Source organism: Brassica napus, chromosome C5 (assembly GCF_020379485.1).
Source record: "Brassica napus cultivar Da-Ae chromosome C5, Da-Ae, whole genome shotgun sequence".
In the NCBI taxonomy this organism is placed as follows: domain Eukaryota; kingdom Viridiplantae; phylum Streptophyta; class Magnoliopsida; order Brassicales; family Brassicaceae; genus Brassica; species Brassica napus.
The window spans coordinates 55,233,743-55,354,848 of record NC_063448.1 but is presented as its reverse complement, the minus strand read 5'-3'; the positions used below and the strand labels follow the sequence as shown (position 1 = coordinate 55,354,848).

General features: G+C 31.5%; 16 protein-coding genes and 1 pseudogene across 19 annotated transcripts; 8 read left to right on the top strand and 9 right to left on the bottom strand.

Annotated features, from left to right (window-relative positions):
• Positions 1 to 23,968: 23,968 nt before the first annotated feature.
• On the bottom strand, positions 23,969 to 28,361 carry LOC106418584 (casein kinase 1-like protein HD16). The gene is made up of 17 exons (XM_048759192.1): positions 28,075 to 28,361; positions 27,422 to 27,842; positions 27,135 to 27,260; positions 26,982 to 27,055; positions 26,834 to 26,903; positions 26,696 to 26,751; positions 26,543 to 26,614; positions 26,327 to 26,421; positions 26,138 to 26,204; positions 25,921 to 26,050; positions 25,620 to 25,838; positions 25,415 to 25,545; positions 25,146 to 25,320; positions 24,982 to 25,072; positions 24,741 to 24,898; positions 24,461 to 24,649; positions 23,969 to 24,340 (listed from the first exon to the last, which is right to left on the bottom strand). The coding sequence occupies exons 2-17, from the start codon at positions 27,809 to 27,811 to the stop codon at positions 24,281 to 24,283; spliced, it is 2,103 nt and encodes a 700-aa protein (XP_048615149.1). The 5' UTR covers positions 27,812 to 27,842; positions 28,075 to 28,361; the 3' UTR covers positions 23,969 to 24,280.
• A 797-nt stretch (positions 28,362 to 29,158) lies between these two features.
• LOC106416649 (YTH domain-containing protein ECT1-like) lies at positions 29,159 to 31,763 on the top strand. The gene is made up of 7 exons (XM_048759194.1): positions 29,159 to 29,431; positions 29,760 to 29,830; positions 30,065 to 30,289; positions 30,399 to 30,905; positions 30,973 to 31,185; positions 31,258 to 31,395; positions 31,480 to 31,763. Exons 1-7 carry the CDS (start codon positions 29,392 to 29,394, stop codon positions 31,513 to 31,515), a joined length of 1,230 nt encoding a protein of 409 aa, XP_048615151.1. The 5' UTR covers positions 29,159 to 29,391; the 3' UTR covers positions 31,516 to 31,763.
• A 328-nt stretch (positions 31,764 to 32,091) lies between these two features.
• Positions 32,092 to 35,521, top strand: LOC106435390 (T-complex protein 1 subunit theta). Its single transcript, XM_048759193.1, has 13 exons — positions 32,092 to 32,342; positions 32,833 to 33,095; positions 33,165 to 33,311; positions 33,386 to 33,547; positions 33,615 to 33,692; positions 33,771 to 33,904; positions 33,979 to 34,051; positions 34,124 to 34,201; positions 34,290 to 34,412; positions 34,495 to 34,589; positions 34,670 to 34,879; positions 34,968 to 35,025; positions 35,252 to 35,521. Exons 1-13 carry the CDS (start codon positions 32,207 to 32,209, stop codon positions 35,327 to 35,329), a joined length of 1,635 nt encoding a protein of 544 aa, XP_048615150.1. The 5' UTR covers positions 32,092 to 32,206; the 3' UTR covers positions 35,330 to 35,521.
• Positions 35,522 to 35,531: 10 nt separating this feature from the next.
• Positions 35,532 to 38,341, bottom strand: BNAA05G37300D (protein SINE2). The gene is made up of 3 exons (XM_013876263.3): positions 37,934 to 38,341; positions 36,258 to 37,376; positions 35,532 to 36,179 (listed from the first exon to the last, which is right to left on the bottom strand). Exons 2-3 carry the CDS (start codon positions 37,362 to 37,364, stop codon positions 35,682 to 35,684), a joined length of 1,605 nt encoding a protein of 534 aa, XP_013731717.2. The 5' UTR covers positions 37,365 to 37,376; positions 37,934 to 38,341; the 3' UTR covers positions 35,532 to 35,681.
• A 2,716-nt stretch (positions 38,342 to 41,057) lies between these two features.
• Positions 41,058 to 43,183, top strand: LOC125587890 (strigolactone esterase D14-like). The gene has a single exon (XM_048759190.1). It carries the CDS (start codon positions 42,057 to 42,059, stop codon positions 42,990 to 42,992), a length of 936 nt encoding a protein of 311 aa, XP_048615147.1. The 5' UTR covers positions 41,058 to 42,056; the 3' UTR covers positions 42,993 to 43,183.
• Positions 43,184 to 43,306: 123 nt separating this feature from the next.
• Positions 43,307 to 44,731, top strand: LOC125587891 (NADPH-dependent aldehyde reductase 2, chloroplastic-like). The gene is made up of 2 exons (XM_048759191.1): positions 43,307 to 44,040; positions 44,197 to 44,731. The coding sequence occupies exons 1-2, from the start codon at positions 43,625 to 43,627 to the stop codon at positions 44,606 to 44,608; spliced, it is 828 nt and encodes a 275-aa protein (XP_048615148.1). The 5' UTR covers positions 43,307 to 43,624; the 3' UTR covers positions 44,609 to 44,731.
• Positions 44,732 to 44,869: 138 nt separating this feature from the next.
• Positions 44,870 to 45,650, bottom strand: LOC125587365 (probable disease resistance protein RPP1). Its single transcript, XM_048757631.1, has 2 exons — positions 45,121 to 45,650; positions 44,870 to 44,960 (listed from the first exon to the last, which is right to left on the bottom strand). Exons 1-2 carry the CDS (start codon positions 45,648 to 45,650, stop codon positions 44,870 to 44,872), a joined length of 621 nt encoding a protein of 206 aa, XP_048613588.1.
• Positions 45,651 to 45,991: 341 nt separating this feature from the next.
• Positions 45,992 to 48,690, bottom strand: LOC106435362 (glucan endo-1,3-beta-glucosidase 8). The gene is made up of 2 exons (XM_013876235.3): positions 48,094 to 48,690; positions 45,992 to 47,167 (listed from the first exon to the last, which is right to left on the bottom strand). Exons 1-2 carry the CDS (start codon positions 48,450 to 48,452, stop codon positions 46,048 to 46,050), a joined length of 1,479 nt encoding a protein of 492 aa, XP_013731689.3. The 5' UTR covers positions 48,453 to 48,690; the 3' UTR covers positions 45,992 to 46,047.
• Positions 48,691 to 50,046: 1,356 nt separating this feature from the next.
• Positions 50,047 to 52,106, top strand: LOC106435351. Its single transcript, XM_013876226.3, has 9 exons — positions 50,047 to 50,172; positions 50,257 to 50,318; positions 50,483 to 50,567; positions 50,695 to 50,781; positions 50,855 to 50,908; positions 51,004 to 51,191; positions 51,369 to 51,451; positions 51,538 to 51,638; positions 51,733 to 52,106. Exons 1-9 carry the CDS (start codon positions 50,125 to 50,127, stop codon positions 51,937 to 51,939), a joined length of 915 nt encoding a protein of 304 aa, XP_013731680.2. The 5' UTR covers positions 50,047 to 50,124; the 3' UTR covers positions 51,940 to 52,106.
• Positions 52,098 to 54,204, bottom strand: LOC106435334 (myb-related protein 2). Of its 3 annotated transcripts, none has more exons than XM_013876210.3 (7): positions 54,053 to 54,204; positions 53,742 to 53,960; positions 53,581 to 53,657; positions 53,433 to 53,490; positions 53,251 to 53,335; positions 53,098 to 53,167; positions 52,098 to 52,880 (listed from the first exon to the last, which is right to left on the bottom strand). In XM_013876210.3, the coding sequence occupies exons 2-7, from the start codon at positions 53,953 to 53,955 to the stop codon at positions 52,233 to 52,235; spliced, it is 1,152 nt and encodes a 383-aa protein (XP_013731664.2). In that variant the 5' UTR covers positions 53,956 to 53,960; positions 54,053 to 54,204; the 3' UTR covers positions 52,098 to 52,232. The 3 variants fall into 3 exon arrangements, with proteins under 3 accessions (XP_013731664.2, XP_022562377.2, XP_022562381.2); XM_022706656.2 differs by having other exon boundaries at positions 52,098 to 52,874; XM_022706660.2 differs by having other exon boundaries at positions 52,098 to 52,862.
• Positions 54,205 to 58,708: 4,504 nt separating this feature from the next.
• LOC125587364 lies at positions 58,709 to 59,359 on the top strand. Its single transcript, XM_048757630.1, has one exon. The coding sequence runs from the start codon at positions 58,709 to 58,711 to the stop codon at positions 59,357 to 59,359; it is 651 nt and encodes a 216-aa protein (XP_048613587.1).
• Positions 59,360 to 71,229: 11,870 nt separating this feature from the next.
• Positions 71,230 to 73,729, top strand: LOC106443236 (pyruvate kinase, cytosolic isozyme). Its single transcript, XM_022706663.2, has 3 exons — positions 71,230 to 72,117; positions 72,213 to 72,674; positions 72,827 to 73,729. The coding sequence occupies exons 1-3, from the start codon at positions 71,878 to 71,880 to the stop codon at positions 73,595 to 73,597; spliced, it is 1,473 nt and encodes a 490-aa protein (XP_022562384.2). The 5' UTR covers positions 71,230 to 71,877; the 3' UTR covers positions 73,598 to 73,729.
• A 1,177-nt stretch (positions 73,730 to 74,906) lies between these two features.
• Positions 74,907 to 76,875, bottom strand: LOC106443235 (NAC domain-containing protein 46). The gene is made up of 3 exons (XM_013884808.3): positions 76,316 to 76,875; positions 75,940 to 76,220; positions 74,907 to 75,664 (listed from the first exon to the last, which is right to left on the bottom strand). The coding sequence occupies exons 1-3, from the start codon at positions 76,512 to 76,514 to the stop codon at positions 75,110 to 75,112; spliced, it is 1,035 nt and encodes a 344-aa protein (XP_013740262.2). The 5' UTR covers positions 76,515 to 76,875; the 3' UTR covers positions 74,907 to 75,109.
• Positions 76,876 to 79,168: 2,293 nt separating this feature from the next.
• Positions 79,169 to 81,588, bottom strand: LOC125587851 (annotated as a pseudogene).
• Positions 81,589 to 85,774: 4,186 nt separating this feature from the next.
• Positions 85,775 to 90,042, bottom strand: LOC106435316 (apyrase 1). The gene is made up of 9 exons (XM_013876192.3): positions 89,470 to 90,042; positions 88,205 to 88,333; positions 88,063 to 88,119; positions 87,889 to 87,981; positions 87,426 to 87,631; positions 87,222 to 87,313; positions 86,782 to 86,999; positions 86,511 to 86,700; positions 85,775 to 86,111 (listed from the first exon to the last, which is right to left on the bottom strand). Exons 1-9 carry the CDS (start codon positions 89,776 to 89,778, stop codon positions 85,999 to 86,001), a joined length of 1,407 nt encoding a protein of 468 aa, XP_013731646.2. The 5' UTR covers positions 89,779 to 90,042; the 3' UTR covers positions 85,775 to 85,998.
• Positions 90,043 to 91,686: 1,644 nt separating this feature from the next.
• Positions 91,687 to 95,769, bottom strand: LOC125574939 (aquaporin SIP1-1-like). 2 transcript variants are annotated; one of them, XM_048756914.1, is made up of 4 exons: positions 95,405 to 95,769; positions 93,207 to 93,576; positions 92,176 to 92,448; positions 91,687 to 92,106 (listed from the first exon to the last, which is right to left on the bottom strand). In XM_048756914.1, exons 2-4 carry the CDS (start codon positions 93,492 to 93,494, stop codon positions 91,948 to 91,950), a joined length of 720 nt encoding a protein of 239 aa, XP_048612871.1. In that variant the 5' UTR covers positions 93,495 to 93,576; positions 95,405 to 95,769; the 3' UTR covers positions 91,687 to 91,947. The 2 variants fall into 2 exon arrangements, with proteins under 2 accessions (XP_048612871.1, XP_048612870.1); XM_048756913.1 differs by lacking the exon at positions 95,405 to 95,769 and having other exon boundaries at positions 93,207 to 93,909.
• LOC106387470 (MADS-box transcription factor 23-like) lies at positions 94,511 to 95,092 on the top strand. The gene has a single exon (XM_013827331.3). The coding sequence runs from the start codon at positions 94,511 to 94,513 to the stop codon at positions 95,090 to 95,092; it is 582 nt and encodes a 193-aa protein (XP_013682785.2).
• Positions 95,770 to 121,106: the final 25,337 nt, after the last annotated feature.

Genomic DNA, 121,106 nt, shown 5'->3' with positions numbered 1-121,106 from the left:
TTTTAAAAACAACACTAAAAGATCATAGACTTCAATATATAGAGCATTTTTTACCGACAACCATTCAATAGTTTCGTAGTTACCACATAGATTTGAGAAAAATTTAAAAAATAAAGGTTATGTTTTAATGCATAGTTGCATCTTCACTAAAACATATGATGAAGGTCAAAGAGGTTTGGAAAACCTTTGTTGTCTCCGTTTTTCTAGAGAATAACGATTTATAGTGGTTAGTCCACCAATTTTGGAAGTAATATGAAGGTTATAAAATAATTGATAAAAAATTAAAACGATGCCCATGTACCATGAAAGAGAGTTTAATATACATTAACATAAAATGTTATAATGTGTTTAGAAGTTCTAAAACAACACTAAAAATCATATAGGCTCAGTATATAGAGCATATACCGAAAAATTCAATATTTTTCGTAGGGTTAACACATAGATTTTGAGAAAAAAATTAAAAAATATGAAATACGTCTTTAATGCATAGTTGCATCCTTCACTAACATATGATGAAGGTCAAAGAGGTTTAGAACTTTTGTTGTCTCCGTTTCTCTTGAAAATAGCGATTTTATAGTGGTTAGTCCACCAATTAGGGAGTATTATGAAGTTTAGTTTACTAAAATTGACAAAAAAATTAAAACGATGCCCATGTACCATGAAATAGAGTTTAATATACATTAATACAAATTTATAATGTGTTTATAAAATTTAAAACAACACTAAAGATCAGGTTTCAGTATATAGAGCATTTACCGAAAACTTCAATATTTCGTAGGGGTTAACGCATAGATTTTGAGAAAAAATCAAAAATATGAAAATACTTCTTTAATGCATAGTTGCATCCTTCACTAACATATGATGAAGGTCAAAGAGGTTTAGAACTTTTTGTCTCCGTTTCTCTAGAAAATAGCGATTTTATAGTGGTTAGTTCACCAATTTTGGGAGTATTATGAAGTTCTACTAAATTAATTGCCAAAAAATTAAAATGATGCACATGTATCATGAAATAGAGTTTATATACATTAATACAAATTTATAATGTGTTTATAAATTTTAAAACTACACTAAAGATCATAGGTTTCAGTATATAGAGCATTTATCGAAAAAATCAATATTTTCATAGGGGTTAAACACATAGATTTTGAGAAAAATTAAAAAATATGAAAATACTTCTTTAATGTATAGTTGCATCCTTTACTAACATATGATGAAGGTCAAAGAGGTTTAGAACTTTGTTGTCTCCGTTCCGTTCTCTAGAAAATAGCGATTTTATAGTGGTTAGTCACCAATTTGAGGAGGTAGTATTATGAAGTTTTATTAAATTAATTGAAACAAAAAATAAAACGATGCCCATGTATCATGAAAGAGAGTTAATATAGATTAATACAAATGTAGAATGTGGTGATAAATTTTAAAACAACACTAAAGATCATAGGACTTCAATATATAGAGCATTTACCGAAAAATTCAAATTTTCGTAGGGTTACACATAGATTATGAGAAAATTTAAAAATATAAAAGTTATGTTTTAATGCATAGTTGCATCTTCACTAACATATGATGAAGGTCAAAGAGGTTTGGAACCTTTGTTGTCTCCGTTTTTCTAGAGAATGACGATTTTATAGTGGTTAGTCCACCAATTTTGGAAGTATTATGAAGTTTTACTAAATTAATTGACAAAAAATTTAAAACGATGCCCATGTACCATGAAAGAGGGTTTAATATACATTAATATAAATTTATAATGTGTTTAGAAGTTCTAAAACAACACTAAAGATCATAGGCTTCAGTATATAGAGCATTACCGAAAAATTCAATATTTTCGTAGGGGTTAACACATAGATTTTGAGAAAAATTTAAAAATATGAAAATACTTCTTTAATGCATAGTTGCATCCTTCACTAACATATGATAAAGGTCAAAGAGGTTTAGAACTTTTGTTGTCTCCGTTTCTCTAGAAAATAGCGATTTTATAGTGGTTAGTCCCCAATTTAGGAGTAGTATTATGAAGTTTACTAAATTAATTGACAAAAAATTAAAACGATGCCCATGTACCATGAAAGAGAGTTTATATACATTAATACAAATTTATAATGTGTTTATAATTTTAAAACAACACTAAAGATCATAGGTTTCAGTATATAGAGCATTTACCGAAAAATTCAATATTTTCGTAGGGTTAACACATAGATTTTGAGAAAATTAAAAAAATGAAAATACTTCTTTAATGCATAGTTGCATCCTTCACTAACATATGATAAAGGTCAAAGAGGTTTAGAACTTTTGTTGTCTCCGTTTCTCTAGAAAATAGCGATTTTATAGTGGTTAGTCCACCAATTTTGGGGAGTATTATGAAGTTTACTAAATTAATTGACAAAAATTAAAAAGATGCCATGTATCATGAAAGAGAGTTAATATACATTAATACAAATTTATAATGTGTTTATAATTTTAAAAACAACACTAAAGATCATAGGCTTCAGTATATAGAGCATTTACCGAAAAATTCAATATTTTCGTAGGGGTTAACACATAGATTTTGAGAAAAATTCAAAAATATGAAAATATTCTTTAATGCATAGTTGCATCCTTCACTAACATATGATGAAGGTCAAAGAGGTTAGAACTTTTGTTGTCTCCGTTTCTCTAGAAAATAGCGATTTTATAGTGGTTAGTCACCAATTTAGGAGTATTATGAAGTTTTACTAAATTAATTGAAAAAAATTAAAACGATGCCCATGTATCATGAAATAGAGTTTAATATACATTAATACAAATTTAAATGTGTTGATAATTTTAAAACAACACTTAAGATCATAGACTTCAGTATATAGAGCATTTACCGAAAAATTTAATATTTTCGTAGGTTAACACATAGATTATGAGAAAAATTTAAAAATATAAAAAATTATGTTTAATGCATAGTTGCATCTTTCACTAACATATGATGAAGGTCAAAGAGGTTTGGAACCTTTGTTGTCTCAGTTTTTCGAGAGAATGACGATTTTATAGTGGTTAGTCCACCAATTTTGGAAGTAATATGAAGTTTTACTAAATTAATTGACAAAAATTTAAACGATGCCCATGTACCATGAAAGGAGTTTAATATACATTAATATAAATGTATAATGTTTTTAGAATTAAAAAACAACACTAAAGATCATAGGCTTCAGTATATAGAGCATTTATACCGAAAAAATTCATATTCGTAGGGGTTAGTTAACACATAGATTTTGAGAAAATTTTAAAAAATATGAAAAAATTACTTTAATGCATATTTGCATCCTTCACTAACATATGATAAAGGTCAAAGAGGTTTAGAACTTTTGTTGTCTCCGTTTCTCTTGAAAATAGCGATTTTATAGTGGTTAGTCCACCAATTTAAGGAGTATTATGAAGTTTTACTAAATTAATTGACAAAAAATTAAAATGATGCACATTTATCATGAAATAGAGTTTAATATACATTAATACAAATTTATAATGTGTTTATAAATTTTTAAAACAACACTAAAGATCATAGGTTTCAGTATATAGAGCATTTACCGAAAACTTCAATATTTTCATAGGGGTTAACGCATAGATTTTGAGAAAAATTCAAAAATATGAAAATACTTCTTTAATGCATAGTTGCATCCTTCACTAACATATGATAAAGGTCAAAGAGGTTTAGAACTTTTTTTGTCTCCGTTTCTCTAGAAAATAGCGATTTTATAGTGGTTAGTTCACCAATTTTGGGAGTATTATGAAGTTCTACTAAATTAATTGCCAAAAAATTAAAACGATGCACATGTATCATGAAATAGAGTTTAAAATTCATTAATACAAATTTATAATGTGTTTATAAATTTTAAAACTACACTAAAGATCATAGGTTTCAGTATATAGAGCATTTACCGAAAAATCAATATTTTCGTAGGGGTTAACACATAGATTTGAGAAAAAATTCAAAAATATGAAAATACTTCTTTAATGTATAGTTGCATCCTTTACTAACATATGATGAAGGTCAAAGAGGTTTAGAACTTTTGTTCTCTCCGTTTGTCTAGAAAATAGCGATTTTATAGTGGTTAGTCCACCAATTTGAGGAGTATTATGAACTTTTATTAAATTAGTTGAAACAAAATTAAAACGATGTCCATGTATCATGAAAAAGAGTTTATTATAGATTAATACAAATGTAGAATGTGTTGATAAATTTTAAAACAACACTAAAGATCATAGACTTCAATATATAGAGCATTTACCGAAAAATTTAATATTTTTGTAGGTTACCACATAGATTATGAGAAAATTTAAAAATATAAAAGTTATGTTTTAATGCATAGTTGCATTTTTCACTAACATATGATGAAGGTCAAAGAGGTTTGGAACCTTTGTTGTCTCCGTTTTTCTAGAGAATGATGATTTTATAGTGGTTAGTCCACCAATTTTGGAAGTAATATGAAGTTTTACTAAATTAATTGATAAAAAATTTTAAACGATGTCCATGTACCATGAAAGAGAGTTTAATATACATTAATATAAATGTATAATGTGTTTAGAAGTTCTAAAACAACACTAAAGATCATAGACTTCAGTTTATAGAGCGTATACTGAAAAATTCAATATTTTCGTAGGGGTTAGTTAACACATAGATTTTGAGAAAATTTTAAAAATATGAAATACTTCTTTAATGCATATTTGCATCCTTCACTAACATATGATAAAGGTCAAAGAGGTTTAAAACTTTTCTTGTCTCCGTTACTCTTGAAAATAGCGATTTTATAGTGGTTAGTCCACCAATTTAGAGGAAGTATTATGAAGTTTACTAAATTAATTGACAAAAAATTAAAATGATGCACATTTATCATGAAATAGAGTTTAATATACATTAATACAAATTTATAATGTGTTTATAAATTTTAAAACAACACTAAAGATCATAGGTTTCAGTATATAGAGCATTTACCGAAAACTTCAATATTTTCATAGGGGTTAACGCATAGATTTTGAGAAAAATTCAAAAATATGAAAATACTTCTTTAATGCATAGTTGCATCCTTCACTAACATATGATAAAGGTCAAAGAGGTTTAGAACTTTTTTGTCTCCGTTTCTCTAGAAAATAGCGATTTTATAGTGGTTAGTTCACCAATTTTGGGAGTATTATGAAGTTCTACTAAATTAATTGCCAAAAAATTAAAACGATGCACATGTATCATGAAATAGAGTTTAATATACATTAATACAAATTTATAATGTGTTTATAAATTTTAAAACTACACTAAAGATCATAGGTTTCAGTATATAGAGCATTTATCAAAAAATTCAATATTTTCATAGGGGTTAAACACATAGATTTTGAGGAAAATTCAAAAATATGAAAATACTTCTTTAATGCATAGTTGCATCCTTTACTAAAATATGATGAAGGTCAAAGAGGTTTAGAACTTTTGTTGTCTCCGTTTCTCTAGAAAATAGCGATTTTACAGTGGATAGTCCATCAATTTGGGGAGTATTATGAAGTTTTACTAAATTAATTGACAAAAAATTTAAAACGATGTCCACGTACCATGAAAGAGAGGTTAATATACATTAATATAAATGTATAATGTGTTTAGAAGTTCTAAAACAACACTAAAGATCATAGGCTTCAGTATATAGAGTGTATACCGTAAAATTCAATATTTTCGTTGGTTACCACATAGATTATGAGAAAAATTTAAAAATAAAAGTTATGTTTTAAGAGAGTTTTATGAATTTTGGAAGTATTATGAAGTTTTACTAAATTAATTGACAAAAAATTTAAAACGATCCCCATGTACCATGAAAGAGAGTTTATATACATTAATTAAATGTATAATGTTTCTAATGGTTTAGAAGTTCTAAAACAACACTAAAGATCATAGGCTTCAGTATAGAGAGCATTTACCGAAAAATTCAATATTTTCGTAAGGGGTTAACACATAGATTTTGAGAAAAATTTAAAAATATGAAAATACTTCTTTAACGCATAGTTGCATCCTTCACTAACATATTATAAAGGTCAAAGAGGTTTAGAACTTTTGTTGTTTCCGTTTCTCTAGAAAATAGTGATTTTATAGTGGTTAGTCCACCAATTTAGGGAGTATTATGAAGTTTTACTAAATTAATTGACAAAAAATTTAAAACGACGCCCATGTACCATGAAAGAGAGTTTAATGTACATTAATATAAATGTATAATGTGTATAGAAGTTCTAAAACATCACTAAAGATCATAGGCTTCAGTATATAGAGCATTTACCGAAAAAATCAATATTTTTGTAGGGGTTAACACATAGTTTTGAGAAAAATTCAAAAATATGAAAATACATCTTTAATGCATAGTTGCATCCTTTACTAAAATATGATGAAGGACAAAGAGGTTTAGAACTTTTGCTGTCTCCGTTTCTCTTGAAAATAGCGATTTTATAGTGGTTAGTCCACCAATTTAGGGAGTATTATGAAGTTTTACTAAATTAATAGATAAAAAATTTAAAACGATGCCCATGTACCATGAAGAGAGTTTAATATACATTAATATAAATCTATAATGTGTTTAGAAGTTCTAAAACAACACTAAAGATCATAGGCTTCAGTATATAGAGCATATACCGAAAAAATCAATATTTTCGTTGGGGTTAACACATAGATTTTGAGAAAATTTTAAAAATATGAAAATACTTCTTTAATGCATAGTTGCATCATTCACTAACATATGATAAAGGTCAAAGAGGTTTATAACTTTTGTTGTCTCCGTTTCTCTAGAAAATAGCGATTTTATAGTGGTTAGTTCACCAATTTATGGAGTATTATGAAGTTTTACTAAATTAATTGACAAAAATTAAAACGATGCACATGTATCATGAAATAGAGTTTAATATACATTAATACAAATTTATAATGTGTTTATAAATTTTAAAACAACACTAAAGATCATAGCTTTCAGTATATAGAGCATTTATCGAAAAATTCAATATTTTCATAGGGGTTATAACACATAGATTTTGAGAAAAATTCAAAAATATGAAAATACTTCTTTAATGCATAGTTGCATCATTTACTAACATATGATGAAGGTCAAAGAGGTTTAGAACTTTTGTTGTCTCTGTTTCTCTAGAAAATATCGATTTTATAGTGGTTAGTCCACCAATTTGGGGAGTATTATGAAGTTTTATTAAATTAATTGAAACAAAATTAAAACGATGCCCATGTATCATGAAAGAGAGTTTAATATAGATTAATACAAATGTAGAATGTGTTGATAAATTTTAAAACAACACTAAAGATCATAGACTTCAATATATAGAGCATTTACCGAAAAATTCAATATTTTCGTAGAGGTTAACACATAGATTTTGAGAAAAATTCAAAAATATGAAAATACATCTTTAATGCATAGTTGCATCCTTTACTAAAATATGATGAAGGTCAAAGAGGTTTAGAACTTTTTCTGTCTCAGTTTCTCTAGAAAATAGCGATTTTATAGTGGTTAGTCCACCAATTTAGGGAGTATTATGAAGTTTTACAAAATTAATTGACAAAAAATTTAAAACGATGCCCATGTACCATGAAAAGAGTTTAATATACATTAATATAAATGTATAATGTGTTTAGATGTTCTAAAACAACATTAAAGATCATAGGCTTCAGTATATAGAGCATATACCGAAAAATTCAATATTTTCGTAAACACATAGATTTTGAAAAAAAATTAAAAGTATGAAAATACTTCTTTAATGCATAGTTGCATCCTTCACTAACATATGATAAAGGTCAAAGAGGTTTAGAACTTTTGTTGTTTCCGTTTCTCTAGAAAATAGCGATTTTATAGTGGTTAGTCCACCAATTAAGGAGTATTATGAGTTTTTACTAAATTAATTGACAAAAAATTTAAAACGATGCCCATGTACCATGAAGAGAGTTTAATATACATTAATATAAATGTATAATGTGTTTAGAAGTTCTAAAACAACACTAAAGATCATAGGCTTCAGTATATAGAGCGTATACCAAAAAATTCAATATTTTCCTAGGGGTTAACACATAGATTTTGAAAAAAATTCAAAAATATGAAAATACTTCTTTAATGCATAGTTGCATCCTTAACTAACATATGATAATGGTCAAAGATGTTTATAACTTTTTTGTTTCCGTTTCTCTAGAAAATAGCGATATTATAGTGGTTAGTCCACCAATTTAGGGAGTATTATGAAGTTTTACTAAATTAGTTGGCCAAAAATTTAAAACGATGCCCATGTACCATGAAAGAGAGTTTAATCTACATTAATATAAATGTATAATGTGTGTAGAAGTTCAAAAACAACACTAACGATCATAGGCTTCAGTATATAGAGCATATACCGAAAAATTCAATATTTTCCTACGGGTTAACACATAGATTTTGAGAAAAAAATTATAAATATGAAAATACTTCTTTAACACATAGTTGCATCCTTCACTAACATATGATAAAGGTCAGAGAGGTTTAGAACTTTTGTTTTCTCCGTTTCTCTAGAAAATAGCGATTTTATAGTGGTTAGTCCACCAATTTAGGGAGTATTATGAAGTTTTACTAAATTAATTGACAAAAAATTAAAATGATGCACATGTATCATGAAATAGAGTTTAATATACATTACTACAAATTTATAATGTGTTTATAAATTTTAAAACAACCCTAAAGATCATAGGTTTCAGTATATAGAGCATTTACCGAAAAATTCAATATTTTCGTAGGGGTTAACACATAGATTTTGAGAAAAATTCAAAAATATGAAAATACATCTTTAATGCATAGTTGCATCCTTTAATAAAATATGATGAAGGTCAAAGAGGTTTAGAACTTTGTTGTCTCCGTTTCTCTAGAAAATAGCGATTTTATAGTGGTTAGTCCACCAATTTAGGGAGTATTATGAAGTTTTGGTAAATTAATTGACAAAAAATTTAAAACGATGCCCATGTACCATGAAGAGAGTTTAATATACATTAATATAAATTTATAATGTGTTTAGAAGTTCTAAAACAACACTAAAGATCATAGGCTTCAGTATATAGAGCATTTACCGAAAAATTCAATATTTTCGTAGGGGTGTTAACACATAGATTTTGAAAAATATTTAAAATATGAAAATACATCTTTAATGCATAGTTGCATCCTTCACTAACATATGATAATGGTCAAAGAGGTTTAGAACTTTTTTTTTTTTCGTTTCTCTAGAAAATAGCGATTTTATAGTGGTTAGTCCACCAATTTAGGGAGTATTATGAAGTTTTACTAAATTAATTGACAAAAAAATAAAACGATGCCCATGTACCATAAAGAGAGTTTAATATACATTAACATAAATGTATAATGTGTGTAGAAGTTCAAAAACAGCACTAACAGTCATAGGTTTCAGTATATAGAGCATATACCGAAAAATTCAATAATCTCCTACGGTAACACATAGATTTTGAGAAAAATTAAAAATATGAAAATAATTCTATAACGTATAGTTGCATCCTTTACTAAAATATAATAAAGGTCAAAGAGGTTTAGAACTTTTGTTTTCTCCGTTTCTCTAGAAAATAGCGATTTTATTGTGGTTACTCCACCAATTTATGGAGTATTATGAAGTTTTACTAAATTAATTGACAAAAATTAAAACGATGCACATGTTTCATGAAATAGAGTTTAATATACATTACTACAAATTTATAATGTGTTTATAAATTTTAAAACAACACTAAAGATCATAGGTTTCAGTATATAGAGCATTCACCGAAAAATTCAATATTTTCTTAGAGGGTTAAACACATAGATTTTGAGAAAAAATAAAAATTAAGAAAATACTTCTTTAATGCATAGTTGCATCCTTTACTAACATATGATAAAGGTCAAAGAGGTTTTGTCTCCGTTTCTCCAGAAAATAGCGATTTTATAGTGGTTAGTCCACCAATTTGGGGAGTATTATGAAGTTTTAATAAATTAATTGACAAAAAAAATTAAAAAGATGTCCATGTATCATGAAAGAGAGTTTAATATACATTAATATAAATGCATAATGTGTTTAGAAGTTCTAAAACAACACTAAAGATCATAGGCTTCAGTATATAGAGCATATACCGAAAGATTCAATATTTTTGTAGGGAACACACATAGATTTTGAAAAAAATTTAAAAATATGAAAATACTTCTTTAATGCATAGTTGCATCCTTCACTAACATATGATAAAGGTCAAAGAGGTTTAGAACTTTCGTTGTTTCCATTTCTCTAGAAAATAGCGATTTTATAGTGGTTAGTCCACCAATTTAGGGAGTATTATGAAATTTTACTAAATTAATTGACAAAAAATTTAAAACGGTGTCCATGTACCATGAAAGAGAATTTAATATACATTAATATAAATGTATAATGTGTTTAAAAGTTCTAAAACAACACTAAAGATCATAGGCTTCAGTATATAGAGCATATACCGAAAGATTCAATATTTTCGTAGGGGTTAACACATAGATTTTGAGAAAAATTTAGAAATATGAAAATACTTCTTTAACGCATAGTTGCATCCTTCACTAACATATGATAAAGGTCAAAGAGGTTTAGAACTTTTATTTTCTCCGTTTCTCTAGAAAATAGCGATTTTATTGTGGTTAGTCCACCAAATTAGGGAGTATTATTAGGTTTTACTTATTTAATTGACAAAAAATTAAAACGATGCACATGTATAATGAAATAGAGTTTAATAGACATTACTACAAATTTATAATGTGTTTATTAATTTTAAAACAACCCTAAAGATCATAGGTTTCATTATATAGAGTATTTACCGAAAAATTCAATATTTTCGTAGGGACACATAGATTTTGAGAAAAATTCAAAAATATGAAAATACTTCTTTAATGCATAGTTGCATCCTTTACTAAAATATGATGAAGGTCAAAGAGGTTTAGAACTTTTGTTGTCTCCGTTTATCTAGAAAATAGCGATGGTTAGTCCACCAATTTAGGGAGAATTATGAAGTTTTAATAAATTAATTGAAACAAAATTAAAATGATGCCCATGTATCATGAAAGAGAGTTTAATATAGATTGATACAAATGTAGAATGTGTTTATAAATTTTAAAACAACACTAAAGATCATAGGTTTCAGTATATAGAGCATTTACCGAAAAATTCAATATTTTCGTTGGGGTTAACACATAGATTTTGAAAAAAAATTAAAAATATGAAAATACATCTTTAATGCATAGTTGCATCCTTCACTAACATATGATAATGGTCAAAGAGGTTTAGAACTTTTGTTGTTTCCGTTTCTCTATAAAATAACGATTTTATAGTGGTTAGTCTACCAATTTAGGGAGTATTATGAAGTTTTACTAAATTAATTGGAAACAAATTTAAAACGACGCCCATGTACCATGAAAGAGAGTTTAATATACATTAATATAAATGTATAATGTGTTTAGAAGTTCTAAAACAACACTAAAGATCATAGGCTTCAGTATATAGAGCATATACCAAAAAATTCAATATTTTCGTAGGGGTTAACACATAGATTTTGCGAAAAATTTAAAAATATGAAAATACTTCTTTAACGCATAGTTGCATCCTTCACTAACATATGATAAATGTCAAAGAGGTTTAGAACTTTTGTTTTCTCCGTTTCTCTAGAAAATAGCGATTTTATAGTGGTTAGTACAACAATTTAGGGATTATTATGAAGTTTTACTAAATTAATTGACAAAAAATTAAAACGATGCACATGTATCATGGAATAGAGTTTAATATACTTTACTACATATTTATAATGTGTTTATAAATTTTAAAACAACACTAAAGATCATAGGCTTCAGTATATAGAGCATATACCGGAAAATTCAATATTTTCGTAGGGGTTAACACATAGATTTTGAAAAAAATTTAAAAATATGAAAATACTTCTTTAAAGCATAGTTTCATCCTTCACTAACATATGATAATGGTCAAAGAGGTTTAGAACTTTTGTTGTTTCCATTTCTCTAGAAAATAGCGATTTTATAGTGGTTAGTCCACCAATTTGGGGAGTACTATGAAGTTTTAATAAATTAATTTAAAAAAAATTAAAACGATGTCCATGTATCATAAAAAGAGTTTAATATAGATTAATACAAATGTATAATGTGTTCAGAAGTTCTAAAACAACACTAAAGATCATAGGTTTCAATATATAGAGCATTTACCGAAAAATTCAATATTTTCGTAGGGGTTTTAACACATAGATTTTGAGAAAAATTCAAAAATATGAAAATACTTCTTTAATGCATAGTTTCATCCTTCACTAACATATGATAAAGATCAAAGAGGTTTAGAACTTTTGTTGTTTCCGTTTCTCTAGAAAATAGCGATTTTATAGTGGTTAGTCCACCAATTTAGGGAGTATTATGAAGTTTAAGAAAATTAATTGACAAAAAAATTAAAACGATCTCCATGTACCATGAAAGAGAGTTTAATATACATTAATATAAATGTATAATGTGTTTAGAAGTTCTAAAACAACACTAAAGATCATAGGCTTCAGTATATAGAGCGTATACCGAAAAATTCAATATTTTCCTAGAGGTTAACACGTAGATTTTGAGAAAAATTTAAAAATATGAAAATACTTCTTTAACGCATAGTTGCATCCTTCACTAACATATGATAAAGGTCAAAGAGGTTTAGAACTTTTGTTGTTTCCGTTTCTCTAGAAAATAGCGATTTTATAGTGGTTAGTCCACCAATTTAGGGAGTATTATGAAGTTTTACTAAATTAATTGACAAAAAATTAAGACGATGCACATGTATCATGAAATAGAGTTTAATATACATTAATACAAATTTAGAATGTGTTTATAAATTTTAAAACAACACAAAAGGTCATAGGTTTCAGTATATAGAGCATTTACCGAAAATTCAATATTTTCATAGGAGTTAAAACATAGATTTTGAGAAAAATTCAAAAATATGAAAATACTTCTTTAATGCATAGTTGCATTCTTTACTAAAATATGATGAAGGTCAAAGAGGTTTAGATCTATTGTTGTCTCCGTTTCTCTAGAATATAGCGATTTTATAGTGGTTAGTCCACCAATTTGGGGAGTATTATGAAGTTTTAATAAAATAATTGAAACAAAATTACAACGATGCCCATGTATCATGAAAGAGAGTTTAATATAGATTAATACAAATTTATAATGTGTTTAGAAGTTCTAAAACAACACTAAAGATCATAGGCTTCAATATATAGAGCATTACCGAAAATTTCAATATTTTCGTAGGGGTTTTAACACATAGATTTTGAGAAAAATTCAAAAATATGAAAATACTTCTTTAATGCATAGTTGCATCCTTCACTAACATATGATAAAGGTCAAAGAGGTTTAGAACTTTTGTTGTTTCCGTTTCTCTAGAAAATAGCGATTTTATAGTGGTTAGTCTACCAATTTAGGGAGTATTATGAAGTTTTACAAAATTAATTGACAAAAAATTTAAAACGATGCCCATGTACCATGAAAGAGAGTTTAATATACATTAATATAAATGTATAATGTGTTTAGAAGTTCTAAAACAACACTAAAGATCATAGGCTTCAGTATATAGAGCGTATACCGAAAAATTCAATATTTTCGTAGGGGTTAACACATAGATTTTGAGAAAAATTTAAAAATATGAAAATACTTCTTTAACGCATAGTTGCATCCTTCACTAACATATGATAAAGGTCAAAGAGGTTTAGAACATTTTATTTTTCTCCGTTTCTCTAGAAAATAGCGATTTTATAGTGGTTAGTCCACCAATTTAGGGAGTATTATGAAGTTTTACCAAATTAATTGACAAAAAATTAAGACGATGCACATGTATCATGAAATAGAGTTTAATATACATTAATACAAATTTAGAATGTGTTCATAGATTTTAAAACAACACTAAAGATCATAGGTTTCAGTATATAGAGCATTTACCGAATATTCAATATTTTCATAGGGGTTAACACATAGATGTTAACACATAGATTTAGATAAAAATTCAAAAATATGAAAATACTTCTTTAATGCATAGTTGCATCCTTTACTAACATATGATGAAGGTCAAAGAGGTTTAGAACTTTTGTTGTCTCCGCTTCTCTAGAATATAGCGATTTTCTAGTGGTTAGTCCACCAATTTGGGGAGTATTATGAAGTTTAAATAAATTAATTGAAACAAAATTAAAACGAGGCCCATGTATCATGAAAGAGAGTTTAATATAGATTAATACAAATGTATAATGTGTTTAGAAGTTTTAAAACAACACTAAAGATCATAGGCTTCAATATATAGAGCATTTACTGAAAAATTTAATATTTTCTTAGGGGTTTTAACACATAGATTTTGAGAAAAATTCAAAAATATGAAAATACTTCTTTAATGCATAGTTGCATCCTTCACTAACATATGATAAAGGTCAAAGAGGTTTAGAACTTTTGTTGTTTCCGTTTCTTTAGAAAATAGCTATTTTATAGTGGTTAGTCCACCAATTTAGGGAGTATTATGAAGTTTTACAAAATTAATTGACAAAAAAATTAAAACGATGTCCATGTACCATGAAAGAGAGTTTAATATACATTAATATAAATGTATAATGTGTTTAGAAGTTCTAAAACAACACTAATGATCATAGGCTTCAGTATATAGAGCGTATACCGAAAAATTCAATATTTTCCTAGGGGTTAACACATAAATTTTGAGAAAAATTTAAAAATATGAAAATACTTCTTTAACGCATAGTTGCATCCTTCACTAATATATGATAAAGGTCAAAGAGGTTTAGAACTTTTGTTTTCTCCGTTCTCTAGAAAATAGTGATTTTATAGTGGTTAGTCCACCAATTTAGGGAGTATTATGAAGTTTTACTAAATTAATTTACAAAATATTAAAACGATGCACATGTATCATGAAATAGAGTTTAATATACATTAATACAAATTTACAATGTGTTTATAAATTTTAAAACAACACTAAAGATCATAGGTTTCAGTATATAGAGCATTTACCGAAAATTCAATATTTTCATAGGGGGTTAACACATAGATTTTGAGAAAAATTCAAAAATATGAAAATAATTCTTTAATGCATAGTTGCATCATTTACTAACATATGATAAAGGTCAAAGAGGTTTAGAACTTTTGTTGTCTCTGTTTCTATAGAAAATAGCGATTTTATAGTGGTTAAGTCCACCAATTTGGGGAGTATTATGAAGTTTTAATAAATTAATTGAAACAAAATTAAAACGATGCACATGTATCATGAAAAAGAGTTTAATATAGATTAATACAAATGTATAATGTGTTTATAAATTTTTAAATTAACATTAAAGATCATAGGCTTCAATATATAGAGCATTTAGTGAAAAAATCAATATTTTTGTAGGGGTTTTAACACATAGATTTTGAGAAAATTTTAAAATTTGAACATTATCTTTTAATACATAGTTGCATCCTTCACTAACATATGATGAAGGTCAAAGAGGTTTGGAAATTTTTTTTGTCTCCGTTTCTCTAGAAAATAACGATTTTATAGTGGTTAGTCCACCAATTTAGGGATTATTATAACGTTTTACTAAATTAAATGACAAAAATTTAAAACGATGCTCATGTACCATGAAAGAGAGTTTAATATACATTAATACAGATGTAGAATGTGTTTAGATATTTTAAACCAATATAAAAAGATCATAGGTTCAGAATATACAACATTTGCAAAAAAAATCAATATTTTCCTAGGGGTTAACACATAGATTTTGAGAAAATTTCAAAAATATGAAAATTTTAATGCATAGTTGCATCTTTCACTAACATATGATGAAGGTCAAAGATGTTTGAAATTTTTGTTGTCTCCGTTTCTCTTGAAAATAACAATTTTATGGTGGTTTTTAATCCACCAATTTAGGGAATACTATGAAGTTTTACTAAATTAATTGACAATAAATTAAAACGATGCCCATGTACCATGAAAAAGAGTTTAATATACATTAATAAAAATGTAGAATGTGTTTAGAAATTTTAAAACAACACTAAAGATCATAGGCCTAAGTATATAGAAAATTTTCAAAAAACTCAATAATTTCGTAGGGGTTATAACACATTGATTTAGAGAAAATTTCAAAAATATAAAAATATTGTTTTAATGCATAGTTGCATCCTTCACTATCATATGATGAATGTCAAAGAGGTTTGAAACTTTTATTGTCTCTGTTTCTCTAGAAAATAACGATTTTACAGTTGTTAGTACACCAATTTAGGGAGTATTATGAAGTTTTACTAAATTAATTGACAAAAATTAAAATGATGCTCATGTACCTTGAAAGAGAGTTTAATATACATTAATACAAATGTAGAATCCGCTCAGAAATTTTAAAGCAACACTAAAGATCATAGGCTTCAGTATATAAATCATTTAATGAAAAATTCAATATTTTCGTAGGGGTTAACACATATATTTTGAGAAAAATTCAAAAATATGAAAATACTGTTTTACTACATAGTTGCATTTTTCACTAAATTGGAACTTTGAAACTTTGGAACTTTTGTTGTCCCTGTTTCTTTAGAAAATAGCGATTTTATAGTGGTTAGTCCACCAATTTAGGGAGTATTATGAAGTTTTACTAAATTAATTAACAAAAAAATTAAAAAGATGCTCATGTATCATGAATGAGAGTTTAATATACATTAATACAAATTTAGAATGTGTTTAGAAATTTTTAAACAACACTAAAGATCATAGGCTTCAGTATATAGAGCATTTACCAAAAAATTCAATATTTTCGTAGGGGTTAGCACATAGATTTTGAGAAAAAAAATAAAATATGAAAATTTTGTTTTAGTGCTTAGTTGCATCATTCACTAACATATGATAAAGGTCAAAGAGGTTTGTAACCTTTGTTGTCTCCGTTTTTCCAGAAAATAACGATTTTATAGTGGTTAGTCCACCAATTTTGAAAGTATTGTGAAGTTTTACTAAATTAATTGACAAAAAATAAAAACGATGCCCATGTACCATGAAACAGAGTTTAATATACATTAATATAAATGTAGAATATGTTTAGAAATTTTAAAACAACACTAAAAATCATAGGCTTCATTATATAAAGCATTTACCGAAAAATTCAATATTTTTGTATGAGTTAACACATAGATTTTGAAAAAAATTCAAAAATATGAAAATTCTGTTTTAATGCATAGTTACATCATTCACTAACATATGATGAAGGTCAAAGAGGTTTGTAAATTTTGTTGTCTCTGTTTATCTAGAAAATAGCGATTTTATAGTGGTTAGGTAACCAATTTAGGGAGTATTATGAAGTTTTACTAAATTAATTGACAAAAAATTAAAAAGATGCTCATGTATCATGAAAGAGAGTTTAATATACATTAATACTAATTTAGAATGTGTTTAGAAATTTTTAAACAACACTAAAGATCATAGGCTTCAGTATATAGAGCATTTACCAAAAAATTCAATATTTTCGTAGGGGTTACACATAAAATATAGAGCAGTTACACATAGATTTTGAGAAAAAAAAATAAAATATGAAATTTTTTTTAGTGCATAGTTGCATCATTCACTAACATATGATGAAGGTCAAGGAGGTTTGTAACCTTTGTTGTCTCCGTTTTTCTAGAAAATAACGATTTTATAGTGGTTAGTCCACCAATTTTGAAAGTATTGTGAAGTTTTACTAAATTAATTGACAAAAAATTAAAACGATGCCCATGTACCATGAAAGAGAGTTTAATATACATTAATATAAATGTAGAATGTTTTATAAATTTTAAAACAACACTAAAGATCATAGGCTTCATTATATAGAGCATTTACCGAAAAATTCAATATTTTCGTAGGGGTTAACACATAGATTTTGAAAAAAAATCAAAAATCTGAAAATTCTATCTTAATGCATAGTTACATCTTTCACTAACATATGATGAAGGTCAAAGAGGTTTGAAAATTTTGTTGTCTCTGTTTATCTAGAAAATAGAGATTTTATAGTGGTTAGATAACCAATTTAGGGAGTATTATGAAGTTTTACTAAATTAATTGACATAAAAAAGATGATGTCCATGTATCATGGAAGAGAGTTTAATATACATTAATACAAATGTAGAATATGCTTAGAAATTTTAAAACAACACTAAAGATCATAGGCTTCAGTATATAGAGCATTTACCGAAAAATTCAATATTATCGTAGGAATTAACACATAGATTTTGAGAAAATTTTAAAAATATGAAAATTATGTTTTAATGCATAGCTGCATTCTTCACTAACATATGATGAAGGTGAAAGAGGTTTGGAACCTTTGTTGTCTCCGTTTTTCTAGAGAATAGCGATTTTATAGTGGTTAGTCCATTAATTTTGGAAGTATTATGAAGTTTTACTAAATTAATTAACAAAAAAGTTAAAATGATGTCCATGTACCATGAAAGAGAGTTTAATATATATTAATATAAATGTAGAATGTGTTTAGAAATTTTAAAACAACACTAAAGATCATAGGCTTCAGTATATATAGCATTTACCAAAAAAATCAATATTTTGACACAGAAAATCTGCAATTATTAATAAAATCATATGAGTATAAAGTAGGAAATTTCAATTAAATATTCATATTAAAATATACTAAATATTTGGTGGTAATTAAATATTTCTGACTGGATTTTGGAAAAAAAGTTTAAAAGGTTTTAGGAAATATAATATCAGAGATTAAGTAAATCTAAATTGGAACTTTGGAACTTTTGTTGTATCTGTTTCTTTAGAAAATAGCAATTTTATAGTGGTTAGTCCACCAATTTAGGGAGTATTATGAAGTTTTACTAAATTAATTGACAAAAAATTAAAAGGATGTTCATGTATCATGAAAGAGAGTTTAATACATTAATACAAATGTAGAATGTGTTTAGAAATTTTTAAACAACACTAAAGATCATAGGCTTCAGTATATAGAGCATTTACCAAAAAATTCAATATTTTCGTAGATTTTGAGAAAAAAAATAAAGTATGAAAATTTTGTTTTAGTGCATAGTTGCATCATTCACTAACATATGATAAAGGTCAAAGAGGTTTGTAACCTTTGTTGTCTCCATTTTTCTAGAAAATAGTGATTTTATAGTGGTTAGGTAACCAATTTAGGGAGTATTATGAATTTTACTAAATTAATTGACAAAAAATTTAAAAGATGCTCATGTATCATGAAAAAGAGTTTAATATACATTAATACAAATTTAGAATGTGTTTAGAAATTTTTAAACAACACTAAAGATCATAGGCTTCAGTAGAGCATTTACCGAAAAATTCAATATTATCGTAGGAATTAACACATAGATTTTAAGAAAAATTTAAAAATATGAAAATTATGTTTTAATGCATAGCTGCATTCTTCACTAACATATGATGAAGGTGAAAGAGGTTTGGAACCTTTGTTGTCTCCGTTCTAGAGAATAGCGATTTTATAGTGGTTAGTCCACCAATTTTGGAAGTATTATGAAGTTTTACTAAATTAATTGACAAAAAAAGTTAAAATGATGTCTATGTACCATGAAAGAGAGTTTTATATACATTAATATAAATGTAGAATGTATTTATAAATTTTAAAACAACACTAAAGATCATAGGCTTCAGTATATATAGCATTTACCGAAAAAATCAATATTTTGTCACAGCAAATCTGCAATTATTAATAAAATCATATGAGTATAAAGTAGGAAATTTCAATTAAATATTCATATTAAAATATACTAAATATTTGGTGGTAATTAAATATTTCTGACTGGATTTTGGAAAAAAGTTTAAAAGGTTTTAGGAAATATAATATCAGAGTTTAAGTAAATCTAATTGGTTATTTTAGAATCTTTAGTTAGTAAAATATGGAAGTTCGTATTATTTCAAAAAAATTGCAGATAATTGTAGCTATAGTTAGGCTATATTTAAATGTGAGTAGCTAGTAATAGTACAGGTTAAGAGAAATATATAAAGTATAGTTTTAAAAAATATTCTACTTAGAATCAAGTTGGATCCAACTTTGTGAGTATGTTTTAATAGATTGTACATATTAAGATATAGATGATGTAAATAAAATAAATCAAAACCATTTTGAACAAATAAATAGTAAATAATTTTTTTTGAAAGATCAGTGAACACACATTCTCCTTCTATATCACATTAAAAAAATATCACATTATTATTTCTGAATATTTTTATGTAATTAAAAAAATGAACAACAGAATATATATAATCTGTCATTCAAGATTTATACATGGTTTAAGCAAGAAAAAAAATTTACACAAGCAATCTTCATGCTTAATTTGAAAAGAGTAAATATTATAATTATGTAAATTTAAGTTTTGCCTTCGCGCAGGGTGTTATCACCTAGTTAGTAGTAATCTTAAAGATAATTTCTTATTAGAATTGAAATTTGTGCCTTGGTCATGTTGAGTTATGAACTTGACTAGCCCAAGTAAGTTATGGTTATGTATGGAGCTAGCAAGCTTCAGAAATTCTTATTTGCTTAGATATATGGAGAGAACGAAGAATTATGAAATTGTATAAGGTCTCTCCTCTATTAATTTGCGTACTTTACCAAATATATTTATGCGTAAATATAGTAAAAAAAGTTTGTACTACTGTTAAAAAGTACGTAGTAAAAAATATAAAAATATAGTAAAAAAGAAGAAAAAAATTTGTGTTTCCATTAATATATATATATACGGCATGTAATGCAAAGCTTCATTAAACGTCAGGTAAGTCCGAACCCTTCTGACCCCAAGTTGAAGCTAACTACCTTACATTTATTGATCTCTACAAGGGGACCGAGCTCCGTAGTACATAACTCCATTTATGCATACTGAATCAGTAACTGGGGTATAAGGAAGCCGACCTTCGATGGGTTTCCAAGATTCTTCGTCGGCATTGTTAATATCGGCCAGCTTAACCGTGAGAACCTGAGGTGGCGATGGCATTTGTGTACATTGTCCACGTACAACATTAAACAATGAGAGGCTTATAACAACTTGAATACGTGCCCAACCTCGTTGTGTCCAAAAAAAACAATCTGCGGCATGCGGTTCACCTTCCGATATTGGTAAAGCCTTACATTTTTTGGTGCCAAGATTACATTAGTATCTCCTTCGAGGTATCTTCTGTAGAGAAGGTCCTTCCTTTTTTTCGACGTATGCGAATGTCCCCTACAGTATCTCTCAAACGAGTAATAACATGTTCTTCTCGCCAGATTTCTGGACTTTCATCCCTAACATGTATATGAAATTTTCCACTGTCATCCAAGTCATTTTGCGAGCCATTCGCTAAGCAAACTTCCCCATTATAGTTTTACAATCTATCACTTTTCGAAACTTCAATTCCAGGAAAGTCAATTCTCTAAACATTATTTATGAAGTGAGTTTTTTTTTTCAAAATTGCTTATGTGTCTTCATATTTATTTTCAAGAAAAAATATTGACTGAGATTTATAAATATGTGACGTGGCTTCTATCTTATTATGTCATGTACAATTTTGATAATTTATTCTCGCAAGTTTCCTAAATAAAAAATAAGATTAATTTAGGTGAAATTTTAGCAAATTTAGGTAAAAATTTTAGCAAATTTATCTAAATATTTATATTTTTAAATCTGTAACTTTATATTAAATTTACTTCAATTCATTTTATATAATATTTGAAATAAAGTAATGACTATTTTTATATCACTACTAAAATAAATTTCCTTTATAAAACTTCATATTTTTGTTAAAATTTAAAATATTTTAATAGCTAATAACTCATGTATCACCATTTAATTAAATGAGTCGGTTAAGTAGCTAGGTTAATTAACAAATTGGTTTTTGCGAGTTAATGCATTTTAACTAAAACAAACAAAATTTTGATATTTATTAGAATTTATATATATGTATATGTAAATACAATTGTAATTCTTAAAAATGTAAATTTAACTTTATAAAAATTACAAATAGTTAAACCAAATTAAAATAGATCTCCAGTTCTTGCAGACAAAGATGCATGCAACCAAATATAACAGAGACACCCATAGCATAATATTTTGCAAGTATATCAGGAAGTTTTAAAATATTATTTATCTTCATTATTTTCCTTTTGTTCTCTAGTTATGAAATCTGTAATGATTCAAGACCAGAGCACACAAAGTGAACTTTTGTAGAAAATATCCAGACAAGAATAATAGTTGACTCAGTTCAAAAAAAAGAATAATAGTTGAGTAGAAAATATTAAGACAAGAATGATAGTTGAGTTTTGTTACGAACGCTGTGATCAGTAAGTAGGTGACTTTAACGTAGACGATTCACAATAAGTGTTGAATACTGTATTTAAATACTGAATGCTTTAAATACAGCATTCAACACTTATTGTGAATCGTCTACGTTAAAGTATTGAATACTGTATTTAAATACTGAATGCTTTAACCTGTGTTTTCTTACACGTCTAGTCATATAGTCGATCACTTCAAATATATAGATAAAAAAAATTTCAACTTTTTAAAAAGTTTTTTTACCTTGATACCTTGCACGCAATTGTAAGAGGAGACGTTCATTTCAGACGTAAAATAACTTACTATAATTGTTGGCCAATGGAAAAAGACCAAGTATGATCATTCACGAAAGATTTTGTATATAATTATAATAAAATATCTTTAAAATTTTCCAAGTTAGAGAGATTATTAAATTTGTAAAGAGTTGGAGAGAATTTTGTATATATATTGTAAAATTTAGAAAATAGATTACTATAATGACTTTAAGAATATAAAGGATATATGTAGTATTCTCAAAACTTTGTTCTATGAATCTATATTATTAAAATAAAATAAAATTCTTTGACCTAAATTTTATTTTGTAAATTTTTAAATTAAATTAATAAACATTTCTATTTTATAGTTAAATCTACATTAAATCACTAATGTTCTTTTCTTTATACTACTATTTATGTTTCCAAACAATATATTATTTTCTTTATACTACTATCCATATTTTCAAACAACACTATAATTAATGTTGTGTCCAAACAATATAAAATATTAGAATTCATCTTTTTAATAATTTCTAACAATTTTCTTTCAAATTATTTAGATAAATTAAATAATTAAAAAAATTCAAATAATTTATAAAACAACGAAAATAAACAGAACTTATTTTTACAGGTTTATATACTTCAAAAACATTTGAATCAATAATAAATCAACTAAATTAACAGATTATTTTATTTATATTTAATACATAATATATATATATATACGTTATACATTTTACAATAAATATAATAACAAAACTAATTATGAAAAATGTTCAACATAAATGTTATCTAAAGAAAAATGTTTAACACTAATTGTTAACAAAAAAACTAAACCGATTGTAATATAAATTAATTAACAAGATAAATTACACAAATAAATTATAATAAAATTAATTAAGGGAGAAATATGATCAAGACATATTTAGAGTTCTTAATTATTTTATTTTTATCATTTTCTCTATCAAAGTTATGTAGAAACATCATAATTTTACAAAATTGTAAAACAATGAACTTTAAAATTTGGATTATAAAAAATTATGAAAATATAATAATTTAAATCAAATTGAATTACATATCGATCATCCATTGATTCAATCGGTTAATTTCGGTTTTAGTATTTTTTTTAAATATGGATACTTTTAAAAACCTAAATCGAATTATCGGATTAACCCGTACGACCGCGGTCGAATTTAAAAGCATGAATTTAAATGCAAAAATATTTTAAAAATTAAGAATTTTGAACCAACATATTCAGAACCCATAGTTGTTTTCCTCTGAATAAGAATATATCCAATTCGAGATGACACTTACATGTTCTTCTGTTTAGTAGGATTTGACAATATTAGAAGATGAAACAGCTGTTTTGGCTGTGATGGATGGTAAATAAAAATCAATAACTTGAGACCAAAAGATTAAAGCCTTTTCTCCGATTTATATGTTCATTATAACAATAAGGTATTAAACAATATGCTCTTCAATTCTATTAATAATAATGCATCTCTTCTGTATTATTTTTCATGTTACTTTTATCTTGTACTTGCTACATACATACAAGAGACAAGTTTCATTTCAATACACATAAGGTTGGCTCCTGGTTGAGGTTTTACCTTTGGATTGTACTGAAACTAAAGCTTCACGTAGTAATAAGGCTTCATAGAGAAAATCATCCCTGAAACCTATAGCAAGGGTGAGAGTATACTCGGCGTTTACTCAGCAAACGGTCCGACCATAGCATATTGATGCAATGTACAGATTTTTCGCCCATTTTTCCTGAAGCCAGAAGTCAAAGATTCAAGTCAGTAGATAGAGCATACCAATAGGGGAAGAAACCAATGTTAGTTTTTTTTATGTGTTTGTTTATTGTAAAGAGTTATATGGCTAAGAACAAACCTTGATATGGGTGCTTGGGAAAGCAGAAGTGCGAAGAGTCTCTTGGGTTTCATCAGTTAATTTTCGTTTGGGTATACTCAATATGAGAGCAGCTTGATCTGCTGTTGCAGCCATTGATGTTATCCTGAATCCACTCTCCCATCTTCTATGGATTCCTTCACTTGGGTACAAAAAATCGAGCTCCACCACCTTAACATAATACATAACATAAACACCATTATACATTATCCTGCTTCAGGAAAAAAAAATTGAAGTGCCTCAGGGGTTGAGAGATTGTAACCTGTTCGGAATAGCCTGAGTTTCTGGACATTACTATACCCCAACGACTCCCAGCAGTGGTCATGGAGGTTACATGAAATCCTTCTTTCCACTTTTTGTTTATCCATTTGAATGGGAATGAGTCGCTGACTTTGTAAGATTGCTGGGTATAAGGAGTTCCTATCACATTACATAAAGTTAGAATTAAGTAAAACGGCTTCATGCCCCCTAAGAATCACTAAGTAAGACATCAGGAGAGTTACCTTTCGACATAACGACCAACGAGCTTCCGTTGTTAGCACCAGCTATGGAACTGATATAGTAGTTCTTTTCCCATTGTTCCATGATCCAGTCCTGCAAAGAATCAAGACACAAACAGTTAGGTGGTGGATTCAGAGCATAGGTCTTAAAGATTAATGCTATTTACCTTGTGCAAGAAGACTGTGGACAATTCATAGACTTGAGAGCTGAACCCAGTCCCAGCATCCATGATAAGAGCCCAGAGATTAGCTGCTGATGCTACACAGCTGATGTAAAGGCCATCCTCGTTACCTTTCTCCACATGCTGAGGCAGCCTTGTCTCCGCAACATTGTAATGATATCTACCAAAGAAGGAACTCAATTAACGAAGCTTTCAAAAAACCTTTATACTCCAGAAATGAGTGATGAGCAATCACTCAAATGTGTAGTAGTTACCTCTGTTTCATAGGACGACGTGCATTATAGACTGAGATCCACTGAGTAGCAGGACTGCCGATTCTGATTTTCTTCCTCGGCTGTTCATCCTCTTCCAAATTGATAAGCAATCTTCCTCGTTTTTGGCCAACCTATTCATCCAAAAGCAAAATATCACCACTTGATAAAAGACTTACAATAGTGGAAATAAGCATAGACAACCCACCTTCAGAGCCCCATCAATTCTAATCGGTCTAGATATAGCACATGGCTCGATGAGAGTATCAAAAATCGAGATAAGCTTGGCGTAGTTAGGCTCCTCGTCAAACTTCATGTTGGTAACTGCCTCGAGGAAAAGCTTGAACGGGGGAGGACAGAAACAGCACATCAGTTCAGGAGAGGTTGACATCTTTTTCTTGCAAACAAGAAAGCTCTTGTTGTCACCCTGCGTACAAAGACCATACATCATTGAGTAGAACTGAAACATAAAAAGTCTTTGACTGTGAATACAGTGATAGAAAACTCACCTGATACCCTTGCCATGGCAACCTCCCCCGCATCAGAAATATTAATGTATAGGCCAATGATTCCAGATCATCTCTCCGGCTTCCAGTACGACCAAGATGTGCATGACAACTTGCATACCGTATCGTTCCCCTGCATTTGAAGCAAAATATAGATGTAAGCAATATGTATTTGTGTGTACAAAAAAAGTAGGAGGTAAGATGCAGCAACCAACAATACCTGAATACATCCGGTCTTTGATCATATTCAACATGCTGGCCAGAGTGCGAATCTTTCCATCTTGATGCTGAAATAAATGATTATATATGTTAATAACGATTTCAAATATATCACAAAACTTTGCAGAGACAAAATAAGTTGAGAAACACAACATATCAAGATGTTCGTAAACATATTGCAGAAACTCACCTAGGCCAAGATCGATAAGGTACAGTTTCTTCTCGTCTGCTGTTCCAGGCTGACCAAGTAAAAAGTTTTCTGGTTTCACATCTCCATGCACAAACCTTGTTTGATGTAGGGATTGAACATGGCACGACAGTCAGCTCAACGGAAGTAAATGTATTTTTGCTCGAAATAAATCGAATTAGTTGCTAAGAAATTGGAACAAGAACAAATAGCACTAACCCCTTCATATGCAGTTTCTCAAGAATAGATATGGCCTCCACTGCAATGCACGCTACCATGTTTGGAGACATCCTATACACATGACAATATAAATTTAGAATATCGGCATGAGCTTGTATGATAATGAAAATAAATCATGATCAAAGTGCTTACGACTGAGCTAAAGAATTCCAAACATCCCAAAGGCTAGGACCAAGCATGTCCATGACCTGAAAATAATATAAATAGTTCTTAATGAAAGATACCTTATTAATCTAAACGTGTAACGAGGCTCTCGTACTAAAAGCTTACCAGGATGTAAAAATCTCCTTGACGACCCTTATGATGTACAGCAGGAATTCCATAACAGCTATTGAGCGTACTTTACAGCAGATAAAAAAAGGAGAAAGAAGAGATCAGTAGTTGACAAATAAGGAGAAGAGAAAATTTAGAGTCTTACTTGTACACTTGCCACTCGTAAGGTGGGCCAAAATTGCATCCTTTACTATTCCGGTGTTCAAGCTTCAGAGCTACCTGAACAGGAAAAGAAAAAAAAAAACGTTTTTAAAATATCACACTTTTGGTCTAAACCCCATGATTTTTTCTACTATACCTCAATTGCATCAGCTCCAATCCTATCACTGCCACCACTCACCCTCCTGCCAACATAAACTTGACCAAAGCCACCCTTACCGAGTTTCCTCTCCGTCTTATAAACAGGAGAGTTTCCAACTTGTACCTATACCAAAAAAAATAAAGTCAGTAAATTAATTAGCTTAGCTCCCAAACCACACACCAACAAAAGATCCAAAGAGTTCCAAGATGATGAATGAAGGTGAACAAAAATAAATACGATAAACTCAAAAAACATATGATGTCATAAGGTTAACCAGAAGCTACCCTTTCAGGGACAGGGCCCATACTGGAATCATCTTCCATGCCTGCTATTTTCTCTGGACTGCCGCCTTCAGCAGCAAGATCCTTATCTCGATTCAAGGCCGGTTCAGTGGCCCCTAAAACACCAGCAGCTGGAAGAACCTCACAAGGGTCAGGCTCAAAGTCAGTCAACCTGATACCCCTCCCCCTACCGGCAGCAGTTGTTGGTCTAGGAGGCACCGCGCCTTTAGCTAAAGCAGCATTCCCTCTTCCTCTACCACCACCACCTCTTCGCCGTGTTGTAGTAGTAGTCTGAGGAGGAGGAGGAAGTAGGATGTTTTCAACTAGATGAGGGTTAGGCTGATGATCTTCAATGCGTCTCGATCTCCTAGCTCCACTTCTTAACTCTCGCATTTATGTAAAATATACAAAATATCTTTTTTTTCTGTCATATAAAAAAAAGAAGAGTTGTGTAAATAAACAGTTTATCAGATGTTACCATCTACAAACAAAAAGATGGACCAACACCAAATCGAATTGATTCTCGTGTATCCACAGACATATACACAAAAACTTAACATAGATTCGAGGAGAAGCTAGCTGTAAATAATGATTCATCAGTATCATAAAAATAAGCTCCATAGGAATCGAATCAAAGATGCCAAAGGTCTACTTACCAGAGGATCGATTCTAAATTTAATCAAAGACGATCGGACGATGAAGAGAGTGGAAGATGATCGATCCAGAACAAACAAAAGAAAGAACTTTCAGATCTCTCCTCTCCTCATCGAGTTCCAGAAAGAAAGAAAAAAATGAGAAACCGATTAGCTTCCTTGTCAAATCCTGGAGTGGCGATTTTGAATGTGAGAAAGAAAACTTCTGAGATGTTGTGAAGTGAGACAGGTAGAGAGAGAGTGGTGGTTGCCTTGCCGCTAGATTTAGTTAGGGGCTGTTAATAATGAAGAAGAAGACGATTGGTGAATTTTTGGTTTTAAAATACGGTAACTACATGAGGAGCCTTAACCGGGTTCCTGAACCGGGTCGAGCCCATTTTTTACTTCCTTAACCAAAAAACAATACAACTTCTTTAAAGCATCCGTATCGAGGGTTTACGGGGGAAGTTCACACAGAAATAAAAAAAAAATAAATAAATAAATAACTCAGTCTCATGAACTTTTCTCTCCTAAAGCTTTCTGGGCTGAACCCCTCTCTTTTAAAATTCAATACTGTAGCGCAGACCCCACGTATTGTTGCAGTCTGCAATTGGTATAATTTTTTTCTTTTTTTTAATCAAAAAGAAAAAAAAAATTTAATAATAAAAAATTAAAAAGATGAAATCCAAAAAGGTTCACTGATGCTCTTGCCCTTAGCAATTAGCATACAAGTGATATACAATACATCTTTCTAACAAAATCACACCACAATCTCAATATTGCTTACAGTTGTAAACTGTGTGTACGTATATGTTACAATCATCATCATCAAGATCAATGCATGCTTAAACAAAAAATGATATCCATGATAATTACTCTTAAGCAAAAAAACATGAGGGACATACATAAGTTTGTATGTAGTGTTTTAAGTAAAAAAAATCATAATTCATATGTACTAATAAGTTTAGTGGCAAATTAGCAAATCCTTTTATTGCTTTGCTCTTTAGTTTGTTTTTTTTTTTAATTTATTACAAAAGGACCTCTTAACAAAAAAAAGGCAAATCAACGTCGGTTTCAAAATCTAGTGCGAGGAAAAAATTGCCCATTAAGGAGGGAAAGAGCCTTATCTTGTTTGGTTTGATTTGGTTTGCATTTTGTCGCCTTATGTTTAAGGAGAAAGACGAAGAATCCAAACAAAAGAAGTGAACTTTCTAAACCCACAAGGCTCTCTCTGGGTTTTGTCGAGGTTGCGTTTTGCTTCATTTCCCGATAGCTCTCAGACGTTTTCTCTAGGGCTTTACTGCTTTAAAGCTTTTGCCTTTTTGTGTTGATACTATCGATATGGATGGAGCCTCTTCTTCTGATAGCTTCCCTCTTCTGGGTATGTTCATTTTTCACTCAAAGACAACTTTTTTTTTTTTTTGGTATTGGAAGTCATCATAGAACTTGTTTTACCTATTGATTTTGTGTCATTGGATTGTTTGTTTGGAACTATTGATTTGATGATGGGGATTGTATTGTCATCAGCACCTTTCATAGGTTGTCTTTTTGGATTGATTGGTGTCCACTGATGATAAAAGAAAATATATGTTTTTTTTTTGCTCCTTTTATGATGAATTTCATCAGTATTTGTCTTTGTTAGGAATTGGATTTTGATGTTTTGTTATTTGAAATACTGACTTGGCTCTTGTATCTAATGATCGGTGCAGAAACATCAGATTGGTTCCAGGAGTTGTCTTTAGGTTCAGATGCAAGTGAAACCCCTAGGAACCATTATAAGGTACTTGCTCGCTTGCTACTGTTTTGGGGATTGAAAGTCTTAGATCTCAAACTATGTGTTGGGGATTAGGATCTTATATACTAAACTGTTATGCAGAGGTTGGGATGCTGATTTAATGCAATAAAAAAATGTATACTAAACTGTTATGCGGAGGTTGGGATACTGATTTAATGCAATAAAAAAATATATACATTTTTTTTGTTGTTCACTGACCTGACTGTGTTCTGTGTGAAGGGTTCTCTTCAGCAACACTATGGACATGTACCTTGTGGTGCATATACTGCTCCATCTTCTCATGGAAGCGAAAGAAAGCCTAATCTTAATGTTGGAAACGTGATAAATGGTGGAGACCCGTTTGGTTCATACCCGTGGGGTTACTATCCTTCTGGTGGCTACCAGGATCAGAGTTTTGGTTATGGCCACAACAACAATTCAAATACCTTTTCACATCTCATGACGGTATGTTGTTTCTGTTTCATCACACCTTACAAATCTCTCAATCTCTATTTCTATGGATGTAGAATGTATGTTTTGTTCTCTTCTAAGCAATGCTCTTTCTTACTTGCAGGATCCACACAATTCAAGTTTTGACCAGTTTGGATATAATGACCATTTGTATTCAAACCAAGGACTGTATGGACTTTACGGTAACGTAATCGACTCTGGTCATGCTTATGGAACGTTTGGTTATGACTCTTGGAAGCTCGGGAGAGATTGGTATCCTGTTGATGGCTATAGAAAGTCCAGAAGCTTCAACTACGGACGTGGCTACAGCGAAGAGAAAGCAGATAGGCTTAACGAGCTTTGTAGAGGACCAAGAAGCAGTGAAGGTCTCAGCTCTACAACGAAGCAAGACGCTCCAATGGCAGTAGATCTCCATCGCTACAACGGAGAGAGTTTCCCTGAGACATTCACCAAAGCGAAGTTCTTTGTGATTAAGTCATACAGCGAAGACGATGTTCACAACAGTATAAAGCATGGCGTGTGGTCCAGCACACCAACTGGCAACAAGAAGTTGAACGCTGCGTATTACGAAGCCCAAGAGAGTTGTTGTCCTGTTTATCTCCTCTTCTCGGTTAGTAACATGCTAATGTGTTTCTCGTGGATTCTCTGTTTGATTGTTTTTTTTTTAATCTTTGCAGGTGAATGCAAGTGGGCAGTTCGTTGGTGTTGCGGAGATGACAGGTCCTGTTGATTTCAACAAGACGGTGGAGTATTGGCAACAAGATAAATGGATTGGTTGCTTCCCTGTGAAGTGGCGTATCATCAAAGACGTACCGAACAGTTTCTTGAGGCACGTAACGATTGCTAATAACGAGAACAAGCCCGTTACTAACAGCAGAGACACTCAAGAGGTTTTGTTGAACTTCCCTTAAACCCTTGTTAGACCATTTTTAAAAACTGTAACGGTCATGGTTTGGTTGCAGGTGAGTGTGGAAGATGGAACCAAAATCATAAAGATATTCAAGGAGTATATGAGCAAGACATGTATACTTGATGACTTCAAGTTTTATGAGACCAGACAAAAGATGATCAGAGATAAGAAGATCAAGCAAAAGAAACAGGTTACACACTTCTTTTAAACCTTTGCTTCATCTTAAAACCTTTCAACATGTGGTTGTGGATTCTGATTTGTTTTCTTTATACAGGTCCTTGATGTAGCTTCTGTAGAAACGATCCACTGAAATAGATGAGAGAAAAGATGATGACTTTTTAATTAAAGAAACTTAGGTTGGATTGTGTTTGTTATCTTCAGGCTTTGGATTCCTAAGAACCTTAATATATTAGCTTCTATGCTTTTCAAAACTTATTACATTGTGTTTTGTTCCTTTTGTATAAAGGACGCACCATCTGATAAACCAACTCAACTCATGACTTGCTCTTCTCTAGAGTTCATATCAGAGCATTGATAAGATTCTTTGTGTTTATTTAATCTGTTTTTAGTTAGAGAAACCAAAGTTCTAACCAGTAACAAAGAATGATTTACTAATATTTTTACAATCTTCAATGTGAATTATACTAGATTCCTACATGAACTTTCTAAACGACGGCGTTTCTGAGTCTAACCGGCTAACCGCTACGAAGAATCTTTGTCCCCAATTAAATTTCTATTTCAGTCCCTAGACCTTTGTGTAAATCTAGTTTCATCCCTCAAAATTAAAGATTGTTACAACGACACCCAATTGGCTAAAACGTGGCAGAACCGCCGTAGAAGCTGCGAAACGACGACGTTTAAGAGTACAAAAAAGGCATTTCAAAATAGGTTACTCTCGCACACAAGAGCCAAAGCCTTCTCTCCTCCCTTAAACAGCAGCAAACTATAACAACAGTGACGGCAAGAGCTACTAGGCGTACAGATCGTCACCGTAGATTACGATGCAGCCTCATGGAATCCAGTCGATGCTCAAGGATGGTTACAGACATCTCTCTGGTCTAGACGAGGCCGTCATAAAAAACATCGAAGCTTGCAAAGAGCTCTCTACCATCACCCGCACTTCTCTCGGCCCCAATGGTAACCTTTCTTGGATCTAATACTCTCGATTGAAATGATTCCGTTACAGCGTTTTTGTTTAACTGTTCTAAGTAGGATCGCTAGTGTAAAAACAACACTTGTTTTCAGTTCTGTCGGAATATGAATGTCTTCTGTCTCATTTCTGTCGCAATCTGATGTCTTCTCTGTTTCATTTTCGTAATGTTTCTGGATCTTTAGTGTCAAACAGCACTTGTTTCAGTTCTGTCGGAGTCTGATGTCTTCTCTGTTTCATTTTCGTAATGTTTCGGGATCTTTAGTGTAAAACAACACTTGTTTCAGTTATGTCGGAATCTGATGTCTTCTGTTTCAGTTCTGTCGGAATCTGATGTCTTCTCTGTTTCATTTTCGTAATGTTTCGGGATCTTTAGTGTAAAAACAACACTTGTTTCAGTTCTGTCGGAATCTGATGTCTTCTGTTTCAGTTCTATCGGAATCTGATGTTTTTTTTTTTTTTTCTTTGATGTTTCAGGAATGAACAAGATGGTTATTAACCATTTAGACAAGCTCTTTGTCACTAACGACGCTGGTACCATTGTGAACGAGCTGGAGATTCAGCATCCTGCCGCGAAGATCCTTGTCTTAGCAGCCAAGGCTCAGCAAGAAGAGATCGGAGACGGAGCCAATCTGACAATCTCCTTCGCTGGTGAGCTTTTGCAAAATGCTGGAGAGCTTATCAGGGCGGGACTGCATCCAAGTGATATCATTACTGGATATAACAAAGCAATCACTAAGGTTGGTGAAATTTAAATTTTGTTGTGTAAGTGATGGTGGTGACTAATGCTATTGGTTTACTATATTCAGACTGTTGAGATTTTGGAGCAACTGGTTGAGAGTGGTTCTGAGACAATGGATGTGCGTAACAAAGATGAAGTGGTGTTTAGGATGAGAGCTGCTGTTGCTAGCAAGCAGTTTGGTCAAGAAGAGATTATATGCTCTCTCGTTGCTGATGTGAGTGTTATTGAACTTTTGATTATGCTCACAGTTCCTCAGGGAGATTTACTTGTTTTTTTTTTTTTTAACAGGCTTGCATTCAAGTCTGCCCAAAAAATCCAACAAACTTCAATGTAGATAACGTCCGTGTTGCCAAGCTATTGGGAGGAGGGTTGCACAACTCTTGCATAGTCCGTGGAATGGTCTTGAAAAGTGACGCTGTGGGGAGCATCAAACGAATGGAGAAGGCAAAGGTGAGATCACTTTCTTTTGTGCTTATGATTGAATGTCCCTGAACACTTATATATATACTTTCTTCAGGTTGCGGTGTTTGCTGGGGGAGTTGATACTACTGCAACAGAGACAAAAGGAACTGTGTTGATCCATAGTGCTGAGCAGGTTAGTTTTTTTAAGGATGACTAATATATTTTCTGAAGGATGGTTGTATTTTAACACATTTGTTTCTTGGTTTTTTAGCTAGAGAACTATGCAAAGACAGAGGAAGCTAAAGTTGAGGAGCTGATTAAAGCTGTAGCTGAATCAGGAGCCAAAGTGATTGTTAGTGGTGGATCAGTTGGAGAAATGGCATTGCATTTTTGTGAGCGTTACAAGTATGCGTTGACTCTAATATCTTCTTAATCATTTTAGCTGATTATAATATACTAATAAGAACTTTTTTTGGCAGGATAATGGTTTTGAAAATCAGCTCAAAGTTTGAACTGAGGCGTTTCTGCCGCACAGCTGGGGCTGTTGCTCATGTAAGTGTTTCTCATTCACATTCTATATGATTTATGGTAATTTTAATTAATACGTTGATGATTATCGAACAGTTGAAACTAAGCCGACCAAGTCCTGATGATTTGGGATACGTTGATTCCATAGCAGTGGAGGAGATTGGTGGTGTGACAGTAAGTAGTACTCCTTTTTGAAATCAGTTTCTTTTTGATTAATTTATATTTGCCTTTCATTGACCAGAGTATGCAATGATGTCTTTAGGTCACTATTGCAAGAAATGAGCAAGGTGGTAACTCAATCTCCACAGTGGTTTTGCGTGGAAGCACAGATAGTATTTTGGACGACCTTGAAAGAGCTGTTGACGATGGAGTCAATACATACAAGGTAAATCTTTATTTGTTCCATGTCTATTTTTCCATTGTTCTAAAATATTTTTTTTGTAACTTTGTATTCTTCTTCTTCTCAGGCCATGTGCAGGGACAGCCGTATCGTTCCCGGGGCTGCAGCTACCGAAATAGAACTGGCTCAGAGGTTGAAGGAATACGCCAATGCAGAAACAGGGTTAACTTTCTTTTTACTTAAGCCTCTGATTATATTATTATCATTGTAAAAAAACTTTGGTTTTTATTGTGACTGTTTAGGTTGCACAGTCATGCTATCCTCAAATACGCAGAGAGCTTCCAGTTTGTACCCCAAACCCTTGCTGACAACGCTGGCCTCGATGCGATGGAAATCATTGCTTCTCTGTACACTGGACACGGGTCTGGAAACACAAAGCTAGGCATTGACTTGGAGGAAGGTGCTTGTAAAGATGTCTCAGAGACTAAAGTGTGGGATCTTTTTGCAACCAAGTAAGTTTCATCATCCTGTAGAAAGTATATTTTTTCATTACTGTTTCATTTTCTCTGTGACTAAGGCACAAGGTGTCTCTCGGTTCAGGTTATTTGCTCTTAAGTATGCTTCTGATGCTGCATGCACGGTGCTTCGCGTAGACCAGGTATGCACAAACCGACCTCATTTGATATTCTAGTGAACAAACCAACTAGTCTCTCATGTTAGTTATGTCATTGGATGTTTGACATGATGCAATATGGCTTACATATAAACGTAGCCTCTGTACCGTTAGATTGAAAATTTATTTTCGATTGCATCACTCCTGACTGAGTAGTCTAAAGCCTATATATATTAATATACTCTTGTCTGGTGTATGTAAAAATGTGCAGATTATAATGGCGAAACAAGCAGGTGGACCAAGGAGAGACTTAGCAGCAGCCGCAGGTGCAGGCGCAGAGGAAGACTAAGCTCTATAACAAAATAAAAAACTCTCTTAGTGAAACTGTTTCTTCTGTAACATTTTTTCGTTTTTAATTCTGGAAAAAATTTGGGTATTGTCTTAGTTTGAGATTTGTGATCTTGTGTACTGTACACTCACCACCAACTCAATGTTTTGTCATTTGGTTCTTTTTATATTAGTCAGTGACTCAATTGTATCAGATTTTAGAAGAAATGTGACAAACTTTTGATTAGAAAAAAACAAACGAGTATTTGAACAAGATCGATCCTCCACACAGTTAACAAAAGAACACAAGAGAACGTACAAATTGAACCTAAGCTCTAAGTTCTAAGCTGCTTTTTATGTTCATCCCTTAGACTTCAGGTAGGAACAAGGTGAGGAGGCATCGTCATATCATCATTCAGATGCACCCACATAGCAAACCCTGCAACTACAACAGAGAAGAAACTCAATCCCCATCTCAACACACGCTTGCCCCTTCCCTTTCTCGAGACTGTTTCAGTCTCTCCTGTCATAACTTTGGCCTCAGAATCCAAATCTGACTTCGGTTTCTCACAGATATATTCAGTTGGAGTATTAGTAGTACTACCAGATGTATCATATATTGATGATGACGAATAGCTTTCAGTGTACCGTTGTCTGTTCTCCACTAGCTCAGTGAATGGATCTTGTGCGAAACCGTGCCTGTGATGCTGTGAACAGACGTCTCCTGATGATTGTCTCTTCTTTGGCTTTCCTCTTGAGCTTCTTGAGCGGTTGGTCCAAGAGCACACAGACTCATTAAACTCAGAGCTTCTGTTCCTCTGATGGAACATAACTGACTCCATGTCATAATCTTCAACGCCACGAAACTGAATCTAAAAACCAAAGCAGCAGATTAATAAAACTTCTTTAAGAATGAACACACAAGAGAGATAGCATTAGACATTTCTTACTTGGCTTCCATCTCTTGGACTCTGGAGCACAGAACCGGTCTCTCGGTTATAGTCAGCATAATACACCAAAGGAGAGCCTGAGACACCAGTTCTTCCACTGGCTATACCGTTAAACAAAACATCTTCCTCTTCTTGTTCATTAACATAACTCCCACTATGTGCTCTCAAGCCTGGTGTAGACTTGATTGATTCTGCATTGAACATTGGTTCTGCTGACTCTCCTATCAATCTCTCTGCTGTACTCATGGTCTCATAAGCCGCCACTCTAACAAAATACATCTCATCTTTCAGATGTTTCTCCATCTCTTTGAATATAAGCTCTAGCTCAGAGCAAATACTCTTTGGATTCAGATACTTCATCAGAAAGTTAAGCATCTGCACAGCCAAAAGCCGTTTCTGAGAATCCCCCTCAACAACACCTAACTCCAGAATCCTCAGACCAGACTTCACCAAGAGCCTAGCATACGCCTCGACAATAAAAGGATTGTGCTTAGCAAGCGCTATGACAAGCGCCATATGAGACTTGGCCTCACTAGAAGTGGCTTCAAGAGCAACAGCCAAGCTTTGGCAAACACTGTTAACTACTTCACTAGACGCAAACCGCCAGCTATCACAATCCACAAGCGACTTCAAGCAGAGAGCAGACCCCAAAGCGAGATGCTGCTGATGCTGCGTATCCAAAAGAGACTCAGAGAGAGGCTTGCAAAGAGAATGAATCACGTTCCTCTTCTTATCTTCCGGTGTTGCAGGATCAATCCCATATCTAGCTATAGCAGCCACCGCCTTTGAGCAAGCCTGTTGAACACCTAAGGACCCCTCGCAGGAGCTTAACGTTCTTATGATAACCGGCATGATGGTGTCCACGTGTGGAGCGAGTTTAACTCCGTGAGCACGAGCAAGGTCTTCAAAGAGAGAAACAGTGTAGCCACCGGACTCAGAACCAATCTCTTTGGTTTCAGAGACTTTAGCAACAAAAACATGTATCACTTTTGGGTTCAAGTCTTTCACAATGGTTCTCAAGTTGCTCATTGCAGTCTTGTTAGTGTCTGGATCTTTGTCGAGGTTAGCCAACTCTTGTCTAAACGCTGAACCGAGGTTTCTCCCCATTTCTTATTCCTCCTGAAAACAAAAGCCACAACGAAGTTAACAACAAGCCATCTTATGTGACAAGAACTGTATACACAACTTAGAGATATACAATCATTTCAATATAAACTAACATTACCAAAATAATCATATTCAATTATTCTAAACCATATATCCTTATAAAGTAAACAAAATCTCCATTTGAGGATTATACCAAAAACTAATACTCAATTCCCAAAAAAAAAAAAGTTATCGACTTTCTTTTGTAAACCGAGCGGAAAGTATCATTCAATTGATAAATTTTGAATTCCCGCTAATTTTCGAGTAAACCCATTACTTAAATGTCGTAAAGGTTCAATCTTTATACTATAATAAACATCTTGATCTTCGAACATGAAAATCATCGAAAGGAAATGGTATCGATTCGTAGCGATTAATTCACGAAAAGGATCTTCTGGGTTCGAATCAGAAACGTGTATAAACGAATAGAAGAAGAGAATCAGTAACGCTAATCGACAAGAAATGGTATGAACAGAGTTTCGTATTGCTGCAAAAGTAAAAGTTGAGGAGTAACGAAGAACGAAGCGTACCAGTGACTGATTGAAACCGAGGAACTTGAGAGTCTTTAGATTCCACAAGAGAGAAGGCTCTTTCTTCTCTTCTTAGTTCTTTACGATGCGACGCGAAGAAAAAGGATTCAACTTTTTTTTGAACGTTGAGAGTTTGGTGAGATGGGCGGGTTTATGGTAACTCTCCGTAATTTTTGGGTCTTAACCAAATTTACCCCTTTATTTTTCTGTTTTTTACTTAAATGGTGCCAATATTTTCAAATTATCATTCTAATCCTATGCGATTGGTTTAAATTTCATTAACGTCAAATCGTCAATTACTTAAAAATGGTATGTTATTTTGATTTATTTAAATGAATAGGTGGTTATTAGTAGGTTAATTGAATGATTTTAATTGATACTGGAAGTTTATCAAACAGTTGAAACTAATTAATTTAAAAAGTGTGTTACTTTGGAGATTTTAACCCAAATGTAAAGATTATGGGGATTGATAAAGTTAACCGTTTGTTTTAGGTGGTTTTTGTGTAGTCCTGTAAGGTTGTGGGTTCTTAGAGTTATTTTCTAAAAAGTATGTTTTCACAATGATCTTTTTTAGAAAATATTTATTCTAATAAAATCACGTTTTAATTGGATTTCCTACTTTATGGGGGTATTGTCCAGATGAATTTTCAATACTTCTATGGAAATGTTGGTCAATTTGCATTAATTTCATAAATTATTACAATCAAATGATTTATATTTCCTTAGTTCATTCCCTAATTTTTGGTCCAAATACATTGTCTGGTTTAATTAGGCAATAAGATTTTGACTAAGATAAATAATTTCCCAAGCAAAAAATTGGTAAAAAATTAAAACTTGTTGGCAAAAAAGAAATGGGAAAGTAAAATAAATGAAAAAACTTTAAACTTGTAACTATTAAAGTTGAATTATAGTCTTGTAACTTTTAGTTTAATAATTCTATAAATTACTACTCGATAAATTAATAAACTCTATAAATTAATAAATTTATCTGGTCTCAAGTTGGGTCCAGTGTGAAATATGACACTATTCGATAAAATAATAAGATAATAAAATTTAGAAAACTCATAGACAAATATATAGTCCCGTTAAAATCATAAATTAATAATTACCATACATATAAATTTTATATAAACATATACAATTTTTTTCTTTATATTTTTCTTAAAAATAAATTCCATCTCTAGTTTTAATTTTAGTTTTATTGAATTAGATATAAAGTGCATTTTTATTATATAATATGTATTCATCATGCATACACTATATTAATACTCTAATAAACATAGTTAAAATTCAAATTTGTTAACTCTAACCAATATATAATATCATGAAATAAATATTCTTTTCATTTTCTACACTAAAATTTTTTTGTTTAAAGATAAAGTCTAAAAATACATTTTTTAAAATTAATAATTCTATAAATTAATAAATTCTCCTAGTCTCACTATTATTAATTTATAGAGTTTTTATTGTAGTTAGCTTCATTTTGTATGAGTTGAGTAATCATGTTGTAAGACTAAAACCATTTGGCTTCGTTCACTTGTCTCTGGTACAATAGCTTGTTTGACTCAAGAAACTAAAAAGGGAAAGCCATTTGATTTTGATTTTAATCTACATCGGGTTGGCAAAATGTTCAGTGGAAACAAAATATAATGACATGTTCAATACGAAGAAAGACGAAGAGGTTCGAATACCAAAAACAGACTTTCTTCTAGATTTCAGCTTACTAGACTGCTTCTTATGGTTGGCTTATAGGGAGACGAAACTTGAACTCCACAAACTCCCTTACAAGCCCACATCCTTTGGCAACTCTGATATATCTCATATCCCCCCCCCCCTGGAACTCCCAAAAGTAGCGTCCAAATTTGTCAATGTCGTGACCCACCAACAACATTGTGTGATACCCAGTGTTCACTTCACCCAGTTTTTGGGAATAGATAGATTTTCCTCTGATATCGGAATAAGAGGGAAACATAGCCACAGAAGCAGCTACAAGGGATTTTTTCAAGTACTTTTTTGTAATCTACATTTTGCTTGAATTTGTGTACTTTTTTGTTTAGATTTTCACTTTAGATTCATAGATTAATTAAAAAGGCAAAAATGAAGCTAAAAGAGATGTCAAATTGAGGAAAACGACGAGAGTGAAAGAGTCCAAAATCAAAATAATGATTTGAGAGAGTTTGAAATAAAAAAACTATATGAAGTCGAAATTGAGATGAAGAATTGTGGTTAAACTTTAGAATTTAAAATATAGAGACAGTTGCGAATCTATGATTATTTTAAACATCGGACATAAATTAAATGAAATTTAAAATCCAAATAAAAAAAAATAAAAATGGATGTTAATTAAGTGAATAAACCATGAGAGCTAAGTCTTTTAAAGTGTGTCAGCTGACTGTCTTTCTTTCCACATGGATCCGTCTCGTTTACATATGGATAACAAATAAGAGAACAACCAAATGTAATAGTTGTGCCACTTAATTACTTGGCTCTTTTATTAACAAGTATCATTCACTAACTAATAATCATTAATCATCCATATTTTAATAATTTCTCACAATTTCCACTAACCTATTATGTTATATAATTTATAATAATTTCAATCAGTCTTTCTTTGGTATAAGATTGCGCACGCACAAGTGGTTAGTTCTACCTTCTTCATGTTCATTAGTTGTACATTAAAACACTCATCTTAGACAAGTCTTTAACTCAAAAGAGAGAGCTTATCACAGTCTTTGATGAATTGAATTTCTAATATTTTTTTGAAGCTAACCACAATGCAAAATAACAACATGAATTATAATTTGCCACAACTATGACTTACATAAGCTATGATGTGATTTGAGTCTAACTTGGTTGGTATATATTTTCAATACCCTTTAACGTGTAATTCATTTTCCAAAACAGAAATGACCCAAATTATCCAATGTATATTATTTATTTAGTCATTTCAATCTTATTGTTATTTCAACAAAAGTTAGTAAAACAGTTTAATGCTCTATATTATTCATGTCATTACCATCCAAACAAAAAAAAAATATATGGATTGACATTGCTTGATGAAACACAAATCACAGAATCTAACATGGTTGGGAATATCTAAAGTACAACACCTAAAAGTCTAATAACAATAAACCATCTTATATAATTTTTTAAAAATATCAAAGTAGGAGGAATAATCAACGCAAACTCTTTGCCCTGTCTTGCTTAAGTTTTCATCTGAGGTGCATAGAGAAATAAAATCTGAAGCTAAGAGAGATCGTTAAAACTAGATTACAAAGCTGAAAAACTTAGAAGAAAAAATCAACCATAAGTAGTTATTGTGCCACATAAGCTCTTTTATAAGCAAGTATCAACCACTAACTAGTAATCATTAATCATCTATGTTGGGGTTTAATAATCTCTCACGAGCTCCACTAAACAATCATGTTATAACTTTTATAATCTCCATCAGTCTCCCCTCTGTATGAGAACACACGCACAAGTGGTTAGTTCTAAGATTCATCATGTTTATTAGTTAAACATAAAAGCCACTTATCTCAGTCAAGCCTAAAAGCCACTTATCTCAGTCAAGCCTAAAAGCCACTTATCTCAGTCAAGCCTTTACCTCAAAACAGAGAGCTAATCAGAGTCTTTTGACGAATTGAATCTCAAACAACTTTAAAGTTAACCACATTGCCAAAAACATGATTTGTAATTTGCAGACAATTATGACTTACATAATCTATGAGGTGAATGAAGTCTAACTTGGTTGGAATATATTTCTAATACTTTTTCAAGTGTAATCATTTTACAAAAAAATGGAATAAAAACCTAAATTATATCCAATTTATCTACTCATGTCTTCAATATTATTATCATTATCTTAATGAAAGTTTAAACAAACAGTTGGATGCTCTATATTATTCTTGTCATCAGTCATCACCATCCAAAGAAAAAATCCATGGATAGACATTGGTTGATGAAAACACAAATTACAGAATATAACGTGGCTGAGAATATCTAAAGTACAACACCTAAAAGTCTAATAACAATAAAGCATCTTATATAATTTTTTAAAAACATCAAAGCAAGAAGAATAATCAACGCAAACTCTGTGTCCAGAAGTTTTGTTCAAAAAGCATAAATGATATTAAATGCAGTGGAAAAGAAAAAAAGAAAGATAACAACATATTCATCACACACACCAGCCCAACTAAAACTTTTATATAAACAGTACCTCTCTTACTTTCCTTCTCAACCATTCAAACAAAGAAAAATGAGTCAACACAACATCCTCGAAGCTCTTAACGTCCGGGTCGTGGGCACGGGCGATCGGATCCTAGTCCTAGCCCACGGGTTCGGCACAGACCAATCCGCCTGGCACCTAATCCTCCCTTACTTCACCCAAACCTACAGAGTCGTCCTCTACGACCTCGTCTGCGCCGGCAGCGTCAACCCCGACTACTTCGACTTCAACCGCTACACGACCCTCGACCCCTACGTGGACGACCTCCTCAGCATCATCGACTCCCTCGGCATCCAAACCTGCGCCTACGTGGGCCACTCCGTCTCCGCCATGATCGGAATCATCGCCTCCATCCGCCGCCCGGAGCTTTTCACGAAGCTCATCCTCATCGGAGCCTCGCCGAGGTTCCTCAACGACGAGGACTACCACGGCGGGTTCGAGGAAGGGGAGATCGAGAAGGTTTTCTCGGCCATGGAGGCTAACTACGAGGCCTGGGTTCAGGGATACGCGCCGTTGGCGGTTGGAGCCGATGTGCCCGAGGCGGTTAGAGAGTTTAGCCGGACGCTGTTCAACATGCGTCCGGACATCTCTCTGTTCGTCTCCAGGACGGTGTTCAATAGTGATCTCAGAGGCGTTCTTGGGTTAGTGAGAGTGCCTTCTTGTGTGATTCAGACGGCGAAGGATGTTTCTGTTCCGGCTTCGGTGGCGGAGTATCTCCGTGCTCATCTCGGTGGGGATACGACGGTGGAGACGCTGAAGACTGAAGGTCATTTGCCGCATCTCAGTGCTCCGGCTCAGCTAGCTCAGTTTCTCCGGCGTGCACTTCCTCGGTGACTTTAATTTTTCATTTTCTTTTAATAGATAAAAATAATAATTGGAGGAATATGGTTTTGTGGGGTCCACGTGGACAACGGAGGGTCTCTATTGGTGGAGGACAGTATGGTACTGTCAAAATCTAGAGATAAGATTGTTCACTTGACACGTGTTGAACGCATTATTACTTCACTTTTTTTGAGTGTTTTGAATTTTGGTTTAGTTTAATCACGAGTTTAAATAAAATAATACTGCTAATTGTCAGTGGATTTTGCGGAATCACTAAATAAAAAATTGATAAAACGTAATCTTTTTTTTTTTTTTTTTTTTTCAAAAAAAAAAACATCTCCACCCATATTGCTTGTTTACTATAAGGTTTGGTCGTTGGATGTAATAATCCTCTTGGCTCTTAGTCAACAGTTTCGAATGTGAAACATGCATGTTCTTAGATAGCTCTATCTACGTGGAGACAGAACATAAAACGACAACTAGCAAAAATCAATACTAGAAAACTCTTAAAGCAACGTGCATACGAATTGACAATCTCAACAAATCGCAACACTCAATTTCAGGACATACAGATAAGGTTAAATAAATTATTAAACTTTCAAAAGTATTATCAAAAATAACTAGGGAGTAAATACATTATCGGCATGGCTGCATCATCATCAGTTTCTTCACCGGCTCTTTGCCTCGCTGGTCGAGTCGCTATAGTCACGGGATCGTCCCGAGGAATAGGCCGTGGTATAGCCATCCACCTTGCGGAGCTTGGAGCTAGGATCGTCATTAATTACTCCACTAACTCTGTTGAGGCCGACAAGGTTGCGGAGGCTATTACCACGAACTGTCCAAATAATGACGTAGCAGAAGAATTAACCGGAAAACGTTCACGTGTTATCGTTGTCAAGGCCGATATCTCGCAGGCTAATCAGGTGAAGTTGCTTTTTGATGAGGCGGAACGAGCCTTCGGATCTCCGGTTCATATCCTGGTTAACTCTGCCGGTATTGCTGATCCCAATCACTCGAGTATTTCAGACACATCAGAAGAACTCTTTGATCGCATTTTCAGGTCAACTATAGTTTTATATTATTTTTTATAACCAATTAGGTCAATAGTTAGAGAAGTTACATTTGTTTAATTTTATTACTTCACACTTTTATAACGTAGTTACTAATTTAAAATCGGATGATTTGTATCTGTTGTATGTTTTGTTTTTGATGATAGTGTGAACACAAGAGGAGCGTTTTTGTGCGCTAGAGAAGCAGCCAACAGGGTACAACGTGGAGGAGGTGGCCGGATCATCCTCCTCTCATCTTCCCTTGTTCAATCCCTGAAACCATATTTTGGCTCATACACGGCTTCAAAGGCAGCCATAGAAGCCATGGCCAAGATTCTTGCAAAAGAGCTTAAAGGAACACAAATCACAGTGAACTGTGTTTCTCCAGGACCGGTCGCCACAGAGATGTTTTTTGCAGGATTGAGCAATGAGATGGTAGAGAAAGTGAAGGCACAGAACCTATTTGGTAGGCTTGGTGAGACCAAAGACATTGCTAATATTGTTGGATTCTTAGCCAGTGACGCTGGGGAATGGATTAACGGACAAGTCATTATTGCTAATGGTGGCTCTATCTTGTAAAGAAAGAAAGGTTAGTATTTTCATAAAATAATTACCCTCTCAAATGATTGATGGAAGTTGTACCATGAGAAACAAAGGACCCGACCAAACAATTAAACATAATCGTATTCATAGTACTCTGGAGATGGTTTCTAATCTGACTAGGAAAATCACATTATCCTTGACAAATAAATATTAAAGAAAAAAAAATCAATGTAGCCATTGTAACTACATTTGGGAAGAATCCTTGTTATTTCAGCAATGTCCATATGATCTCTCATCTCATGGAGTTTCACTTGATGGACCAGTGAATTTATTCAGCTTATGTGATATATCATTGGCTATTTGTTCGATCATGGCCGCTTCATTCTCCCTAAAAAGCAATAAAATGGCTACACTCGTTGCAAGTTCATATGACATTTCATCAAAAACATGAGAGAAACCAATCATGGCATAAATATTGGACTTACCACAAGTGTCAACATTATCAAGAATTCGATTATATAAAGAAGTGATAAATAAAAATAACTAACCAGTTTGTTGAATGATAACCAGCTATTGTTGCCACTTTAGCCAATGCTTGTCTCCATCTCACTATGTCATCCTTAATTTTTCCAGCACAAGTTTTCCTAAAGACCTTACCAAAATGTCCGGTCAACTTTTTAACGTCAGATGGATCAACTTCATAGAAGATAACCATCACTATTAGACCCAACTCTTTCCTACAACTCATGATCTCCGCCAATTCGTTCAGACACCATGTCGAGGAAGCATAGTTTCTCGAGAGCAGGACAATAGCGATTTTCGATCCTCTGATAGATTTTATGAATCTAGGACCAATTGATTTCCCTCTCTCGATGTTATTATCAACAAATGTGTCGATTGCTTCTCTCTTGAACTCTTTTAAAACATGGCTGAGGAAGCCTCTTCGAACATCTGCACCGTGGAAGCTTGGAAAAACATCGTACGTGCAGTTGAGATGGAATGATGAAGTGGTTAAATCGAAAGCAGAATGATCTGCTATTGAATAATATTGACGTAACCTGAAATTACTATAGGCCATAAATAGCATTGTACCAAAAAGTGTGAAGAGGACTCTATCTAGAATGTATTTATTTAGAGAGGTTGAAGCCATTAAGGAGTGGACAAAAGATCACACAATGGTTTCCAAAATGCAACTTGCAGAATGAAATGGAGAGGACTTTATTTGGTCAACTCATGGAAAAGGATCTTATTGTAGCTAATCATGCAAGGTTAACTCTCTATCCTTGATTAAAAAAAGACTAATGAATGTCAAAGGATGTTTTTTAGCCAGAAGTCAAACAAAAAACAGTGTATTATTTGTATTTTATCCTTTATTTTGTAACACATTTTGTATTTTATCCAATGGAACAAAATATCAAATGATTGACGAACAAAGAATCAGTCATATACAACAAAATAAAAACATGTAAATCTCATTATGTCATAAGAAGAAACATCAAGCCACTCATCACCAAGCCAAACCTAACAATGGAACTATAGCTATAATCATAATGTCCAGACGATGGCTTTCCAATCTGTATAGGAAAAACGCATTGTCCTTGAGAAATATTCTGCGTAGTAATCGTTGCAAGCCCTTCGAAATCACACGCTTGAGCTTCTTGGTTTTGCACTTGGAAATACATATTAAACGCGTAAGAAGCGTTACCATTAGCATCAAGATTACCACAAGAAGATCCATAACCCAAAGCAGTACAATCCGAGAGCGAACACGCGTAGTCTATGTTATCACCAAGCTTACTGATATTGCCACGACCGTTGGGATTAAACATGCACCACTGGTTTAGCAAGTACTGAACGTTTTGAGCTCCGGTCAAGAACTTCTTCTGACCTTGTCCTTGTAAATCAACCGGGAATTTAGGTTGTCCATCGAACTTGAATATCCCCCAGTGACGTTCGAAGTTACCCGGTGCAACGCTCTTAGCATCTTCATCGATAAATCCGAAAAGATAAACCTCGATATAACCTTTACGCATAGGAGTACCAATATTGTTAGCTAACCGGGGAAGCAAACCGGAATAAAACCGTTCCGCGTTTGCAACGTTTGCGTTCTTGTCTCCATCCGTAGGCCAACCAACTTCTCCAACGATCACCTCCATATCGCCGTGATTCAACGCGTTCAAAGACGCTAAAAGAGTGTCGAAACTAGCGTCGAAGACGTTCGTGTAGATGACGCCGTTATCGTTAACGGTGTTTTGACCGTCGAAGAAGGCGTACTCGAAAGGGAAGTCGCTGCTCAGGTAAAGACTCAAGAAAGGGTAGATGTTGACGGTGAAAGGAGCTTTGTTCTGTGCGAGGAAGTTGACGATGTCTGTCATTTCTTGGAGGATGTCGGAACGGAATCTTCCGGCGGATGGGACTTGGTTGTCCGGGGGAGAGTTGTAAACGTCGGCGTTTAAGGGAACGGTGGCTTTGATGTAATCTCCGATTCCGGCTTCGTTTAAAGCGGTTTGGATGTTGACGAGTGCTGGATACGTTAGGTTTATGAATGATCCGTTGTATGATGTCAAGAATGGCTCGTTCCCTACCGCAACATATCTGCATTTAGAAAAAATGAAAAATATACAAAATTAAAAAGTAGTATTATTTATAGAACTTTTAAAAGTTTTTCGTTCCACACATGTAATGTAACTATGCGTACGTATACGTAATTTTGCACACAAACAAAATTATGCATCAAGTATTTCTCAGCTTACAAACTAAAACATACATTGAAGAAAAAGTAATAGTTTTATAACGTAAATATGGTTGCTAATTTGTTAATTACCATGACAATGCTTTTTAAGTCCTATTTCATTGATTCATGATATTTTGTGTTAAGTATAAATAATTATTATGGTATGCCGTATGTGCCCTTTTTGACGTTGGTACGATGAAATGTACATGTGATCTTTTACATGGTATCCTGTTTCTGCATCTTTTGCAATAAAGAGGGATTAAAAAGAGTTCCAGAAAAAGTTTTGATCATGTGCAATAAATACATTACACACATGAGACCATGACGGTCCATGCATATTTGGATAAAAGGGGGAAATAGGGATATACACACATGATCGGTTCATGTATGCATAAACCAAACTCAAATAATTCACTTGCATAAGCATGCATATTGTATTATGTTCTTTAAATAGATCTATTAAACAATACATAAATAGATAAATGAATGATGTAGTGCTCAACCAACTACATAACAGGTTAGCAACTAATATAATAGAAAACATTTCAAATAATTCACTAATAAATAATCAACCAATAATGGCATTTTACAGATAAGTAGAAGAGAATAATATTTTTTTTGGATTATCCACTCAAAACCAACGTGTAAAGGATTGGAGCTCATCTCAGTTTGTCTAATCCATTATTGTTGTCAACATTTCATCTCTTTTTCATCATTTTACTTTTTTGGTCAAACTTTAAACTTTAAAACTACGTAATAGTAAAAATTTTAAATGAACAAAACTTACTTGATCTTAACGCCGTCGTTGAAGTTGAACCTAGAGACGTTTCGTTGGACCCAATCTTTAGCTCTTTGATAGGTTCCCATGGCTTGGAGCAGATCATTTGGGATGGCCACCATTACTTCGACGCCTGAGCCGGCGAGAGCTCCCATCGTGTCTGTGTCGGCATCAAACAGCTTAACTTTCTTTATGTTGTTGTCTGTAAGCATACGCACCACCGTCTTTGGTGGCAGCTGATGACTCGACATTGTTCCCCAGTTTACTCCCAAAGCAGAGACGCCTCCGGAGGAAAAGCAGACGGTGGAGATAATGATGAAGAAAACGGCAGAGCTAGTCATGGGACTCTGTTTCTGTTGATAATACATTTTTAAAAATTCTCAAAAAAGAAGAATCTACTGGGTTTCTATTTGTTTCCGTGTGATGATAATATTGTGAAAATTATGAGAAATAAATAAGACTTCGTGTGGGCTTTCTGTTCTTTTGTAATGGTTTGAAACTTTGAATAAATAATATTAGAGGAAAGATATATTATTTAAGATGATAGAGAGATCTGAGTGAGCGAACGGAAGAAGGAAGAAGAAATCAAATAGAATAGGTAAGAGAGACTCTATTAACATAAAACCGGCCTTTGAAACAAACAACCGACCATAAAATAATACTCATAATAAACTATATTAACATAAAAACAAAAATACGTAACTTGCAGGTTCACACGCTGGACTAGAGAAGTATTAAAATGGCAGGTTAAAATCGCTATCGTGGTTATATGATTACGAAACGAATACTCTTAGTTAGGTCCATTCGATCGACATGAACAAAGTATATAGTTTACAAAAATACTATAGTCTCTTTTAATGGATGTAGATATACGGTACCAAATGACAAATGAAATATTTGCATAAGATAAAATTTAGTGCTGAGAGTTACTTTCAAAATGTAGTGAGCATCAAGCCATTTACACAGGATGAATGATGTGAACTGAAATTTATACGCAGCAAACATATGTGCTAAAGAGGTTTCAAATTTACTTTTATTTGGTTCGTGAAACATTGGCCCTCACTTCTTTTTGGGGTTTGATTACGACAAATAAGGAAAAAAAGACAAGTGGTCTCAAATTTGGTTAGCTGAGTCGACAGAACTCCAAAACATTATGTGATAAAAATGTACAAAAATATATTATCATAAAAATAATAATACAAGCCTCATATACCGGATATGTATAATAACCATGATGTATATACTGTATATATTGGCTTACTTAATTAAGAAAATGTTTTATTATATTTTCCACAGTCGTCGAGTACGTACAAAATGAACTTACGAGAAGAAATCCCGATGATGTATGCAAATTAAAACTCCAATTAAATACCAGAAACATCCAAATATTAAGCATGACGATAGAGATTCTTGATTTGGTAAATTGGTAGCCCATTATAAAATAATGAAGAAACACGCCTATTAATAGAAGCATAAACTAGTTACGGTTGGTCCATATAAACATCTTTTCATGAATAAAATTTATTGTAATTTATGAGAGATGTTAGTGTATGCTTTTTAAGTATAATTTGTATTAGATATTATGTTTTACATTGCTTGTATACCAAATATTTACGCCGATTGTAAGGGTAAAGATTATAGAACAAATATTTGAACATTTCTAAAGATTATAAATAAACTTATAATCAAAATAAAAACAACCACTATGCACTAGCTAAGCAGTTGACATGAAAAAAAATTGACATACGGGAAGAGAGAGAGATTACATTCAGTGGACAATTATGATGATGCTGACTTTTTATTTTTTGTCAAACGAATACTAAAGAGAATGCTGAATATCCCCTCGGTCGAACGTAAGCTCGACGCGCTATGTCAGCGCGTCATAATTATTAGCTCGTTCCATAGTTTTGGGCCTAAATGTATGGGCCATAAATGGGGTTTCTTACAAGCATATAAGCCCATTGAGAATACCAAAACCGCTAACACAGTCATTTTAAAGGCGATCAAAGAGTCATCCCGTCGAACAGTTGGCGAGCGGAAATGAAAGGAAGCAAGGCGAATCTCTCTACACTAGCGGAGAAATGCAAAGTCAGTTCCCCGCACCTCTCTCTCTATTGCTTTTGAATCGATTTTGAAGTATCCATCTGATTTCTTCTCTTTCTCTCTGTGCAGACTATAATCGTCTCGAACTGGAAAGGGTATCTAAACACCATCAAACCTGAAGATAAAGCTAGGTCCTTTACTACTACTTCTCAGTATTAATCTTAGTTCCAGCATCTTTTTATCAATATCCATCATGGGTTTCTGCTAAATTGTATTTTCGAAGTCAGTATTTTTTTTTTGGATCATGGGATTATGCAAAATTGTATGTTTAAAGTTGAGTATTTTTGGTGATCAGTATAATACATACTTCAAAGGTTAAGTACGTGATGAGACGAGGAAAGCCTTATCTCTGGGTACCTGAATCTGAACCCCACAATGTCGTAAGCTGTCCTTCTTTTAACTGTTACATTAAGCTCATACGCTCACTGTTTTGGTTAATAAGTGGGCTTTGTTTTCTGAGGGTTTAACATGTGTTTCAAATTCACAATTCTACTTCTTTTTGGACAGAACATAATGTTTGATGAACGTGGATCCTTCTCCGTTTCTCATCCCTATCCTGGTCCCCTTGCAGCTTTGTTGAAGTCAATAGGAAAGGTTTGTGTGCTTATATTCTCACCATTCACTGTCTTCTTTGCATTACAGCTTCTTTGAATCTTTATCTCTGCAGGTTCCAAACCGGGTTGCTCTTACTGGAGAAATCATCCCTGTCAAAGAGAAAAGGGTAAGACTATATCTATGGAACTTCTAAATTTTGAATCAAGTTCATGACCATTCTTTATTATCTTCCTCATCATGCTTGTGTCTTCTTAATATAAGATTGAGGCGGTGAATAAATATGTGGAGGAAGCTATACAATCAGAGATGAGAGCGATTAGTGACTCCCCATACTCGGTCCGCAGTATCTTGAGTTCTTCCGACCAGATGTATGCCTCCCGGTGCGAGAGTCTTAAAGCCCTTGTCGATGGTGGCAATGAGAAATACGTTATCTACAAGTTTGTTCCCAGGTACACAAGCTTAACTAAACTATTCTATCGGTGTTGAGAGAGTAGTAGGTATTAATGAAAGATAGTCTCTCTGTTTATTGAATCTTGCTTCATGTAATTGTCTCTAAGATGTCTTGTGATTGCAGAAGATGATGAATTTATTTATATCAGTTTTGATTTTTTTGGTTGTATTGTCAGCTCATGTATGTTTATCGATGCAAATGGTGCTAATAAAGAAATAGACTTGAAGGTCTTGGAGCTCTCAAAAGCAGATCCATTAGGTAATGAACTAAAAAGACTACTGATTTCAAAATATGGATCAAGTTCTGTTTTATGCTGCTTACGTTGGTTTTCATTTAATCCACAGGGGCCTGGTCTACAAATCTTGTGGATGGAATCAACAAGAACGAATCCAGAAGACGTGCTTTGATTCTTTTCTGCTTATACTATCTTGACATCAACGCAAGGGTAAAAAAAGTTTATAGTTGGATGTTCTTGGATCTCTCTATAATGGTATAATGTTCATTTGGTTTGTTTACTGTCTCTTTCTCTTGGCGATTAGGATGCTTACATGGTATCTCTGGATACGAAAGGATTTGAATTGCTGGGGAAGGTACCGAGTGAGGAAGAAGGTGGAGATGAGTATCAGTGGAGAGAGTTTAGGTTTGAGTTTGAAGAAGAGGTGAAAGACGTTGAAGCTTTCTGCCAACAGCTTGTGGAAATGGAACAAGAGGTTGTCAACAAGTTCACTGACCATACCGGTTTGTAATTTCAGTTATTTTATTTAGAATGACGAGCCGAACCGGGTTACTTTTTTAGTTAACTGGCAATATTATTAAAGTTTACATCGGTTTGATACGGTTTAGTTTCGATCTTGTGACGCTTTACCAATCTAAATCCGGTTCGATCGTATTCATGAAGATAGAGTTTATGATTCTTGAATGTCTTATTAAGGTAGCAAATTTCTCTGTATATATGAGCTAATAACAATGAATTGTGTGGTACATTATCCTCAAGAATCTTGATTCAAGATGTATCTTTAACCCTTTGGTTAAATCCTTTTCAGTTCCAGCTAAAACCATTCAAGTCGAACTGTTTCGGACGCGTTGTACAATAGTTTTCAACATGTGTGTTAAGATCTAGCTCTGTCTTTGTGCTTTGTGTCTCAAGCTTATGATCCTCACTCTTGTCATTGAATCTTTCTTCTTTATTATACGCATTGTTGCCTTGTTGATGACCTCTGTGTCCGTGCATTCCTACTCCCAATGAGATTCTTTGTTCAGCGTCACTAACCATTGTTGAAAGATATGGATTCCCTCTTAAACCTTCAGTCCACGTGAGCTCCATTCTTTGGAACAATGGCTCTTCAATAACCTCTTTCTGCTCGGATGTTGAATCACCAAGATATGTTCTTAGCCCTAGCATTTTAGGGTTTTTCTGAGCTCCCTCGCTCGAGGTCAAGCAACTATCCTGTGGATAAGCTGTTTGCATCTGTTGTGGGCATAGGTTTTGAAACTCTTTTGGGTCCAGGAAGCTAGTGTTTGGGTACTCTGCTGATACTTTGGATACTAACTCGGAGAGCTGAACTTTGGCAGCTTCGATCCCAGCTGGACTCAGGTTCTGTCTTCCAAGAGTCTCTTGTGCCTTCTCCAAAACTGATTGCAAGTACTTCCCTTGAGCCTCTATCCTGAGCTGCAAATGTCGCTGTACCTGACTCAGTTTTAAATACGATATTTAAAAACTGAAATGCTTTTATCTTTCTAGACACTAGGAACTTATCCTATACACTCTATGATGTTCACTTGGTATGAATCTGAGAAAAGCAACTCTAACAAACACTAAAAGCTATTTCTAAGTGTTACGTGAGTTGCAAGGAATCTTTAATGTTTTGGATGGGAGTTATAAAAAGTGTTGTATTAATATGTACCTCTAGTTGCTCATGAAGCCTTCTTTGGACCTCTATTTGCATTTGGAGTGCTTCGCTTATAGGTGAGTTCCTGGTTGTACATAGATTAGGTTATTTGGTGACCAAACTATATATTAATGTAGAAAGCCATTTAGACATTTTTTTATTGCATACTTGTTTGGCTGTGGTCCAATGCTTAAACTCTCGCTTTGAATTTCATCTGCATCAGGGCTCTTTTCTTCTATCATGGTCATCATACCTATAAGGGTCATGTTATGTTTAGATCTTTAGTTGAGGATGTAAGTTTTTATATGTTCTTCTATCTGTTCATATCATTAATAAAAATAGATTTTTACCTATTTTGTTTAAGCCGCTGTTAGCTTGTCCGTTGAGATTCTTGCTCAGCCTGTATTTCTGGTAGTCAATTTCATAGAGTTAACAACTCTTGTGAATCCAAAAAGATGAACCAAGCATATATATATGTATCAAGTGTTGATAGCTTACCTGAAGATGACTTTTGAGATGGTATAAGGTAAGCCCTGGAATACCCATGACTTTCATGATTGTTTTAGGAGTAGCTTCTGCAACAAGTTAACCAAACAATATTATATCTAAAACCCTATGTGCTAGCAAGCCAAAGATGAATAATTCTCTTGCTAACTCACTGTCAGCTCCACCGAGTTGATTAACTGCTTCAATGAATCTCTCATGAAGATCAGGAGTCCATTTTAAGCGTGGCTTTGCATCGGTTGAAAGGATGAGACCAGAATCTCCTGGACTATTATTCCCTCCTCTAAGGAATGGATGTCTCTCAGAAGGTAAGTGCATTCTTGAAGAAGAGAGGATACTCTTTCCTTGGTGCTGGTTTTGGTAATACATAAAGTCTGTACACAAAAAGGTCAAATGCAAGTTTAGTTATCACCACCTGGAGATTGCATTAAATAATGATTTTGTCATGATCTATGTTTTCTTTTACCTGACACGATCTTAACTCTTTTCTCGGAATTTCCAAAGGGTGTAAACTCCAACAACTAAGGAAGATGTTTTTGTTGCTAAGTCTTACTTGTTCTTTATATTTTATCAGGTTGTTTTGGTGCAACTTTGCTTTATATAGGAAGTTGAATGGAGAAAAAGGAGGGCAAATTAGAGAAACGATGATTAAGGTATGGAATATGAATAACTGGTCCAATCGATGCTTTGTTAGTTGTGTCCTTATCGTTTCAAGTGTTATATATGCTTTTGTTTCTAGATGATTTTTTTCTTTCTTTCATGTATTGATTGATTCCTATGGACTACAACTTTTCAACCCCAATTAGATACCAGAATTGATCCACAATTAATGCATCATATGCGCATTCTCTAGCCATTCTGGCAGAGGGAAGTATCTTATTCCCTGATTTTTTCTTCCTTACTTTTATTTTTTTTACTTGGCGCTGTGGAATCAACTCTTTTCTTATTCCTTGATATTTTCATAGTCACAGCTCTTAACCTTTCTCTCTCAGAATATTCTTAATGCTTTTCATTCGTCTGGATTGTTTTTGTTCCTTGTTCATAGAGTCATTTTCTTTCTCTAGGTACATTATGATGAGTCTAATGATTTTGGTAAGACTTTTAGTCACATGTTACTGATGTTAAAAGGGCTTATCTAGCTATGTTGGAAGAATGTTATTTGTTTACAAATACTTTTTTTACTCAGTCGAGTAAATAAGCCTTTAGTTTAAGATAGCAAACAAATGAAAATTAGTTGGAAAATTTGTTTTGCTTTAAAAGATGATAAGGAATATTTTCATATTGTCTCCTTCAACAAGTTTAGTACATATTCTCTCTACACAGTATAAAATTACTGGAGGGTCCCATTTTCTTAACATTCTTTGATTAGCACAAACCATTTGGCCCCTCCATGCCTGTGTATTTATTATGTTTGTATATTTTTCCTGTCTAGTCTGATCTAATAACTACAACAATCTCTCGGGTGCATGTGTGTGTGTTTGTATTTATATGTCTCTGCATATTTAGAAGTGAAACATCTCTACATCTATTGCTTGGCTTTTTTTTCGCTCTATACTTTCCTCCAACTATTTCAATAATTTTTAGTTTTCTTGAGTTTTCAAAAAGTTTATGCGTGCATATATATTACCATCAAGACTTTGCATCTTCAACAGAATAAGGCCATAGAAAAAGATATACAGAGATTGTGATTGCCAAATGTTAAAGTTGTGTAGGCTACTACTACTCTATCTGCAAATGAGAATATATCCAGTTTTGAGTCCCACATTAGCTAAATGAGTGCTAGGATATGGTCTATATTATTCACAAGGGAAAAGGTCGAAAAAAAAATATTATGTTCCTTGGAATTATATCTTTGCATTTATTTTATATCGAACCAAACTTTATAGGCGATATCTCATGGTTGTGATTTTTCAATACACTTTATTCGGTGTTTGGGGAAGGAAGAACCTATCATAACCTTCAGTTAAAAGCATTTGAGCATATTACCAAAATAGTTGATCCCCATGTGGGTGAGAATATGCTTTTCATGTTGTGAGTTGCAAGTCTCTAAAAGTCTTACTTGAATGAATCTCATCAAACTCACTCCTCTCATATTATGGTTTCTTTTTCTTTTTACCAAAATTTCATTTAAATTACAGTGCTTTTTGTAAAAGATTATAAAGTGAATTAGTTCCTAACCCAGTCAAGACATTCTTGATATTATTTCACTTTTATTCACTGCAGGTCATACTTTTGAGTTCACAGCTAAATGTTGCTCATGAAAGATTACAGTTCTTGATAATAGAGATAAAGATTAGTCTGCCTTCAGATTTTGAGAAAAAATCAAAAATATGACGATATTACTTTATTGCATAGTTTTATCTTGCACTGACATAAGATGATAGTCAAAGATGTTTGGAATCTTTTTGTGCCCGTTTCTTTAGAGAATAGACATTTCATTGTGGTTAGTCCACTAATTTAGGCAATATATGAAGTTTTATTAAACTATTTGTTTAGAAACTAGAGAGGATACTCAGGTACGATGAAAAAGTGTTTAGAATATATTAAGACAAATGTAAGAATGTGGTTAGAAAATTGTAAACAACAATAAAGAGTGTAAACTTTATTTTATAGAGCATTTACCGACAACCCAATTTCGTAGGGGCGTTAACCTTTAGATTTGAGAGAAAATCAAAAATATGACAAACTTGTTTTATTACATATTTGCATTCTGCACTGACAAATGACGATAGTCAAAAAGGTTTGAAACATTTTTTGTGTTCATTTCTCTAGAGAATAGATATTTTATAACGGCTATTTCACTAATTTAAGCAGTATAAAAAGTTTTATTAAATTAATTGATAAAATATTCGAGGCGATGTCTATGTACCATGAAACAAAGTTTAGCATACATTAATGTATAATCTGGTTAGAAATTTTTAAACAACACTAAAGAGTGTAAACTTCAATATATAGAGCACTTACCGAAAACTAAATTTCGTAAGGGTTAATCTTCAGATTTTGATAAAAAAATCAAAAATATGAAAATTTTGCTTTATGAAATAGGTGCATCCTAAAGTGACTTAGGATGAGAGGTTTGGAATCTTTATTGTGTATGTTTCTCTAGAGAATAGAGGTTTCATGTTAATCCACTGATTTAGACAATATAAGAAGTTTTATTAAATTAAAAGTTAAAAAATTAAAGACAATACTCATGTACCATGAAAAAGAGTTTATAATACATTAATACAAATTTATAATGTGGTTAGAAATTTTTAAACAACACTAAACAGAGAAAACTTCATTATATAGAGCACTTACCGAAAATCAAATTTCGTATGGGTGTTAACCTTCAGATTTTGAAAAATATTCAAAATTATGACAATCTTTTTTTATTGTATAATTGCATCCTGCACTGACATAGGATGATGGTCAAAAAAGTTTTAAATGTTTTTTTGTGTCCGTTTCTCAAGAGAATATATATTAATAGTGGTTAATCCAATGATTTAATCACTACATAGATTTTTATTAAATTAATTATTAAAAAAATTAGAGCGATTTAGCATACATTATTACAAATCTAAAATGTGTATAGAAAACTTTAAGCAACACTAAAGAGTGTAAACATCAATATAAAGAGCACTTAATTACCGAAAAACTTAATTTCGTAGGGGTTAACCTTCAGATTTTGAGAAAAAATCAAAAATATGAAAATCTTGCTTTATTGCATAGTTGTATCCTGCACTGGTATATGATGATTTTCAAAGAGGTTTAGAATTTTTTTGTATCTGTTTCTCTAGAGAATAGAGATTTCATAGTGGCTACTCCACAGATTTCATAGTGCCAGACAATCATTAGGATTCTCAAGGAATATGAAGGGGTTTCGGGACAACAAATAAATTTCGAAAAATCATCGGTTCAATTTGGACACAAGATTGAAGAAGCCACAAGACAAGAACTACGAGATACGTTAGGCATACAAAACCTAGGAGGAATGGGGGGATCAAAGGTACAAGTGTTTGGATTCGTCCAGGATCGTCTAAATAGCAGAGTAAATGGTTGGACTTTTAAGTTTTTCACCAAAGGGGGTAAGGAAGTGATTATAAAGTCTGTAGTTACAGCTTTGCCAAATCATGTGATGTCATGTTTTTGAATCCCGAAAACGGTAATGAAGAAATTTACTAGCGCTGTGGCACAATTCTGGTGGAGTCCAGGGGATAATACGAGAGGTATGCATTGGAAATCGTGGGATAAAATATGTAGTCCTAAAGATGATGGAGGGTTGGGATTCAAGGATCTTACAGATTTTAAAACAGCTATGCTTGGGAAACAATTTTGGAGATTAATGGATAAACCGAATACATTATTTTCTCGGGTTTTTAAAGGGAGGTATTTCAGGAATACATCACCCCTGGAACCCATTAGATCGTACTCGTCATCTTATGGCTGGTGCAGTATTGTCTCTGCTAGATCTCTGGTTAGCAAATGACTAATCAAAAGGGTGGGAACAGGATCATCCATCTCAGTATGGAATGACCCTTGGCTTCCATCCACTTGCCCGAGACCAGCAAATAAAAATCAACACAATCTTTACCCGGAACTGACAGTGGATGCTCTTATTGATGGAACATCGCGATCATGGAATTTACAGGTTATTAGGACGCTGGTGGATCCACAAGATGTGAAAATTATTGAAAGTATTCCTTTAAGTAGATTTCATACAGAAGATCAGAATGGTTGGCATTTCAAAAACAATGGGAAATACACGGTTAAATCTGGATATGAAGTGGAGCAAGTGTATCCGGACAAAGAAGGTACGCCACCCATGTATGGTCCTTCGGTAACCCCGCTGAAGACGTTTTGTTGGAAAGTACGCTGCCCACCTAAGATGAAACATTTTTTGTGGCAACTATTGACATGATGTATAGCAGTTAAGAAGAATTTGAGGTCAAGAGGAATGCAAGGAGATACAATTTGTGACCGATGCGGAGCTCCCGAGGAGTCAATTAATCATGTATTTTTTGAATGTCCACCGGCAATCCAAGTCTGGGCACTTTCACGGATCCCAACGAATCCAGAAATATTTCCTACTCATTCATTATTTACCAATATGGATCATCTATTTTGGAGAGTCTCCCCCGAAATGGAGGATCATCATTTTGCATGGATTCTCTGGTATATATGGAAGGGTAGAAACAACAAAGTTTTTAGCAATTTGGATATGGACCCGAGAGATACTCTCAAATTGGCAGAAACGGAATCGTTACTTTGGGCGGAAGCGCAAAATTCCCAGAATCAGGGAATGGACCACACTCGGTTACCTGTACCAGTGGCAATCCCGACTATACCAGGTAGATGGTGTTTTACGGACGGATCCTGGAAAAATCAGGATATATATTCAGGACAAGGATGGTATAGTACTCTGGAAGGTTTTGATGGACTAATAGGAGCAAGGAATACAAGAGCGAGTCAGTCGCCACTACACTCGGAGATAGAGGCTCTCATATGGGCAATGGAATGCATGAGGAACCTTAGACAGTTCCGGGTTACTTTTGCAACGGATTGCGCTCAATTGATGAAGATGGTTTCGGAACCAGAGGAGTGGCCAGCCTTTGCAAGCTATTTGGAAGACATAACATTTTTGAAGACAAGTTTCAACAGCTCAGAGATCATTCATATACCACGAACACATAACTCAAGGGCGGACAGTCTTGCACGCAGTGCAAGGAAACAACCGTTGTCTGTCGTTCATATGGATGCAAAGCTACCAGTGTGGTTTGCAGAATCTATATGAGTCTGTTTATGTTGCTGACAAAAAAAAAGTTAAAAATTAGCGACAATACTAATATACCATGAAAGAGAGTTAAAAATACATTAATACAAATGTATAATGTGGTTATAAATTTTTAAACACCACTAAAGAGTGTAAATTTCATTATATAGAGTATTTACCTAAAAACTCAATTACGTAGGGGGTAACCTTCAGATTTTGGGAAAAAAATCAAAATATGAAAATCTTGCTTTATTGAATAGTTGCATCCTGCACTGATATATTATGATGGTCAAAGAGGTTTGAAATCTTTTTTTGTTTCCAGTTCTCTAGAGAGTAGAAATTTTATAATGGTTAGTTAATTTAGGGAATATATGAAGTTTTATTAAATTAATTGTTAAAAAGTTAGATACTATACTCATGTACCATGTACCATGAAAGGGAGTTTATAATACATTAAGACAAATGTATAATGTGGTTAGAACTTTTAAAACAACAGTAAATAGTGTAAACTTCATTATATAAAGCATTTAGTAGGGGTTAACCTTTAGATTTTGAGAAAAAAATAAAAAAACATGACAGTCTTGTTTTATTGCATAAGTGCATCCTGAACTGAAATAGGATGATGATTAAAGAGTTTTGAAATCTTTGTTTCGTCCATTTCTCTTGAGAATCTATATTTTATATTGGCTAGTCCACTGATTTAAGCAGTATATAAAATTTTATTAATTTAATTCTTAAAAAAATAGAGAGATGTCTACGTACCTTGAAAGAGATTTTAGAATACATTAGTACAAATTTAGAATGTGGTTAGAAAATTTTAAGCAACACTAAAGGGTGTAAACTTCAATATATAGAGCATTTACCGAAAACCTTCAGATTTTGAGAAAAAAATAAAAAATATAACAATATTTCTTTATTGCATAGTTGTATCTTGCATCGACATAGGATGATAGTCAAAGATGTTTGGAATCTTTTTGTGCCCCTTTCTTTAGAGAATAGACATTTCATAGTGGTTAGTCCACTAATTTAGGCAATATATGAAGTTTTATTAAATTAATTGTCTAAAAATTAGAGAGGATACTCATGTACCATGAAAAAATGTTTAGAATTTATTAAGAAAAATGTAGAATGTGGTTAGAAAATTGTAAACAACAATAAAGTGTGTAAACTTCATTTTATAGAGCATTTACCGACAACCCAATTTCGTAGCGTGTTAACCTTTAGATTTTGAGAAAAAAATAAAAAATATGACGAACTTGTTTTATTGCATATTTTCATTCTGCACTGACAAATGACGATGGTCAAAAATGATTGAAATATCTTTTGTGTCTGTTTCCCTAGGGAATAGATATTTTATAACGGTTAGTCCACTGATTTGAGCAGCATAAAAAGTTTTATTAAATTAATTGTTAAAATATTCGAGCGATGTCTATGTACCATGAAAAAGAGTTTAGCATACATTAATTTATAATGTGGTTAGAAATTTTTAAACAACAATAAAGAGTGTAAACTTCAATATATAGAGCACTTACCGAAAAACTAAATTTCGTAGGGGTTAACCTTCAGATTTTGATATAAAAATCAAAAATATGAAAATCTTGCTTTATGGAATAGTTGCATCCTAAAGTGACTTAGGATGATGGTTAAAGAGGTTTGAAATCTTTATTGTGTCCGTTTTTCTAGAGAATAGAGATTTCATGTTAGTCCACTAATTTAGACAATATATGAAGTTTTATTAAATTAAAAGTTAAAAAATTAAAGACAATAGTCATATAACATGAAAGAGAGTTTATAATACATTAATACAAATTAATAATGTGGTTAGAAATTATTAAACACCACTAAACATAGACAACTTCATTATATAAATCATTTACCAAAAATCAAATTTCGTATGGCTGTTAACCTTCAGATTTTGAGAAATATTCCAAAATTATGACAATCTTGTTTTATTGCACAATTGCATCATGCACTGACATAGGATGATTGTAAAAAAATTTTGAATTTTTTTTTGTGTTTGTTTCTCTAGAGAATAGATATTTATTGTGGTTAGTCCATTGATTTAAGCAATATATAGATTTTTATTAAATTAATTATTAATAAAATTAGAGTGATGTCTATGTACCTTGAAAGAGATTTAGCATACATTGTTACAAATGTATAATGTGCCTAAAAAATTTTAAGCAACACTAAAGAGTGTAAACAACATTATAAAGAGCACTTAATTACTGAAAACCTTAATTTCATAGGGGTTAACATTCAGATTTTGAGAAAAATTAAAAAAATATGAAAAATCTTTCTTTATTGCATAGTTGCATCCTGCATTGGCATAGGATGATTTTCAAAGAGGTTTGGAATTTTTTGTTTCTGTTTTTCTAGAGAATAGAAATTTCATAGTGGTTAGTCCACTAATTTAGGCAATAAATGAAGCTTTATTAAATTAATAGTTAAAAATTAGAGACAATACTAATGTACCATGAAAGAAAGTTAAGAATACATTAATACAAATGTATAATGTGGTTATAAATTTTTTAAGACCACTAAAGAGTGTAAATTGCATTATATAGAGTATTTACCTTCAGATTTTGGGGAAAAAAATCAAAATATGACAGTCTTGCTTTATTGAATGATTGCATCATGCACTGATATAAGATGATGGTCAAAGAGGTTTGAAATCTTTTTTGTGTCCAGTTCTCTAGAGAGTAGAAATTTCGTAATGGTTAGTCTGCTAATTAAGGCAATATATGAAGTTTTATTAAATTAATTGTTAAAAGTTAGATACTATATTCATGTACCATGAAAGAGAGTTTATAATACATTAAGACAAATGTAGAATATGGTTAGAACTTTTCAAACAACACTAAAGAGTGTAAAATTCATTATATAGAGCATTTACCAAAAACTCAATTTCGTAAGGGTTGTTAACCTTCAAATTTTGAGAAAAAATCAAAAAGTATGTCAATCTTGTTTTATTGCATAAGTGCATCCTGAACTAAAATATTATGATGGTTAAAGAGTTTTGAAATCTTTGTTGTGTCCATTTCTCTAAAGAATATATATTTTATAGTGGTTAGTCCAGTCCACTAATTTAAACAATATATAAATTTTTATTTAATTAATTGTTAAAAAAATAGAGAGTTGTCTACATACCATGAAAGAGAGTTTAGAATACATTAGTACAAATTTAGAATGTGGTTAGAAAATTTTAAGCAACACTAAAGGGTGTAAACTTCAATATATAGAGCATTTACCGAAAAAACTCAATTTCATAGGGGTTAACCTTCAAATTTTGAGAACAAATAAAAAATATGACAATATTGCTTTATTGCATGTTGTATCTTGCATCGACATAGGATGATAGTTAAAGATGTTTGGAATCTTTTTGTGCCCATTTCTTTAGAGAATAGACATTTCATTGTGGTTAGTCCATTAATTTAGGCAATATACGAAGTTTTATTAAATTATATGTCTACAAATTAGAGAGGATATCCATGTACCATGAAAACGTGTTTAGAATATATTAAGACAAATGTAAGAAAGTGGTTAGAAAATTGTAAACAATAATAAAGAGTGTAAACTTCATTTTATAGAGCATTTACCGACAACCCAATTTCGTAGGGGTGTTAACCTTTAGATTTTGAGAAAAAACAAAAAATATGACAAAATCGTTTTATTGCATATTTGCATCTTTCACTGACAAATGACGATGGTCAAAAAGGTTTGAAATATTTTTTTATCCGTTTCTGTAGAGAATAGATATTTTATAACGGTTAGTCCACTGATTTAAGCAGTATAAAAAGTTTTATTAAATTAGTTGTTAAAATATTCGAGCGATGTCTATGTACCATGAAAGATAATTTAGCATACATTAATGTATAATGTGGTTAAAAATATTTTAAACAACACTAAAGAGTAAACTTCAATATATAGAGAACCGAAAAACTAAATTTCGTAGGGGTTAACCTTTAGATTTTGATAAAAAAATCCAAAATATAAAAATCTTGCTTTGTGGAATAGTTACATCCTAAAGTGACTTAGGATGATGGTCAAAAAGGTTTGGAATCTTTATTGTGTCAGTTTTCCCTAGAGAATAGAGATTTCATGTTAGTCCACTGATTTAGACAATATATGAAGTTTTATTAAATTAAAAGTTAAAAAATTAAAGACAATACTCATATACCATGAAAGAGAGTTTATAATACATTAATACAAATTTATAATGTGGTTATAAATTTTTAAACACCACTAAACAGAGAAAACTGCATTATATAAAACATTTACCGAAAATCAAATTTCGTATAGGTGTTAACCTTCAGATTTTGAGAAATGTTCAAAAATTATGTCAATCTTGTTTTATTGCATAATTGCATACTGCACTGACATAGCATGATGGTTAAAAAAATTTTAAATATTTTTTTTTGTCTGTTTCTCTAGAGAATAGATATTTATAGTGGTTAATCCAATGATTTAAGCAGTATATAGAGCGATGTCTATGTACCATGAAAGAGATTTAGCATACATTATTACAAATGTAGAATGTGTCTAGAAAATTTTAATCAACACTAAAGAGTGTAAACATCAATATAAAGAGCACTTAATTACCGAAAAACTTAATTTCGTAGGGTTAACCTTTAGATTTTGAGAAAAATTCAAAAAAATGAAAATATTTCTTTATTGCATAGTTGCATCATGCACTGGCATATGATAATTTTCAAAGAGTTTTGGAATTTTGTGTCTGTTTCTCTAGAGAATAGAGTTTTCATAGTGGTTAGTCCACTGATTTAGGCAATATGTGAAGTTTTATTAAATTAATAGTTAAAAATTAGAGACAATACTAATGTACCATGAAAGAGAGTTAAGAATACATTAATACAAATGTATAATGTGGTTATAATTTTGTAAACGCCACTAAAGAGTGTAAATTGCATTATATAGAGTATTTACCGAAAAACTCAATTTCGTAGGGGTAACCTTCAGATTTTGGGAAAATATCAAAATTGACAATATTGCTTTATTGAATAGTTTCATCCTGCACTGATATAGGATGCTGGTCAAAGAGGTTTGAAATCTTTTTTATGTCCAGTTCTCTAGAGAGTAGAAATTTCATTATGCTAGTCCACTAATTTAGGCAATATATGAAGTTTTATTAATTTAATTGTTAAAAGTTAGATATTATACTCATGTACCATGAAAGATAGTTTAGAATACATTAAGACAAATTTACAATGTGGTTACAACTTTTCAAACAACACTAAAGAGTGTAAACTTCATTATATAGTGCATTTACCGTAAACTCAATTTCGTAGAAGTTAACCTTCAGATTTTGAGAAAAAAATCAAAAAGTATGTCAGTCTTTTTTTATTGCATAAGTGCATCCTGCACTGAAATAGGATGATGGTTAAAGAGTTTTGAAATCTTTATTGTGTCCATTTCTCTAAAGAATATTTTATAGTAGTTAGTCCACTGATTTAGGCATTATATAAAATTTTACTAAATCAATTTTTTTAAAAATAGAGAGATGTCTACATACCATGAAAGAGAGTTTAGAATACATTAGTACAAATTTAGAATGTGGTTAGAAAATTTTAAGCAACACTAAATAGTGTAAACTTCAATATATAGAGCATTTACCGAAAAAACTCAATTTCATAGGGGTTAACCTTCAGATTTGAGAAAAAATCAAAAATATGATAGTATTACTTTATTGCATATTTGTATCTTGCATCAACATAGAATGATAGTCAAAGATGTTTGTAATCTTTTTGTGCCCGTTTCTTTAGAGAATAGACATTTCATTGTGGTTAGTCCACTAATTTAGACAATATACGAAGTTTTATTAAATTATTTGTTTAAAAATTAGAGAGGATATTCATGTACCATGAAAACATATTTAGAATATATTAAGACAAATGTACGAATATGGTTAGAAAATTGTAAACAACAATAAAGAGTGTAAACTTCATTTTATAGAGCATTTACCGACAACCCAATTTCGTAGGGGTGTTAACCTTTAGATTTTGAGAAAAAATAAAAATATGACAAACTCGTTTTATTGCATATTTTCATCATGCACTTACAAATGACGATGGTCAAAAAGATTGGAAATATTTTATGTATCCGTTTTTCCAGAGAATATATATTTTATAACGGCTAGTCCACTGATTTAAGCTGTATAAAAAGTTTTATTAAATTAATTGTTAAAATATTCGAGCGATGTCTATATACCATGAAAGATAGTTTAGCATACATTAATGTACAATGTGGTTATAAATTTTTAAACAACACTAAAGAGTGTAAACTTCAATATATATAGCATTTACCGCAAAACTAAATTTCGTAAGGGTTAACCTTCAGAATTTGATAAAAATATGAAAATTTTGCTTTATGGAATAGGTGCATCCTAAAGTGACTTAGGATTATGGTCAAAGAAACTTGGAATCTTTATTGTGTCAGTTTTCCCTAGAGAATAGAGATTTCATGTTAATCCACTAATTTAGACAATATATGAAGTTTTATTAAATTAAAAGATAAAAAATTAAAGACAATACTCATTTACCATTAAAGAGAGTTTATAATACATTAATACAAATTTATAATGTGGTTAGAAATTTTTAAACACCACTAAACAGATAAAACTTCATTATATAGAACATTTACCGAAAATCAAATTTCGTATGGGTGTTAACCATCAGATTTTGAGAAATGTTCAAAAATTATGACAATCTTGTTTTATTGTATAATTGCATCCTGCACTGATATAGCATGATGGTCAAAAAGGTTTGAAATATTTTTTTGTGTCCGTTTCTCTAGAAAATATTTATAGCGGTTTGTCCAATGATTTAAGCAGTATATAGATTTTGATTAAATTAATTATTAAAAAAGTTAGAGCGATGTCTATGTACCATGAAAGAGATTTATCATACATTTTTATAAATGTAGAATGTGTCTAGAAAATTTTAAGCAACACTAATGAGTGTAAACATCAATATAAAGCACACTTAATTACTGAAAAACTTAATTTCGTAGGGGTTAACTTTCAGATTTTGAGAAAAAATCAAAAATAGAAAAATATTGTTTTATTGCATAGTTGCATCTTGCACTGGCATAGGATGATTTTCAAAGAGGTTTGGAATTTGTGTGTCTGTTTCTCTAGAGAATAGAGATTTCATAGTGGTTAGTCCACTGATTTAGGCAATATATGAAGTTTTATTAAATTAATAGTTAAAAATTAGAGACAGTACTAATATACCATGAAAGAGGGTTAAGAATACATTAATAAAAATGTATAATGTGGTTATAAATTTTTAAACACCACTAAAGAGTGTAAATTACATTATATGGAGTATTTACCGAAAAACTCAATTTCGTTGCATGTTTTATTGAATAGTTTCATCCTGCAATGATATAGAATGATGGTCAAAGAGGTTTGAAATCTTTTTTGTGTCCAGTTCTCTAGAGAGTAGAAATTTCATAATGGTTAGTCCACTAATTTAGGCAATATATGAAGTTTTATGAAATTAATTGTTAAAAGTTATATACTATACTCATGTACCATGAAAGAGAGTTTATAATACATTAAGACAAATGTATAATGTAGTTAGAATTTTTCAAACAACACTAAAGAGTGTAAACTTCATTATATAAATCATTTATCGAAAACTCAATTTCGTAGGGGTTGTTAACCTTCAGATTTTGAGAAAAAAATAAAAAAGTATGTTAGTCCTGTTTTATTACATAAAAGTGCATCCTGAACTGAAATATTATGATGGTTAAAGAGTTTTGAAATCTTTGTTGTGTTCATTTCTCAAAAGAATATATATTTTATAGTGGTTAGTCTACTGATTTAAATAATATATAAACTTTTACTAAATTAGTTATGTCTACATACCATGAAAGAGATTGTAGAATACATTAGTACAAATTTAGAATGTGGTTAGAAAATTTTAAACAACACTAAAGGATATAAACTTCAATATATAGAGCATTTACCGAAAAACTCAATTTCGTAGGGGTTAACCTTCAGATTTTGAGAAAAAAATCAAAAATTTGACAATATTGCTTTATTGCATAGTTGTATCTTGCATTGACATAGGATGATAGTCAAAGATGTCTTTTTGTGCCCGTTTCTTTAGAGAATAGACATTTCGTAGTGGTTAGTCCACTAATTTAGGCAATATATGAAGTTTTATTAAATTAATTGTCTAAAAATTAGAGAGGATACTCATGTACCATGAAAAAACGTTTAGAATATATTAAGACAAATGTAGAATGTGGTTAGAAAATTGTAAACAACAATAAAGAGTGTAAACTTCATTTTATAGAGCATTTACCGACAACCCAATTTTGTCGGGGTGTTAACCTTTGGATTTTGAGAAAAAAAAATTTATGACAAACTCTTTTTATTGCATATTTGCATCCTGCACTGACAAATGACGATGGTCAAAAAGGTTGGAAATATTTTTTGTATTTGTTTCTCTGTAGAATATATATTTTATAACGGTTAGTTCACTGATTTAAGCAGTATAAAAAGTTTTATTAAATTAATTGTTAAAATATTCGAGCGATGTCTATGTACTATGAAATAGAGTTTAGCATACATTAATGTATAATGTGGTTATAAATTTTTAAACAACACTAAAGAGTGTAAACTTCAATATATAGAGCACTTACCGAAAAACTAAATTTCGTAAGGTTAACCTTCAGATTTTGATAAAAAAATAAAAAAATATGAAAATTTTTCTTTATGGAATAGTTTCATCCTAAAGTGACTTAGGATGATGGTCAACGAGGTTTGAAATTTTTATTGTGTTAGTTTCTCTAGAGAATATAGATTTCATGTTAATCCACTGATTTAGACAATATATGAAGTTTTATTAAATTAATAGTTAAAAAATTAAAGAAAATACTCATGTACCATGAAAGAGAGTTTATAATGCATTAATAAAAATTTATAATGTGGTTAGAAATTTTAAACACCACTAAACAGAGAAAATTTCATTATATAGAGTATTTACCGAAAATCAAATTTTGTATGGGTTAACTTTCAGATTTTGAGAAATGTTCAAAATTATGACAATCTTGTTTTATTGCATAATTTCATCTTGCACTGACATAGCATGATAGTCAAAAAGGTTTGAAATATATTTTTGTGTCTGTTTCTTTAGTGAATAGATATTTATAATGGCTAGTCCAATGATTTAAGCAGTATATAAATTTTTATTAAATTAATTATTAAAAAATTAAAGCGATGTCTATGTATCATGAAAGAGATTTAGCATACATTATTAAAAATTTAGAATGTGTCTAGAAAATTTTAATCAACACTAAAGAGTGTAAACATCAATATAAAGAGCACTTAATTACCGAAAAACTTAATTTCGTAGGGGTTAACTTTCAGATTTTGAGAAAAAATCAAAAATAGAAAAATATTGTTTTATTGCATAGTTGCATCTTGCACTGGCATAGGATGATTTTCAAAGAGGTTTGGAATTTTTTGTATATGTTTCTTTAGAGAATAGAGATTTCATAGTGGTTAGTCCACTGATTTAGGCAATATATGAAGTCTTATTAAATTAATAGTTAAAAATTAGAGACAATACTAATGTACCGTGGAAGAGAGTTAAGAATACATTAATACAAATGTATAATATGGTTATAAATTTTTAAACACCACTAAAGAGTGTAAATTTAATTATATAAAATATTTACCGAAAAACTTAATTTGGTAGGGTAGCCTTCAGATTTTGGGGAAAAAATCAAAATATGACAATATTGCTTTATTGAATAGTTTCATCCTGCAATGATATAGAATGATGGTCAAAGAGGTTTGAAATGTTTGTTGTGTCCAGTTCTCTAGAGAGTAGAAATTTCATAATGGTTAGTCCACTAATTTAGGCAATATATGAAGTTTTATTAAATTTTGTTAAAAGTTATATATTATACTCATGTACCATGAAAGATAGTTTAGAATACGTTAAGACAAATGTAGAATATGGTTAGAACTTTTCAAACAACACTAAAGAGTGTAAACTTCATTATATAGAGCATTTACCGAAAACTCAATTTCGTAGGGGTTAACCTTTAGATTTTGAAAAAAAATAAAAAAATATGATAATCTTGTTTTATTGCATAAGTGCATCATGAACTGAATTAAGACGATGGTTAAAGAGTTTTAAAATATTTGTTGTGTTCATTTCTCTATAGAATATATTTTATATTGATTAATTCCATGATTTAAGTAGTATATAAAGTTTTATTAAATTAATTGTTAAAAATTAGAGAGATATCTACGTAGAAAGAAAGTTTAGAATACATTAGTACAAATTTAGAATGTGGTTAGAAAATTTTACGTAACACTCAAGGGTGTAAACTTCAGTATATAGAGTATTTATCCAAAAAACTCAATTTTGTAGGGCTAGTTTGATCAAAATGCAATAAAACTATACACTCTTTTACCCTTTTGAAAAGGCCGTGTAGAGAGTGAACAGAAAGAGAGAGGGAGAGTGGGTGATAGAGACTAAATGTTCTTCCTTGTACATTCATTTAATAGATTCTTGTTCTAGTTTACGACTAAACTTTATTCTTATTGATGCTTTGAAGCTCTCGCGTAGGGAGCATACTTGTACACGTGGGCTACATTCGCCTGGAAAATAAATAAATACCCACGGAATTATATTCTTTTGCTTGTCAAAACAAAAATAAATATATAAAAGAAAATAGAAACTGCCGAGATTCTGCCGAATGAGAATCAGAAACTCCGAAGAAAGAAAAAGGTTTATAAAGGTGAGTCGCACTCTCAAGTCAAGAATCTTTGTTATTCATCTTAAACCTATAGTAATAAAAAATAGAAAACGAAAAGAGAATAGTTATTCAAGGTTCGTTTTCTTGCCACTTATAGCTAGTCTTGTTTCATTACTTGTTAACATCACTGACTAGAAGAAGATTAGGCGTCATCTCAATTTTGTTTCGTTATTGCATTATTTGTTCATCGTGACATATTGTATCAAGTTCATAAATCACTGCACTGAACCTCTCTCACTAACGGCATTCTTTTTTCATCCAAATTGAATTTTAACCAGTACATTTAATAAACATATTTTAACATTCCTCGTGGTCTTAACCTTAAAGTTTGAATCTCTAGCTGCAAGCTTGCGAATGTTGTAGTTTGAATCTCTGTAGTTATTTATATTAGCTCTCTGGGGAAGAAAGATTCCGAAGATAACTTGGTTAAGCAAAAACTTTGAGCTTTTCGTAAATTGTGTGTTATAAACTTTGGCATCGCATCAGTTTTCACCTGAACGTTGGGGCTCTTTCTATCTAAGCTTTGTTTTTTTTTGGAACGCTTTTTTCTGGAACGCTATCTAACCTTGTTTAAAAGAAAAGTTTGGTTAGTTAAATATATTGAAAAACGAACCTGACCGGAAAGTGATCACTAATGGCCGGACCGGACCAGTATGTAAGGAACGACATTGAAAACGTGACGGTAACTGATTTGGATGTCTATAAAATGAAACTAGACTAAGCCGCAGATGATTTGAGGAATGTGCTCTTTGTTGGACACAGTGGGGAATTCAGGACATAACATCAGAACCAGATGTCATGATCACCGTGCCGGTCCTTTTACGAAAGACCTGGTATTTATTTCAGCTTATCACAGAAATTTTATTGGTTACTGAGAATTTTTTTACAGATCTCTTAGGTTAGATCTCTTAGCGTAATATAAGATATGATCTCTTACCTTTTAACTAAAAAAACTAAGAGACGTCTCTTATAAGGTCTCTTAGAAATAGCTTCTCCATGGTAAGAAAGTTTCTTCTATAGCTACACAAATTCATTCCTAGTTACATGATGTTTCCAAAAATAAAATACTAAAGTAATTAATATCTCAATGACATATATGTTTGCCTCGCAAGAAATTGACAGAAAATTATTGCTTCAAACTTAGAAACTGTGCTAGTCTATGAGTTTTACTGATTTATTGTGCTTATTAATTTAGTAAAAATACGTAGTCTTAAACTCTTAATATTAGATTCTCGAGTTTTCCCCTGATTTATTTAAGTTTACTCTTATCGACGGTTTAATTTTCATTCTTGAGATACAAGAACATCATTAAATGTACAGAACGACAGTTTCCTTTTGGAAGCAAAATAGAAAAATTCTTATTTCCAAAACCATGAAGTTTTACTTTTTATTATATTAAAATTAATTAATATATAGACAATTTTTTGTGTGTGTATAATTAATTGTCCTTACTTGAAACAAAAGAATTCAATCAATGGGTTTCCTTTTTTCTTCAGTATTGATTTAACGTTGCACGTTCTTACCATATTAAAACCCTACAAAAAATGGAAAGTGTCTTTATATTTTCCTTTTTCGTTATGTGAAAAAAGGACACTATTTCTCTCCAAGTTCTAAACGGATTCCTATATAAACAAACATAGATGCAAGACTCTAATCACAATTCATAATCTTTCACAAGTTCTCAATCTCACATTCTTAAAACTCTTAAATTTTGTGTTCCCTTACAAGTTTTCTTGACAATGGAGAAGATACTTGACGGAAGAACTAATGGAACACTCAAGAAGACCAAGATCGTGTGTACTCTTGGACCAGTGTCCAGGTCTGTTGAGATGATCGAGAAGCTTCTCAAAGCTGGTATGAACGTAGCCCGTTTCAACTTCTCACACGGTACTCACGAGTACCACCAAGGAACTCTCGATAACCTCAGAATCGCAATGAAGAACACTGGTATCATGTGTGCCGTCATGCTTGACACAAAGGTAACCTAATCCCCTAAACGTTTCTATATGTGACCTAATAGTAATATTCGATTTATGGATTTTAATATAACTCGGTTTAATTTTTTTTTCTTTAGGGTCCTGAGATTAGAACCGGATTTCTCAAAGAAGGCAAACCGGTTCAGCTAACTCAAGGTCAAGAGATAACAATCTCAACTGATTACACTTTGCTAGGAGATTCAAACACAATCTCAATGAGCTACAAGAAACTTGCCGAGGATCTCAATCCAGAGGACGTGATTCTCTGTTCAGACGGCACAATCTCTCTGACCGTCTTGTCGTGTGACAAGGTTAACGGTCTAGTTCGTTGCCGATGCGGGAACTCAGCAACCCTAGGAGAGAAAAAGAACGTTAACCTCCCAGGAGTTGTAGTTGATCTCCCAACGCTTACGGAGAAAGATCAAGAAGATATTCTAAAGTGGGGAGTTCCAAACAAGATCGATATCATTGCTCTTTCCTTTGTTCGTAAAGGATCTGACCTAGACCAAGTCAGGAAGTTACTTGGGGAGCACGCAAAGCGAATCATGCTTATGTCAAAGGTGAGTGAAAAAAAAAATTCAGAACACATATGTTTTTTGTTTATTTATTTGAACACTATTTTTATTTTTATTTGGTAAAAAGAAACATATGTTTCTATTAGTTGTAAATTTGTAATATACTTACGTGATAATGATAATTAATCTCTTAACAGGTTGAGAATCAAGAAGGAGTGAGGAACTTCGACGAGATTCTTAAAAACTCTGATGCATTCATGGTGGCTAGAGGCGACCTAGGGATGGAGATTCCTATCGAGAGGATATTTCAAGCACAGAAGATGATGATTGAGAGAGCCAATGCTGTCGGGAAACCTGTCGTGACAGCTACGCAGATGCTTGAGTCCATGACCAAGTCTCCTCTTCCGACAAGAGCCGAAGCTACGGACGTGGCCAACGCTGTCCTCGATGGCACGGACTGCGTCATGCTCAGCGGAGAGACCGCCGCCGGAGCCCACCCCGAAGCCGCCGTGAAAATCATGGCGAGAATCTGTAAGGTGGCGGAGGATACTCTCGACTACGACGCCGTGCATAAGAAGATTCAAGAAGCTGTTCCGTTGCCTTTGTCCACGGTTGAGGACTTGGCCGCTTCTGCTGTCTCCAAGGCGATGAAGCAGAGCGCCAAGGCGATTGTGGTTCTCACCAAGGGGGGGTACACAACGGCGCTTGTGGCGAAATACAGGCCTATCGTTCCGATTCTCTCGGTGGCTATCTTGGATGATGGAGAGTCGAGGTGTTCGGTGGCGAAACGTGGCTTGATTTACCGTGGAATCGTTCCGGTGGTGGCGAACAGTGGCTCGACGGAGGAGGCGACTAAGTTTGCGATCGAGTTTGCAAAGGAGAAGGAGATCTGTAAGGGTGGAGATTCGATTGTCTTGGTGCAGTACATCGATGGTTCCTCTCTTCTCAAGATCATGCTCGTGGAGTAGACAACTTGTTTCTCACGGGTTTAATTTTTGATGGTTTAAAAATTTGTGGGGTCAAAATTCTAGTCTTGAGAGAAATTATTTTGGCCGCTATATTTTTTAAGTTTTTGACATTTTTGATTATTTGATATTTACGCAGAGAGATTTATCATTTATGAATTAATAATAATTTTACTTTGCTCAGATTTGAAATTCATGCATCCGAATCATTTCAAACCTTGTGTTTTTGATGATCAACATTCAAAAAGTTTAAAAGACGTACGTGCATGGATTTAAACGCAAAAGCTCTCGTCTTCTTCCAGGTTTACATGGGCCAATTTTGGGCTCTTATGCTAATATGCTATTGGCCCAATTTCCTTGTTAGTCAAGCTCGATTGAAAATTCTAAACCAATCAACGCAAAAACCTTTTTCCTTTAGAACCCAAACTCATACTCTAATTCATGGGTCTATTGCAAGGGTCGGATACTTTTTCAAAAAAATTACAGTTACAGTGCTTGATTCAATCATTCAACTCATCTTCAATGGTCAAAAATACGCTCAAGTCCTCCGTATGCTCGGAAACGGACGTTACAATTCTTTTGAGGATTAACATGGAAACGTTTATCTCTATTGAATCTATAATGGCTTATAAAATACAATAGTTTAAATCCTCAAAAGAAATTATCACGGAAATTTAACATCTTCTGCAAACTCTTGAGTGTAGTTACTAAAAATTTGAGAGTACTGGAGTTTGTCTTTTGTAAGAACCCCATCATTAATTAGTAAGACCATGATTAACCCGGGCTTCTTAGAGTGGAGTTCTTAACGTAAGTTAAGAAACTGTTTCTTAACTTTTAATTAAAAAAAGCTAAGAACCAGTCTTTAAAATCTTTATTTAAAAACCGGTTCTTAGTTTTTTTAGTTAAAAATTAAGATCCTAGTAAACTAACTATTAGCCACGTAGAAACAGCTAATATGATTCCCAAATTCAGGGTACGACTCATGCTTGTGAGCTGTGTTCTTCCACTCATCAGTTTATTCAGATTCTATATATTTTTATTCCAAAAAAAACAAGTCCGTATGTTCTACTTATTTTCTGAATAAAAGGGAATAAGAATTTCTTAATATTCTCTCATTCACTCAAATAATGACAAACCTACATATATATTGAATACCTCTCGAGATGATAAATTTACTGGGAGTTTTCATCTTCATTCTCCAAAATCTTTAGATTGTGCACTTCACAATCAATTCTTTATATAAATAATGAAAAAAAAAATCACAAAGAAATAAATCATACGAAGAATTATATGTACATTATACAACTTAATCATTAAAAAAGTTGTTCTTATTATAGCCTAAAAAAGTTACAAAGTCTTTTTCACCCAAACTACAAACTAAGTAAAAACATCATTTACCTAAAAGTTAATTGCCTAGGAAAACCTAATAAACTTACAATATATAGACAAATTAATTACCTGAATAAAATCACTAAACAATTGCCACTCTAACAGATTCAGAATTAATAATAACCTTCAAATTAGTTTGTAGTCGTCCCAAAAGATCCCCAAGTCATCATCATACGACGTGTTGTTACCATCCATCATTGCCGCATTGGCCACCGAAGACCCCATCATTAGATACGAAGATGTCTCTGGCGTCGCGGTTGTGTTCACGTCGGAACTTAAACCGGTTTCTTGAGACACACTCACAAGAGAACGCTCCAACTTGATCATACGGTTACTATTATTTCCCGAGCCAGTCCCGTAACCCGAACCAGATCCAGGATTTGGGACCGAGTGGTAAGGGTAATTGACGATTTGTTCAGGGAGGTAAGTGTTGTCGACCGCCGCGGTTGTAGGGTAATGGAGGATGTGCTTGAGGTCTTGTCGTTGGCCGGCACCTGAGAAGCTTGGACCGGGTTGACCCAAGAAACCGGGATCGATGAGAGGAGGGAGAGAAGAGACGTCTAAGAGATGATCAATGTTGTCAAGAGATTCAATCCTTATGAGTTGATTTGTAGTAGTAGTAGTAGTAATAGTGAGAGGAGGAGCGTTCTTGTGGAAAACCCTACACACCACCCATTCATCCTATAATCATCACAAAAGAAAAGTTTAGTTAGTTAAATATTCCTGATTAATTAAGTTCTTAATTATATTTTATGTTAAGTTAATTTTGAACCAAATGTATATATAAGATCAATTAGAAAATAAACATTTATTAACCAAGCAGATTAATTATAAGATAAACATTTCCACACCACTCATTGCATCAAAGTAAGATATTTCTAACATAGCTTCTAATTAAAACCATATGGAATCAAATTAATAGTTTTGCAAGAAAATAGTTAACAACTTTTTCATACCCTTGAAGATTTAGGGAGATTGTGATAAGAATATATGCCATCAAGACGATACTCATGCATAACCCAATTGGTCTTTTCACCTTTCGGAGCTCTTCCTCTATAGAACACAAGTGTTTTCTTCATCCCAACAATACAAGCTTTGCCCCTAAAGATCTCCTTGTCCTTCCCGGTTGCCTTCCAGTAACCGGACAGGGTTGCACGGTTCGTCCTCATGCCGGTCGGGTACTTCCTATCCCGCTGGCAAAAAAAGTAAAACTCCTTCTCTCCCATCTTTGCAATTTCTGCACCCCACAAAATTATCAAGAATCAGAATCTTGATGTATGATAAATTTTGAACGGTCAAAATGAAAGTAAAAAATTTTTGAATTTAAGTTACTTGGTAGATCCCAAGGCTCGTTCTTGTTAAGGTCGGCTTGACCAATTGCAGCCGAGGTGAACTGGACGTTGAAGACTTTCTCTTTAAGGTAGTGAGTTATGATCTCTTCATCAGTTGGATGAAACCGAAACCCCGGAGGCAAATCCACCACCTCATTATCTCCTCCTTGGTTCACAAATGCACCTACTTCTTCCACCATCTCTATATATGTATGTTTAAACAAGAAAGATAAAGATAATTTAGGAAATTCTTGAAAATTAACAAATTAGTAAACGTTCTGAGGAAAGGGAGATCGATCGAGGAATATATGTGTTTTATTGCAGACACACGTCGGCGTTAAAGAAGAAGGAAAGTCGTTGAAGAAAGATGGAAGAAGAAGCAAAGGTTGGAGAATTTTGAGGAGCTAAACAATTTCAGGAAAATGAAAATTAAACCATGAAAAAGTAGAAAAGTGGCTTATTTATACAAAAGAAAGACAAGAGTTATGAAATTAAAAAGAATAATTAAAACCAAGAATTTTTTATTTTCTATTCTTTCCTTATTTTTTGGTGATGTAGTAAAGACACGTAAGCGCTACTCAACTTTTTCAGTTAAGGGATAAAGGAAGAGATAATCGCATATAGACGAGATTAGAGATTACACTTGCAAGAGCAGCGGCATAGAAGACAAAAACCTAACCAACCACCTCTTCTATCCCATGAAGATAAATATCCAAAACCAAAGAGGAGATGAATTGTATAAAAATAAATTGATTTTTTCTATTCTCAGCTTTAAAAGTTTGAACAAAACATTATCTTAATTTCGCAAAAAAAAAAAGAAAACACTATCTTCAAATTGGTGAATGTCAATACTCCACCCGTTTTTGGATAAGTGTCACTTTGACATTTTTCACACGTACTAAGAAAATAGCGGAAATATATGTAAGCTGTTATTAATTACATCTTTATGACCAATAGTATTTGAGATAAATAAAATTATTTATAAAACCAATGTAGTTTGTAATTAATTTTTAGCTGAAATTAAGTATAATTTGCATTGGAATTGTAAAGTGATATTTTTTGCGTAACCAAAAAAAAAGATAGAATGACACTACGAAAATAAGTGTCAAAACTCAAAAGGGTGATTGACTGTCAATTATAAACGGCCGCTGTAAATTTTAAATTTCAATCCATTAATAAATATATGTATTTAATATTTTCTATGACTTCTTGTAGCATGACAAGAACTAGTCCTTACCTATGGAACTAAATCAATCAATATGAAAATATAAACGGAACAACTTATTGACGAACTATCATGATATGATGAGCGAAAAAACTAGTTGACATTAAAATAAACTACTAGTTGGTTTTTGTGGATATGAAGCGAAAATTCAATATTCTTTATCCAACAATGCTAGTTGGTTCTTAATAAAAATTCTTTCATGAGTTGTTCTTTGGGTGCTTTTAAAAAAAAATTCAACGATAGGATACCTAATCTCATAACTAACTTAATTGTCTAGTTGTCTCTATTCATTATTTACCACTATATTGAATTGTCCGAATATTACATACTCAAATATTATAGATGAAAAATAACGTTTCGTCAGCTTCGCAATAGATTCATGATACGCATATGCTGATATGCTATGCATGCTGTTCATAGTGTTTTTAAATTCGGATAAACCTAAACCAAAGCAAATGAAGTTTTAAATAAACCAAACAAATTGAATCCAAGTTATTATGTCTGAATTACATTAGACCACGATTAATGCAAGTTTCTTAGAGAAAATTTCTTAGCAAATATAAAAGAAGTCAGTTGGTTTTTAACTAAAAAATATTAAGAAACATCTCCTAAATAAGATATATAAGAGACGTCTCTTACCGTTTTTTAGTTAAAAGCTAAGAAACGTCTCTTATATTCGCTAAGACATGCATTAATTATGTTTTTAATAGAAATATGAAACCAATGTGAACACAAAAACAAAAATTGCACTAAAACCAAGAAACGGGGTAGCAAAAAAGTTTTAATACTTCTGAAGAAAATTTCAACATCGACTTCTTAAAACTTTATAAAACGGTGAGACAGTTATTTCCAAGAATCCGTCAAATAATACTTTAGATCCCTGCTCTACTTGGATAATAGTAGTAAATGATATACAAATGGTATATATATCGACCTCAAGTTATGGAATAAAATCTTGAAAAAATGATAATAAACAAGTACTATTGTAACATTTTCTATGTATTCTACTTCTTCTCTTTTATATAACTGTGTACGTAAAATAATGTATATATATAAATCCTCGTATTTTATGAATTTGCGCGTGGACCAGATAGTAGGCTATTAAAATATGAGGGCGTAGCTTAAGAGGTTGACTTTTGATTCCAAGGGAAAAGTCTTTAAACTGAAGGAGCCTCCCGCAGGATTTGGTGACGACATCTGACGTAAATTATGACATCACCACCTCTCCTTATTGGGTCATGTGGACCCACCATCCCAAGCCTTTTACGGACGATACCAGATTACACTAAGCAACATGAAAAATGATGATTCACCAATCCGTTGTGTGCAAGTAACTATAGAGATGATGATAAGGGCTATAAAGAAAGAATAATTTGGATTTCATATCCACGTGGGTTTACAAGACACCGCAAGTATATGTGTATATATCAACCATGGTCCATGGACGAGGACGAACCTTTTAATACCACTCGTGAAAACGATTTTAAAGATTATATATAACATTCACATATGTCATTATATACTTCTCAGAAAAGGTTTTAAAGAAATTAGCTATTTTCATTTTCAACATGCGTGTCCATATAAGTGAATGATATATAACTACCTACTGAACTGCAAAAAATAACATTATTTTCATCAAATATAAGCTTATATATCATATGATCCCCTACAATACTTTGGAAATTTCATATTATAACAATTCCTACGTTTAACCATATATCAAATGGTCTCTAATTCGCGTAATTATGTTTTGGAAACACCATCCTCTCTAACCTTTATATGGAAGAGGAGGACTCATCAAGTATTCCTGATTCATATATAAAACTAGATTGTTGAACCATACTATGATTCAAATGATCTATGCTATTATATATTGTAACTAAAGTTGTTGATCATCTTCTTGGAAGTGCTCGTCGTTTTTTCTGCATAATCCATTCTTTCTCTTTTGTTTCCGATAAAGCTGGTCTCAGAACTAGGAGGGGCTCAACCGAGGTAAGTTTTGATCCAAATAAGGGTTTCCGTAGATGTTAGGGTTTGAGAAATTTTCAAACATGAAAGAAAACTCTTGTTCAGTATGATTTTCCGGAGTTTCGTTTAGAAAGTTTGTGAGGAACGTCAAATCTGTAGCGTCTAATAAGTTCGAGAAAGAAGACTTCTGGCGTTTAAGTGTTTGATTGTTTTCCAAATTTGGCAAGAGGGTTTCGCTGACTATGAATGTCTCTTTGTCATTTTCCTCATGTTCTTGGTTGCTTGTACCTGTAGCAACATGTGGTGGTGACAGTGAAGTGTGTGATTTCTTGTAAATCCGGCAAAGAACCCAATCATCTAGCTGCAAGAGAATAATGAATATAAAACTGGTAAATATTATAGGGCTAAAATTATTAAAAATCAACATAAGTGCTAAATAGAGCAATTTTATTAAAAATGGTTTATTGATATATCAGGTATATAATTAAACAAATAAAAAATAAATTAGTCGGTATCAAACTTTAAAATCAATTTGCTTTGTAGTTGAATCAAAATCACCATTATTAACAACCTTTTTTTATTTTCTCAAGTATTTGCCAAATCTTACCCTCATAGAGTATTCTTTAGATTTCAAACTCCTATCTCCAAGATTATTGAATTGGCTATCGCTCCCAGAATGGTCCACTCTTTTGGGCGATAGGGTTTCAGCAAGTCGATATTCGTGCATGATCCAATTGGTTTTAACACCTTTTGGAGGCTTTCCTCTATAAAACACAAGTGCTTTTTTTATACCAATCTTTTCATTAACTCCAACGTTTGGTACCACAATTAATTTATCTGTTCCGGTGGCTTTCCAATATCCAGACGCAGCTGCTCGGTTTGGTCTTGCTCCGTTTGGATATTTCCTGTCCCTCGGACTGAAAAAATACCATTCTTTCTCTCCAAAGGGAGCCTTAGCTGATACAAATTAAACAACATGTTATAACACGGACACAATATTGGGGACACAATATTGGGGAAACCGCACAAAAAGAGTTTCAAGACTCTCATGCTATCATGGCTGAGGAATGACTAGGAATCTTTTTTGTAAAATGAGCTTCACCTTGTTTTTATTTTTTTTGCCGAGGTGAACCTCTTCTAGTTTTCAATTTTTGTAAAGTTTACAAAACAATTTAAATATGATATTCAAATATTTGGCAAAAAAAAAAAAACATGTTATAACACTTTTAAAAATGTCAATAAAAGGAAATATGCATACAAAAGTTAATGTATATTTTTTTTCTCACAAGTTAATATATAACTGAATAATATTGGTTGGTTACCTGGTAAATCCCATGGATCAGATTTATAGATATCGACATCTGCGATGACCGAAAGCGGGACTGGTAAAGAGGAAACCTTCTTCCTTAGGTAATGGAGAATGAGTTCTTCATCAGTTGGATGAAATCGAAACCCTGGTGGCAAACTTGATCTTGGATCCTTGCTTATCATTATTTCTTAGTATGATCTTAAGAATCTTATATATATGGAATTTTGAAGAGACGAGAGACCAACAGAAGAGAAAGACTGTTTTGATTATGGTGAGGAGCATAGAAGCCAAACGAGGCAAAGAAGAAGTGAGCCAAAGATTGAAATTTTTTGTAGAGCAGGTTGCTAGGCAATTTATGGTGCGTGGAGTTTTGTCTTTTAGTACTACTTACTACATGTATATTTTTATTAAAAATATTAGGAATTCAAAACAAAGGAAAATACAGATTCTTATTTTATATAAAGTTAGAAAAGGTCCAAAAACAAATGTTAAAGTAGTCGATTAAAGGAATAAACCAGTTCAAATTATTTTCCAACCAAATAAAATAATTTCTTTTTTTAGTTATCAGAATTTAAGACGAGAAGCTAGCAAATATCGTCATCAGACTCAAGCATGTGTTATGAACAGAAACTAGAATAAACAATGTATATCCTAGTCAAATTCGTGGTATTTTGTGCATGTTGTCTATCTATTCTCATAATATAATATTTATCATTTAAGTCTAATTAGACTTTTATGTGAGGAAATAGTTTTTTTTTGGTGCACCATGTAAGGAATAGCTATTTGTATGTACTTTATAAAGATTGACAGTCAGGAAGTTTGGACTTCAAATTTTTAAAATATGCATGCAGTCCAACTTAATTAAACTTTGTAGTGGTATATAATATGTTGGGATTTTTTCATTTTAGCTATTGAATCCAAAAAATCGTATATAAAATTTCTGAGAAGTAGTCTTTCAATCTTTTCCTAAAGAATATAAAAACATCTATAAGGATAAAAGTATGAAAAAATGTTCCGTTTTAATGTTTAGATTGTCGTATAAACTTATTTGTGTCGTTGTATTGAGTATGAATAATTGAAGAGTTCTGTTGGAGAAGTGGACCCTAACGAGCAGCTGTGTCCTCCGAGATCTCATCTGATTGGTTAGTTTTACTTTTGTCCTAACCATATCCACGTAAGGCCAGATGCGGCTGCTGACGCAAACATCATATACTACTCTATTATTATTTTGAGAAAAGTTGATAATTTAAGGGAAAAAAACATTGAATGAATTTGTTGCAGTACACATGTTTATATCGACTTACATACAAGGACATTACTTTCCTCTCTGGTTGTAGAATTAAGGATAAGAATATTATGAGACTGGTAATAGTAGCTGGTTCATTTTGTTTGGCTTGTTTATTTTGTTTAGAACATGATATTGAAATTAAAATCGGAAAAAAAATTAAAATCGGTGAACATTGAAATATTATCATATTCTTTGATATCCGATGCCAGCGGCTTTATATGATTTATGAATTTTCCCTATATTCCATATATATAAACAATGATCTTCATTGATAATTAATGAAAAAAAAATTATGTATTCAATAATAGAAATGTTAAATCCGAAAGGGATTTCCTTTTTCTTTCAAACAATAAGAAAGACCAGAACAACTTTATAATGAAAACAAACATATATAAGACAATTGTTTTCTGCATACTCTTTATTTTTTTAATATATCATCATGGGCTTGTCCAATTGTTCACTAATATGTATATGTATATAGGGACAAATTTCCCTAATATATATACGAGCATAGACTTGAAAATGAATATAAAACATTTTATTTTTCTCATCGGATCGGACCAAAGTTGTATATTCTCTCTTGATAATTTTATATTGCGTATATAATTTTTAAAATATTTGATATAATTTATATATATATATATATATATATATATGATTGTTAAATTATGAAGAGTATCTACTATCTAAAATGCAATCGAACCTAAAAACTGTTTGATAATTTGTTTTTATGTTAGTTAAAAAAAAGATAATTTGTTTTATGTTGTTGTTATCGACCAAGTCGTAATGATAAAAACCCAATATGTTGATCGGATAGGATGAGATAAGAACTATCACAAAACTATGAATAAAATCCAAAATTTAAAAGTAACCTTCGACCACTGCCTCTTGAACGTGTGTGACTAAAGGACAATAATTTGTTGACAAAAAACAATAATTATGGCTTAATGCTAAAATATAACTAATTACGTGTTTTCTTATGAAGCAAGTATTAAACAAATCTTAATTTGATATGTTTCTTGATGGGATGCAAACCAAATTATAATTTGAATCTCCCCGAAGAGAAAACGTGGAATCATAAACACCCACATGATCTGTTAATTAACCTTTACTTTAAAAACGTAATGTAATAAGCTAACTCCACTAGATTAATGTATTAAACATACATAAGTCAGATAAATAAAGTTCTTAAATGAGAATGACATGCCACGGCGGCATTCACACCCATGCAAACAACGTGCTAAGCCAATTTCCACCAAGAATACTTTTGATTTTTATTTCTTTCCCCGAAAATTGTATGTACGCGTCGGTTGTTTTTTCAGCTATTCATATATAATGGTGCGATAAAGTAACCAATAATTGAACCTTGGTTTACCGAAAGGTATGACATGACTGTCAATTATAAGTTACAGAAATTTTTAAGGGATAAAATATTAACATTTTTATCACAGGATATTCAAATATACCACTTTGCAAAAGAAAATATCTCATATATAAATAATATTATGCCAAAAAACGTTAAAGGTATTACAATGACCTGATGATATAAGGTATCTGACATCGTAACAATATGAAAAGGGATGAGTTAATCTGCTCCTTTCTTGAGTTATTATTCAAAAAGAAAAAACACTATACAATCTTCTGAAGTTCCAGTGTGATTAAAGCCAAATGGTAATGAATTAAGTTCCACCTTGTTTTCAACGTGAAACTCTTAATTATTATTAGAAATAAAGGCCTCACGAGTAACAAACCTAACCAAGACTACTCTTATATTGCGAAATTCGTGGACGATAATTCGACAAGTACGTTATACCTTTATGATCTCCTTATTTTAATGCTTTTGCATTGTACATGTAGTGTCATTTCATTAGTCAAACAATGTGACAATAATTAGAAAACTTACTGATTGTGAATACTATACATGCACGAACGCATAACGAAGGATAAACAAGCAATCGTAAAGAAAACCAACTACCAAAAAAGTAGTTTTTTTTAACCAAAAAAGTAGTTGTATGAAAGTGTTTTTAATAATTTTAAAATACTCTGGAGTGAATTTATCAAACGTGACTTTTGTTTCATTTGTTGAAAATGGATGTAGTCTTGGACTTCGGTCCAAATGGTTTACACGGTGGATCGTAACAGATGATCGATCGGTTCACTCCCTGACATTAGTCGGAAGATATTCCAAACTCGGGTCAGGCAGTATGGTAGCCAGTCCACTCTGTAACACTAAGTGCGTTCCTCCCAAAACTGACCGGATCAACCGATAAGGTTTACTAAAAAAAAATGGAGTTTGCCATACGCCAGCAAGGCATTAAACTACACAAAGTTTTGAAATTACTAAAGTCTAAAGTCTCCCTCAAATAAACATGGAAAGTTAAATATTCAACAAGCCAGCAACCACACGTGTGACTTACGATTCCTCTATCAAGTGTCAACATTTTGCACCTAGCTAGGGTTATAGGTGAGCATATATTAAAAGTTACTGTACGGATAGTTTGAATAACTTTTAAAATAACTATAATAAACGTTACGGCTACAATGACGAATAGAGGTAGATTGGAAAAAGTAAACCATTACAGACAGACGAGACGAAAATTTTGAATATAGACCAGTGAATAATTGTTCTTTAATATTTCATCACATATACATGGACCATTGTAAATTTGAGAATGATTTACACGGACCATTTTAAGAAAATATTATACATATAGTTATGGGTGTGGAACTGTGGAACCTTCATAAGAAAATATCTAACAAAATTAAATTTTCAATTATCTCAATATAGTGTGGTGTAATGAAAGCATACTTGTTCTACTGGAATTTGAACACTTTTTTGTCAAGTATCCAACTACTCAAATCAACATCTTATAATTTTGTATTCTCGAATATAAAATTATTGTCTTATCATCACATTTATAAAAATGATTTTTAGCATCTTTATTATAAATACTAATGTATCGTCGACAATGAGTATTGAATAATCCAACCTTCATATATACAAGCTATACAAGACTACTCAATCTATAATTTAATGAAACCTCTAACTACAAATGTAGAAATCATTAGTCATAGCTCATACGATGTTTGTTTGAAGCAACCAGTAATACATTGATAAGGAACCGGATCGTTTTTAATCCTTAAATAGTCTATATATTGCTTTGCCTGATTTGAGTTTTCATGGGACTTTCATGGCTCATTACAACTTTACAAGTATCAGTATAACAATGGTATTAATTTGGTCGGTCTCCAAAGTCAAGTTAAAGTTGGTGACATGAGATTAGGTTTGAATAGATGTGCGTGTAAATGGTCATAAATCAAAATAGTTCAGTTTATTTACACATCTAACGTATAAGTTCCAAACTATGATATGATACCTTTGAAGTGTCAACGCTCATCTCCAATTCTTTTGGCACACACTTATCTAAAACTCTTTAGAATATTCTTTTGTTCCAAAGATACTTTAAAACAGAGAGAATTCAAAGGAAACATAAATATTTTATGGGTATCTATTGGGATTTGGATATGAACTACAGATGGAGAAATATAATATATACTGAATTACCAATATTAAAATAAATCAATCCATCCCCAATGATTGTAGGTTTCACAAAAAGAAAAGAGAACTCAACATGGACAAACTACAAAATAAAATTCTCAACAGTCAAGATAAAAACGATCAATAAGTGAAACATTTATACGAAACTGAGGACACGTGTGCAGTTTAGTTTACAAAAAAAAATAAAGACAAGTAATAATATAAGAATATATAGTAAGCAATTAGGGATTATGATGATAACAAAATTTTGAAGTAGAAGAAAAGATTGGGGGAGATTCTGGGAGAAATCAAAATAATATGGGTTTTGTGCAAATTCCCAAAACTTGCCACTATACTCATAGTGAGGATACGGCCTCTATGGCGCTTCCTAGTGGCCACGCAGCTTCCACGGCGCGTTCTCCGTATTTCACTTTCTTCACTAACGTTATTGTCTGTGATGGCTTCAATCCTATTTACAAAAATATTAAATTAAATTAAAAGATTAAACACGTTTCAACTAAACTATGGAAACTCAAATACATTTTGAACAGTGCAAGGTTTTGGGCAGGCAAAGAACCGAACCGACCGAACTCGGAAAATCAATTTGGTTTTCACTTCACACTAAAAACTAGGACCAACCGGACCATTGATGATAATAACAAAACTATGTGCATTTCACTCAATTATATCACACGACACAAAAATTTCAAAAATCTAACACATTCAATTACTATGTGCATGCCTATCATATATTACTAACCATTATCATGATCATTTTATACTATCATTCTCATGATAGGCGTAAGTGTAAACTGATTTTTTTTTTTGGTTCGAGGAGTTAAAAGAAAGGAAGTAAAGAGTAGCTTACCGAATCCATCAACGAGGAGAGTATATTGGTAAACAAGATCCAAGCACAGGTAAGGAAGATTGTCTTCCTCCACACGTGGGAACTTCGATTTGCCTTCTCCCATTTTCATGTTACACGCTTGGGTAGCTGCTTCCTCAAAGTCAGCTGGACGAACAGTAGCCACAGGTTGCGTCGGGTCAACAAAACCAGCCTGCCATCACCTCCATTGGTTTAAAGCATAACAAACAATGTGATGTTAGTCACTAAGTCTTAAAAGGCGAAGAATAATTACCTCTGCGGCTCTATCAAAGAAAAATGATGCGACAAACATATTCTTCTGGCCACCACCGCCTCCACCGTTCCAAACTCCACCGAATGTGCATTTCATGTGTGTACACACTGAATCATTGACTTTGAGTGCGTTAAGAGCTACTCGCCTGCATTCGTCTAGACTTGCACCAGATGAAGAAGCTGCGGCTTTGAATGCTTTTCCACCATACTTGTAAGTACCTGAAAAGAATCATATGTTCCATAAGTAAAGCTATTATCATCAAGAAGTGAAATAGTGGTTAAGGGCAGGACATGCAAAGAGGATACAACACTGATTACTTTGTACATTAGAAAAACAAAACTACATGGAAAAGAAGGTGTAATGTGATGAGGATATGATGCAGAGAGTTTCTAGTTCTAAAGAGAGTGTTCCTCGATAAATTAATAACGTTTCTCACTCACCATCATAGCCGGTCACAATGCAGGGGTTGTTAGAGCCCTCAGAAACTTTCAAAATCTCTGCTCGTGCAGCCAATAACCCGTAATGTAGGTAGCTGCAATCAACAAGCCAAAAAGATATTGCGTTTAAGTTGGAAGGCTAAATAAAAATTAGTTTCACGTCTCACAATTATCTAATGGGTATAAAAGCAATGACATATAACCAACCTGTGAACATATAGGAAATACTTCCGTCCCTTGAGATACATTTCTCTGACATAAGAATCCTCGCCTTGTAATGGTTTTGGTGCGGTTGCAGCATCTTCCTCTGATATAGCATATGCCATCTGAACAGATCCCCCTCCGAGATCAACCACTCCAACTGTTTCTGAGTAAGGCTTTCCCAAAGTTTTTAGCAAGTAGTTGATGGTCACCTTTAAGAATCGACAATTCATGGAAAAAATGAAACTTGTTAGTTGATTTCAGGTTGTTTTCTAATAAAAATAAAAATATTCAGGGAAATCAGTTCTCAAAATTACTACTCAGATTGGAAAAAAAATACTTAAGGCATTCCTACGGAGACACAACAAATACAAGCACCCAAGTCTTCAGTAGTACTATAGAATAATGAGAATAAAACTAGACTTAACATGCGTGTTACACTAATAGATGGAAAAAACAGACAACATACCCATTGGTAAGAACCTTCCTGAGCACCATCTAGAACAGTAACTGCATTTGCCTCAGTCTTCAACCTGCTTCTATCTTTCAGGAGCTCCCTAACCTTTAAAACAAACTCACAATTTTAAGTACAAAAGCTAAAAAGCAGGCGAAAATTAGTAGAAATCAAATGCACAAAGATTACCGCTTGCAAAATGTTTTCAGAAGCTTTATGACCCAAAGCCCTCAAACCAGCAGTTGCCTGGACAAGATATAATGCAAAACAGAGTAAATGATAACATGAATAGCTTCAATTATCATTATGTGCAAGGAACTCGCTTCCATACCCCAACTCTGACAGGAGTCTTAGGACGCAACTCATGGGGAACAGAAGCCTCTGCTTTGTCAAGAAGAGATACCAAAGAGTTTGCTGATTGCCTAGGATCATTAGGATACGCACTCAACCCTGGTTTTAGCTGAAATCATATCAGAGCATTAGTTCAGACTCAAACAACTCCAAACAAGTGCATAATAAACAATGTGTTCTAGTCGGCAAATCGGACATAAACAAAACAATATTTCAAAAAATACTCAAAAAATAAGTTTAGTCGTCGGCATAATTAATAATCTCATATAAATCGCCTAGTTAACAGATTTCTTAAACATCAGTCTAGACAGCTCCCCTAAGCGTCCACCTAGTTGGCAAATCGGACATAAACCAAACATTTTTCACAACGACATTTCAAAAAATATTCAAAAAACCAATTTAGTCGCCCGCATAATCAACATTTTTCAAAACAATATTTTTTTAAAAAAATACTCAAAAATCAGTGTAGTCGCTCGCATAATCAGTAATCTCGTATAAATCGCCTAATTAACAGATTTCTTAAACATCGGTGGTCTAGACGGCCCCCCTAAGCGTCTGCCTAGTCAGCAAATCGGACATAAACCAAACATTTTTCACAACAATATTTCAAAAATATTTTTAAAAAATATCAATTTAGTCTCCCGCATAATCAATAATCTCATGCAAATCGCCTAATTAACAGATTTCTTAAACATAAGCGTTCGCCTAGTTGGCAAAACGGACATAGACCAAACATTTTTCACAGCAATATTTCAAAATTATTCAAAAAATCAGTTTAGTCGCCCGCATAATCAATAATCTCATGCAAATCGCCTGATTAACAGATTTCTTAAACATAAGCGTCCACCTAGTTGGCAAATCGGACATAGACCAACCATTTTTCACAGCACTATTTCAAAATTATTCAAAAAACAATTTAGTCGCCCGCATAATCAAAATCTCATATAAATCGCCTATATTAACAGATTTCTTAAATATTGGTCTAGACCGCCCCTAAACCTCCGCCTAGTTGGCAAATCGGACATAAACCAAACATTTTTCACAGCAATATTTCAAAATTATTCAAAAAATCAGTTTAGTCGCCCGCATAATCAATAATCTCATATAAATCCCCTAATTAACTGATTTCTTAAACATTACATCGCACTAGACACTTGACGAAGACAAATTGTATTATTGATTACAAACTAGAATACGAACCAAACATCCTTCTAACGCCTAAGATCAATTTTAGCATCGCAATACCTGAAGGAAGAGCTCGAGCTCATTCTCCAAAGGAACGAGATCCAAATTCTCATCAAAACAGTAAACATGCACGCGGCTTCCCGAGCTCCCCGCGTCGAAGATCACAGCGTACTTCCTCGAATTCGAGCCTCCTCCTTCGCTACTTTTCAACGCGTACTCCTCGATGACGGAGGTCGACGCCCCCGGCATCAACAGGATCACGAGTGTGATCAGCACGACGGGAATCGAGATCAGGAGCAGGAGACCGCGATGCCGATGGATCTTATCGGAGAGAGACTCGTGCCTCCCGATCGCTCGCTTCGCCGTCATTTTCCCGCCGTCGATCGAGAGAAGGCTCTGGTGAGAGTCGGATGTTGGGGAAGTGGCGAGTCCTGACTCGAGCAGCTCGGAGGCGGAAGGGGAGCGGTATCGGATCTTGTTGGCGGTGGCGGAGGACGCCGATGTCTGCGGCGGATCCAGATCGGCGGTGGATTGCGAGTGCGGTTTCGAATTGGACTTGTGCTCACGGATCTGTTACGTTAGTGATTTAATAACGATTTTGTTTGAAGGAAGAGAGTTGGGTAACATTCACGAAAAGCTAATTGCATTTAGTGTAAAGTTTTGACAAAAACATAATTAAAGTTTTAACTAACGTCATTAGGGGGCATCTGGTTTGAGATATTTAACCGAACTAAATTGACGTCAACCAAGCCAAACAAATCCCAGCTAAACCGAAATGCGATAGTTCCAACGGTTTAGAAACATCAGAGGTTTTTATTTGATGTAGTAATTTAAAAAAAAAAATCGATTTTTAATGATTATTTAAGATGATTTTGGCTGAACAATAAAGTTATTGTGATTTAGATAGTATTCTAAAATCTTATAAATTTGGATTCTTGATTTCTATTTTAAGAACTTACTAGAAATGGGTTGCATATTTTTTTTTTAAAAAAAAACTGATATTTAGAAGTAAAAAAAAAAAAAAAACTTACTAGAAATGGATTCTATGGATCCTTGCATATTAAAAACTTGCTTTTTTTTGGCAACTGGTTACTTTGATTAATTAAATAAAACATAACAGAGTTTTAAAAACATAAAATAGAGTACTATGGCCTCAGGCCCAAAGACTTACTAGAAATGGATCCTCGCATATGTGCATGCGGATGTTTGTTTTTAACTTTTTATAAACAAATATTTTTTTTGTACTAATGGTAATATATATATTTTTACAAGTTATCTGTATTAAATAATTATCTGTATAACATTTCTAAACATCATAATTTTATAGTTATATTAAGTAGTTTTATTTTATTTTTTGAATCGTGAATTATATCATCCACATTTTTTTTGATATGATCTCTCTATCCGCACAAATGTATTTTTATTTTTGTATGGATCAGATCTTAAGTATAATTATATATATATATATATATATATATATATTATTAAAATGTTTGTGCTATATTTTATAGCCTTCAAGATTACCATATAGGATTTGCATTGGGCTGTTAATTATATGGAAATATATTTAAAATCAAATATTTACATATTAATTTATATTTTATTTATATATAATATGAAAGACTATGAAACGCTAAAGTTATACAAAATGATAAATTTTGTAATTCTTAAATCAATTTAGGCAACTTCATAAATTTTATCGGGTGGATGAATTAACATTGATTAGTTTGAAAATGAATTTATGTATGTTTTATGAGTCTTTGAACCGAGAAAAAATGGTAAAAATTAGAATAAAGTAATTTGTCATTCTTAAATCAATTTCGGTAATTTTATAAATTTTGTTGGGTGGATGAATTAACATTAATTAGTTTGAAAATGAATTTATGTATGTTTTATGAGTCTTTGAACCGAGAAAAAGATAATAAATGCTAAAAATTAGAATAAAATAATTTGTCATTCTTAAGTCAATTTAGGTAACTTTATAAATTTTGTCGGGTGGATGAAGTAACATTAATTAGTTTGAAAATGAATCTATGTATGTTTTATGAGTCTTTGAACCGAGAAAAATATAATAAATGCTAAAAATTAGGATGAAGTAATATTTTATTGGTATAAAATGTAATTAACGATTTCTTTTAAAAGTAAGTTAATATTTGTTGTTATATCTTAATAAGATAGATTTAAATCCAACTCAAATCACAACACATTTCATAAATTCTACAATTTTAAAATATTTTTAGTAACAATAAAATTTTAAGTACATTTTAGTATCACAAATTTGCTAACAGTAATTTATCATTTTTAAAACAAATCAATTTGATAACATTTAATGCTTATCAACCGAAAGAGAGTGTGTGAATGATATATGCACAAACCGGATAATAGTCGACATCCGCACCAATTCATAATATAAAGCTTGAATCTAAACAATGATAAGGTTTCTCCTTATTTTGGAATGGAGAAGAAACCTTCTGAATCTTTCTACATCCCAAAACCGGTAAAGTATTGAACCGGTGTAGTCTCGATTGGTTTATCCCCTCAGGCTTTCTTCTGTTTCTTCTGCTGGGGTTTATGTGGTGGGAAGATAGTACGGAAGACCAACGCAGCAGATAAAGCTCCAACGAAAGAACTGATCCAGTACACGTAGAAATGGTCCCATGTGTTGTGAGAGCTGTACATATATGCCCACCCAAACGCCTGCATTGCAAACACAGAGATAGATTCAGAAAAGATCATTCATCTTTCAAGGACATAATCATAACTTACAATGGCGGGATTCATGGCTGGTCCGGTGTATTTAGAGCCAGCAACAACGAAGCAAATGGTGGCGAGAGCGAGCAAGAAGGTCTTGGCGAGTAATCTCCGTGGACCCCTGATGATAATAAGCAAAGCCGCAAAGGTAATACCGAAACTTAAGATGGTTTCTGCAATAGCTCCGGTGTGCACATCAACCTGAAGGGAAGGTCCTGATATCATATGCTTGTACTTCTCTGGTATGAACTCCATGATGGCTAGTGCACCTCCTGCCGCACCAGCTGCCTGGTTGAATCACCAAAATATTATCTCACATTTTTATTTTTCAGGAATAAGAAATTTTTATTGTTTCTAGTGCAAAAGGGTGTAAGAATCAAGAACTGAGTAAAAATCATGAATACTTGATCCTACCAAGAGGCATTAAAGTGTTTTTTACTCCTTGCTAAATCAACTTTACTCAATTTTAACAGCCTTTCTATCTCTTTATGTTATACAAAGAAACACATGGACAAGCAACAAACTTCAGAAAATTAAAAAAGAACAAATAAAGAAAGATGCAAGAAGAAGAAAAGTTTTTATTTTCAGCTTTATTAAAGTGGCTAACACATGAATCAACCAAAACAATTAATAAAAGAATCTGATTCTGTGTTCTTCTTGTACAACATCAAAAGCCCCACAACATTGACCCGATCAAAGCGATAATATACTAACAATCAAAATGATGTATGATGCAGTTGAGAAATAAAAGGTAGAATTTTCACTTCAAAACAACATAGATTTGGTGTTTCAAATAAAAAAAAGTGTTTCAAAAAAAAAAAAAACATAGATTTGAGATTCAGACACAACTAGATTTGAGATTCAGTGGAGACAAATCTCACAAAAGCATATACTTTATAGATATGAGATTCAGACACAACTAGATTCAAACTTCACAGAGACAAAACACAAGCCTATGTAAGGACAACACAGATCACAGAACTAAATCTTCAGACACAAAATCCAAAAACTCTGAAATTTTTTGGATCTTTAGCTTAGAAGTATACCTGAGCAGGTAACCTGATCGCCAAGGTGAAAAGGGTGTCTCCGGGGACACCGGCGGCATAAAAGGCGGCGTTTCCGGTAGGATTAAAGCTAGCGCTACCGAAGACAACGGTGAAAATGGAAACGTAGACGAAAATCAGAAACGTGGTGATGGCCAACGGAGCCCAAGCGATTCCCTGAAAACCGGCGGCGGAGATGATTTCCGTCGTTTGTAAACCGAAGGTCGCGGAGAGGACGACCCAGGAGAAGGTCATCAGCATATCCCCAATCGCTGACTTCACAACGCCCATTTTTCTTCTTCTTCCTCTTTGCGTGTGAGTGAGTATCGAGAAGTGTTATGTGTTTCGGGATCGGGGTCGTTGGCCTGTATGGCTTTGCAGAAGATTTGTTTGTCACAGCTCTACTCCAATAGATCTTTTATTTTATTTTTTTATTTATTTCTTTATGACAACGAAGATATCTTCTTTGTATGATTCACCTAACCAATCGTCTTGCGGTTGTTACAAAAATACAAACTAGTACGTTTTTTAAAAGAAATGTTTTGTTGAAATTATAAGTGGTTTGATATTTTTATATAATTTTCATCAAAACTCATGGGTTCTATATTAGTTGAATTATGAGAGATGTGTGTTCTTTAGTGGTTTAGGTCTTCTTTCATATCAGAGTACTCTTTTGATGATTATTGTCTCTAAATTTGGTTTTATTGTTTTTAGTTTCCTGACAAAAATAATTGTATGGACTCATGGTGACTATACTTTCGAGTTAGTTGAAACGGGCCATCGATGTTTCATTTACTACACTAAACTTTAATAGTCAACACATTTTGAATATTGTGATCACAAGGCAACCGTGTTTTGTAGTAAAATTAGATGTGTAACTTTTATTGTGGATTTATGTATCATTATGTATGTTTCGGATTTTGATTCAACATTCAGTTTCTTCTTTTTGAGTCAAATAATGTTTCGGGTTTCAGGCACATGATTAATTAGGCCCAAAAATCCTTCTGTCAATTGAGTTACCATATGGTAGTTTGTTGACTTTGCTCTGCAATGAGTAAATGATTTCTGAAAACAATAAAGTGGTTCCCAAATTACTCTAGTCAAATTTGTAAACTAGTCAATATACACCATTATTGTCATCTGTTTTTCAAACATAAATGTCTTTCAAACAAAATACCATATATTCTTCCATATAAGTTCTCTTCTTTTTCCTATAAATAGTAGTGTATGGTTTTTATGAAGACACAAAACTAAAACATAAGTATATACTAGAAAGCTAAATATTCCGGCTCCTAAAAAACGTGACAATGAAGTTTACAAAGGGAAAGCAAAAGATCGAGATGAAGAAGGTTGGAGCCTATGCAGCCCGAATGATTATGTTCTCGAAACGTAAATCTGGACTCTTCAAGAAGATGAACGAGATCGTTTCACTATGCAATGTGGAGACGAGTTTTTTGGTCTTTTCTGATTCCGGAAAGCCTTACACATTCGCATATCCGTCTCTGAAAGAAGCGGTTGGCCAGTTTAAAAACCCTTTAAGAGATGAACCATCCGCAACTATCAATACCGGACCGCTGGTGGAAGCTTATAGGAGACAGAAGAACCAGGACCTCATGGAAAGGTACATGGATCTCGTTGAGGAGCTTGAAATAAAGAATGAGAAGGAAAGGATTTTGAAGAAAATTATAAAGGAAAATAAGGAGAAAATATTGTGGAATATTCCTCCGGCCGAAGGTTTGAGCGTGGAAGAGAAGAAGTGGATGCGCCAAACGTTTGTAGATTTACATGTTTACTTGGGCGATATGGCCTTGAAATGTTTTGGAAATGACGGTGACCGTTCATCTTCTAGTCAAGAGAGTTATGGTCGTGATGGCGAAACCTATGCATGAAAAAACTTGATTTGCTGTTTTTTATTTCAATTGCTGTTTTTATTTGTCCTTGTATTGGTAGACTATTAGCATTGGTGATGATGAAACTATTCATCAACGTCTCTCTATTTCTATAGTCAATCGTATTCATTACGAACCAAATATCATATATAATAATCTAATTATTAAGAATAAATCAACATTGTTTTCTTATAATGGTTTCTCGCATAGATTACACACCCTAAAGGCCTAAACTGATGAACAAAAACATTTATTGTTTTCAGGATTCTTGTCAATCGATTAATAGAATTATCAAAAGATGGAGATACCAACCTGGGATTTGTTGTCATATATGTAAGTTTTGAAGGCGTCATCAACAAATGTTGCTTTCAGATCTTCGGTTTCGCAGACAGATTTTTGGTTGAGACAAAAGTAGATTGAGAAATTAATAATTCAAAGGTCCAAATTGAATTAAGAATATTTAGAATTGAAAGAATCTAATAGAGGGTGGTGTAAAATCAATCGATTTAAGAGAGAAAATCTAATTTCATATTTTTTGGAGTAGAAATGGCCGAGCGATTCACTATCGAAAGAGGTAAGAATCAGATGATATATTTTCTCTCTAATAGATCAGACACGAGACACTGACAGACAGAAAGACTTCTCAGAGTATCGACTCGTCGGATCAAAATTTGGTCTGGCTAAAATGAGCGGTTGACAAAAAAAGAAGAGAAAACCTTATCCTTTTCCTTTTCCATTGACCGAGGAAAAAATATTAAATGAATGAAACGACATCGTCTCTTTTTGGACAGTTTGCTGGTAATATAAAAGCCTTGTGCAATATTATATTTATTTTTGGTTGATCCAGCCCATTTAATAACCAAATTTCATGTATGTTATTTTTTTTGCCAACTTTTTATTTATTAAGATAACCAATTGATTACATAGTTTTTACACAGTTCTAGCATCAGAGCCGTGCCTGACTATAGGCTGCCAAGCATTTGCTTGGAGCCAAAAATCAGAATAATAGTTTTAGGAGCCAATTTTGTTACATGGGTCGCCTATAGTAGAGTTGGTAACCGTCATCATTATTACTCTAGGGTCACGGTCCTGTCTAGCATCTATGGCTAATACATCAACATTTGTAAATGACTCTTTACTTGGTACCAAAAATTAAAAGAACAAGATTTTGACATTTCATGGAAATCGTGTATCAGTGAGAACGTTTTGGTGATACACCTCTTGGTGATGCTTTCTTCAGTGTAGAACTGATGATGTAACCCATCAATTAGTAGTTTGCAGTCTGAGATAAAAGTAACTTGATCATAGCAAAGATTCTTCATCTGCTGCACTGCCATTGAAAGAGCTATTGCTTCTGCCTCCAAAGGAGAGTTTGTTGGGTTGATGGAAGAAGAACCTTGGAGTTTTCGAATGCCTTCTCGACTATATAAGGACCATCCAACTTTATCCCACTTCTTTATCATTCTTCCAAGAGGCATCAACCAAGCAATAATATTTTGTGGAGGTGGGTAACACATCATGAATTATTCAAAAAAAAAAAAACATAGATTTGAGATTCAGACACAACTAGATTTGAGATTCAGTGGAGACAAATCTCACAAAAGCATATAATTTATAGATTTGAGATTCAGACACAACTAGATTCAACTTCACAGAGACAAAACACAAGCCTATGTACAGACAACACAGATAGAAGAACTAAATCTTCAGACACAAAACTCATAATTAATACTCCCTAAATTGGTGGACTAACACTATCAAATCGCTATTCTGTAGAAAAACAGAGACAACAAAGGTTCCAAACCTCTTTGACCTTCGTAATATGTTAGTGAATGATCAAACTATGCATTAAAACAAAACTTTCATATTTTTGAATTTTTCTCAAAATCTATGTTTTAACTTCTACGAAAATATTGAATTTTCGGGAAATGCTATATATACTAAAGCCTATGATTTTTAGTGTTGTTTTAAAATTTCTAAACACATACAACAGTTATATTAGTGTATATTAAACTCTCTTTCATGGTACATGGGTATTATTTTAATTTTTTGTCAGTTAATTTAGTAAAACTTCATAATACTCCCTAAACTAGTGGACTAACCACAATAAAATCGCTATTCTATAGAAAAACAGTGACAACAAGAGTTTCAAATCTCTTTGACCTTCATAATATATTAGTGAATGATGAAACTATGCATTAAAACCGAATTTTCATATTTTTGAATTTTTTTCAAAATCTATGTGTTAACCCCTACGAAATTATTAATTTTTTCGGTAAATGGTTTTTATACGTAAGCCTATGATCTTTAGTGTTGTTTTAAAATTTCGAAATACATTCTACATTTTTATTAATCTATATTAAACTCTCTTTCATGGTACATGGTCATCATTTTAATTTTTGTCAATTAATTTATTAAAACTTCATAATACTCCCTAAATTGGTGGACTAACCACTATAAAATCACTAGTCTCTAGAAAAACGAAGACAACAAAGGTTTTCAACCTCTTTGACCTTCATCATATATTAGTGAATGATGAAACTATGCATTAAAGCAAAATTTTCATATTTTTTTAATTTTTCTCAAAATCTATGTGTTAACCCATACGAAAATATATAATTTTTTGGTAAATGCTCTATATACTGAAGTCTATAATCTTTAGTATTGTTTTAAAATTTCTAAACACTATCTACATTTTTTATTAGTGTATATTAGACCTTCATCATATGTTAGTTAATGATGAAGGTATGCATTAAAACTAAATTTTCATATTTTTGAAAATTTTCTCAAAATCTATGTGTTAACACCTACAAAATTATTGAGTTTTACAGTAAATATTTTTTATACTTAAGCCTATGATCTTTAGTGTTGTTTTAAAATTTCTAACCACATTCTACATTAGTATTAATGTATTTTAAGCTCTTTTCATGGTCTAACGGAATCGTTATAATTTTTTATCAATTAATTTAGTAAAACTTCATAATACTCTCTAAATCGATGGAATAACCACTATAAAATCACTATTTACTTTAAAACGGATACAACAAAGGCTCCAAACCTCTTTGAACGTCATCATACGTTAGTGGAGGATTCAACTATGCATTAAAATAATATTGTCGTATTTTTTGAAATTTTCTCAAAATCTATGTGTTAACCCCTAAGAAAATATTGCGTTTTTAGTAAATTTTTTATATACTGAAGTCTATAATATTTAGTGTTGTTTTAAAATTTCTAACCACATTCTACATTTGTATTAATGTATTTTAAGCTCTTTTCATGGTCTAAGGGACTCGTTATAATTTTTTATCAATTAATTTAGTAAAACTTCATAATACTCCTTAAATTGATAGAATAACCACTATAAAATCACTATTTGCTTGAAAAACGGAGACAACAAAGGCTCCAAACCTCTTTGAACGTCATCATACGTTAGTGGAGGATGCAACTATGCATTAAAACAATATTGTCGTATTTTTTGAAAATTTCTCAAAATCTATTTGTTAACCAACCCCCTACGAAAATATTATGTTTTGGTAAATGTTTTATATACTGAAGCCTATAATATTTAGTGTTGTTTTAAAATTTCTAACCACATTCTACATTTGTATTAATGTATTTTAAGCTCTTTTCATGGTCTAAGGGACTCGTTATAATTTTTTATCAATTAATTTAGTAAAACTTCATAATACTCCCTAAATTGATAGAATAACCACTATAAAATCACTATTTGCATGAAAAACGGAGACAACAAAGGCTCCAAACCTCTTTGAACGTCATCATACGTTAGTGGAGGATGCAACTACGCATTAAAACAATATTGTCGTATTTTTTGAAATTTTCTCAAAATCTATGTGTTAACAAACCCCCTACGAAAATATTGTGTTTTTTGTAAATGTTTTATATACTGAAGCCTATAATCTTTAGTGTTGTTTTAAAATTTCTAACCACACTTTACATTTGTATTAATGTATTTTAAGCTCTTTTTTTGGTCTAAGGGACTCGTTATAATTTTTTATCAATTAACTTAGTAAAACTTCATAATACTCCCTAAATCGATAGAATAACCACTATAAAATCACTATTTGCTTAAAAAACGGAGACAACATAGGCTCCAAAACTCTTTGAACGTCATCATACGTTAGTGGAGGATGCAACTATGCATTAAAACAATATTTTAATATTTTTTGAAATTTTCTCAAAATCTATGTAATAACCCCTACGAAAATATTGAGTTTTTGGTAAATATTTTATATACTGAAGCCTATAATCTTTAGTGTTGTTTTAAAGTCTATAACCACATTCTAAATTTGTATTAATGTATTTTAAGCTCTTTTCATGGTCTAAGGGACTCGTTATAATTTTTTATCAATTAATTTATTAAAACTTCATAATACTCCATAAATCGATAGAATAACCACTATAAAATCACTATTTGCTTGAAAAACGGAAACAACAAAGGTTCCAAACCTCTTTGAACGTCATCATACGTTAGTTGAGGATGCAACTATGCATTAAAATAATATTCTCGTATTTTTTGTAATTTTCTCAAAATCTATGTAATAACCCCTACGAAAATATTGAGTTCTTGGTAAATGTTTTATATACTGAAGCCTATAATCTTTATTGTTATTTTAAAATTTATAACCACAATCTACATTTGTATTAATGTATTTTAAGCTCTTTTTATGGTCTAAGGGACTCGTTATAATTTTTTATCAATTAATTTAGTAATACTTCATAATAATCCCTAAATTGATAGAATAACCAGTATAAAATCACTATTTACTTGAAAAACGGAGACAACAAAGGCTCCAAACCTCGTTGAACGTCATCATACGTTAGTGGAGGATGCAACTATGCATTAAAACAATATTCTCGTATTTTTGAAATTTTCTCAAAATCTATGTGTTAACAACCCCTACGAAAATATTGAGTTTTTGGTAAATGTTTTATATACTGAAGCCTATAATATTTAGTGTTGTTTTAAAATTTCTAACCACATTCTAGATTTGTATTAATGTATTTTAAGATTTTTTCATGGTCTAAGGGACTCGTTATAATTTTTTATCAATTAATTTAGTAAAACTTCATAATACTCCCTAAATCGAAGGAATAACCACTATAAAATCACTGTTTTCTTGTAAAACGAAGACAACAAAGGCTCCAAACGTCTTTCAACATCATCATACGTTAGTGGAGGATGTAACTATGCATTAAAACACCATGGTCGTATTTTTTTAAATTTTCTCAAAATCTACGTGTTAACCATACGAAAATATTGAGTTTTTGGTAAATGTTTTATATATTTAAGCCTATAATCTATAGTGTTGTTTTAAAATTTCTAACCATATTCTAAATTTGTGTTAAGGTATTTTAAGATTTTTTCATGGTATAATTATAATTTTTTATCAATTAATTTAGTAAAACTTCATAATACTCCCTAAATCGAAGGAATAACCACTATAAAATCACTATTTGCTTGAAAAATGGAGACAACAAAGGCTCCAAACCTCTTTGAACGTCATCATACGTTAGTGGAGGATGCAACTAGGCATTAAAACAATATTCTCGTACTTTTTAAAATTTTCTCAAAATCTATGTGTTAACCCCTACGAGAGTATTGAGTTTCTGGTAAATGTTTTATATACTGTAGCCTATAATCTTTAGTGTTGTTTTAAAATTACTAACCACATTCTACATTTGTATTAATGTATTTTAAGCTCTTTTCATCATCTAAGGGACTCGTTATAATTTTTTATCAATTAATTTAGTAAAACTTCATAATACTCCATAAATCGATAGAATAACCACTATAAAATCACTATTTGCTTGAAAACGGAGACAACAAAGGCTCCAAACCTCTTTGAACGTCATCATACGTTAGTGGAGGATGCAACTATGCATTAAAAAAATTTTCTAGTATTTTTTGATATTTTCTCAAAATCTAAGTGTTAACCCCTACGAGAATATTAAGTTTCTTGTAAATGTTTTATATACTGAAGCCTATAATCTTTAGTGTTGTTTTAAAATTTCTAACCATATTCTACATTTGTATTAATGTATTTTAAGCTCTTTTCATGGTCTAAGGGACTCGTTATAATTTTTTATCAATTAATTTTGTAAAACTTCATAATACTCCTTAAATCGATAGACTAACCACTATAAAATCACTATTTGCGTGAAAAACGAAGACAACAAAGGTTCCAAACCTCTTTGAACGTCATCATACGTTAGTGGAGGATGCAACTATGCATTAAAACAATATTGTCGTATTTTTTAAAAATTTCTCAAAGTCTATTTGTTAATCCCATACGAAAATATTGAGTTTTTGGTAAATGATTTATATACTGAAGCCTAAAATCTTTATTGTTGTTTTAAAATTTCTAACCACATTCTACATTTGTATTAATGTATTTTAATCTCTTTTCATTGGCTAAGGGATAATTTTTTATCAATTAATTTAGTAAAACTTCATAATACTCTCTAAATTGATAGAATAACCACTATAAAATCACTATTTGCTTGAAAAACGGAGACAACAAAGGCTCCAAACCTAGTTGAACGTCATCATACGTTTGTGGAGGATGCAACTATGCATTAAAACAATATTCTCGTATTTTTTGAAATTTTCTCAAAATCTATGTGTTAACCCCTACGAAAATATTGAGTTTTTGGAAAATGATTTATATACTGAAGCCTATAATCTTTAGTGTTGTTTTAAAATTTCTAACCACATTCTACATTTGTATTAATGTATTTTAAGCTCTTTTCATGGTCTAAGGGACTCGTTATAATTTTTTATCAATTAATTTAGTAAAACTTCATAATACTCCCTAAATTGATAGAATAACCACTATAAAATCACTATTTGCTTGAAAAACGGAGACAACAAAGGCTCCAAACCTAGTTGAACGTCATCATACGTTTGTGGAGGATGCAACTATGCATTAAAACAATATTGTCGTATTTTTTGAAATTTTCTCAAAATCTATGTGTTAACCCCTACGAAAATATTGAGTTTTTGGAAAATGTTTTATATACTGAAGCCTATAATCTTTAGTGTTGTTTTAAAATTTCTAACCACATTGTACATTTGTATTAATGTATTTTAAGCTCTTTTCATGGTCTAAGGGACTCGTTATAATTTTTTATCAATTAATTTAGTAAAACTTCATAATACTCCCTAAATTGATAGAATAACCACTATAAAATCACTATTTGCTTGAAAAACGGAGACAACAAAGGTTCCAAACCTCTTTGAACATCATCATACGTTAGTGGAGGATGCAACTACGCATTAAAACAATATTGTCGTATTTTTTGAAATTTTCTCAAAATCTATGTGTTAACCCCCCCTACGAAAATAATATTTTTTTGGTAAATGTTTTATAAACTGAAGCCTATAATCTTTAGTGTTGTTTTAAATTTTCTAACCACACTTTACATTTGTATTAACGTATTTTATGCTCTTTTCTTGTTCTAAGGGACTCGTTATAATTTTTTATCAATTAACTTAGTAAAACTTCATAATACTCCCTAAATCGATAGAATAACCACTATAAAATCACTATTTGCTATAAAAACGGAGACAACATAGGCTCCAAAACTCTTTGAACGTCATCATACGTTAGTGGAGTATGCAACTATGCATTAAAACAATATTTTCATATTTTTGGAAATTTTCTCAAAATCTATGTAATAACCCCTACGAAAATATTGAGTTTTTGGTAAATATTTTATATACTGAAGCCTATAATCTTTAGTGTTGTTTTAAAATTTATAACCACATTCTACATTTTTATTAATCTATTTTAAGCTCTTTTCATGGTCTAAGGGACTCATTATAATTTTTTATCAATTAATTTAGTAAAACTTCATAATACTCCATAAATCGATAGAATAACCACTATAAAATCACTATTTGCTTGAAAAACGGAGACAACAAAGGTTCCAAACCTCTTTTAACGTCATCATACGTTAGTGGAGGATGCAACTATGCATTAAAATAATATTCTCGTATTTTATGAAATTTTCTCAAAATCTATGTGTTAACAACCCCTACGAAAATATTGAGTTTTTGGTAAATGTTTTATATACTGAAACCTATAATCTTTAGTGTTGTTTTAAAATTTCTAACCACATTCTAGATTTGTATTAATGTATTTTAAGCTATTTTCATTGTTTAAGGGGCTCGTTATAATTTTTTATTAATTAATTTAGTAAAACTTCATAATACTCCCTAAATTGATAGAATAACCACTATAAAATCACTGTTTTTTTGAAAAACGAAGACAACAAAGGCTCCAAACCTCTTTCAACATCATCATACGTTAGTGGAGGATGCAACTATTCATTAAAACACCATTGTCGTATTTTTTTAAATTTTCTCAAAATCTATGTGTTAACCATACGAAAATATTGAGTTTTTGGTAAATGTTTTATATATTTAAGCTTATAATCTTAATGTGTTGTTTTAAAATTTCTAACCACATTCTAAATTTTGTTAAGGTACTTTAAGATTTTCTCATGGAATAATTATAATTTTTTATCAATTAATTTAGTAAAACTCCATAATTCTCCCTAAATTGAAGGAATAACCACTATAAAATCACTATTTGCTTGAAAAATGTTGACAACAAAGGCTCCAAATCTCTTTGAACGTCATCATACGTTAGTGGAGGATGCAACTAGGCATTAAAACAATATTCTCATATTTTTTGAAATTTTCTCAAAATCTATGAGTTAACCCCAACGAGAAAATTGAGTTTCGGGTAAATGTTTTATATACTGAAGCCTATAATCTTTAGTGTTGTTTCAAAATTTCTAACCACATTCTACATTTGTATTAATGTATTTTAAGCTCTTTTCATGGCCTAGGATACTCGTTATAATTTTTTATCAATTAATTTAGTAAAACTTCATAATACTCCCAAAATCGATAGAATAACCACTATAAAATAACGATTTGCATGAAAAACGGAGACAACAAAGGTTCTAAAACTCATTGAAAGTCATCATACTTTAGTGGAGGATGCAACTATGCATTAAAACAATATGGTCATATTTTTTGAAATTTTCTCAAAATCTATGTAATAACCCCTACAAAAATATTGAGTTTTTGGTAAATGTTTTATATACTGAAACCTATAATCTTTAGTGTTGTTTTAAAATTTCTAACCACATTCTACATTTGTATTAATGTATTTTAACCTCTTTTCAAGGTCTATGGGACTCGTTATAATTTTTTACCAATAAATTTGGTAAAACTTCATAATACTCACTAAATTGAAAGAATAACCACTATAAAATCACTATTTGCTTGAAAAACGGAGACATCAAAAGCTATAAACCTCTTTGAAAGTCATCATACGCTAGTGGAGGATGCAATTACGCATTAAAACAATATTGTCGTATTTTTTGAAATTTTCTCAAAATCTATGTGTTAACCCTTATGAAAATATTGAGTTTTTGCTAAATGTTTTATATACTGAAGTCTATAATCTTTAGTGTTGTTTTAAAATTTCTAACCACATTCTACATTTGTATTAATGTATTTTAAGCTCTTTTTATGGTCTAAGGGACTCATTATAATTTTTTATCAATTAATTTAGTAAAAATTCATAATACTCCCTAAATCGATTGAATAACCACTATAAAATCACTATTTGCTTGAAAAACGAGACAACAAAGGCTCCAAACCTCTTTGAACGTCATCATACGTTAGTGGAGGATGCAACTATGCATTAAAACAATATTCTCGTATTTTTTGTAATTTTCTCAAAATCTATGTGTTAACCCCTACGAAAATATTGAGTTTTTGGTAAATGTTTTATATACTGAAACCTATAATCTTTAGTGTTGTTTTAAAATTTATAACCACATTCTACATTTTTATTAATGTATTTTAAGCTCTTTTCATTGTCTAAGGGACTCGTTATAATTTTTTATCAATTAATTTAGTAAAAATTCATAATACTCCCTAAATCGATAGAATAACCACTATAAAATCATTATTTGTTTGAAAAATGGAGACAACAAAGACTCCAAACCTCGTTGAACGTCATCATATGTTAGTGGAGGATGCAACTATGCATTAAAACAATATGGTCATATTTTTTGAAATTTTCTCAAAATCTATGTAATAACCCCTACGAAAATATTGAGTTTTTGGTAAATGTTTTATATACTGAAACCTATAATCTTTAGTGTTGTTTTAAAATTTCTAACCACATTCTACATTTGTATTAATGTATTTTAACCTCTTTTCAAGGTCTATGGGACTTGTTATAATTTTTTATCAATCAATTTAGTAAAACTTCATAATACTCACTAAATTGAAAGAATAACCACTATAAAATCACTATTTGCTTGAAAAACGGAGACATCAAAGCTCCAAACCTCTTTGAAAGTCATCATACGTTAGTGGAGATGCAATTATGCATTAAAACAATATTGTCGTATTTTTTGAAATTTTCTCAAAATCTATGTGTTAACCCCTATGAAAATATTGAGTTTTTGTAAATGTTTTATATACTGAAGCCTATAATCTTTAGTGTTGTTTTAAAATTTCTAACCACATTCTACATTTGTATTAATGTATTTTAAGCTCTTTTTATGGTCTAAGGGACTCATTATAATTTTTTATCAATTAATTTAGTAAAAATTCATAATACTCCCTAAATCGATTGAATAACCACTATAAAATCACTATTTGCTTGAAAAACGAGACAACAAAGGCTCCAAACCTCTTTGAACGTCATCATACGTTAGTGGAGGATGCAACTATGCATTAAAACAATATTCTCGTATTTTTTGTAATTTTCTCAAAATCTATGTGTTAACCCCTACGAAAATATTGAGTTTTTGGTAAATGTTTTATAAACTGAAACCTATAATCTTTAGTGTTGTTTTAAAATTTATAACCACATTCTACATTTTTATTAATGTATTTTAAGCTCTTTTCATTGTCTAAGGGACTCGTTATAATTTTTTATCAATTAATTTAGTAAAAATTCATAACTCCCTAAATCGATAGAATAACCACTATAAAATCACTATTTGTTTGAAAAACGAAGACAACAAAGGCTCCAAACCTCTTTCAATATCATCATACGTTAGTGGAGGATGCAACTATGCATTAAAACAACATTGTCGTATTTTTTGAAATTTTCTCAAAATCTATGTGTTGATATTGAGTTTTTGATAAATTTTTTATATACTGAAACCCATAATCTTTAGTGTTGTTTTAAAATTTTTAACCACATTCTATATTTGTATTAATGTATTTTAAGCTCTTTTCATGGTTTAAGGGACTCGTTATAATTTTTTATCAATTAATTTTGTAAAGCTTCATAATACTTCCTAAATCGATGGAATAACCACTATAAAATCACTATTTGCTTGAAAAATGGAGACACCAAAGGCTTTAAACCTCTTTGAAAGTCATCATACGTTAGTGGAGGATGTACCTATGATTCAAAACAATATTGTCGTACGTTAGTGGAGGATGCAACAATGCATTAAAACAATATTGTCGTATTTTTTGAAATTTTCTCAAAATCTATGTGTAAACCCCTACAAAAATATTGAGTTTTTGGTAAATGTTTTATATACTGAAGCCTATAATCTTTAGTGTTGTTTTAATCTTCCTAACCATATTCTACATTTGTATTAATGTATTATAAGCTCTTTTCATGGTCTAAGGGACTTGTTATAATTTTTTATCAATTAATTTAGTAAAACTTCATAATACTCCCTAAATCGATAGAATAACCACTATAAAATCACTATTTGCTTGAAAAACGGAGACAACAAAGGCTCCAAACCTCGTTGAACGTCATCATACGTTAGTGGAGGAAGCAACTATGTATTAAAACAATATTCTCGTATTTTTTGAATTTTTTCAAAATCTATGTGTTCCCCTACGAAAATATTGAGTTTTTGGTAAATTTTTTATATACTGAAGCCTATAATATTTAGTGTTATTTTAAAATTTTTTATATACTGAAGCCTATAATGTTTAGTGTTATTTTAATGTATTTTAAGCTCTTTTCATGGCCTAAGAGACTCGTTATAATTTTTTTATCACTTAATTTTGTAAAACTTCATAATACTCCCTAAATCGATGGAATAACCACTATAAAATCATTATTTGCTTGAAAAACGGAGACAACAAAGGCTTTAAACCTCTTTGAAAGACATCATACGTTAGTGGAGGATGTAACTATGCATTAAAACAATATTGTCGTATTTTTTGAAATTTTCTCAAAATCTATGTGTTAACCCCTATGAAAATATTGAGTTTTTGGTAAATGTTTTATATACTGAAGCCTATAATCTTTAGTGTTGTTTTAAAATTTCTATCCACATTCTACATTTGTATTAATGTATTTTAAGCTCTTTTAATGGTCTAAGGGACTCGTTATAATTTTTTATCAATTAATTTAGTAAAACTTCATAATACTCCCTAAATCGATAAAATAACCATTATAAAATCACTATTTGCTTGAAAAACGGAGACAACAAAGGCTCCAAACCTCTTTGAACGTCATCATACGTTAATGGAGGATGCAACTATGCATTAAAACAATATTCTCGTATTTTTGATATTTTCTCAAAATCTATGTGTTAACAACCCATACGAAAATATTGAGTTTTTGGTAAATGTTTTATATACTGAAGCCTATAATCTTTAGTGTTGTTTTAAAATTTCTAACCACATTCTACATTTGTATTAATGTATTTTAAGCTCTTTTCATGGCCTAAGAGACTCGTTATAATTTTTTATCAATTAATTTAGTAAAACTTCATAATACTCCCTAAATCGATAGATAACCACTATAAAATCACTATTTGCTTGAAAAACGGAGACAACAAAGGCTCCAAAACTCTTTGAACGTCATCATACGTTAGTGGAGGATGCAACTATGCATTAAAACAATATTGTCATATTTTTTGAAATTTTCTCAAAATCTATATTATAACCCCTACGAAAATATTGAGTTTTTGGTAAATGTTTTATATACTGAAACCTATAATCTTTAGTGTTGTTTTAAAATTTCTAACCACATTCTACATTTGTATTAATGTGTTTTAAGCTCTTTTCTTGGTCTAAGGGACCCGTTAAAATTTTTTATCAATTAATTTAGTAAAACTTCATAATACTCCCTAAATCGATAGAATAACCACTATAAAATCACTATTTGCTTGAAAAACGGAGACAACAAAGGCTCCAAACCTCGTTGAACGTCATCATACGTTAGTGGAGGATGCAACTATTCATTAAACAAATATTGTCGTATTTTTTGAAATTTTCTCAAAATCAAAGTGTCAACCCCTACGAAAATATTGAGTTTCTGGTAAATGTTTTATATACTGAAGCCTATAATCTTTAGTGTTGTTTTAAAATTTCTAACAACATTCTACATTTGTATTATGTATTTTAAGCTCTTTTCATGGCCTAAGAGACTCGTTATAATTTTTTATCAATTAATTTAGTAAAACTTCATAATACTCCCTAAATCGATAGAATAACCACTATAAAATCACTATTTGCTTGAAAAACGGAGACAACAAAGGCTCCAAAACTCTTTGAACGTCATCATACGTTAGTGGAGGATGCAACTATGCATTAAAACAATATTGTCATATTTTTTGAAATTTTCTCAAAATCTATGTAATAACCCCTACGAAAATATTGAGTTTTTGGTAAATTTTTTATATACTGAAGCCTATAATCTTTAGTGTTGTTTTAAAATTTTTAACCACATTCTACATTTGTATTAATGTATTTTAAGCTCTTTTCATGGTCTAAGGGGCTCGTTATAATTTTTTATCAATTAATTTTGTAAAACTTCATAATACTCCCTAAATCGATGGAATAACCACTATAATATCACTATTTGCTTGAAAAATGGAGACACTAAAGGCTTTAAACCTCTTTGAAAGTCATCATACGTTAGTAGAAGATGTAACTATGCATTAAAACAATATTGTCGTATTTTTTGAAATTTTCTCAAAATCTATGTGTTAACCCCTACGAAAATATTGAGTTTTTGGTAAATGTTTTATATACTGAAGCCTATAATCTTTAGTGTTGTTTTAAAATTTCTAACCACATTCTACATTTGTATTAATGTATTTTAAGCTCTTTTCATGGCCTAAGAGACTCGTTATAATTTTTTATCAATTAATTTTGTAAAACTTCATAATACTCCCTAAATCGATGGAATAACCACTATAAAATCACTATTTGCTTGAAAAACGGAGACAACAAAGGCTTTAAACCTCTTTGAAAGTCATCATACGTTAGTGGATGATGTAACTATGCATTAAAACAATATTGTCGTATTTTTTGAAATTTTCTCAAAATCTATGTATTAACCCCTATGAAAATATTGAGTTTTTGGTAAATGTTTTATATACTGAAACCTATAATCTTTAGTGTTGTTTTAAAATTTCTAACCACATTCTACATTTGTATTATGTGTTTTAAGCTCTTTCTTGGTCTAAGGGACCCGTTATAATTTTTTATCAATTAATTTAGTAAAACTTCATAATACTCCCTAAATCGATAGAATAACCACTATAAAATCACTATTTGCTTGAAAAACGGAGACAACAAAGGCTCCAAAACTCTTTGAACGTCATCATACGTTAGTGGAGGATGCAACTATGCATTAAAACAATATTGTCATATTTTTTGAAATTTTCTCAAAATCTATGTAATAACCCCTATGAAAATATTGAGTTTTTGGTAAATGTTTTATATACTGAAACCTATAATCTTTAGTGTTGTTTTAAAATTTCTAACCACATTCTACATTTGTATTAATGTGTTTTAAGCTCTTTTCTTGGTCAAAGGACTCGTTATAATTTTTATCAATTAATTTAGTAAAACTTCATAATACTTCCTAAATCGATGGAATAACCACTATAAAATCACTATTTGCTTGAAAAATGGAGACACCAAAGGCTTTAAACCTCTTTGAAAGTCATCATACGTTAGTAGAAGATGTAACTATGCATTACAAAAATATTGTCGTATTTTTTGAAATTTTCTCAAAATCTATGTGTAAACCCCTACGAAAATATTGAGTTTTTGGTAAATGTTTTATATACTGAAGCCTATAATCTTTAGTGTTTTTTTAATATTTCTAACCATATTCTACATTTGTATTAATATATTATAAGCTCTTTTCATGGTCTAAGGGACTTGTTATAATTTTTTATCAATTAATTTAGTAAAACTTCATAATACTCCCTAAATCGATAGAATAACCACTATAAAATCACTATTTGCTTGAAAAACGGAGACAACAAAGGCTCCAAACCTCGTTGAACGTCATCATACGTTAGTGGAGGATGCAACTATGCATTAAAACAATATTCTCGTATTTTTGAAATTTTCTCAAAATCTATGTGTTAACCCCTACGAAAATATTGAGTTTTTGGTAAATGTTTTATATACTGAAGCCTATAATCTTTAGTGTTGTTTTAAAATTTCTAACAACATTCTACATTTGTATTAATGTATTTTAAGCTCTTTTAATGGTCTAAGGGACTAGTTATAATTTTTATCAATTAATTTAGTAAAACTTCATAATACTCCCTAAATCGATAGAATAACCACTATAAAATCACTATTTGCTTGAAAAACGGAGACAACAAAAGCTCCAAACCTCGTTGAACGTCATCATACGTTAGTGGAGGATGCAACTATGCATTAAAACAATATTGTCGTATTTTTTGAAATTTCTCAAAATCTATGTGTTATCCCCTACGAAAATATTGAGTTTTGGTAAATTTTTTATATACTGAAGCCTATAATCTTTAGTGTTGTTTTAAAATACTTAACCACATTCTACATTTGTATTAATGTATTTTAAGCTCTTTTCATGGTCTAAGGGACTCGTTATAATTTTTTATCAATTAATTTTGTAAAACTTCATAATACTCCCTAAATCGATGGAATAACCACTATAAAATCACTATTTGCTTGAAAAATGGAGACACCAAAGGCTTTAAACCTCTTTGAAAGTCATCATACGTTAGTGGAGGATGTAACTATGCATTAAAACAATATTGTCGTATTTTTTGAAATTTCTCAAAATCTATGTGTAACCCTACGAAAATATTGAGTTTTGGTAAATGTTTTATATACTGAAGCCTATAATCTTTAGTGTTGTTTTAAAATTTCTAACCACATTCTACATTTGTATTAATGTATTTTAAGCTCTTTTCATGGCCTAAGAGACTCGTTATAATTTTTTATCAATTAATTTTGTAAAACTTCATAATACTCCCTAAATCGATGGAATAACCACTATAAAATCATTATTTTCTTGAAAAACGGAGACAACAAAGGCTTTAAACCTCTTTAAAAGTCATCATACGTTAGTGGAGGATGTAACTATGCATTAAAACAATATTGTCGTATTTTTTGAAATTTTCTCAAAATCTATGTATTAACCCCTATGAAAATATTGAGTTTTTGGTAAATGTTTTATATACTGAAACCTATAATCTTTAGTGTTGTTTTAAAATTTCTAACCACATTCTACATTTGTATTATGTGTTTTAAGCTCTTTTCTTGGTCTAAGGGACCCGTTATAATTTTTTATCAATTAATTTAGTAAAACTTCATAATACTCCATAAATCGATAGAATAACCACTATAAAATCACTATTTGCTTGAAAAACGGAGACAACAAAGGCTCCAAAACTCTTTGAACGTCATCATACGTTAGTGGAGGATGCAACTATGCATTAAAACAATTTTGTCATATTTTTTGAAATTTTCTCAAAATCTACGTAATAACCCCTACGAAAATATTGAGTTTTTGGTAAATGTTTTATATACTGAAACCTATAATCTTTAGTGTTGTTTTAAAATTTTTAACCACATTCTGCATTTGTATTAATGTGTTTTAAGCTCTTTTCTTGGTCAAAAGGACTCGTTATAATTTTTATCAATTAATTTAAAAAAACTTCATAATACTTCCTAATTCGATGGAATAACCACTATAAAATCACTATTTGCTTGAAAAATGGAGACACCAAAGGCTTTAAACCTCTTTGAAAGTCATCATACGTTAGTAGAAGATGTAACTATGCATTACAAAAATATTGTCGTATTTTTTGAAATTTTCTCAAAATCTATGTGTAAACCCCTACGAAAATATTGAGTTTTTGGTAAATGTTTTATATACTGAAGCCTATAATCTTTAGTGTTTTTTTAATATTTCTAACCATATTCTACATTTGTATTAATATATTATAAGCTCTTTTCATGGTCTAAGGGACTTGTTATAATTTTTTATCAATTAATTTAGTAAACTTCATAATACTCCCTAAATCGATAGAATAACCACTATAAATCACTATTTGCTTGAAAAACGGAGACAACAAAAGCTCCAAACCTCGTTGAACGTCATCATACGTTAGTGGAGGATGCAACTATGCATTAAAACAATATTCTCGTATTTTTTGAAATTTTCTCAAAATCTATGTGTTACCCCAACGAAAATATTGAGTTTTTGGTAAATGTTTTATATACTGAAGCCTATAATCTTTAGTGTTGTTTTAAAATTTCTAACCACATTCTACATTTGTATTAATGTATTTTAAGCTCTTTTCATGGTCTAAGGGACTCGTTATAATTTTTATCAATTAATTTAGTAAAACTTCATAATACTCCCTAAATCGATAGAATAACCACTATAAAATCACTATTTGCTTGAAAAACGGAGACAACAAAAGCTCCAAACCTCGTTGAACGTCATCATACGTTAGTGGAGGATGCAACTATGCATTAAAACAATATTCCCGTATTTTTTGAAATTTTCTCAAAATCTATGTGTTAACCCCCCCTACGAAAATATTGAGTTTTTGGTAAATGTTTTATATACTGAAGCCTATAATCTTTAGTGTTGTTTTAATATTTCTAACCACATTCTACATTTGTATTAATGTATTTTAAGCTCTTTTCATGGTCTAAGGGACTCGTTATAATTTTTTATCAATTAATTTTGTAAAACTTCATAATACTCCCTAAATCGATGGAATAACCACTATAATATCACTATTTGCTTGAAAAATGGAGACACTAAAGGCTTTAAACCTCTTCGAAAGTCATCATACGTTAGTAGAAGATGTAACTATGCATTAAAACAATATTGTCGTATTTTTTGAAATTTTCTCAAAATCTATGTGTTAACCCCTACGAAAATATTGAGTTTTTGGTAAATGTTTTATATACCGAAGCCTATAATCTTTAGTGTTGTTTTAAAATTTCTAACCACATTCTACATTTGTATTAATGTATTTTAAGCTCATTTCATGGCCTAAGAGACTCGTTATAATTTTTTTATCAATTAATTTTGTAAAACTTCATAATACTCCCTAAATCGATGGAATAACCACTATAAAATCATTATTTTCTTGAAAAACGGAGACAACAAAGGCTCCAAACCTCTTTAAAGTCATCATACGTTAGTGGAGGATGCAACTATGCATTAAAACAATATTGTCGTATTTTTGAAATTTTCTCAAAATCTATGTATAACCCCTATGAAAATATTGAGTTTTTGGTAAATGTTTTATATACTGAACCTATAATCTTTAGTGTTGTTTTAAAATTTCTAACCACATTCTACATTTGTATTATGTGTTTTAAGCTCTTTTCTGGTCTAAGGGACCCGTTATAATTTTTATCAATTAATTTAGTAAAACTTCATAATACTCCATAATTCGAAAGAATAACCACTATAAAATCACTATTTGCTTGAAAAACGGAGACAACAAAGGCTCCAAAACTCTTTGAACGTCATCATACGTTAGTGGAGGATGCAACTATGCATTAAAACAATATTGTCATATTTTTTGAAATTTTCTCAAAATCTATTAATAACCCTACGAAAATATTGAGTTTTGGTAAATGTTTTATATACTGAAACCTATAATCTTTAGTGTTGTTTTTAAATTTTTAACCACATTCTACATTTGTATTAATGTTTTAAGCTCTTTTCATGGTCAAGGGACTCGTTATAATTTTTTATCAATTAATTTAGTAAAACTTCATAATACTTCCATCGATGAATAACCACTATAAAATCACTATTTGCTTGAAAAACGGAGACAACAAAGGCTCCAAACCTCGTTGAACGTCATCATACGTTAGTGGAGGATGCAACTATGCATTAAAACAATATTGTCGTATTTTTTGAAATTTTCTCAAAATCTATGTGTAAACCCCTACGAAAATATTGAGTTTTTGGTAAATGTTTTATATACTGAAGCCTATAATCTTTAGTGTTTTTTTAATATTTCTAACCATATTCTACATTTGTATTAATGTATTTTAAGCTCTTTCATGGTCTAAGGGACTGTTATAATTTTTTATCAATAATTTAGTAAAACTTCATAATACTCCCTAAATCGATAGAATAACCACTATAAAATCACTATTTGCTTGAAAAACGGAGACAACAAAGGCTCCAAACCTCGTTGAACGTCATCATACGTTAGTGGAGGATGCAACTATGCATTAAAACAATATTCTCGTATTTTTTGAAATTTTCTCAAAATCTATGTGTAACCCCTACGAAAATATTGAGTTTTTGTAAATGTTTTATATACTGAAGCCTATAATCTTTAGTGTTGTTTAAAATTTCTAACCACATTCTACATTTGTATTAATGTATTTTAAGCTCTTTTCATGGTCTAAGGGACTCGTTATAATTTTTATCAATTAATTTAGTAAAACTTCATAATACTCCCTAAATCGATAGAATAACCACTATAAAATCACTATTTGCTTGAAAAACGGAGACAACAAAGGCTCCAAACCGTTTGAACGTCATCATACGTTAGTGGAGGATGCAACTATGCATTAAAACAATATTCTCAAAATCTATGTGTTAACTCTACGAAAATATTGAGTTTTTGGTAAATGTTTTATATACTGAAGCCTATAATCTTTAGTGTTGTTTTAATATTTCTAACCACATTCTACATTTGTATTAATGTATTTTAAGCTCTTTCATGGCCTAAGAGACTCGTTATAATTTTTTATCAATTAATTTAGTAAAACTTCATAATACTCCCTAAATCGATAGAATAACCACTATAAAATCACTATTTGCTTGAAAAACGGAGACAACAAAGGCTCCAAAACTCTTTGAACGTCATCATACTTTAGTGGAGGATGCAACTATGCATTAAAACAATATTGTCATATTTTTTGAAATTTTTCCAAAATCTATGTAATAACCCCTACGAAAATATTGAGTTTTTGGTAAATGTTTTATATACTGAAGCCTATAATCTTTAGTGTTGTTTTAATATTTCTAACCACATTCTACATTTGTATTAATGTATTTTAAGCTCTTTTCATGGTCTAAGGGACTCGTTATAATTTTTTATCAATTAATTTAGTAAAACTTCATAATACTCCCTAAATCGATGATAGAATAACCACTATAAAATCACTATTTGCTTGAAAAACGGAGACAACAAAGGCTCCAAAACTCTTTGAACGTCATCATACGTTAGTGGAGGATGCAACTATGCATTAAAACAATATTTTCGTATTTTTTGAATTTTCTTCAAAATCTATGTATTTAACCCCTATGAAAATATTGAGTTTTTGTAAATGTTTTATATACTGAATATATCTTTAGTGTTGTTTAAAATTTCTAACCACATTCTACATTTGTATTAATGTGTTTTAAGCTCTTTTCTGGTCTAAGGGACCGTTATAATTTTTTATCAATTAATTTAGTAAAACTTCATAATACTCCCTAAATCGATAGAATAACCACTATAAAATCACTATTTGCTTGAAAAACGGAGACAACAAAGGCTCCAAACCTCGTTGAACGTCATCATACGTTAGTGGAGGATGCAACTATGCATTAAAACAATATTGTCGTATTTTGAAATTTTCTCAAAATCTATGTGTTAAACCCCTACGAAAATATTGAGTTTTTGGTAAATGTTTATATACTGAAGCCTATAATCTTTAGTGTTGTTTTAAAATTTCTAACCACATTCTACATTTGTATTAATGTATTTTAAGCTCTTTTCATGGTCTAAGAGACTAGTTATAATTTTTTATCAATTAATTTAGTAAGACTTCATAATACTCTCTAAATCGATAGATAACCACTATAAAATCACTATTTGCTTGAAAAACGGAGACAACAAAGGCTCCAAAACCTTTGAACGTCATCATACGTTAGTGGAGGATGATTCAACATGCATTAAAACAATATTGTCGTATTTTTGAAATTTTCTCAAAATCTATGTGTTAACCCCCGAAAATATTGAGTTTTTGGTAAATGTTTTATATACTGAAGCCTATAATCTTTAGTGTTGTTTTAAAATTTCTAACCACATTCTACATTTGTATTAATGTATTTTAAGCTCTTTTCTTGTCTAAGGACTCGTTATAATTTTTATCATTAATTTAGTAAAAACTTCATAATACTCCTTAAATCGATAGAATAACCACTATAAAATCACTATTTGCTTGAAAAACGGAGACAACAAAGGCTCCAACCTCTTTGAACGTCATCATACGTTAGTGGAGGATGCAACTATGCGTTAAAATAATATTGTCGCATTTTTTGAAATTTTCTCAAAATCTATGTGGTAACCCCTACGAAAATATTGAGTTTTTGGTAAATGTTTTATATACTGAAGCTTATAATCTTTAGTGTTGTTTTAAAATTTCTAACCACATTCTACATTTGTATTAATGTATTTTAAGCTCTTTTCATGGTCTAAGGGACTCGTTAAAATTTTTTATCAATTAATTTAGTAAAACTTCATAATTCCTCTAAATCGATAGAATAACCACTATAAAATCACTATTTGCTTGAAAAACGGAGACAACAAAGGCTCCAAACCTCGTTGTACGTCATCATACGTTAGTGGAGGATGCAACTATGCATTAAAACAATATTCTTGTATTTTTTGAAATTTTCTCAAAATCAATGTGTTAACCCTACGAAAATATTCAATTTTTGGTAAATGTTTTATATACTGAAGCCTATAATCTTTAGTGTTGTTTTAAAATTTCTAACCACATTCTACATTTGTATTAATGTATTTTAAGCTCTTTTCCTTGTCCAAGGGACTCGTTATAATTTTTTATCAATTAATTTAGTAAAACTTCATAATACTCTCTAAATCGATAGAATAACCACTATAAAATCACTATTTGCTTGAAAAACGGAGACAACAAAGGCTCCAAACCTCGTTGAACGTCATCATACGTTAGTGGAGGATGCAACTATGCATTAAAACAATATTCTCGTATTTTTGAAATTTTCTCAAAATCTACGTGTTAACAACCTCTACGAAAATATTGAGTTTTTGGTAAAATTTTATATACTGAAGCCTATAATCTTTAGTGTTGTTTAAAATTTCTAACCACATTCTACATTTGTATTAATGTATTTTAAGCTCTTTTCATGGTCTAAGGGACGTTATAATTTTTATCAATTAATTTAGTAAAACTTCATAATACTCCTAATCGATAGAATAACCACTATAAAATCACTATTTGCTTGAAAAACGGAGACAACAAAGGCTCCAAAACTCTTTGAACGTCATCATACGTTAGTGGAGGATGCAACTATGCATAAAAAACAATTGTCATATTTTTTGAAATTTTCTCAAAAATCTATGTAATTGTTTTATACTGAACCTATAATCTTTAGTGTTGTTTTAAAATTTCTAACCACATTCCACATTTGTATTAATGGGTTTTAAGCTCTTTTCTTGGTCTAAGGGACCCGTTATAATTTTTTATCAATTAATTTAGTAAAACTTCATAATACTCTCTAAATCGATAGAATAACCACTATAAAATCACTATTTGCTTGAAAAACGGAGACAACAAAGGCTCCAAACCTCGTTGAACGTCATCATACGTTAGTGGAGGATGCAACTATGCATTAAAACAATATTCTCGTATTTTTTGAAATTTTCTCAAAATCTATGTGTAAACCCCTACGAAAATATTGAGTTTTTGGTAAATGTTTTATATACTGAAGCCTATAATCTTTAGTGTTTTTTAATATTTCTAACCATATTCTACATTATATTAATTTTATAAGCTCTTTTCATGGTCTAAGGGACTCGTTATAATTTTATCAATTATTTAGTAATTTTAAAACTCATAATACTCCCTAAATCGATAGAATAACCACTATAAAATCACTATTTGCTTGAAAAACGGAGACAACAAAGGCTCCAAACCTTTGAACGTCATCATACGTTAGTGGAGGATGCAACTATGCATTAAAACAATATTCTCGTATTTTTGAAATTTTTCAAAATCTATGTATTCCCCTACGAAAATATTGAGTTTTTGGTAAATGTTTTATATACTGAAGCCTATAATCTTTAGTGTTGTTTTAATATTTCTAACCATATTCTACATTTGTATTAATGTATTTTAAGCTCTTTTCATGGTCTAAGGGACTCGTTATAATTTTTTATCAATTAATTTAGTAAAACTTCATAATACTCCCCAAATCGATAGAATAACCACTATAAAATCACTATTTGCTTGAAAAACGGAGACAACAAAGGCTCCAAACTCTTTGAACGTCATCATACGTTAGTGGAGGATGCAACTATGCATTAAAACAATATTGTCATATTTTTGAAATTTTCTCAAAATCTATGTAAACCCCTACGAAAATATTGAGTTTTTGGTAAATGTTTTATATACTGAAGCCTATAATCTTTAGTGTTGTTTTAAAATTTCTAACCACATTCTACATTTGTATTAATGTTTTTAAGCTCTTTTCTGGTCTAAGGGACCCGTTATAATTTTTTATCAATTAATTTAGTAAAACTTCATAATACTCCCTAAATCGATAGAATAACCACTATAAAATCACTATTTGCTTGAAAAACGGAGAGACAACAAAGGCTCCAAACCTCTTTGAACGTCATCATACGTTAGTGGAGGATGCAACTATGCATTAAAACAATATTGTCGTATTTTTGAAATTTTCTCAAAATCTATGTGTAACCCCTACGAAAATATTGAGTTTTTGGTAAATGTTTTATATACTGAAGCCTATAATCTTTAGTGTTGTTTTAATAATTTCTAACCATTCTACATTTGTATTAATGTATTTTAAGCTCTTTTCATGGTCTAAGGGACTCGTTATAATTTTTTATCAATTAATTAGTAAAACTTCATAATACTCCTAAATCGATAGAATAACCACTATAAAAATCACTATTTGCTTGAAAAACGGAGACAACAAAGGCTCCAAACTCGTTGAACGTCATCATACGTTAGTGGAGGATGCAACTATGCATTAAAACAATATTGTCGTATTTTTTGAAATTTCTCAAAATCTATGTGTTCCCCTACGAAAATATTGAGTTTTGGTAAATGTTTTATATACTGAAGCCTATAATCTTTAGTGTTGTTTTAAAATTTCTAACCACATTCTACATTTGTATTAATGTATTTTAAGCTCTTTTCATGGTCTAAGAGACTCGTTATAATTTTTTATCAATTAATTTAGTAAAACTTCATAATACTCCCTAAATCGATAGAATAACCACTATAAAATCACTATTTGCTTGAAAAACGGAGACAACAAAGGGCCAAAACCTCTTTGAACGTCATCATACGTTAGTGGAGGATGCACTATGCATTAAAACAATATTGTCGTATTTTTTGAAATTTTCTCAAAATCTATGTAATAACCCCTACGAAAATATTGAGTTTTGGTAAATGTTTTATATACTGAAGCCTATAATCTTTAGTGTTGTTTTAAAATTTCTAACCACATTCTACATTTGTATTAATGTTTTTAAGCTCTTTCATGGGCTAAGGGACTCGTTATAATTTTATCAATTAATTTAGTAAAACTCATAATACTCCCTAAATCGATAGAATAACCACTAAAAATCACTATTTGCTTGAAAAACGGAGACAACAAAGGCTCCAAACTCGTTGAAAGTCATCATACGTTAGTGGAGGATGCAACTATGCATTAAAACAATATTCTGTATTTTTTGAAATTTTCTCAAAATCTATGTGTAAACCCCTACGAAAAATTGAGTTTTGGTAAATGTTTTATATACTGAAGCCTATAATCTTTAGTGTTTTTAAAATTTCTAACCACATTCTACATTGTATTAATGTATTTAAGCTCTTTCATGGCCTAAGGGACTCGTTATAATTTTATCAATTAATTTAGTAAAACTTCATAATACTCCTAAATCGATAAAGAAACCACTAAAAATCACTATTTGCTTGAAAAACGGAGACAACAAAGGCTCCAAACCTCTTTGAACGTCATCATACGTTAGTGGAGGATGCAACTATGCATAAAACAATATTGTCGTATTTTTTGAATTTTCTCAAAATCTAGTAATAACCCCTACGAAAATATTGAGTTTTGGTAAATGTTTTTATATACTGAAACCTATAATCTTTGTGTTGTTTTAAAATTCTAACCACATTCTACATTTGTATTAATTGTTTTAAGCTCTTTTCATGTCTAAAGGACCGTTATAATTTTTATCAATTAATTTAGTAAAACTTCATAATACTCCCTAAATCGATAGAATAACCACTATAAAAATCACTATTTGCTTGAAAAACGGAGACAACAAAGGCTCCAAACCTCTGTGAACGTCATCATACGTTAGTGGAGGATGCAACTATGCATTAAAAAAATTATCTCGTATTTTTTGAAATTTTTCAAAAATCTATGTATACCCCTACGAAAATATTGAGTTTTGGTAAATGTTTTATATACTGAAACCTATAATCTTTAGTGTTGTTTAAATTTCTAACCAAATTCTACATTTGTATTATGTATTTTAAGCTCTTTTCATGGTCTAAGGGACTCGTTATAATTTTTATCAATTAATAGTAAACTTCATAATACTCCCTAAATCGATAGAAAAACACTATAAAATCACTATTGCTTGAAACGGAGACAACAAAGGCTCCAAAACTCTTTGA

Excerpts from the sequence above, each read along its gene's own strand:
- LOC106418584 (XM_048759192.1), bottom strand. The coding sequence starts at position 27,811 with ATGCGAGAGTTAAGAAGTGGAGCTAGGAGATCGAGACGCATTGAAGAT. Across the intron at positions 25,839-25,920 it reads TGCCATGGCAAGGGTATCAG|GGTGACAACAAGAGCTTTCT; the intron begins GTGAGTTTTCTA and ends CTTTGTACGCAG. Across the intron at positions 24,650-24,740 it reads ACTCAGGCTATTCCGAACAG|GTGGTGGAGCTCGATTTTTT; the intron begins GTTACAATCTCT and ends TATTATGTTAAG.
- LOC106416649 (XM_048759194.1), top strand. The coding sequence starts at position 29,392 with ATGGATGGAGCCTCTTCTTCTGATAGCTTCCCTCTTCTGG. Across the intron at positions 29,831-30,064 it reads CCCCTAGGAACCATTATAAG|GGTTCTCTTCAGCAACACTA; the intron begins GTACTTGCTCGC and ends TTCTGTGTGAAG. Across the intron at positions 30,290-30,398 it reads CCTTTTCACATCTCATGACG|GATCCACACAATTCAAGTTT; the intron begins GTATGTTGTTTC and ends TCTTACTTGCAG.
- LOC106435390 (XM_048759193.1), top strand. The coding sequence starts at position 32,207 with ATGCAGCCTCATGGAATCCAGTCGATGCTCAAGGATGGTTACAGACAT. Across the intron at positions 32,343-32,832 it reads CACTTCTCTCGGCCCCAATG|GAATGAACAAGATGGTTATT; the intron begins GTAACCTTTCTT and ends TTGATGTTTCAG. Across the intron at positions 33,905-33,978 it reads CATTTTTGTGAGCGTTACAA|GATAATGGTTTTGAAAATCA; the intron begins GTATGCGTTGAC and ends TTTTTTTGGCAG.
- BNAA05G37300D (XM_013876263.3), bottom strand. The coding sequence starts at position 37,364 with ATGGGGAGAAACCTCGGTTCAGCGTTTAGACAAGAGTTGGCTAACCTC. Across the intron at positions 36,180-36,257 it reads GTCCAAGAGATGGAAGCCAA|ATTCAGTTTCGTGGCGTTGA; the intron begins GTAAGAAATGTC and ends TTTGGTTTTTAG.
- LOC125587890 (XM_048759190.1), top strand. The coding sequence starts at position 42,057 with ATGATATTAAATGCAGTGGAAAAGAAAAAAAGAAAGATAACAACATAT.
- LOC125587891 (XM_048759191.1), top strand. The coding sequence starts at position 43,625 with ATGGCTGCATCATCATCAGTTTCTTCACCGGCTCTTTGCCTCGCTGGT. Across the intron at positions 44,041-44,196 it reads CTCTTTGATCGCATTTTCAG|TGTGAACACAAGAGGAGCGT; the intron begins GTCAACTATAGT and ends TTTTGATGATAG.
- LOC125587365 (XM_048757631.1), bottom strand. The coding sequence starts at position 45,650 with ATGGCCTATAGTAATTTCAGGTTACGTCAATATTATTCAATAGCAGAT. Across the intron at positions 44,961-45,120 it reads GGTTATCATTCAACAAACTG|GGAGAATGAAGCGGCCATGA; the intron begins GTTAGTTATTTT and ends ATTGCTTTTTAG.
- LOC106435362 (XM_013876235.3), bottom strand. The coding sequence starts at position 48,452 with ATGTATTATCAACAGAAACAGAGTCCCATGACTAGCTCTGCCGTTTTC. Across the intron at positions 47,168-48,093 it reads AACGACGGCGTTAAGATCAA|ATATGTTGCGGTAGGGAACG; the intron begins GTAAGTTTTGTT and ends TTCTAAATGCAG.
- LOC106435351 (XM_013876226.3), top strand. The coding sequence starts at position 50,125 with ATGAAAGGAAGCAAGGCGAATCTCTCTACACTAGCGGAGAAATGCAAA. Across the intron at positions 50,568-50,694 it reads AATCTGAACCCCACAATGTC|AACATAATGTTTGATGAACG; the intron begins GTAAGCTGTCCT and ends CTTTTTGGACAG. Across the intron at positions 51,452-51,537 it reads CTCAAAAGCAGATCCATTAG|GGGCCTGGTCTACAAATCTT; the intron begins GTAATGAACTAA and ends TTTAATCCACAG.
- LOC106435334 (XM_013876210.3), bottom strand. The coding sequence starts at position 53,955 with ATGTATTACCAAAACCAGCACCAAGGAAAGAGTATCCTCTCTTCTTCA. Across the intron at positions 53,491-53,580 it reads ATCTCAAAAGTCATCTTCAG|AAATACAGGCTGAGCAAGAA; the intron begins GTAAGCTATCAA and ends ATTGACTACCAG. Across the intron at positions 53,168-53,250 it reads ATTGGACCACAGCCAAACAA|GAACTCACCTATAAGCGAAG; the intron begins GTATGCAATAAA and ends ATGTACAACCAG.
- LOC125587364 (XM_048757630.1), top strand. The coding sequence starts at position 58,709 with ATGGAGGATCATCATTTTGCATGGATTCTCTGGTATATATGGAAGGGT.
- LOC106443236 (XM_022706663.2), top strand. The coding sequence starts at position 71,878 with ATGGAGAAGATACTTGACGGAAGAACTAATGGAACACTCAAGAAGACC. Across the intron at positions 72,118-72,212 it reads CCGTCATGCTTGACACAAAG|GGTCCTGAGATTAGAACCGG; the intron begins GTAACCTAATCC and ends TTTTTTCTTTAG. Across the intron at positions 72,675-72,826 it reads GAATCATGCTTATGTCAAAG|GTTGAGAATCAAGAAGGAGT; the intron begins GTGAGTGAAAAA and ends ATCTCTTAACAG.
- LOC106443235 (XM_013884808.3), bottom strand. The coding sequence starts at position 76,514 with ATGGTGGAAGAAGTAGGTGCATTTGTGAACCAAGGAGGAGATAATGAG. Across the intron at positions 76,221-76,315 it reads CGAGCCTTGGGATCTACCAA|AAATTGCAAAGATGGGAGAG; the intron begins GTAACTTAAATT and ends TGTGGGGTGCAG. Across the intron at positions 75,665-75,939 it reads ATCTCCCTAAATCTTCAAGG|GATGAATGGGTGGTGTGTAG; the intron begins GTATGAAAAAGT and ends TGATGATTATAG.
- LOC106435316 (XM_013876192.3), bottom strand. The coding sequence starts at position 89,778 with ATGACGGCGAAGCGAGCGATCGGGAGGCACGAGTCTCTCTCCGATAAG. Across the intron at positions 87,314-87,425 it reads TATTTCCTATATGTTCACAG|CTACCTACATTACGGGTTAT; the intron begins GTTGGTTATATG and ends TGTTGATTGCAG. Across the intron at positions 86,701-86,781 it reads TCTTTGATAGAGCCGCAGAG|GCTGGTTTTGTTGACCCGAC; the intron begins GTAATTATTCTT and ends AGGTGATGGCAG.
- LOC125574939 (XM_048756914.1), bottom strand. The coding sequence starts at position 93,494 with ATGGGCGTTGTGAAGTCAGCGATTGGGGATATGCTGATGACCTTCTCC. Across the intron at positions 92,449-93,206 it reads CGATCAGGTTACCTGCTCAG|GCAGCTGGTGCGGCAGGAGG; the intron begins GTATACTTCTAA and ends TGATTCAACCAG. Across the intron at positions 92,107-92,175 it reads CAGCCATGAATCCCGCCATT|GCGTTTGGGTGGGCATATAT; the intron begins GTAAGTTATGAT and ends TTTGCAATGCAG.
- LOC106387470 (XM_013827331.3), top strand. The coding sequence starts at position 94,511 with ATGAAGTTTACAAAGGGAAAGCAAAAGATCGAGATGAAGAAGGTTGGA.